A 144,179-nucleotide genomic window follows, 5' to 3' on the forward strand; every position below is an offset into this window, starting at 1 on the left:
ATTATTTAGTAACCCGTTACCCCACTGGAGGGCGGAAATATAGTGCTAAACGCTTTAAAAATTTCCATGAGGTTTCAGTTATGGTCAAGGACAACGCCTATAATTTTCGGTTATGATCAGATAAAAAATTTTGAAAGAAGTGGACCGAAAATTCAACTTTTTATGTTTTCTCGAGTCAATCTTTAGGCCACAATTGAAAGCCGAACATCACAACACAACCCACGGTGAAGGGAATCTGGACTAGTAATTAGAAGGGTTAATCGGGTAAGAGGGTGCAAATATCCGAAATATTGCGCAGGCTCGGAATAATCATCAGCAGAAAGTTACATTTCCGTGGTAGTTGTGTAGGGTATCGTATGATCGGCCCCGTCCGACTCACTGGTTTTAAATGTATTAGCCCAAATTTCCAACAAAAGTGGCTGTAATTTGGCATTCCGGAGGGTGGAAATTATCTTCGCAAAAAAATGCAATATATTTCCGCGTTATTAGTATAATTCCAAATATCTGTACCGATTTTCGATATTTTTAAGGTTTTTTTTTCAAAATAACGAGCTGTAATTTGGTAATCCCGGTTCTTGAAGTGAAGGGTAATATTTTGACATTGTCCAAATATAAAAGTCCCGCCCATTTTAGGTATTTTGGTGTCATCGCTGATCCCTGTAGAGTAAACAATTTCCTTCCATTAAAAAAAATTTGAAAAATTTTTTTGCGAGCACATTCCTGATTTTTGGTACATAGGTTAAGAAAAATATGCTGATTCGAAATATGTTCGCGTTCACAAATTCGGATGCTGCGCACAAAAGTTATAGCGGTTTTAAATCTTGTATTTCAAATATAAATTAAATGAATTCCTATTCGTTGTAATTCGCGAATTTCTTCACAAATGCTTAAACACCATTGTTATCTTTGCATACTAGTCAAATCACACTGAAATACGGTTTAATAGTCGCGAAAAACAAATAGAAACATGAAGATATCGGAAAATAAAATAAATTAATTTTTGAATTAAAACAAATGTTTTTTGGAATTTTCGATTTTTTAGTATGTTTAAGAGGACACGGTTTTGCCTTAATCTTCTAAAATATACGACGCTTTCTTTTGCAAATTCTTTTAGATGATTGTTAAATATCGGCAGATTCATCTGATAAGAGTTTCGACGTCATTAATGGCTAAATATATTGCACTTACAATACATAAAAATTATCAATATTGAAAAGCTTGCAATTCGCGAATTAGTTGAAATCAGTTGATGCGCATGCGATTTTCGTATAAACCGAATCAATGTCTTTCAATAATTATTAATTTTTCGATGTTTAATTTAGCGGTCAAAGTGTGCCACTCGATGCACTTTACTATGCAAAAACCCTAAAAATGGCTAAAAATCACGCAACGTTTTTACGCGAATTTGTCAAAATAAGTTTTTGCAGTTTTTTCCCACATTCAAGGTACCTATATCCGCCGTTTTATTGGACGGAATTCAACATGGATGGGCTCCATAAAAATACGCCACCTTAAAAAAACTAAAATCACGCGGGGTTCCACGGAATTTGAATGGACTTTCTTAATTTAAGACTCAAAAAATATGTTTTTTATAAAAATTTACGCACCAAATTTTCGTCTTTGGAACCCAATTGCAAAGAAGCTACAGTGAGCACATTCATGAGAGATACACTAAACGAAGCAGAATCACAAGTTCTACGATCCTATAATTAGTTTATTCTATTATCTGGATGCGCATCCTAATTATAAGAAAAATTCAAAAAACACCTAAAATCCGGCTTCAAAATGTCAGCATCCATTTTGGGTGGATGCAGTGATTATATCGAAAAATCATACATTAGAACCATATTGTCCATGGGGTATTCTGCAACTTAGTCACTGATCACATGTGCAGACCCACACTTCAAAGACGAACAAAATCCAACGAAGTTTTTTTTTTTTTTTGTCGAAGAAGTAATTTCTTCTGAAAACCTGACGATCTATCAACTCTTTCACTTGAGCAACGTATTAAGTAGTACACCAAAATTTGTTTTTCCAACGTCATTGGAGAAATTCGGTAAACGAACAAACAGTTCAAACCAGCGCCTCTTTGACCATCTGAAACAAGGAATTAGTGGGACATACGCCACACAGCCTTTACATGGTGCCCAATTAATTTTTTGTTTTTGCTTTTCCGCACATCTGGAAAAAATTTTGAGTCAATGATTTTCGTCGAACTTTTTATACCCATTCAATACCTGAAAATACCTAAAGAATCGGGACAATTATAAGCCATTGTATGGTAAATTTGTGCTAGAAATATTTGACACCCAATCCGAACCCAAAATATCATATTTGAGACAATTCGTATAAAAATCGTGTTTAAACCGAATAATGAAAGCTAGCCCGAGTCAATAATAAGAATTTCGGTAGTTGGATTGTATATACAATGCAAACACTAAATAAATATAGGCAATTTGGTTGAAAAACATTGCCCAGCTCCCCAAAGTACAGAAATGTGACAGGTATCGTTAGACGGGTAGACCGATATTGAAAATTTTTGGTCGCAAATTATATACCCCAAAAAACAACCCAAAATCGTAAATTATAGTCAATTTAGTTAATAAACGTGACCAAACTTGTCAAAAACCTGGGAGGAATCGATATATTCGAGCAACCATAAAATTGATATTTGCAACCCAATTAATTTGAAAATCTTCCCCAAAATACGTACACCAATACCAAACATCATATGTGGAAATTTTCAATATATAATTTTATTCGTATAAATAATATATAAACTTTATGGGGTCTTTAGTGAATATTTTGGGATTTCGTAAACGGACTGACAAATTTAATATACACTCCACCCTTACTTTTTAGGAATACTGACATAATAAATACTTATCTACGAGTATATCAAATATGAATATACATATTTTCAAAATCCCTAACAAAATCAGTTGCTTACGACAATTCTATAATTTTTTAGTTTTCCTATCTTGAGGTCTGGCAATATTCCCTACCTTCTATCTAATTGTTAAAAACTTCTTAATATTTGGATATATAACCATAAAATATATTTATTTCCACTGTACGACATGAATCAGCTGATTTATGCCTTATCATATCAACCACAACCAACTTCATGTTGTTTATTTTCAAATGTCACAAACAAATGTCAAAGCAAATGTTTATTATTGCTCACCAAAACATTCGTTGTAGCTCATTTACGGACTCAGGGATGGAAAATTCAGTACAATAGTACTTTTTTCAGTACCTTATTACACAAAAAAGTTTATTTCGGATATATATACATTTTTTGGATTAGAATTTATTATGGATTTCAAAAGTATTGCAGATAAAGATATTGATGTGATTGCAATTTTTTTCTTAAAAGATGAATGGGTCTACGACTGATAACTGTTCAGTTATGGTTAAAATTACAAACATTAAATTAATTTATCAGTTCCAATCTTTTTTAACCGGATATGTTTGTCAGATACTCAATAAGGAAGGCAAATTGATGACATTCATAGTCGTCGTGATTACTTCAATATTTTCAAGAGCACTTTGGAAGTGAAATTCATGTTAGTTTGGGGTATATTGACTTTCGAGAGAGAGGTAGTGAAATTAAAATTAGTCAATAGCATACATATGCAATCGAAAGAATCAAGAATTCTCATATTATAACCATCAGAAAGATAGACTAAGTGATGATATCTTGAAAATCGATCTTTATGAAACTCAATCATTTTTTTTATTTTCTTGGAAAAAGTACTCTTTTATTAAAAAAGTACTCTTTTGGTACCTTTTCACATTTTTCAATCCCTGTTACGGACTCTAAATCTCCCTCTTTCTCTTTCCGTTTATCGGTCGCTCTCGCAAACCTTCAATGGTGTAAACAAAAAACAAACAAATTCCACCCAACACGTGCTTCCTGTCCAATGCGCCGAATCCTTTGACAAGCAATCTCCAGCAAAAATTGTTTACACACATAAAACAAACAAAAAACAACACGGAGTACATATAATGATGAAAAGCAAACAAGTGGTCAAAACATAACCTCAGTTGTTGTATTTTCAGATAAGCAAGGAACAGATATGGGGGAGATGTATGAAAATTTAACAATGCTTCAAAAAAAATTGTTAAAACGCATGTCTCTCTTTCCATTGCAAAGTGAAGTCACGTAAAAACTTGTTGCCTTCATAACAAAGGAATTCAATTTGTTTTTGGGGTGAAACACAATCAGGTTTTTGAAGGGGGTTGAAAAGTTTTAAAGGGAGGGGATTTTTTTGATGGATTCCTTTTGAATAACAAATATTCAAATTTAAAAAGCAATTACAAAAGTTTGTAAATTTTAAATGGAATCTTTATCTCAAACTTAACCATATGCCTGAAGCTTTGTAGAGAAACTTCTAGTATTTTAAAGTATTATTATTTGGGTAATTGGTTATAATTTAATATGGATTCCCGAAATTAAATATACAAATTAAGAGAACAGAATCTGTCTTTCACGAATTTATGCTATGACTGTGTTCGGTATAACGAAATCTGTTAATGATAATGGCGCCCAATGTCTAAAATGTCAAATAGGAGTCAATGTGGTTGAAAAAAACGTGTCCTAAATTTGAGAAGCACCGTTATATGGGAATTATCCTTAAAATGGACCAATATTGAAACAGTTTGGTAGGAAAATTTGCTACCCAATGAAAATTCAAAATACTAATGAACAGCCAAATTGGTTTAAAACATGCCCAAACTCCCCTAAATATCGAAGTTTGACAACACTTAAGTGCGACCGATATATCCTATTTTCAATACGAAACATCTTAGGAGTAGTAGCAATGTATGTGTATGTTGAAAATCTGTATCTTAAATATTGCGATTACTACTGTGATTTCAACAGGCTAAATCGTGATTGAGTTTTATATTTCAAAGTGATGCAAACGGAACGAAAAATCTAATCGTGTTTATGATCTGAAAATCCGAATGAAAGATATACACAGCCAGACTCGATAATGATATATATTCATGGTAAATATTTCAGACTAATCCGACACTTCTTCATAATCTACCATTATTTCGAAATTTCTCTCTTTACATACATTAATACAAGAAAATAAGAACATAAAAAAGCGCACAAAGATGGAAGATATGTCATGCTGCACTGTGTAGCAAATAGTAATTTTATTGATAGACTCGTCGTAGTTTTCCCTTCGTGCTGACTCTGTGCGTGCAACTTGAGAAGTGGATTATAATAATAACCGTAGTCAGATCCTGAAAATGCATGAAATGATTTTTTCTATAATTACTTTTTTAATGGCACAGAGAAGTCCTCTTTTAGAAGCGCTGGAGGACTTCATTTCATCAGAATATAATTCTATGTCGAAAGAGGTCGCAGTATATAAGATAAAGACTTTGTCAAATTCATTTTCAGTATGTTCAAGGATCTAGCCCAACCTGAGTATTTGTAGTTCACTAATGCACAAAATAGTACGATAGCGGTGAAGGCCAAACACGTTTTCTGTTTATCTCTCTTTGCGTCAGTCATTTTGGTTGATGATCTCTCAGTTACGCTCTTACGCACTTACTCTTAATTTAGTTCTGTTCAACACTGTTGTAGTTTAATATTTCGTTTTCTCTTGGAAGCCCCGATCGATTTTAGGCATTTAGAATTTTCACATCATGGTGGAGAGTATACGATCCGATCCGGTATACGATTCGATCCGGTCATATTTAACGACATTTATACATGTTTATATTTAAAGAAAGAATATTCATGGTAGAATTTTTATAATATATACCCATGTTTAACATTTGTTGACTATAATAAGGTCTATCCGGGTAAATACCAAAGGGTTGGATAAATACCCATTTGCGGGTAATTATTTAGGTATTTACGTCCTACGTTCTATTTCAGAGTTTCTGATATCAAATCATTTCAAAATGGAAAATTCTATATAATACTTCAAACATGCACGATTTTTATATCAAAACTACTGGTATGGAATGGGGTCTCTGGTTCCATGTTTTGATATAGCTTCCATGTGTACAATATATCCAAATATTGGGTATAAGTTATTGAAATGTCGAATAACTTAACATGGGCTTGGTTCTAATGGTTTTTATATCAAAACAACTAATGGTATGGAATATGGGATCGCTGGGTCCATGTTTTTATATAGTCCCCATATAACCTTACCTCCCAATTTGTGGTATTTTTTATTCATTAGCCACATTTTTCAATCAAATTGTCTCTAATTTGGCACAGAGAGTTATCTATCGGTACCAAATATCCATGCAAAAATTTGTCGGCTTAGGTCCACATATTCTTGTAGCTCCCGATTTTGGGGTTGAAATTTGCGACGGCAAGTGTGCTTCTCAAATTTAAAAAGCGTTTTTCTCGAAACTATGTTTTTCGAAAAGCGGGCACAATAACTCAAAAACTAATAATCGAATCGGTTTCAAATTTTGACTCGTTTCTCTGTGAGTGTATAGCAATCGTATGAACTAGGATAAATATAATTGGTGAAGATCTTCCGTATTTTCTAACAAGATTTGCTGTCAAAAATAAGGACATTTCTCTAATCATAAAAAAACAACAACAAATTGTGGTTCCATAAATACATTCAGTCTCTCATTGGCATCAGAGTTCGACACGAAGTCTTTAATTTGATAGTTAACGCTTTGTATATAAACGAGTCAAGCCTAGATAAAGTAGGAAGATGGGACCAATTGATCCACCCCTTCTGGTAACTCCCCCACAAAATGGCTAACAATTTCAATAGTTACAAATCCAATATAAGGCGAATGGAATGCCCGATTTGAACCAAACTTTGCACAACCAAGCCTACATCAAGTCCGACGGTGGAACCCGTCCGTCTCGCCTTCTTCTTTCCCCCACATAGGGTCAATCTATACTAATAAAAGAGTAAGGTGATTGACTGACTGACTGATTTAACGATTCGTCAACGCCCAGACGAACGACTCTTGGTCCAAATGTGACAGATAAGGCTGGGTTTTTGGAAATTCGTACTAGAACGGTACGAAAAGTACTAATAAAAGAGTAAAGTAATTCAACGATTCATCAACGCACAGACGAGAATTAGGGTCGATATGAGGAGCGTTTGGAAAGCGTGTACTCATGTGTACGAAAAGTACTATATGGTACTATATTTGGTACAAATTTGATTTGGATGTACAAATCGAGCTGGAATCCTGGAATTTGAAATTAAAATTACCGTCGGGGTGTAGGATTGGCATATGAACGTAGTTTTGAAAATTTTTTACTTATGTGTACGAAAAGTTCTAAATCGTACAATAATCGGTACAGTTTGGAATTGGGTGATCCTATAGAGCGGGAACAATGAAATTTGGAGTCAGTATCACTGTAGGGTGGGGGATTGGGGTCAGAATTCAGTTTACGAAAATAATACTTATGGGTACTAAATTGTACTAAATTTGGTACAATTTGAATTTTAGGTGAACCAATAGAGCTAGAATCATGAAATTTGGAGCCAAGATCACTGCTGAGGTGTAAGATTGATATATGTAGGAAGTTTTACAAATTTTGTACTAATGTGTACTAAATTTGGTACAATTTGAATTGTGAGTGAACCGATAGAGTTGGAATCTTGAAATTTGGATTTGGGATCACTGTGGGGGTGTAGGGTTGGGGTATGTAGGAAGTTTTAGAAATGTGTACTAAGTGTACTAAATTTGGTACTATTTAAATTGTGGGTGAAGCGATAAAGTTGGAATCCTGAAACATGGATTTAGGATCACTGTGGGGGTGTATGATTGGGGTATGTAGAAGGGTTTGGAAATTTGTACTACTATGTACTAAATTTAGTACAATTTGAATTGTGGGTGAACCGATAGAGTTGGAATCCTAAAACTTGAATTTAGTATCATTGTGGGGGTGTAGGATTGGGGTATGTAGGAAGTTTTGGAAATTGGTACTACTGTGTACTAAATTTGGTACAATTTGTATTGTGGGTGAACCGATAGAGTTTGAATCCTGAAACATGGATTTAGGATCACTGTGGGGGTGTATGATTGGGGTATGTAGGAAGTTTTGGAAATGAAACTTAGATTTATGATCACTGTGCGGCAGGAATAAATTTTTTTACCGTAAATTTATGTTTGCAACAGCGAATTTTTTCATTTGGTACTACCGGGCCCCCGAAATGAAATACTGTGTATGTTGCTGCTGTGGGGTGTTGGTTGTAGTAATTTTTTGCTGTTTATGCGAGGATGAGGAAGAGCTAGAAAAAATTGAACGTATATGTACTCTGTAGACGTCCATCGCTAAGTAGCACAATATATCGACTGTTTGGTAAATAGGAAATGGATTCTCTATCATTCTTCGGATCAGATATAGATATAGCTCACATATATATTTTCGTTCGAAAATTTGCATGTCGTATGGAATTATGTCTAGAATAACGTGTGTTAAATTTTGGAGAGATCGGTTCAAATTTGGATATAGCTCCCATATATATTTTCGTCCCATTTAATGTAAATGGTGCACCATACTTCCAATACTTGTCCGATTGAAACGATATTTTGTATAGCGTAAAGAATTGAGTATAGATTAATGTGTGTTAAGTTTCACTGAAATCGGTTCAGATTTAGATAAAGCTCTCATATATATTATAGTCCGATTTTACGTAAATGACGCACCAAACTCCCAATATTTGTCCAATGGAGGCGAAATTTTGCATAGCGTATTAAATTGAGTCTAGAATTAAGCGTGTTAAGTTTAATTGGAATCATATCAGATATAGATATAGCTCCCATATATATTTTCCACCGATTTTATGTAAATGGTGCGACAAACTTCTAATATTTGTACAGCCTACTGAATATCGTACAGATTTAGACGCAATTTTTAACGAATTGGATGTAATTTGACCTTTCGGATTACTTTTTTAAATAGGTGCCATATAATGGTCCCCACCGATTTCAGAAATGTTGAATGCACACCTCATGATGGAAGCAATACAACATTCATCCCGGCTAAACTTAACTTCGTGAAGTTATTACTTGTTTCAATTGATAAATTTTTAATATTATTTCCTGGGGATTCGGCGACCCAAAATAAAGGAATTTGAAAAATATTTAAGTTTTTTTTTTTTAGAAAATAAGAAGCAACATGTTATTTAAAATGCAAATTAGTTTCAATTTTTTTCTCAACACTTGGAAAAATCCGCTCTCTTTCACACAAAAACCACACCATTCCTTTGCAATGAATTAATATTTCTCTCTCCCACGCATGCTCTCTAAAGAATAAAGGAATTTGATTGTTTCAAAAGCCATGGCAAGGGAATATTGGGGGGTAGACGATTTTAGCCACAATCCTCAACAACTCATAGGTTAACTCCTTTTGGTGTAGAGACCCAAGAATTCAGATATAAATTTACTCTCGTCGTGAACAGTCGTTTTCAAAAAAACCAACCCAGTGCTTATAACCAAAAAATTGTAAAAGCTAAAAAGCAAAAAGAAAAAAAAAGAATACAACAAAAAAATTACACATATACATATTTTAAAATAAATTTAAAACAACAAATCTGTAGTTGAATTTTCTTATAATTTGCTGCTTCTTTTTTGAAACAAGAAACTGAAGAGTTTTTTTTTTCTGTTTTATTGAAAAAAAAAGAAAATCCAGTGAAAAAAAAAATAAATATTGAAAAAGGAAACTGCGAAGAACGAAATAAAAAACTAATTTCCAAAGCATTACTTTAACGCGAACGTAGTTGAAAAAGAAAAAAGTAAAATTTATTTTCAAAAGAAAATTATTTTTTTCTAATTTTCATTCCTTTGATAGTTTTTTTACTAATTTTTTTCTTGTCACTAAAATTTTTGTCCCTTATTACTTGTTCGATTTTTGTGTGTGTGAAAAAATTTTTCTGTCTCGAAATTTTTTTATATATATGCTCTTGTCTTGCTCCAACACTACCCTCCAACAACACCACCCCCTCTCCCCCTATCTCTGTTTTTTATGTTACCTTTGTGTCTTGCTGACCCTGCTGTAAGGATATATCCCCCCTACCCCCCTTGATTTGTGTGTGTATATGCGTAAAACAAAAAAAAATGATTGTGTGTCTACTCCTCGATGAGCAACAACAACAACAAAAAAATACAAAGTTTGTGCAACAACAAAAAATCCAATAACAACAAAATTGAATGAAAACCAGCGACAGCACCCACTTTAACAAATGTCAGTGACAGAAGAATGATTTGCTCTAAGCCGATGATGATGATGCAGAAGAAGAAGAGGAATGATGTGTTGTAACCTTAACCCAAACATCGAATAGTTTGACCCAGAAACCATTACGGAAACCATTGATCACTTGTCGACGTCATATTTATGTTCTGTCTTTTTTTCTTTGTTTTCTGGTGTACTCTTCCATAACGTGTAGCTTGGTTTTTGTTTTAATTTTTCTCGGATTTTGAAAACCTATTTTAAACGATTTTTTACTGCTCTCTTCTTATTTGGCTTATTTTTAATTAATTTCGAAAATAATAATAACAACAACTCAACTGCATGTTTTATTCAAATATTTTTTTCCAACAATAAAATCTCAAACATAACTCTCTCTCCCCCCACTTTGTAAAAAATAAAAACAAATCACAAAAATTCCCACTAAAGACAATAATGAAATAATATTTGGCGCCCAAACGGATATTTCAAAAAATCCCCGTTTTTTGAAATCCGTTAAAACGCACCCAAACAAAAAATTACCAACATTTTAGCTGGTGAGTATTGTGTAAGAAGTAACAGAAAAATGCCAAAGAAAACTAAAAACCAAAAACAACAACACCAAAAAAATAATCCACAAACAAGCTTTAGGCACCTTGAAATCGTACTGAACATAAATGCTTTGAACACTGATTTCAGAAATCACGAGCAGGTAAAGTTTAGGAATGGATATGGTTGAGGCCTTGAATGTGATAAAAAAAAAATAATTGTCCAAAGATTTGAAGTGACGAAGTCGTTAGCCCGGACCGAATTTTTATATCCTCTACCATGATGCGGACATTCAAAATACATTTATCGACCGGGACTTTCATATGGAGGATATGCCATGGTAAATTATTGATAGGAAGTTTTGGCACCCAGTGAGAACCCAAAATATAAAAGTTACCGTTTTATATGAAAAAATCTCCTCAAACTCCCTAAAATACCGACATTTTAGAGTCTACCCCAAAAATGGACCAATATTTTTAAATATTTATTTTTGGGAAATTATCTACATTTATTTACAAATCTACTCAATGAGAATTCAAAATACCCAGATAGAGCCAAATCTGTTGAAAAATATACCCAAATTTCCGAATATTATATGAGGGCTACAACAAAATGTGGACCATTTGCAGTACCGAATATCCTCGTCTTCAGTTTTAAATTTCGTCTGGGATTTTCGAAATGGATAAAATGTGACGTCTATGACTTTCAAAGTACCTAAAATAGAGCGGAACCATTATATGGAGGCTATGTGAATACATGGACCAATATAAAATATTTTCTGCAAGGACATATTTGACCCTCTGGTCACCAGCAAAGCCAACAATTTTCACTTCGTTAGAAAAGCGAAGTTAGAATTGTCAAATTACTAGCACTACGGTTGGAAAATGAGCATCGATTTTCAAAAACCTGGACCTGCATTAAATTTGTTTGCAGAACTATAGTACATGGTACTATGCCTTTGTGCATATGTTTGTAACAGGCAAAAGGAATCGATATAGACCCACGGTTCCTTTTGAGAATATGTACAGAAACATTTTCTGAGACGATTTTACATAAACGTCCCTCCGTCCCTCCCACTGGTTTTAGGCACTCTATGGAATATTTCCAGGCGGCATTGTGACTAGTCTGAATATTCATTGACAATAGTATAAGAGCGTGACATCGAGGAACTTAGGATAGTTCACATTTTTTGTGTTAATCGATCTGTAAATTAACCAGAATCAATACCTGTTTCACAGTTTAGTAAGATAGGAGTTCAACAGGATTAAACATATATACGCATGACTCGTTGACATGATCCTGCTATAATAACAATGCCGTCTGAAGGACATTAAATATCTGATGGTAATTCCAGAGATATTTACCTACCCTGGGAAACTCCCTCGTTCGCTCTATTGATTTTGACTACTTATTCCGGAATTCTACGTTCAAATCTTTTTGTCAAAAATGGTATCCGACTCAAGTTGTTCTGATATTATATATGTCAATCACATGTGGCAAACACTAGTGAGATAGATCGGCAATCATTGGACAATTATTTAATTTTTTAAGGCGTAAACTTTATCCAGTATTTTTTACATATTTATTTTAATTTATTTTATATAATTATACTAAAATATTTCTTTTTTTTCCTTTAATGATATCTTTGAATTTTTATGAAAACAAATTTGAAAGAAAATCGATTAGCATGCGTAGTTATAAATTATTGTGATTGAAGAGCACTATCCCCACTCACTACACCAAAAGATTTTTTAATATAATATTTAATTATAGCATTAAGATATATGTACAGATTTTTTGTAATTATTTACCCCAAAGAATATATCTCAAAATTGGTGTAACATTCCCCCGTGTATTTATTCCCCCTTTTTAATTACCATTAAAATATGATGTCCAAAATAAATCCCTATGGTACCATATTCGTAATAAAGTAGTAAAAGTCAGTTGCCAATTAATATTTATTAAATTTTATAAAAACCTGCAGGCTATACTGTTCCCTTAAATTTTAGCACTTTTTATGAAAGTGTTGCCGTCACAACAAACCAAATCTCAACAAAGGTCATTTCTGTCAAAGGTCAAAACAACATTGGGCTTAAAGGCTGCAGCATCTAAACCCAGCCAAAGAGTAACGGTAACGGTGACATCTACAGTAACGACCATTTTCCAATCAAAGGTTGTCGTCAAACATCGTCATTGGTTGTAAATTGTAATGACCTCTCTCCAATATGACGCCATCCTGTGGCATTTGATGTTAAAACCAAATCCTTGAATTCTCCTCCAAAGTTATTTTTAGTATTGCAGGGACAATTTGATTTAGTGGGTGTTTTGAAAATTCATTAACAAGGTCAAAAGGTTTAATACATGATGGTAGACAATATTGAATGAAAAAAATTGTTTATTGAAGTAAGAATGGACAAAATTGAATTTAAAATCAAATATAGGGACTGTGATGGAAAGATGAGAAATGAGAACATGTTTTATAGAAAACCAATCATCCGAATATTTGTTATTTGGTATTTCGCAGAAAATATTTCGGAGAGAAAAGAGCCTTTAAGGCGCTTCTTTGAAAACAATGCCTTTTTGTTGTCTTCTGTGGATTGGGCAATTTGCAGAACTTTCTCCAATTTGAATTAACTTGGAGTTTCCCATACATAGAGGCTCACTTGCCGGTCTTCTGAGGTTTTATTATTGGAATTATTTTTAAGTTACAAACCAGTAACGGGATTTCCCAAAAGAAAACCACTAAGAAAAGTAGTAAAGTCGGACGGGGCCGACTATATGATACCCTTCACCACTATGGGTATATTAAACAGGACTATTAACATAAAATTGGATGAAAAAAAATGTGATATTTATCTAAATGTGAATCTACCTAGATCTATCCATAAAGTATGTCAGTCGACTTCAAACAAATATAAATAGGTCATCCGTTGGGCTATGTCTGCACTTCTAGAAAACGCAACTACGTAATTCTATGGTCAAGTTTGTAAGTTGTGCAAAATTTGATGTCGATCTGACTAACATGAGGAATTTGATGCCCAATTTACTTGAAATCGGGCAAAAAATATATATGGAAGGTCTATCCAAATATTAAGCGATTTCAAACAAACTTTTCACAGGTTAGGTTATACTAATTTCAGAACGTTTTGTTCCTTTTGGTTCCTTAGTATGTCAATTACTTAAAATCAATCTATAATAAAAGGGAGCTATATCTAAATCTGGACCGATTTTCACGAAACTTGGCAGACATCATTCTAGGCTCAATTAAGTACGTTATGCCAAATTTCGTGCAAATCGAAGGATATATAGGGACTTTGGTGCACCATTTACATGAAATCGGACGAAACTATATATGGGAGCTATATCTAAATCTTGACCGATTTTCTCCAAACTTGGCAGACATCATTCTAGACTCAATTCAGTACGTTATGCCAAAATTCGTGCAAATCGAAGGATATTTAGCGACTTTGGTGGACCATTTACATCAAATCGGACGAAACTTTATATGGGAGCTATATCTAAATCTTGACCGATTTTCTCCAAACTTGGCAGACATCACTCTAGGCTTAATTCAGTACGTTATGCCAAATTTCGTGCAAATCAAAAGATATATAGGGACTTTGGGCACCATTTACATGAAATCGGACGAAACTATATATGGGAGCTGTATCTAAATCTGGACCGATTTTCACGAAACTTGGCAGACATCACTCTAGGCTTAATTCATCACGTTATACCAAATTTCGTGCAAATCAAAAGATATATAGGGACTTTGGGGCACCATTTACATGAAATCGGACGAAACTATATATGGGAGCTATATCTAAATCTGGACCGATTTTCACGAAACTTGGCAGACGTCATTCTAGACCTAAATGATTAGACTGTACCAAATTTCGTGCAAATCGAAAGATATATAGGGACTTTGGGGCACCATTTACATGAAATCGGACGAAACTATATATGAGAGCTATATCTAAATCTGGACCGATTTTCTCCAAACTTGGCATACATCACTCTAGGCTTAATTCAGCACGTTATACCAAATTTCGTGCAAATCAAAAGATATATAGGGACTTTGAGGCACCAATTACATGAAATCGGACGTAACTATATATGGGAGCTATATCTAAATCTGGACCGATTTTCACGAAACTTGGCAGACATCATTCTAGACCTAAATGATTAGGCTGTACCAAATTTCGTGCAAATCGAAAGATATATAGGGACCGTTTACATTAAATCGGTTAAATATATATATATGGGAGCTATATCTAAATCTGAACCGATTTTTCCCAATTTCAATAGGGTTCGTCCTTGGGCCGAATAAGTGACCTATGCCAAATTTCATCCAATTCGGATCATAAATGCGACCTGTACTTTGTTTACAATTTAACATGGACAGACGGACGGACGGACGGACATGCATAAATCGACTTAGAAAGTGATTCTATGCATATTCTCAAAAGGAACCATGTGTCTATCTCGTTTCCTTTTGCCTGTTACAAACATATGCACAAAGACATAATACCCTGTACCACAGTGTGGTGAAGGGTATAAAAAACGGGTTTCTAATTGTTTATACCGGATATTCAGATTATAAAATCGATAATAGTTCGGTTCAGTGAATTCAATTCGTTTGTTTACTAGCTTTCTAATTATATACATATTAGATATTGAAACCGGTTTTATTATCTGAATATCCGGTTCAAAAATATTAGAAAACCGGATCTATTACCCTAGAAATGTATTTTTTTATTTATTTATTTTTTTTTTTTTTAACGTCTTTGGCATAGCTATATATGGTTTTAAAAAATAATATATAATATAATATAATAAAACATATAGGGTTTTAATGACAATAAACGGGGAAAAATTGGGAACAGACCATTAAAACGCTAAAATATCGATCCCGTCTTCAAGGACCCCAACTAAAATTGTATGAGCAAAATTTTTGTACAATATTGCTAGGATGAAAAATCGCATGTTGTGATAATTGGAGTCCGGTTCAATAAATTAAGGACGAAAAGGACAAACAAGGAATCGAATTAGAAGGACGAAATATTCTACAAAAAAAAAATCCTCATTCGATTTTACTGAATAAATGTAATCTCAAACCAGTGAGCGGAGCAGTATAGTCGGACGGGGCCGACCATACGATACCCTACACAACTACCACGGAACTCAAATTTTCTGCGGATGTTTATTCCGAGACTGGGCAATATTTCGTTATATTTGCACCCTCTAGCCCGATTAGAGGTAAACAGCACCTCTTCATCACACTGACATATTTTCCGAATATTACGAGTATTCAGTACAGCTATTGTCCAGATTCCCTTCACCGTGGGTTGCGTTGTGATGTTCGGCTTTCATTTGAGGTCTATAGATCGACTCGAAAATAACACAAAAAAAAATAAGTTTTCGGTCCACTTCATTCCAAAATTATTATCTGATCATCACCGAAAATATAGGCGTTGTCCTTGGCCATAACTGGAACCTCATGAAACATTTCAAAGCGATCAGCGCTATAGTTCCGCTCTCCAGAGTGATAATGGGTTACTAAATAATATACGAATACGGAGATACCTGTAAATATTTAGGTGTAACTCCCACATCCGAGCACATACAACAATATAATTGGTCTTAATTTAGAGGTCAAACACTCCTCTTGGATATAATATCAACTTCTCGGGTATATGTCCTTCAGGGGCAAATATATACGCCATAGAATACAAATTTTGTCATTTTTCACACAAAAGTCAGGGTCCATTTGACCCGCTAAATATTGACCGATCTTTCTCCAAACAGGCATGCTTATTCTTTGGCCCGATCCGCTTCCCCATGCAAAATTTCACGATGTTCGGACCATTGTTGCGGCCTCTGGAGCGACCAGAAAAACCGACAAAAATTTAGTATTTGGTCCATTTCATCCCCTAAATATTAACCGATCTTTCCCAAAAACAATAGGGGTCTTCGTTGGCCAGAACCCATCCTACATGCAAAATTTCGTGAAGATTGGTCCATAACTGTGGCCTGTATCGTGTTTACAAATTATAATGGACAGACGGACGGACGGACACACATGTCTAGATCGACTCAGCTAGTCGAGATATGACGATCGGTATACTTAAAGGTGGGTCTAGGACCAATATTTCGCGGCGTTACAAACTTTTGGGGCTGCACAAAGCTATAATACCCTGACAACATAGTTGTGTAGGGTATAAAAATACATACAATACCTACAAATGAAAATATGAAGCTATCTCTTCAAGTATAAAAGGCTCGCCAGCAAAAAAAAATAATCACGTATTTCGGAACATTGACGGAATTTTCTTTGTAGGGTTTTCATATACTCACCAAGGTCTTGCATACCCAAATTGTGAATTTCTTAAAAAAACTGCTCAAAATACCAGTGATATTATTGTGGTTTATATTTAAGGGGTTTAGGCCTTCTATTCGTAGGCTTCAAATATAGGCATTTAAGACCTCAAAATGTATTCATCTATAGAATACCTCTTGTGGGGTTTCTATTCACAGCGACCTAAATATATTTTTTTCACAGAAGCCGAAAGAAAGAAAATGCTAAATATTCTATATATAGAAAACCTCTTGAAGATATCGAAATAGTAGAAGTTTGAGACATTACACCAAAAGTGTCTCCAGGATCGCCTCTTATTGAAATAATATACTTCGATGGCATACATTCATTTTAAAGGTTATAACCGATTTTTCAACCAAATTTTGCATTTTGGGTTCTCAGTGTACAGCAGATTTCCTTGAAGAAAATATTTTAATAAAAGCCTATATTTTGAGATATAGACCCCATAGGGTCTATTTAAGGTCCTTACTTTCTTATTCTGATTTAATGTGAAATCTGCGCATCTAGGTTTGGATGGAACTCAACTACAGGGTAAACAATTAGATCACATTGATAAATTGAAAGGTTCTTGGGATAACTTACAAATACGAAGTCGAGAAATCTGCCCAATGAATTTGAAATCTTATTTATTAGGGACAAACAAAAGCTTATTAGAGGGGTAATAAATTTGTTACTGTTACAGCACGTTGATTTTGGTAAAAAATCTTGATCCACTCCACTTCCAAGTGTCCTAAAAAAGATTTTCGGATCTACACTGAAAATTCAAGCGGAATTCTCCAAAATTATTAGTGTGAAAATGGAACGAAATGGCCTACCATGGGACCAAATTAAAAATTTTATTTGTTTTTCGGCCCAAATCTGATCCGAAATTTTTGTATACTAAACTTATTTTTATCAATATAACGTGAAATAGTCAGTTTATTGATTGGTTATTTGGTATATATACAATATGTGATCTAAAGAGTGATTTGTTAAGAGCTTGATAACTTTAAAAAAAAAAAAACGCATAAAATTTGCAAAATCTCATCGGTTCTTTATTTAAAACGTTAGATTGGTCCATGACATTTACTTTTTGAAGATAATTTCATTTAAATGTTGACCGCGGCTGCGTCTTAGGTGGTCCATTCGGAAAGTCCAATTTTGGGCAACTTTTTCGAGCATTTCGGCTGGAATAGCCCGAATTTCTTCGGAAATGTTGCCTTCCAAAGCTGGAATAGTTGCTGGCTTATTTCTGTAGACTTTAGACTTGACGTAGCCCCACAAAAAATAGTCTAAAGACGTCAAATCGCATGATCTTGGTGGCCAACTTACCGGTCCATTTCTTGAGATGAATTGTTCTCCGAAGTTTTCCCTCAAAATGGCCATAGAATCGCGAGCTGTGTGGCATGAAACCACATGTCAACCAAGTTCAGTTCTTCCATTTTTGGCAACAGAAAGTTTGTTAGCATCGAACGATAGCGATCGCCATTCACCGTAACGTTGCGTCCAACAGCATCTTTGAAAAAATACGGTCCAATGATTCCACCAGCGTACAAACCACACCAAACAGTGCATTTTTCGGGATGCATGGGCAGTTCTTGAACGGCTTCTGGTTGCTCTTAACTCCAAATGCGGCAATTTTGCTTATTTACGTAGCCATTCAACCAGAAATGAGCCTCATCGCTGAACAAAATTTGTCGATAAAAAAGCGGATTTTCTGCCAACTTTTCTATGGCCCATTCACTGAAAATTCGACGTTGTGGCAGATCGTTCGGCTTCAGTTCTTGCACGAGCTGTATTTTATACGGTTTTACACCAAGATCTTTGCGTAAAATCTTCCATGTGGTCGAATAACACAAACCCAATTGCTGCGAACGGCGACGAATCGACATTTCACGGTCTTCAGCAACACTCTCAGAAACAGACGCAATATTCTCTTCTGTACGCATTCGTGTGGTTGGTTTAATTGCTTTATAATAAAGTAAACTGAGTGCGAAACTTGATCACAATCGCATTATTTGTTTGGTCACTTGGTCGATTATGTAGACCATAAATCGGACGTAAAGCGCGAAACACATTTCGAACCGAACACTGATTTTGGTAATAAAATTCAATGATTTGCAAGCGTTGCTCGTTAGTAAGTGTATTCATGATGAAATGTCAAAGCATACTGAGCATCTTTCTCTTTGACACCATGTCTGAAATCCCACGTGATCTGTCAAATACTAATGCATGAAAATCCTAACCTCAAAAAAATCACCCTTTTGAAACATCTCTATAAACATATTCGAGAATAATTGCTTTATAAGGCCAAAATGAAGGCTTTTTGATCTCCAAAAAGCCTTGATTTGCCTTTCAGAATGTGTTTTAATATTACATTGGGGAAAAAGAAATCCATTATTTTTATATGATCTATAGGACTTTATTTAACTTGCTTCGGAATGTCCGATTTGAACCGTTTTGTAGTATGATTTGTTAGAGTTATGATTCTATAATAGAAGTCCTGCTCTCTATTTGCAAAAATATCTAGTAGTCGATTTTCACAATCCTCTCTAGATACCAATTTTTTATGATTAAAGAAATTTTGCAATGCCGGAAAAATATGATAATCGCTTGGTGCCAAGTCCGGACTGTATGACGGATGCATTAAAATTTCCCAACCAAGTTTCTGGCGAGTCACTGTAGATGTGTGTGGCCTAGCGTTGTCCTGGTGGAACACGACACCTCTCCCGTTGGCCAAATCTACCAGTTGGTGGCCAATTGATATCATGAAACGGTCCAGTTTTTGACAGTTGGCCATATGTAAGCAACTCATAATAAAAAATCCCCTTCCAGTTCGACCAAATGCATAGCAGAACCTTCCTGGCCGTTAGTCCTGGTTGGCCACCATTTGAGATGCTTCACCGCTCTTAGACCATGATCGTTGTCGCACAGGGTTATCGTATGTGATCCATTTCTCATCTCCGGTCACCACCCGTTTAAGAAATGGGTCTATCTCATTCCGTTTGGCCAAGGCTTCGCAGATGGAAATTCTATCCATCCTATTTTTTTCTGTTAATTGGTGTGGCACCCAAACATCGAGCTTCTTTTTGAATCCAGTGTTGTGTAAATGGTTTAAAAGAGTTTTATGGTTGATTTTTAGCTCGTGGGCGATTTTACGACTACTTCGATGATTTCTCCGATTTTATTGACATTTTCGACGACCTGAATTCTTTTTCCTAATATATGAAATTATAGTCCGTTTTGATTCAACACATTTTAAATTTATGAAACTAGGGGAAACATGTGTGGATAACGTGTTTGGGGTTATGGGTGTGATCTGTCCACGTCTTCGGAAAAAAACGGATAAAAATCCATATCATATGTTCCACATTTGTTGCAACATCATCCTTTCCCTTAAAGTATCGAGAGTTCTTGCAGCTAATTCTAACTCGTCATAGAAAACATAATAAATACGATGTTTTGACAGGTAGCGTTTTCATTATAGGCCCTGTTTTGACATATAAAGTTCCGCACCAAATTAGATATTCTAAAGATTATAATCTCTCTCACGGCACTTCGTTGTCTTAAAACATAAAATACCTCTTGGCAGATCTTTTTCAGCATTGGTCCATATTTTAACATAGCATTCCAATTGATTTATTAAAAATTAATTCTATTTCTAAACAAAATTTGAAATTGATCTTTACAGACGTATTTTTCAAGACCTCGGGGGACATATTCTCTTTCAAATAATTTTGTAGGAGTTATAAAACGACAGAACGAAATTACTTACGTGTTGCTAATCTAAAACTGGCGATTGAGAATTATGTGAGGCATTCCCTTGTTTGTATAGATTTTAAAACAGTTTTTGTTTTTTGGCCAAAAAAATCGAACTTGGTCCCCGCTGACCTCGTACATATGTATAGTAGCTGATTATTAATTTATTTCGCAAACAGCTGTTTTTAGCAATCAGCTGATCGACGTAACAGCTGATTTCCAAGCAAACAACTGAATTGTTAATTTTAATGAAGTTTACGTATTACTAAATGATTGTTTCAATATTTTACTACTTAATAACCTCGCCGAATATTTCTTAATTGTTTCCCTTTTATTAATTTTAATAATCGGGCTTAAGTGATTTTTTCTAGAAACTTTTGGACAATGACAAATCGATTTACTAGGAACCTTATAGTCGCAAACAATTTACCTCCCAATATAAAACCTTTTTTTTTTGTATCTAAATCACAACCCCTTAATTGGTTATATTTGTAATGCCCCCACTTTTTTGTAAATAATTCGTACACATTTTTTATTAACGAAACTATTTGTTATGGAATTTTACTAACATTCACAACTTTTTTAAACTTTTTTAATACAAATTTTAATATTTTTTTTTAATAAATAGTTAATCTAAGTTCCATATTAATCGATTCTCTTCAAACAAAAAAACAGAAACCCCAATGCCTGAAGCATTAACATTGCCCGGTATGGCTGATCAAGAGCCAGATTTGTCAACATTTGAAAATAAAACTGGCCTGGCGGAGGATATGAAATTTTTAGCCTCCATGCCAGAGCTATGTGATGTAACATTTTTGGTGGGTGATACCAGGGAGCCCGTATGTGCTGTGAAGGTAAGTAGTATTCACTTTTAGAATTTTATTTAAGTTTTCTTATAAATTTTGGGTACTCCACAGGCCGTCCTGGCATCCCGCTCCAGAGTATTTGCAAAAATGCTCTACTCTGCCCCCTCACCACAACGGAAGCGAGAAACTTCCACGAAAGAAAATAAGTTGCGACTGTTTTTGAAACGTTCCTCGGAGCCGCTACTAAATCTGCAAAATGCTGCCCAGCAGGTAATTATCGAAAACTTTTTATTAAACTTTATTTTATTTATTTAAATTTTTTAAATGTTATGGAGCTTTTTTATAACATCTTTTATAAATAATTTTTTTAATATTTTTTTTGGTTCAAAATCATATTTCATAAACCAAAACAAATTTCCCCATTCATCAAAATTGGTTCTTTCATTATAATTTATACAGAGAAGTGGTTTCACCCAACAATTATCTCCAATACCTGAGGTAAAGTGAATTTTCAAGTTATTCTTTTTCTCGTTTGTTTCTCGAAATGCATAACTTGAAAATATATATTGCCTGGTTTTAGATAACAACAACAAAATAAAATGTGTCTTTCCAAATTTCTTCTCCAAAAAATATTTGCAAATACAATTTGCTTGAATTGGCTTTAAAAATATATTTTAATTAGAAAATTACTATCAAAAATAAATATACCTATTGTAGAACTCTACCTCATATCTATATAATCGGTGTCTATCATATATTCACATGGATAATAGTCTTTTAAATATGGCACAATTTCTTGTAAAGATAGTGAAAACAGCTGTTGTAACAATCAGCTGATCGATCTAACAGCTGTTACAGCAATCAGCTGATCGATCTAACAGCTGTTACATCAATCAGCTGATCGATCTTACAGATGTTTCAGCAATCAGCTGATCGAATAAACAGATCGATTTAACAACTGTGGCTGCAATCAGTTGATCGATCTAACAGCTGTTTGGATCTAACAGCTCTATGACCAATCAGTTGCTTTTATTTTGCAATTTATTTTAATACAAATGAAGACTTTTTAAGACTTCTATATTTTATAATTTAATATTACATTTAAGTATTAATAGCTCTCATCTCAACCCTGATAAAAATCAAACTATCTTTACAAATTATTGTGCCATGTCATATCTTTTCACTCAATACCTTTTACTCTATAACTTAACCTAATAATATCGAAACTGCATGATATATTTTTTCTAATATCTAGCACTGGATACACATTTCTTAAAAAACTTTGCTTTTAAAACTATTTTTCAAAGCACATTTTAAATATTTACAATTCTGACACACTTTGAAAATTCACTTCCACAAAATTTGCCGCCTAAATATATGCTTTAAACACTTATAATAAAATTTTTATAATCAAAACAGCTGTTTCCCATACACTTAAAATATTTCAATATATCTATATTCTACGCCTTCTTCTTTGATTTCATTCGATTTAATAATTCGATAATATAATTCCTTCATTCCGAAACGAACTTGTTCAAAGAAGCTATTCCACAAAAGGAACCATCGGAACTAGGTACATTTCTTTGAACCAGTTCTTTTTTTCAGCACTCGCTCCTTTTTGCTGTCTTTCATCACCCAGGGAGACAAGCTGCTTGTCAATATTGCTGTCAAAATCCATTATTGTGAATTGACTTCCATTATGAAAGCGTATAAAACGTCCACATTTTTGACATAAGACTTGAGAAAAAGCAGCTGACATTCGTTTGCTGGGTGACCTTATTAATAGATCTTAAATACATCTGAAATCTACGTCTTTTTTGGCTTGATTATAATTGATTTGTTTGGGAACGCTTTACTTCAAAATGATCATTCTGCAAAAGGAAGCATCGGTACAAGGCACGGTTCATTCGTGTATCTTATTTCTTTATATCCATTCTTCAATTTTTGCTCTATTTCATCTAGTTCATTTTGATTCAATCGTTCACCGATATCTTTCTGACATTATCGGAACTAACTGACATGTAGAAATGAACCATTGTACTGAAAGGAACTATGGAACTAAATGAATGAGGTAGTTCCTTTTACGGAGCAAACGTTATGCTACAGGAACGAGATGGCCTAACTCTGGATTTTATATCACTTTATTTTTTAATTAATTTCCGCCTTATCCTTTCAAAATTAGTTTAATAGCACCCTAAAGTATTTTTGAGAGAAACTAAGAGTTTCTCCAGTTTTAGATAGCCTTGAAAATCTATAGCGCACCTTTCAAATGGTACCTATCTTAAGATGTCCTGTATATTTGTAGTCAACAACGGCAGAAGATCCACAAGTATTAATCTATAGAAGCATTGAGGGCCATGGTCCAACTATTCACCTCATCGCAGATTGCAAGAGTTCGAACACACGAGATTTGAACATGCCATTGAATGTGACCCCAAGAACTTTGGCGTAGTTCGTAGTTGGATTTGTATGTTCCTGAACCTGCACCTTCAATATCATTTTCATCTCTGCCGTCCATGTGGTGAACAAAGTGGGCGAAAATCTCGTGGTGCGCATTTTTATTATATTTCTTGTGTGGAAGATGACTTTTAAAACGGCGAGATAGACGTCGAACCTTGCACATATATCCTCAACGCTACGACCAGACGTCATGATCGTACAATTATCTGCATACGTTAAGATCTCAATGCCGTCTCGGAGCGTGGAATACCAAAAAGGTCCGGAGATATCACCCCACCCTGGGAAATCCATGCTTCACTGTACAGGGTTTGGACTTTTTATTGCGAAACTGCACTTACATCCACACATACAATTGATTATCCAACCATTTAAACTTCACCACAATGAAGTATTCTCGATGTCCTCAAACAGTATGACATGGTAGACGGTACCAGAGGCATTTGATTGGTCAAGCCGGTTCTAGTTTAGTCCTCCACGTATATGTGTGGAGATGGCGTGCAATGCTGATGTTGCATACGGTATCCTAGCTGATGATACGCAAATAAATATCTTTACCTAATCCTGAGGAGGAATAATGCCTCAAAAAATGTCTTTGGTAATGGCGAAAAAAGTCAGATTGGTCTGTATTATTCACCTTTGTTAACATCCTAGTATGGCTGGCTGTAGTAGCGAGACCACACGGCACATTGTCCAGGCTTCGGGAACGCAGAGGGTTGCTATCGAACAATTGAGGACTTTGGTCAAATATTCAACTCCTGGCTCATCTAACTGTTTCAGCATTACCGTCGATCAGGACTCAACGTTTTAGAAAAAGGTTTGGTAAAAGTAACTTGCGCGTCACTTCGGATCAGTCGTCGTAAAAAGTGGCCAGTTTTCGAGAGCGGCCTAACCGTTGTCCCCCAGTTTACTCACACCTCTTCCAGGCTTATGCTCCGCAATCTGCTGGGTTAGGTCGACATAGCTCACCACGCTCATTTTCAAGTCCAACTGTCTTTGCTGGGTAATTAGGATTCATCTGGGGTATTCGACAAGCAGAAATAGTGGTGTTTTGCTTACGGAACCCATGCTGATGATCCCCAACCGGATAGCTTTCTCTAATGCTGACGAAGAGTAATTCATCAGTCTTCGTTATTGGTGACATCCTGGCATCCTTGCCTGTGTTCAGTAACGGGATCACCCTGCCCATTGTCCAGGTTAATATCACGTCAGGGCCCAATGCTTTGGATGTCTTAGCGCTATGGTGATTATGCATTATAATGGGTGATTATGCATTGTGGTGGTACCTCCCTGGCGAGATGAGATCTTAGAAGAGAACATGACTGAGGTCCTATCATCTTTCTTACCAGGGTTCGAGAGCGACCTAACCATTGTCCACAGTTTACTCTAATCGGTTTCAATGTTGCAACACTTCAGATGCTCTAACCATTTATTACGCTTATGCTCTGACACATCTGCTGACCCTCGGATCTGCTGGGTTAGATTCACAGAGCTCATCACCCTCATTTTCAAATCCGACTGTCTTTTCTGGGATATTAGGACTCATCTCGGGAATTTGGCAAGCAGAAATAATGCATTTATTCTTACGGAACCCATGCTGATGATCCGCAACTGGATAGATTTCCCTAATGCTGGCGAGTCCTCGCTGTTGGTGAAAAATGTCAGATTGATTTACATTTTCTGGCATCCTTCGGTCCATTGTCCATGTTTCGGGAATGATGTGAGTGTGGCTATCGACAAATTGGAAAGAAAACTATTACTTTTCATTTTACCCAGTCGCTCTCAGGATGTTCGACAAACTGTTGTTGGTTAGCCCAAAGATTTCGCGGAAAGAGATTCGGCACGCTGTGGAATAGCATTATAAACCGGCTGCCAGACCCATAGAAACGCAGAGGTTTAGGTAGTCCTCGATCCCTCACCAAGGTGGAAGTGAAGTCGTTATGGTGGATATTCAAATTGATACCGGCAGACTGGCGCTAGGGTGATCATTGAGTACTCAGGACTATTCCAATGGAGTGTTGGTCAACACACCATGGTTAAAGCCTTCAACGCCAGAATCATGTAAAATTCGACGAATTCATGCCTCTGCTGAAAAATTTCGTCTGACCTTGGGTATTCAACAAGCATCTAGTTATTGTAGCTGCAATGATGTCCCGGAATTTCCTTTCTGTAACCCATACATCAGAAGGAATGGAAGGTTAATGAACTCTCTGAAACCCTGTCAGTTGGCTTTTCTATAGTTAAGGAATATGCGGCGTTCAGTAGTGTTACAATCAGGTGGTCTGCTGATGGAGAGGTGAACACATATAGTAGTCAGTTTTGGTCCACGGAGACAAAGTCCTAAATTTGAGAGATCAGACTATCCCATTAACTACAGGATTTATCTTCCTCCAATTCCCTCGGATATCTTAGGTTTTGGTCTTTTTAACATAAAGATTGTGAGTGATAGGTTCTAAGATATAAACCTTTACTGTTTTTATGTTATGATCTGCCAAACATAAAAAAGGACCAAAATTATATCTGTAATTTAACTTGTATTTTTTCCTATTAGATAAGTGGTTCTATGCGGATTTTGAGTTCTTATGCTCTTATGTAATATGATTTTCGGCATGAGACTTTATTAGAATCTATGTCATGATCTGTTTCACTTAATTCCTTAGTCACATTCACCGTCGAACTTTATCTGTGGCCCCTCCTCAACACTTTTAAAGTATCACACCAGCAAGCGAACTTCTATTTGGTTTCTGTTAGCCCAATGCTTCTACACCTTAGCTATATACATATCTGCTTCAAAGATTTTGCCTGCTACAGAGCTATGTGTCTATTTTTAACCACAGTTTCCAATCAAACCATAATTCTCATTATATGTTATTTTTGATTCCACATTTTAGCCCGCTGGCCAGCAACATCAAACCCTGATTATTGAAGAATTTGAACCGGATGTTTTCCGTCAACTGATTGAGTACATACACACGGGGTGTGTCACGCTGCAGCCGAGGACTCTACTGGGTAAGTGTTTCAAACCCCTTAAAGGTCCGCTATAATATCTGATTGTTTTGTTTTCCCATTTTCAGGTGTGATGAATGCCGCCGATTATTATGGCCTCGAAGAGCTGCGTCGTGCCTGTGCCGGCTTCGTCCAATGCTGCATCAATGTGGACACCGTGTGTGCTCTGCTCTCCTCCGCGGAACGTTATATCCAATATAAATGTACAAAATCATTGGTGCAAAAAGTTTTGGAATTTGTCGATGAACATGGTAACGATGTGTTGAATTTGGGTAGCTTTACCCTGCTGCCGCAGCATGTGGTGCGACTGATTTTGGCCCGTGAGGAATTACGTGCCGATGAATTTACCAAATTCCAGGCCGCCCTGATGTGGAGTAAGAAATACAATGACAATAATCCTGTAAGGAATCTTTCTTTCAAGATTTTTTTGAGATTATTAATTCTATATTTCCCCCACCCTGCAGAACATTGACATGAAGGAGATTTTGGGTAACTTTTTGGAATACATCCAGTTCCACAAGATACCAGCCAATGTGTTAATGCGTGAAATCCATCCGCTGGGTCTGGTGCCCTATTCAATCATTATGAATGCTTTGGCCTATCAGGTGAGTTCGGAATTTCTTACACAACTCAGCTTGGCATCACTAAATCGATTTCTCCTGTTTTCTTGGCATCAAAATTACCATTCATTGGCTTCCTTTTTTGATTTTTCTTCCGAACAAAATTTAATTCTTGCAAACCATTTTTTCTTTCTTCATCCATCCATTCCTTTTTTCTCAAAAAAATGACTATGATTTATACCACGACACGGTTACTCGTGGTCGGAACCGCCACTCCGAAAAAATTAAATATCATCATGGTCGTTTTTTCGTGTGTCTGTTGTCGTCCCTTGTGTCCCCCCTTTATGCCTGATTCTAACACTTACAGGCAGACCCAGAAAGTATCGACCCCGGAAAGCTGTCTCCCAACTCTAGTCGAGTGAGGCGCGCTCGACAAAACCAAGGCAGATCGATGTCCGTGCAGAGTTCACTTGATCCCTATGGTTCGAATACAACTTTGAGCTCCAGCGGCAGCAGCGATCCCACCAGTGGCCCGCATAATACCAACTAACATAAGTTGAACGGCCCCTCCTCCTCCTCCCACCATCACTCATCCGGACGTCATAAGCACCAACAATCCTTGCCGAAAATTCGCAAAGCCAAGTCACAGAGTTTCCGTACCCGCCGCAGTCCCAGCGATCGTCGCAGTCCCATCAACGTACAAGGCCCGCTAACGCTGAATGCTATGTTGGCGGCCAATGATAAGGGTCTGAGTCCGCATACACCAAAAAGTCCTATTCTACCACATCCAGAATCGAAGAGCCCCGGCAGTGTTAGCCAAAAGACACCAACAACATTGTCACGGCAGGGTACCTTGCGAGCTTCTCACCGACGTAAAGGCAGCATGACGGGGTCACTATCCCTGTCACAGGGTCGCAAAAGTCCGGTGGGCTTTAATGATCGCAGTCCACAGGGTAGGCGTAGCCCTCTACTGATTTCAAATGATCGCCTCAAATCTCCAAATGAATTGCCGCTACATCCTACCTTCGGTACGGCCTCACCCACAGTGCGTTCTCCCTCTGGCGAACGTAGCCGCAGTCCCACCTTCAGTATCCACACCCAAGAGCGCCGCTCCCCTGTGGGCAGTGCTGCTCCTACAGATTTTGGCCAATATGGACGTAGCCGCAGTCCCACCTCCACCGTGCATGTGCAGGACAGCAGCAATCGTTCCACATTTGATTCGTCCACTGAACAAGAAGAACCCATGGCGGTTCGGACCCCCACTGGCTACAAAAGGCCCTCCATCAACCTCTTTACCCCCATTTACTTTAGTGGTGATAAACGCAGCCCCATTGGACCCATACCTCCCATTACAGTATCCAATCCCGCCGAAACCTATCGCATGGCCGAGAGCAACAACATGTCGACGGAAAGTCAAAAGGAGGCGGAACTTCGCCAGCAACGGGAGGAGAAGGAGAAAGCTGAGGCAAAGACCAGCAGCAGTGACAAGGATCAGCAGGGACAGGCGCAACAACCGCAGTCGTCAGAAAAGAAAAGTGTTATGCGCGAAATCCTGGCCTTCGTGCGCAAACCCTCCAAACACATTTCGACGCGCACCAATCGCTTTGCTAATGCTTTTACCAGAGCCGAGTCGGGTTCATCTAGGGGACCGCTAATACGCCAAAGCACTTTTTCAGCCAGTCCGGCAGCTTCGTCAACGGCTGCAAAGAGTGCTGTACAGAAACAAATGTCCGAAGTTGGATTCGAACCAAAGATGTCACTGAAATTCTCACACTATGCCAAAATGTCTCTGAAACTGCGTCGATCTGCCCGCGACGAGGAGAAGTCCAGCAAACATCATCAGCAGCAGCAGCGTTCTTCCAGTGATACCCAGCGAGCCAGCAATGATTCATCCGGCACCTTCGGCAGCGGCCTATTGAATGTTCAAGAAGGCAGTGCCTCGGGTCGGGCCACCCCCCTGAGTGATATACCCTTCGAGTTTGCCAATGTCCATTTCGAAAAGGTAGGTGAATCCTATATCAAGCATGAAAAGAAACACGAAGACCAACAACACAAAGGTGAAAAAGAACACGGTGAAGAAGAAGACGAACAAGAAAACCTAGAAGATGCCGCGGATCCCTCTACCGATATAATTTTAGCAAATCTGGTGGAGGAGATTAATAACTCACTGAAAATCTCCTCCCTGGGTGCTGAACAAACCACGGCCAGTGTCCACCATTTTCAGAGACGTTCTGAAAGTCGTGAACCCATTGAACCGCGTATTAGTGAAGAACGGGAATCCGATTCGAATGATTTGATAATTCCCGAAGATTTCCGTTCTGAACTAGTGGAGATTTTAAAGGGCTACAAACCGGAACCAATCTATGTTAATCTTATCGAACTCAAGCGTGAAACCGATGATGCTGAGGCGGCTGCCAAAAAAGTTCTCGAGGCAGCCACCTTGGGTTCATCCACTGACAAATCGCCGCTGCAATGTCCCACAATAGAATTTGTCCCACCCTCTAGGCGTTCCTCCTTTGATCCTCCCCGCTCTCCCTTCCTTGAAACTTTGCGCAGCCCCGGTGGTGACACCGATGCCAGCCTGCAACGTTTAGAATCGGGTGGTGATAGTTTTGAAATGGTTGAGGGCGATCGTAAATCAAGTCGAGCTGAGTCAAGTTTTGAGTGTCCCTATTCATCGCGTGAGACAAGCTTTGAAATATCCCGCTATCAGTCGACCAGCTATGAAGATCAAAGCTCCAGCTTTGAAATTGTCGATATCGATGAGAAGAGCAAGAAATCCAGCATCGATCTCAGGAAATCTTCTATAGAATTGGTTGATGCTGAAACTTTTCAAAGATCCAACTCATCACCGGGTCGGAAATCTTCCCTAGAGACCCATTTTGATTACACCCCTTCAGAGGCGAGTGGTTGTGCCGGCACATCCGGCGGTGCCAGTGGTGGTGGCATATTTGGCATCACTTCCATTCGCTCTCCCAATTTCCCCATGACCAAAAAACAAAGAACCGAAACTTTCAAATCCTTACACATCTCACCCTTTAGTGCCTTTTCACGTGCACGCAGTCCCCTTTCCAATCAAACCTCCTCCAATTACAGTTCACGTGATAGTTATGATTCTAGCTCATCGGCGGGACATCATGATTTACCGCAACGTAGTCCCTATGCTGATCCGACAAAGAAGCACTTCCCCCTCACCATTAAACAAAAAGAAGAGGAAGTGAAAACTTTCCTGTGTACCGATCAAAGGTGTGCCTCGATATTTGAACCACGGCCAAGTTCAGTGTTGACACAACAATTTTCCACAGGTTCTATGTCAACCCCATCCGGGTATGCCAATGGTACACCGAGAGCTTTAAGTGCCGTGGGAAGTAGTATTGGTGGTGGTTTCTCGAGTGGTAGTGAATTTGAGCCACCCTCGCCACGACGTGCTACCAGTGCCTCACCAAAGCATACTTTTACTTTTCGTATAGTTTTGAAGAAGGTAGATAGCTCGCCAGAGGCATTATGTCCGGAGCGACATAGAAGTCGCATTATTGATCGTTATCGTCGACGAGATAGTCGTCGTAGGCGTTTGCAAACGACAGGGAAAAGTGTTTAGATCTAAGTTTAAAATACAGTGGAAGTTGGGAACTTTTAGATGAAGCTGTAAACTAGGATAGGAAGTGTTTGCTGAAATTATAGGGAGTGAGAGAGGGATTGATCAGGTGGTAGAGGGAAATTGATACTAAGTTATTTATGAATTTGAAGGTTATGTTTGGGAGTTAAGTTTAAAATACAGTGAAAGTTGTGAACTTTTACATATTGCTCTAAATTAAAATATTTACTCAAGAGTTCGGATACATTCAGTTAGCAGAGAGAAATAAATTTTATGGTTTAGGTAGAAAGCTTCGCAAGTTTTTTTAATTCATTTCCCGATGATTCTTAAATACTTCTAATTATTTGCGGTTCCGTAATTTTTGCAGATGAAAGTGATATGTAAATATTTTGAATTGGAGGGTGACTGCGTTATTGCCATATTTTATGAGACCTCTCCTTCGAACCGACTAAGAAACTCCCTTACCTTTCTTTGCAATGGTAGAAGTTGCCATGGATTTGTCTCGAAGTTCACAATTAATCAGACATTCCTAGTATCACTTTCCAGACGTGCTGAGGCTTCCCAGAGTTTCCTCCTCCGTTGGAGGTTTAAATTTCCACGAAGAAGTCACTCACAATATCAATCAGATGGTTTCTTCAAAACTTGCAATTAAGTTTGGGGTTCTTCTTGATCTGAGGGATTTCTTTAATAATAACACTACTGTTCCGATCTATGAAACGGTGGCAGAAAAAGTACGTTGAAATTGGAAGGGGTTAGCGTCATAGTTATCTTTCTGGAAGCCTTGTTACAGGCTCTCCTTCAAACAAGTTTAGACACTGCCTTATTTTCCTTTACAATGATGTGAAGGATTTTTCATTATTCAGGGATCCCCTCGAAGTTCCTGATTGATCAGAGATTCCTAGCATCACTTTGCCAGTCGTGATTGGGCTTTCCAGAGTTTCCTTCTCCGTTGGAGGGTTAAATTTCGATCAAGAAGTCACTCGCAGTATAATTCTGGTGGTTTCTTAAAATCTTCCAAATATGTTTGACGTTCTTCTTGATCTGAAGGTATTTTTTGTATACCAGCTAAAACTGATAAGTACGTTTAACTTGAAAGAGGGTTGCTTCATATTTACCTTTGTTGAGCCATTCATACTGGCTATCCTTCAAGCCATCATATAGACTCCCTTATCATCCTTAGCAATGATGTAAATGTGGCTTTCCCAGCCGTGTTTTTGCTTCCCAAAGTTTCCTTTTCCGTTGGATGTTTAAATTTTGACAAGAAGACAATCGCAATATCATTCAGATGGTTTCTTGAAAACTTCCAAATAGGGTTGAGGTTTTTCTTGATTTGAGTTCCCTCAAATCAAGAAAAACCTTTCCTTTTCGGTAACAACACTACTGTCCCGCTCTATGAACTAGCATTTAGCAGAACTAAACCGTTCTCCGGTAGGTGAAATGGATATGCATATTTAACTGAAAGGGGATTGCGCTCGGTCACATTTTCAGACTCTCCTTCAAGACTTCAGGTTAGACACTCCCATACCTTCCTTAACAATGGAAGATGGTGCCAAAGATTTTTCATCATTCAGAGACATCGAAGGTCCTGATTGAGATCAAAGATTTCTGTCATCGTATTCCCAGTCCTGGTTGGGCTACCCAAAGGAATTTAAAACGACGGACAAAGTTAATTGGTCGCTATAATCGTCATATGTCGCTAAACAATTTCGACTGTGGTATAAATTTGAGGTTCATCTTGATCTGAAAAAAATTGCTTGTCGATAATTGTACTTCTGTCCCGCTCGATGCGCCAGTATCAGAACATAACTGCTCTCCGATTGATCGACCTTATTGTCGGAGACTTTGGATTAAGACATTTGGTTGCTGTTTTGATGGGCTTCAATGGGCTTCTTATCCTTAAGACCAGCATCCACTACAAATTCTTATGTCTTGGAAGCATTGAGATGTCACTGGCTACCGTGGAATTGGAGTTTGCATCCCATTACCTTTGATGGTTCACCTTAGACTTGCCACCGACCTCCAAAGAGTTCCGTCTATCTCTCCAGGTTCACGTTTATGGCATAGATAGTGCAGGAGGACTTGAGGTCGTGGTCTAATAGGATATGGCTATTTCATAAGGCTCCAATTTCGCTTCATCGATTTTGAGATCATAGGCTCTCGGACATTTCCACCGAGACTCTCTCCCAAATGCCGCTGACTGTCCGCGATTGCTACGAGGAAGTTTATGTCCTCGATAGTACAGGAAGATTTTAGTTCGAGGCCTAATAGGACATGGCTATTTCATAAGGTTCCAATTTCGCTTCGTCGATTTTGAGATAATAGGCTCTCGGACATTTCCTCCGAGACTCTCTCGCAAATACCGCTGACTGTCCGCGACTGCTACTCAACGAAACATAAATTGCGAAATTAGATCCCCAGCAATCTTCCTGAGCAGGCTTTACGGGATTACCGTGGTGTTCAGTTCATAATCATTTAGGGTTAGATTTTGCAGCAGTTCCCGGGGTCCTAGTCTGTTCAGCTGGTCGAAGAGTTCCCTACTCTGTTTCTCTAGACTGTTGTGTATAGAGCAAAGGGTCCCCATTTATGTCATCCCCGCGCAAAACTGAGGTTCCGTCTGTCGTAGACTGTTTTTTACTAATCCTGACTAAATCGCGTTCCATTAGAGTTGTCGGGTCGCAACCTTTTTACGGATTTAAACTAGATGCACTTGTAGCGGTACCTATAGTAACCGGATTACAATCACTTGATTTTGACGTTAAGTGGCTTGTGGTCTCAGCAACGAATGCCGCCGGAAGTGGGTTATTAACTCCATGCACCGTAACTTTATTTTTCCTATGGTGTACAGATCCAATGTCCGACTTAGTTTGTTCTAGGCGGAATCCTACCTCACCCACTTCCCGGGGTTGCGGGAAGACGCGCATACTGGGAGATTGACAATTTGAAATCTAAGTGGAATCACGTCTACCAAATTTCACTACTGAACTTTTGGCAGCTATTTTAGAGGAAAAAAATAATTCCCCTATACCACTTGAAGTTGATAGGTGAGGTGTCGAAACTGGATTAGTTGGAATTAGAAATAAATTTTAAAGAAAAAGTAAAAGTCTTATTGTGGCGTAGTGGCATAGGAAATCAATCACAAAATATCACATCCAAGTCCCATTAACAAAGTCATCAAGAAAGATCAGCATATCAGCTGTTTCTCAAGCTTGCTGTCATTCATTATTGTGAATTGGCTTTACATTATGGAAATGTAAATAACGTATTTATAGTTGTTATTAAACTAGAGAATAAACATCTGTTTTCGATTTCTGGATTACCACATTAATATGACCAAAGTCTTTTAATAAAGTCATCGTGGATGATCAGCTGTTTCTCAAGTTTGCTGTCAGCTGGTGATGAAACAGCTGTTTTCGCTTTCCAGCTGACCCTATTAATAGGACTATCAATTACTTTATTGTGAATGGATTTTTTATTATAATTTCCAGTAAACAAATCAAAATGTAAGACTTTTTGCAAATCAGTTTAATCTTTTAAAAAATCCCCCGCAAAATTTTGAAATACCTAATCCTTAAAGAAAATGTATTAACGACTTTTTTATTAACAAAACTAAAAAAACAACCCGATTCTAAACTCAAGCTCAAGGTGTAGTTAGCAAAAAAAAAACAAAACAAAAAAATATATACATCAAAATTTATTTACATACAAAATTTTTGAGAAAAAGAAAAACAAATATGTTCAATCATTAATAATAAATAAAGAAGAAATATTAAAATTAACTAAATATTTTTAAATAAAAAACAAATTTTTAAATAAATCTAGATGTCTGTTTAAATAAATACAAAAAAACTCTAAACCCCTTTGCCTAAAATAAGTTCTAAAGTTTCAAACAATAGGTTTTATGAAGATATCCTTGTGATATTGACAGTTCAAAACGCGAGTTTTAGGAGAATACTGTGTTTACATTGAAGGTATATTGAAACACTCTAGTCATTTAAATTGTCAAAAATATTGAACAAATGTCAACAACAATGTACCAATATTATTGAAATGTTCTGAAAATCTATTGCTTGGAAACTTTAGAACTTTTTTTTCAAAATTCCGCAACCCTTAACAATAATTAAAAACAAAATCAGCTGTTTTTTGGAACAACAATGACCTAAAGCGCCATCTTATGACTATAAATATCCCACAAAAACAAACAAAAACCAAAATCATTTAATAATAAAACAATACAATTTTTTGGCAATACTAATAAAAAACTTCGCAAAATAAATGTACAAATTTCACAACAAATAAAATATATGTATGTATTTAAGAAAGTTTTCATAAAAAATAAAAACATTTTCATATTTGTATATACAAATATTAAAAACAATTTTTTTTTTTTGATTCAATTTAGCACTTTAAACTACCCCCGCCCTCTGACAATCTATTTTCGGGTTTCAAACAAATAAGAACATAGTGTATACGCCAATTTGTAGCCCTTTATGAAAGCTAAAAAATCTCCAAAATCCGAACAAAAAAGCACGCCACTTACAATTTATTTATTGTATGAAATATATTTAAAACCAATATTTAATAATAAATTATTTACTTGTTAATAGAAAATATTTACATGCAACCCAAAAACACAAATAATATATAATGCAACATACCTGATTATTGTTAATACAAATACAGAATTTTAAATAATAAATGTTATAATACACGTACACACAGAAACACAAAAGACGGTTTAAATGATTAATTAAATAAATCCAATACGGCAGTGATGTGAACAAGACGTTTAAATAATTATTAAAACAAAACAACAATATTGAAAGAAAACATTAGAAAAAATTAATTGGAAAAAGGAAACAAAATCACATTAAACGTATTTGAAGAAAATATGCCATTAATGCCGGAATATATCCAAGGGATGTAATTTTAATAAGTTGCAATGAATGTAAACACCACATGATCATTTTAAATATGATATGTTCCCTTATTCGAAATTTGGTTAAACTTTTCATATTTTTAAAAGGAAAATCGAAAACAACTTCGATTAACAGATGATTATTGCTGGTTCTGGAACGGAGCAATACTTTCAAGCGCATTTGTTAAAGCCCATTTAGACGAGCCGTAATTCTAGTTTCTTAGACTAATATTAAAATTATTAAACTTGATAGTTAGCTGGTTTAAGCGTATGTTGTTTATTTGAAGCCCCTTAAATCCTGTCTGTTTAGACATGAATTAAAATTATTTAAAAAAAATTATTTCACTGGTTTCATATTTTTTTTAATTCAAATTTTTTCTTTATTTATTGTTAATATCCTGACTACCTTGCAAATTATTAATATGCATATATATAGGGTCTTTTTGTAGAATTTCGTCTTGGTTTATTTGTCACATTTTTTAATGTCTTATTTTGAGCATATTGCAATTCGCTTAATCATTTGCTATTTTTGCAGTCATAAATATCCGGTAGCTATGTTAAATGAGAGTGTATCAATGTTTGGTATATCATTAGTTTATTCTCTGTATTCAAAAGACGACTAAATTTGTGCAAAATTCCAGTTGCCGATGAAACTGTTATCATTAATTTTTCAATATGGGAATTCCATTACTGGTTGTTCTGTATAATAAAACCAAGATATGTTATTAATTTTGACTCTGTAACGCGGGCTCCATTTATGTGCACAGACATAAATTCTCCAGTTTGATGTGGATTAAATTTCACGAACTTTTTTTAACAACAATGTGCCCTGTTTGCACCCAACATATTCCAGCTACTTTACCAGAATGCTATGGTCCACAAGATAGAACGCCTTAGTGAAGTCAAAAAATACTCCAGCTACTCCTTTGCTACCAGTATCCAATCCCTTGAATATGTTCTCGATTATGTTAAAAACCGCTTCGCTTGATCCGGAGCCCTTTTTAAATCCAAACTGATTCTCAGATATAATTTTGTTCTATCCAAGGTATGACGGCATTTGCTCGTAAATAATCTTCTTGAATACTTTATCGATCACTGATAACACTACAACAGGTCTGAACTCATCAATACTCTTCGAGTTAGCTTTCTTAGGTACTGGTATCGCTATGGATCTTCAAACAATCGGTATATTTTCCTTCTTTAATCATATGAGCAACCTCAGATAATCTTATGAGCAACATTTTTGGTTTAATATCATCTGAATCACACAGCAAGCAATTTCTTCTTATAATCAATTAATGGAATCAACCACGGAGCTATGTTCTGTCGGCAGAATTGTATTGGAAAATGTTTTCGATTTATCATAGGTACATTTAATTTTGCTTGGTAAATCAATGTTAATCCAGCTTGATTTAACGGTCGAAATAATGCAGATTAGCACGATAAACGCTATAGTATAAATGCAACATTAACTTAATTAATGCCAGCTATAGTGTAAACGCAGCTTAAAATTTATGCAATAAAAAAATGATGTAAACAAGAACATCTGTTTTTTATTCGACCATCTGTTTAATTTTATATTTTATTTATCATAGTTGGCAACATTGGACGCCAAATTCAAACAAAAACATTTGTTTTTTACCCGACCATGTGAAATATTATAAGGAAAAAATTTACAGATGGTCGAGACAAAAAACAAGGTCATTGTTTTGATACATCACCTTATTATTGCATCGTGTACCCGACCATCTGTCAGATTTTTCCTAGTAACATTTCACATGGTTGGCAACATTTCACGTAGTTAATTGGGTAGTCAGCTACGCTAAATGTATCTATGTTGTAATGGTAAAGTATGGTCTTTGTTAAGTGAGGTATGACACCGAGTTTAGCTATCCACCTATAGTTTTCAGTAAAGTATCTATTACCAGACTTTTTTAAGTCGAATAATTAAGTTAGAACTCAAGAATATCAAAAGGTAACATTTCTATAATGAATAATTAAAGATTTTGGCAAGTAACAAGCGATTTTCATGTATGCAAAGTTTTAGGATATACGTAGAAACACCATTAGGTTCGGATATGTTCGATGGACGTAGTGAATTTAGACCTACAAGGACTTCTAAATGGTTCTACTTGTCCATGATGAACCAATTCTATATCTTATTAAAGTTTTAGATTTATAGGACGATTGAAAGAAATCTGCAAGCATATTCCCCGGCTCTAAGGACCATGTACAAGTTCCGATACAATCGAAAGGACTTGTAGGGATTCTAACTGACAGAGTAGATTAGAATGAATAATTATTGTTGAACGAAGACGGACTTAAACGAAATTTACATTAGACATTTTTGCCGGGTTAACCTCTTCTATGAGAATTTATTTGACATATATGTACTACTTACTTAGCTGTCTCGTATACTATACTTACTTAGCTGTCTCGAGACAGAACATTTGTTTCATAAGCCATATTTAATAATGATTTCCAGGCGCGTCCTCCACTTGATCTTTCCATCTAATTCATCGCCTTCCCATTCTTCGTGAACCATCATCAGTAGGCCCGTTTTTATATGGGGCATCATCATCCATTCGCAAAACATGGCCTAGCCACCGTTGTCTCTGCAGTTCGGGGTTCATTCGGGTTCTCAAGGCGTAGATTTTTAAAGAATATTTTTTCCAAGGACTATCAAGGCATATATTTTTAAAAAAATTATTTTCTATGGCTATCTAGACGTAGGTTTTTAAAACAAATTTTTCCAAGGGCTATCAAGCTATGGATTTTTCCAGGGCCTTACAAGTCGTAGATTTTTAAAGAATATTTTTCCAAGGTCTATCAGGGCATAGATTTTTAAAGAATTTTTTTTCAAGGTTATGGCTTATGGTTCATTCAAACACTCGGTAATATCAGCGTTCTGTAGAGTGTGAGTTTGGTCTGGCGAGAGGTGGATTTCAAAACTGACGTCATTAGTTTTATTTATGGCGGTACCAAGGTATATAAAATTTTTAACTACCTCGAAGCTGTAGTTCTCAAGTTCCACAGTTGGTCCGAGGATGTCATGAGCGTTAATACCATCAGCTTGACCTTCTCGCCGTTTACTGCCAGACTCCTTCTCAATTTGTTCAAAGGTTCCGAGATGTCTTTACCGACTTTAACTGCCGACCTTAATGTCATTGACTATTGACTTCAGTCGTTCACACAGTATGCTGGTATATGCGATGGGAAGGATACCAATTCTTCTATAGTTTGTACATATCGTCTTGCCTCCGGACGGACAACAATGTGAGATTTGCAAATACTACAACAAATATTCTGACGATACTTATGATTGTGACTTTTTGTGTGGAGATGGGATTTCATCGATTAATTATTTATCGAGGTCCATTTCGATTTCATCATCCAAAGGGTTGGGTAGATTCTATTCAAGAATTAACCGACTTTATGAGGGGTTTAAATGGAAAATACTGAATAACTCACTAAGATCACCGAATTCCTAGAAGTTTAGAGCGAGAAATCCAATCACCAAAGTCTACTGTCCGACATTTGACCACATTTTAATCCGTGTTTGAAAAAGTAGAAATATTGGAGAAATAAAAATCAATTTTTGTTATTTGAATTTTGCCTTGTAAGGGCAATGATCATTTCAAAGTAATTTTAAGTGATTATTTATACTCTTTCGAGTCGAGCTTGATGATCTAAGTTTTGCAATGAAAAGGAAAGCCAGGAGAAGAACCTACGTACCCACCATTATGCGACGCGTTTCGCCGATGGTTAAGCGGCTCATCAGGCATATGGGGCTATGTGTTGATGGCTCAGAACGTTAAGTGGTCTGGCAACATTTGTGTTGCTCCGAGGACCATCAACACACTTCCAAAACGGTTGCGCAAAAACATGTGTATACCATGGAAGCAATTGTAGGTGTGTGGATTAATTATCCATCGCTACAACAAAAATCTGCTTTGATTAGGACTGTTCCTAGAATGAAGACAAATGTCGAACTTTGACAAATTTGAATTTAATTCGCATATGCAAGTTTCGCATCAGGGCGGAATATGGTGGGTACATAGGTTCTTCTCCTGGCTTTCCTTTTCATTGCAAAACTTAGATCATCAAGCTCGACTCGAAAGAGTATAAATAATCACTTAAAAAAAGAAAAATTGGCCTCAAACCAAAAAGATAGAATCTAGAAAAGTTATTCTAACTTGAATCTATTTTTTTTAGTAATTTTATTTATTTAAATATACGTTTTATTTATACAGTACTTGTTTTAATAATTATTTAAACGTCTAGAATATCGTGCTTCGCCTTTTTTCTATTAAAAAATATTAAATACTTACAAAAACACATACCCAAACCCAACAACAAATTTTTTAATATTAAAAAAATAAATGAAAGAAAATTTATTAAAGCTGGTCATGGGGCCGTACTATTTATTATATATGTAAAATTTAAAACAAAAACAAAACTTTTTAATTCCCCATAATTATATATTAAACAACTTTACAATAACAAACCAAAAAACTGCATTTAAATATACAAATACTTTAAAATACTAAAAAAACAAACAAAGTAGTTAATTTATTAGCACAGCTTGTTTTGTTATCATATTTATTGGCTTTATTTGTGTTGTTATAAGTAATTATCAGCTTACAAAAAAAACAATAAACCACATTTAAATAAATATATATTTTATATATTGTAAACCAAAGAATGCAAGTAGAAAAAGTTATTTAAATTTTAATTTGTATTATTATTTTTTATTATATATATGCTTTATATGGCTTTTTGTTGGTAGTAGTTTAAACAATAGTTATAATACAAGCTTTATTTTAACCAAAAAACAACAACAAACAATAGCTTATATATTTAAAAAATACACTTTAAAGTGCGTTTGGCTTTTGTGTAACCGCTTTGAAAAAAAAACAAGACATGATTTTCTATAAAATTCCATTTAATTAACTTCTTTTATATAAAACTTTTTCTATTTGCAGTTTTATCTAAGGATTACTAGACAAAAACACAACAACAGCCAAATAAATATAATAGTTTATTTATATATATAATTGTTTGACAAAAAAAAATTTAAAAAAACCATAAAACTTTTTCATAACTAATTGTCAAAAAATGAAATTTGTTAACAAAATGGAAATTTGTAATTGTAAAGCTTGGATTGTTTAAGCTTAATGACATTCTGATTTATTAACAATTAAATAAAATCACTAAAATGGGAGAGGAGTTAATATTTATATAATTATTATTACTATTATTATTAAAACCAAAAGATCATATTTAAAAAAGAAAGTTATATATGTATATTTATTAAAAAAATAAGCAAAAGAAAGAAATACAAAATAATAAAAACAGAAATGTCTTATTTAATTTTAAGAATGTGACGTTTGGAATGCAACTCTGAAAAACAACGTTAAACAGGGTAGTTCACATTGAAAGGTAAGTAAATAAAAAGTGTTGCCAACACATGTTTAGGTAAAGGCATGATGCAATAATAAGGTGATGTATACCAACAAAAAACATTGTTTTTGTCTCGATTATCTGTCAAATTGTTCCATATAATATTTCAAATTGTTGGCAACACTGCACATCGAATTCAAGTAGAAATTACCCACTTTGACAGTTAATCAAGACATCAGCTGCGCTAAATGGACTACATATTCATTGTGCCATGGGTAAAGGTAAGTCAATTAGAATGATGGTAAATAAATTAAATTTAAGTCGTCATGCTTCATCCTACGTTCTATAAATGTAGATTAAAAGCATATACTGTGTATTAAGAGTCTATACAGACATCAGACAGTTCAAATCTATGTGAACGGAAAAAATTACAGATCCAGATAGATCCAAGGAAATAGGGACGCTTCGTTAACTCCGTTAATCGACTGACTAAAACATACCCAAGACCTACGATTAGCCTTCTCAATTTAACTTTTGTATATATTGAATTGTTCCCTATAAACATCCCAATCTGACTTTGTTGTGAGATTTAGCACCGATCTTCAATTTTGCACAATAGTTCCTTTGAATCAGATCGATGCAGATCAACTTAATCTTGAGTCTTATTCTATTACAGACATGGTAAGACTCTTTTACTTATCTTATCTCGAACTTCGTTAGTGACCGATTCTTTATTTCGATAATATATTCTCATAGCTCCTTGGATCAAATATAATGATTTCATCGGTTCACGTTCACGCTACCACAGTCTGTATAAATCTCGTTTACTGATCAATATATTTTCAAAGCGGAAATGATTGAGTGACACTGAACCTTGGACTGATGAGGCAAATATTAACCTGTATTAATGGGTACCTAGACTCCTACCCTGAGGGATGACTTTTTAAGGCTAGGATGTTATGCGATGTTTAATGTTTTACACTGTAATTGTTCAGGTTCAGTTATCAATTCCCTGCCATGGTAAGGAGGCTAGTGGCAAAAGAATAAGCTCACACACAACGCAAAGGAATTGAGTGGCATAAACGACCATATTACAGGGTGAGATGAAAACACTGCAACCAACTTCAGACAGCTGTCATTTCTAAGTCACTCGTCCGACCGCTGTTAAAATTATTCCAGTTTACAAGCGTACAAAAGCATTTTGGTGAGAATCTTCCAGAAAAAAAGTTATTCGTGATGGAATTCAAGCGTCATAGTATGATATCTTTATATTTGACTGGAAACCCGCAAGTGGCTATCGTTAGAGCACTCCACCATTTGAATGTGAATACATTTTTTGCGTCTCGTACCATTGCTCGTTACCTTGATACTGGTAGCGCAGCCCGACTTCAAGGAAGTGGACGGAAAAACAGCAACATCTGCAGATATGGTTCGAAAAGTAAAGAAGCGACTTGATCGAAACCCGCGTCGCAGTGGCCGAAAAATGGCTCATGAGCTGAACATATCGCAATACTCCATTCGGCAAATATTGAAAAATGAGGTCGGGGTAAAGCCATTGAAATTCCAAAAAGTGCCAGAACTTACAGGGCAACCTAAAGAAAATAGACTCAAAGGAGCCGAAAGTTGTGAACTGCCGAATTTGATTTTCTCCGATGAGAAAACATTCGTTGTCCAGCAGTTTATAAACAAACAAAATGATCGTGTTTACTTACCAAAGAGGTCAGCTGAAAATGTACACCTTCGGTTGGCCACCAGAACTCAAGCGCCGGCCATGGTGATGGTGTGGGCCACCATAACAGCCGATGGTCGCATTTGGGCAGCATGTGACGGTTTCATTGGCCGTTTGAGGGCCATATAATTCGTGCCAAAGGTGACCAATTCGAACAAATCTAAACTTATTCTAAAATTTTATGCTATTTCCGACATTTTGGCTTTCATTAAATAAAATTTACAAAAAATGCAAAAATTATGACTTTGTTGCAATTTTTTATCTCACGCTGTATACGATAGAGTAACCACTTCTCAAGCTCATTAAGAAATGCGGTATTTTCCGACTTAGCCAGGAAATCATCCCAGCTTTCTTATGAGATGATATCCCGATGACGGACGAGGAAGACAATACTATGATAATCAAAGCCTCACACACTAATCAACAGAGATCGTCAAGTATGGTACAGAACCAAGCCGTGCTTTCTAATTAGGAAACTGCTTCGGCAGTTGCCGATAAGTTGGTGCTTCTGATTAAAAATAGTCACGAAAGGCAAAGGAGCCAAGAACCCAAACTCTTAACTCTAAAGACGCACTGGACAACAATACTTATTGGATAATGCTATTGTCAGATGTATGTCAACCAAGACCCCAATCAAATCAGCGATGATGAATTTCTTCTGATTAGTAATCCTTATATTCATGAAGAAGTACGCACGTTTAAATCTTAAGTCAGCAGGTTTACCATACGACCTCTGCTGACTTAAGATTTAAACGTGCGTACTTCTTCGTGAAACTAATGAAGAAACTGTTTTACTTGGCTCGTAGAATAGAATTACAAAACCTCAACGCTGAATACGGCCCAAAAAGCAAAAAGCAAGTCCAAAGAGAAACCGAATGCAAAGAAAAACAGAAGGATGCCGATTATTTCGAAAACCCCGCACCTGAACCCGCCACCCAAAAGTTCTAAGTCTAAAGATGCACCGGATGGGAAGGCTTTTCGGAAAACAATCCGCTATTGCCAGGGATATGCGAACAAAGTCAGCGACAAGGATTTTCTTCTTATTTCGAAACACCTAATGGTCATGACGAAGTACACACGTGACAATCCTTAAAAGGTAATTTTAATCAGAAAAATTCATACATCAGTATTCTGATTACCCTGTCAAGCCCTTTACCAAGAAGGTGAATAAGATTACCCACTGTGCAGAAGTTAAAACGTCAGAGAAAACGAATCGAATGCCAGGAAAAATACTCGCAAAGTCCTTGACAATAAAGAAGATGAATTCGACAGAAAAGAGGCAACCTACTGCAAGAAGCCATCATTGCTGCAGACAGTTCAACATTTTTCCTTGTATCGGAAGCTGCTAAAAAGGATAGAGGGAAGAATACCACTGGGAAGACGAAAGTTATTGCCAGACAATGAGGTGCCTAAAGGTAACCTTTGTACAGAAGTAAAATACTCAAACAAAACGAGTCTGAAAGCAATGGGTCTGGTCCTACGGAAACCAAATCCTCCTTAAGGCCCTTAAAAATGAAAAGGGTGAGATCAATCGAGGGACATATCTGCTGCAAAGAAGTCGTCGTTTCTGCTGGCAGTTCAACCTTCTATCTCGCGTGCATCGGTAGGGGCTAAAAAGGCGAGTGGGAAGGCTATCACTGGGAGGACGAACGTCGGCAGAGAAGGATAGTGGAAAGGAGGCAAAAGGCAAGTCCGCTATTGCCAGAGATATGTCGACCAAGGCCCAAACTGCGGAATTCCTTCTGATTAGGTAATATCAAAGGCCGTGTCTATTCCCAAACCTTGGACCCCTGTCAAGGCCTCTAACAATGTGGTGACTAAGGACACCCAATATACAGAAGCAAACGAGTCAGAAGTCTCCTCCCTCCTCAAAGCCCTTGGCAATGAAGAAAACTAATTCGACAGGCGAACAGAAATCTGATACAAAGAAGCCATCGTTGCTACAGACAATTCAATTTTTTGTATCGAATGCATCGGTAACGACTAAGAAGGATAGAGGGAGGCTGGGAAGACGAATGTGAAGAGGGATCATGTGGCAACACTTTGCAGGAATCTTCGAAAACACCAAAACGTTAGTTAAACACTTTATTATAGGTCGTTTATATGTAGAAGGTCTTTTGAAAAATTCGTAGACCTTCGGTATATTTTACAAATAAAAAATCCTTTATTTTCTTTACAATTTCGAATTTTGATGTATGGCCAAAACACCATCCTCCTCATTTGCGCCAATTTTAATTTGGGCATAACCCCACAATTCAACCTCCACCGTCTTACCCGTACATTTACCATTAATTTTGGCGCCCGAAATCACATCGCAATAGGTACCCGGAGCCAAGCAGGTCATCAAACGTTCATTCAAATCATAACCATTACCATTGAAAGCCACAAAAGCGCGATCACCACGACAGAAGGCAATTTGATTATCACCATTATCCCACCAATCATTAACTCCCGCTCCACCGGCAACATTTTTAAATTCAATCATATTATAAATCTGACGCCATCTATGTTCACAAATCCAGCCATTAGTACAGGCACCCGTCACAGCATCAAATTGTGGCGAAATTAGTTTACCATCTGCAGTCTGGGGTGGTGGCTGATCACGATCGGTAAAATCGAACGAAGACATAATTCGACTAATACCATAGGGATAAGCCAGACCAAAGGCGGTAGCCATTTTATATTGTTTCGGTTGTTTATAGGTCAACACATGTCCACCATCTCGCTGATTGTCATGATTATCGACAAATACCAAAGCATGTTCACTGGGCAAGAAACCCCATTGCGGACCCCAACTCACTAACCATTTCAATTGATTGCCACCACGGAAGGCACGACCAATTTCTTCGGAAAAACTAAATTCTGTAACGGCGCCCAATTGATTGTATTCGTATTTGGTGATAGTCTGTCCACCATGATCGATAACTTCTTGGAAGATGAAGGGACGGGCACTGGCAGGGAAACCGTGGTTGGTGTTTAAGTTGCGAACACGTTCATAAATAATCTGGAAGGGGAAGAAGGAGAAAAGAAAATTGGAATTAATGGTAGAAGTGAAAATATAAAGGGTGAAAAAGAGGTAATAATAGAAAGAGAAGACCTATAGTTCCCCTATCCATATCCTGCAGGGAAACTGTCTTGTCTGTGGTTCTGAGATAAACAGCCACGGAGGTCAAAACAAGTTTCCAAAAAGTCTTCGAAAGCCCATCTCCCCACACCGGCGCCCAAAAGTGCTAAGTCCAAAAATACACGGGACAGGAAGTCATATTGACAGAGATACTCATATTATCTGATATATGTCGATCTAGACCCCAAACGAAATCAGCGACAACCCTAAGAAGATTTGCAATGGGTTGTCTATCGTAGAAGACCTCGAGAAGGTCTTCTTTTCATTAAAGACCTCCCAAGGATCGGCTATCTGTAAAAAACCTTCAATGGTTCTCCTATCTATAGAGGACCTCCCAAGGGTCTTCTATCTGTAGAAACCGTCCCAAGAGCCTTCTAAATATAGATGGCATTCACAAGGTCTCCAAGAAGACCACCTCTATCTATAGGAGCCTTCCGAGGGCCTTCTATCTTTAGAATACCTCTCAAGGCTCTTCTATCTATAGAAGTCCTTCGTATGGGTCTTCTGTCTGTAGAAGACCTCCCGAATGACTTTTACCTACAGAAAACCTTCAGAGCGTCTTATATCCGTAAGGTTATTCGATCGACCTCCGGAAGGGATATTCGGACCTCCTGAGGTCTTCTATCCTCTAGTAGACCTGTAGCAGATTCCAACTCCCTCAAAAAAATCCCCATCGTATTTCCTTACCTTCAAATCATCCGCACGCATGTGCTTAGCAGCATCCACACGGAAACCGGCCACACCCAATTCAACCAAATGATCCAAAAATTCCACCAAACGATCACGAACCCATTCCTTGCTTTGATCCAAATCCTTCAGTCCAACCAATTCACAATTTTGCACTTGATAACGATCATTCCAATCATAAATTCCGCATGTCTCATGGAAATCCATACCAGAATATGGAACAGCAGGATAAACTTTCATACCAGGTTCAGCTTGAGAACCTGCGGTTCCGACGGCCGTTTTACCTTGATCAGCAGCCATGTGATTTAGGATGACATCAACATAAATACGAATACCCACAGCATTGCAGCGGCGACACATTTCAGCAAATTCTGCCTCGGTACCGGAACGTGTTTCCAATTTATAGGACAACGGTTGATAACGTTCCCACCATGGCCTCTTTTCGACTATGACATTTTCCGTAACGGGGGAAACTTGAACACCGGCAAAACCTCGTGGAGCCAAGAACTCCTCACATTCTCGGGCAATGTCCAACCATTTCCACTCGAAGAGATGTACGATGGTGTTGCGTCCGTTCCACCAATGAGGGTTGTGTTGGCCATTGACTCTGTTGCCAGCGAAGGTCATGGCCAGGAGGGCCATCAAGGCCCACGTGGCATTCAATTTGAACATTTTTTATTACCGTGATGTTACCTCCGCTCTGCCGAACAATTGTAATACAAATAAACCATCCGATTTCCAATTCAGGGCAATTTATAGCTTTCGATCCGTTCTTTCGGCACGGTGTGCTATAAAATCGTCATGGTTCAGAATTATCTTCGTCGTGTGGGCGATAAGATGAAATGGGATTTTCTTGTCAATTTTTTTTTTTGTATTTTTGTTTTCACTGCTGCAGTGATTTGGTCTTTAACGAACGGGAGAATTCTTATCGCATAGTTGAGGTTATAAATTTTTACTTTGGTGGTCAGTTTTTTTCTGGTATTCCGACAATAATGGTTTACGATCCTCTACTGTGACGTTGAAATAATTGGAAGTTAAAAGGAATTAGATTTCGATCAAAAAATGAGGGAAAATTAGAAATAAGGTCGTTAACTTCAATCGGAACGAACTTATTATACCCTCCACCATGAGAGGCTTTGGGCATTCAAAATATTTTAAGTTGATCGGGATCGTTATATGAGGGATATGTCATTAAAATTTTTCTGTTAGACACTCAGCAAAACTAGGCTTGGTCCTTCAGCATACCGAAAATGTGTCGGAAGCTCCCAAGGATCATCTATTTATAGAATAACTCCCAAGGTTTACCTTTCTATAGAATACCTCCCAAGGGTCTCTTATCTATAGAAGAATGTCCAAGAGTATTTCATTTATAAAAACAAATTTCCGTATGGTCGAATTCCAGCAATTTGATGGCTTCTCTGGAAAGAAGACCCTCGGAACGACTTCTATAGAAAAAGACACTCGAAACATTTTTCTTGAAGTCTTCTGTACCCTCAGAAGTTCTTCTTCAAATAGAAAGAAGATATTCTACGGTAAGAAGACCCTCGAGAGGTCTTCTATTTATAAAACCCCTTCTGAAAGGTGTATCCATGTATAGAAAATTCTTTGGAGGTCTCCTGTAATTGGAAAACCCTCTACAGATGGAAGATCTGGTATTTACCTTATAACCTTGCAAGGTCTTCTATAGCCTGCATGGCTTCTATGTATAGAAGACTTGACCCCCTGTTGAGATCCTCTATATAAACTGAAGACTTCATGGAGTTCTTCTTTACATAGACAACCTTCTGGAGGACTTCCATCAGCAGAAAACCATCTGGAGGTAATCTTTGGGTGGAAGACCTTCCAAAGGTCCCTTGAGTGGTCTTCAAACAGATAGAAGGCCTTTTATAGGTAGAAACCTCTTGAGTAATCGTCAAACAAAATTAAAACCCATAAGAGCACTCTTCCAGATAGAAGGTCCTTGCGAGCTCTTCTACAAATAGAAGACCATTGGTAGGCCTTCTATAGGTAAAAATCCCATGGAAGGTCTTAAAACAGATAGAAGGCCTTTGGGAGGTCTTCTATATATAGAAGAACATTGGAAAGTCTTTCATAGACAGAAGACCATTGGAAAGTGTTCTACATACAGTAGATCCTTGGGAAGTTTTCTACAAATAGAATAAATAGAAGAACCTTGGGGATCTTCTATAGATAAAAGACCCATTGGTGATATTTTATGAAAAGAATGCCCTTTGGAGTTTTTTCTAGGATAGAAAACCCATTGAAGGATTGTGGCTGAATTTATTGGGGTCTTGATCGAAGGTCTTAAAACAGATAGAAGGTCCTTGGGAGATCTTCTACAGATAGAAGAACATTGGAAAGTCTTTCATAGACAGAAGACCATTGGAAAGTGTTCTACATACAGTAGATCCTTGGCAAGTTTTCTACAAATAGAATAAATAGAAGACCCTTGGAGATCTTCTATAGATAAAAGACCCATTGGTGATATTTTATGAAAAGAATGCCCTTTGGAGTTTTTTTCTAGGATAGAAAACCCATTGAAGATCTTCTTAGGATTGTCGCTAAATTTATTGCGGTCTTGATCGACATATCTCTGATAATAGCAGTATCTTTGTTAATATGACTTCCTGACCAGTGTCTCTTTGGAATTAACACTTTTGGGCGCCGGAGTCGGGAGATGGTTTTCCGAAGTTACATTGGAGCATCAATTATTGGCTTCGATGCCCTGCTTTTTACCTCTGAACCACAGGTAAGACAGTTTCCACCATGCTTCTGTCATACCTGGCGGCTCTTGCTGACTGAACGGTGAGATCCTTGAAAGATCTTCTATAGATGAAATCCATCTATAGTTCTTCCTACGATAATAACGCCAATGGAGATCTTCTTAGGATTTGACAATATGACTTCCTGGACTTAGTATTATGAGTGTCGGAGTCGGGAGATGGGTTTCCGAAGTCTCTTTCGGGCATCAACTTTTGGCATTTTTTGCCCTGCGTGGCTGTTTATCTCAGAACCACAGGTAAAGCAGTTTCCTTGGCATGCTGCAGTGCCACACCTTATGGCCCTTGGCGAATAGAGGGTGTGGCTTTGATGTGATTAAGATACCCAGCTGTAGTGTCAGCTGGGTCGGAGGCTATATTAATCTTCATAAGGTTGAAAGATCCTATGCGTAGAGTGTGAGCTTTTGGTAGCTAAAAGCGAAGTTCGCGTCTGAGACAGAGCTGAGCATTAGTTTCAAATAAAATACCTACTGGAGATCTTCTTAGGATAGAATATCCTCTGGGGATCTTCTTGAGATCCTATAAAGATTGTATTATCCCTGCAGGATATGGATAGGCCCCCATAGGCCTTCTCTTTCTATTAATTCCTCTTTCTTTCTCTTCATATTTATGCTTCTTTTATTCTATTCCAATTTCCTCTTCTTCTCACTCTATTCTCACTCTATCAAGATGAAGGAGCGTAAATTAATTCCTTCCCAGTTTGATACGGCAACGGAGAGTATTCCAACGGTTGGATTTGTAAACATAGTATGACGTCAGATCGATAATATGAAAGGATTAAAAATTTTTGACACGTGATGCAGGACTTAATGATTGGTGGGATAATGGTGACAATAAGATTGCCTTTTGTCGCGGTGACAGAGCTTTGTGGAAATGGTTTTTAATGGAAATGATTACTATATGGTCACGGATATGCCCATAGACATCACTTTTGTCGATAATGGCTACTCTTTGGTATTTTCTTCTGAATGCCCTTTGTCACCAGATTGATATTGGCTTCGATATGGGTAGCTGCGGTACGTGATAAAATTTTCAAATCCATATTTTTTTTAATTTTCTTTATTTTCAAAATCATACATCTTGCGAACACAGCAATTATTTAAAATGAATAAAAAAAAACAAATATTTATAAAAAATTAAAAAAAAAATAATGTCTGCCGAAACCCGGGATTGAACCGGGGACCTTTAGATCTTCAGTCTAACGCTCTCCCAACTGAGCTATTTCGGCGCATGTCTGCTCCTGTCCATATTGCCATTACAAACATATAAACACCCCAGTGTGGTATTTAAAAAATAAAAGTACCTAACGCCTGAAAGTAGGCAATGGAATATTGTTCTTACGTATAATGTAGTCATTCACAATAGTTGGTTCACTTTCACATCTCTTGCTGTGGGGGTAAAGTACATGAAAGAGCAAAATAATTGTTCTGCCGAAACCCGGGATTGAACCGGGGACCTTTAGATCTTCAGTCTAACGCTCTCCCAACTGAGCTATTTCGGCACATAGTAGTTGAATTATGGATGCAGTACTGGAAATTGGGAACCTATATAAAGATCATTACTTATTATAAAATTCAGCTAATATACAAAAATAAATTTTAAGAGGGGTAGCAGAACACACAATTCGGTCCTTCCCTCACGAATTTTAAAAGGGAAACTTCGCAAGTTCCTTGGGAAAAACAAATGTTTAAGGGTCCGTCCATCGATTTATAATTCATTATAAGTAGAGCTAGAGGCCTTGATTACAACCATATTTTTTTCTGTCAAAGATTCATGGTTCCTAATATTTTAGCTTTCAAACCAAACCTTGACATCAATGTATTTTTCTATACGTTTCATAATTACCATAATTACTAGATTTGACAATATCACAAAGGAAAAAGTATATTTACGGGAATTGTATAAAGCTGTCGTGGTCATAATTACCTACAAACAACAGCTTTCCGAGAAATGGATTGTAAAAGTTCGGTTACATTTTGTTTAAAATGATATTCTGTCGCTTATCCGTTTTTGGAATCTGTTCATAAGATAAAGTTTTAAATCCACGGCCGAAGACTATAGGAAGACTTCTAGTACTTCTAAGAACAGAAAGATATCCAGTTGATCTATAGAAAAAACCTCCAGTTCGTCTATAGGAAGATCTCCAGCTCTTCTACAGAATGACACCCAGCTCGTCTATAACAAGACATCTAGCTCGATTGGGGAAAGATCTGCAGCTACTGTATATAAGTCCTCAAGCTCTTCCATAGGTAAACCTCCATCATGTCTACAGAAAGACCTCCAGCTCGCCTACATGAAGATAACCAGCTCATCTATAGAAAGATCTGCAGATGTTCTACATAAACACCTGCAGCTCTTCTATAGAAAGACCACCAGCTTTTTACATGAAAACCTCCCTCTCGTCTATAGAAAGACCTTCTATTCATCTTACTAAAGCTTCTCACCGTAGGGCCGAAAAAGTTTAAACATGTGCTACTATCGAAGCACACAAAATGGAGTGTAAAAACTAGCCCCCGGCCACGCAGCTGCTTCTCCTCTGCTGCTATGACATTCTGGGTCCGGAAGGGTAAAAAGATTAGTAGCATTGGGTTAAATCTAGTTTAGGGCCCACTCCCGGATCGTTTTGAAATTTTTAACACATGTAGTCCTTGAGGTCTTAATTACTACGGTCTTTTTTTTTCTTGCGGAAATCGGTATTTCCCTCGTATTTTCTTACGATTTTTAAAACTTACTGAGGCAATATGGGTATCAATCATGGTACAATTATAAAAGGTAACAGCAAAACCCAGCTGATTTGATTCCAACGTAATGCCAGTGTCAATATGAATATGAGAAATTATGTTTTTCAAAATCACCCAACAGGAATATTGGTAACGGATTCTTTATTAAATGTCCTCCCGTATTCAAATTACTCAATCTGCCTGCTGGGAAAGTTTGAGAAAGCAAATCTTTCTTCATGGAATAACTCGCAGTTCCCAGCATTTTCATATGTGTTACACATATAAGTGGCAATGGCTCAATTGTAGGAAAGATGTGGAAACGATAGAAATATAAATTTGATAGATTTTCATTCATGTTTTTCAAATTTTATTTTGAGGATTCGAAAATATTACATTTTCAAAAAATATATGATATGTTCCCGTACTGCAAGAATCTACTCGATTTGACTATTTTCTTCGATATCATAATGAAAAAATTTGTTATCGTAGTAAAAAGTAGTAAATTCTCGCAGTACGGGAACAGACCACTAATATTTCACATGCATATCGAGTTCTAGTAAAAATTACGCACTTTGACAGTTAATCATGTCATCAGTTTCGCTAAATGGACTACTTATTTATTGTGCCATGGAATAAGCTATAAATAATTCATATAAACTTAACAATCTCTGTAGCGTTATTCAGACAGAAATCCTATCCAATTACGAAAGAGCCTGAAATAGACAACAGACTTACTGACGACAATGTAGTGAATTTCTATGTTGATAGTCAGGCGGCCCTTAAGTCGTGACTATCAATGCTATTGAATTGCCTGTAAAGGCGTTCTACATGATATACGACAGAACGTTAATTTTTGTTGGGTTCCAGGTCATAGTGACATAGATGGGAATGAAATAGCTGACAGTCAACCGATTGAGGGATATGTACAACGGATTAAGCCACTGAAATAGTCAATAGGACGATATATCATTGGCAAAATCAAGAAGTGCTGCTGCAAGGAAGGCGGGATTTCAAAAACTATCTGGCCTGAGTTCTCCCGCAGAACTACATCACTACTGTATAATAAAAATATAGATATAAGAACCTCTGTAGGGAGCATAACAGGTCACTGCAGGACCAGATCACTCACTTTCAAATGGGATATTAATGAAGATTATTATTGTCGTTTATGTGAGGACGAGAAAGAGCTGGAAACAATTGGACATTGACTCTGCAGATATCCATCGCTAAGTAGCAGAAGGCATCGACTGGAAAATGTGAAAGCATTCCTCTCCGAAACAGAAGCCAAACATATCCTTATCTTTGTTCAAATTTTGACATGGCTAAATTGACTAAAATTATACACTCTAACTTCTATTACACCCCCGCTCTCTTGATTTCGACCCTATGGGTATTTATATATTTTCGCGTAACGCGAGGATCTATTAATTTTCATATTTTTTCCATATCGTAAAAGAAAAATTGTTATTTTGGTATTTTTTTTAATTCTTTCAGATTCAAAAGCAAGCAAAATGTCTGTTTTATAAACCCATTGCCCGTTTTTTTGTGTACGGGAACACAAACTATATGTTATCATTTCAAAGTGAATTTCAACAATCCAACATAATGCAATGTCGTTGGCAGTAGGCTACCAACCGTTGTATTTTTTTTTAATAATTTCTTCTTTTCCAATTTATTCTTTTTCTATCCAATTCTTAAAAAATCAAATTATTTTTAAAAGTTACAATGATATTTTCTGCTTCGGGAACACACTTCATGTCATTTTCATAATCAACTATACCGATATTATCGATAACACCATACCACACAAATCGATATTATCCGGAAAAGAGGAGAAAACCTATCGACAACTTGTCACCGCTAGTCCATTCTCTGTGACAGATTGCTCTTAACAATAAACATTTATTTTATAGTAAAAATGTATAATTATTTTTAAAAACAAGAAAACAACAGCAACTGCACAGCAATTGAATGTAATTTTTACTATTTACCAAACGTGAACTATACAAACGTCGAATATTTAAGGAACGAGAGACTGCGGAACTGTTGCAATTGTTTGACTCCAAAAAATTAAATCTTTTTTTTATGGTGTGTGAAGTCTTTCTGTCTGTCGGTCTGCCTGCCTAGTGTTGTGTTGTGTGTGGATAAATACAAAGTAGAAAAGGAGTGGAAAGGGGTAGACGACGAAACGAAGTTTTGGTAGACGTCGTCAGTAACAATAAGACGAGAAGAAAAAAACAGAAAAACGTTGCTACTACTGCCGCTGCTGTGGCTAGGCTCTTCCAAAAGCGTCTCTATTGTCATCATCATCATATCTGGTATCTGCTGCCGCTGTTGTATGTTGTAAGACCCACCAACATCGACGTCAACGGCCCTGCAAACAAACCATACACCAAAAACAACAACAACAAAGAGGAGAATTCGTGTTCAAGTGTTGATTGTTCTTTGCATGCAAAGAAGAAGAAGGAGTTTTGTTGTTGCTGCTGCCTGATTGAGTGACCGGGTCCGACCACCCTCCCATTTTACTATATTGTTATTGCTGCCGCCTCTTCTTCTACTACTTTGCTGCATTGTTGTCTACAACCGACATCATCATGGTCGACCTTATATCGTCCATGATCAATCACAATGTCCTCGAAGTGATATTCTCCTATTTGGATTTAAGTGATCTAAGGAATTGTGCACTGGTCTGTCGCAGTTGGAAACATTTTCTGGACGATGAAAACAGTGATGTTTGGCGCTCGCATTGCATTCGAAAGTTACCCGAAGAAGCCTTGAAATCCGATTTAATGTCATCGGTGCCCACATATAAAATGAAATTGCGAGCCTATTATCATGCCTGGAATCCAAATGATTGTTCGCGAAATGTATATATTAAACCGAATGGTTTTACGTTACACAGGTCAGTGGGAAATTGTGTGTTTTTTAATGAAATATATAAAATTATTAATTTGTTAGTTTTATATTTTTTAGAAATGAAAGTTATCACAAGATTAGAAATTTAAGGGGCGTTAAGTATAGACGTTGAAATATATGAGCAATGAAACAGAGTTGATGTTAGTTTTTTTAGAAATTCACAACTACCACACAAATTTAGTCAATACAGTCCAGCTGAAGACGTTCCATGAATTAAATAACATTCAAGCTCTGGGTTTTCATGTCAAATTTTGAAATGAGCTTAGGCAAATACGTATTGAAAATGTAAACCCCCTTAAAGCGTATTTTTATATGGCATGTGCTCATATGTGGTTGTCATATATAATTAATCTGCCCAATAGTACTTAGCCACATATCTCATTTATTCTCAGTGTTATGTCATCATCGAAAATAGGCGGCTGGTTAATATACAATACCGCAATTTTTATTATAACCTCAGCCTTATGGCTAATGAGGGTATATACACTGTGTCTTTGAACCAAATCCGTTTCAGGTAATTTGAGGTCGATTTAAGATAGTCGATAACTCTCCAAACTTTTCACATTGTAATAATTCTTCCAAATTTAGTTCATGTACGAATATGAAGAATATCGGTCCACTCCTTCTGGTACCTCCTCCACAAAATGGTCAACATTTTGCTGAAAATTATATTATAATATCATACGAACAAATTGTAACCAAATTTTGGACAACATATTACGTTTGTCAAGCCTAGATCATGTCCGAAGATGAGACCTATTGGTCCACTCCTTCTAGTACCTCCAACACAAAGTGTTTTGAAAATTAATAAATCTCATATGGAGCGAACGAAATATTCAAATTCATCCAAACTTTGCACATCGTAATATTTTTACCTTATCTATATTGAATCCAAAGATGGGACGCATGGGTAAATTATTTGAACATTTGTTAATCCAATAACAATGGTATAAAATGTCCTATTTGATGTCAAATATGCACATTGTAATATTTCTTTCAAACATAATTCATGTTGGACGATAGAACATATCGGTCCACTTCTTCTGGTACCTCCCACACAAATTTGTAAAAAATTTTGTTGGAAATAATGCAATTTCATGTGAACGGACTATCCGATTTGAACTAAACTTTGCACAACCTAATATTATAACCATCACTGTATAATGATAAAATATGGGTCTTATCGGCCCACTTCTTCTAATAGCTCCCCCACAAAGGGTCAACATTTTACTTTACATAGATCAAGCTCAAATATGTGACCCGTTTTCAACTCCTACTGGTACCTTCACCACAAAGTGTCAAATTTGTTAATCCAATATCAAGATAACGGAATGTCTGCTTTGATCCAAACTTTGCAAATCGTAACATTTTTCAAAATCTAGATTAAATCTTGATGAGCTCTATAGGACAACCTCTTTTTGCACCTCCCCGAAGATGGCCAACTCTTATATAAAGCGAATAACAAAACCTTTATTCCATAGACGAAGGCTGGCCGAAGACCGGTTTCAAAAAGCAACCAGTGACTATAGCTAATTCTACCATAAGAGTCAACTCTGTCCATGATTGGCATTTCAAGGTATTCATCGCTCGCCTGTAACCGGTCTTTCGCATGGGTTTTTGAACCTTAGGTTTAAATTTTGCCAGAGGCCGAGTAAAACTCGGATTGTTTCGCATCGTAGACTCCTCTGTCGTGGAAACGATAACTTTCCTATATTCCGTTGTTTCTCCTTGGTTTTACGTTCAACGGTGGCCGCATACGGGGAGGTCCTTCGGAGGATTGAATGCGCTTCAGAGATTTATGCTGTCGAGCAATATTCGTAATCCAGAAGACGATGGTTTCTTAGCTAATTTGGTCATCTTCGTGTCCAGACTAGATTCCTTACCTCCATTCGCCTTACTTTTCATTTTTGGCGCATAATAGGGCAATGGCCTTTTCTAGTACTTTTTAGCTCGGGTTAGTCAAAGGCAGTGGGCTTCGCCGGCTCACCTACTTTGTTCGTTCCCGGTAATAACTTTAAAAAGCGTATGGGTAAGTCCTTTGAACGTGCACCTCCCTCTCTGAATGCATGTTCGCATCTCGCCTGCGAACAATACGTTTATAGCGCTTCGAATTCGATTTTTCTTGGGCAGGTCCAACCTTTTAAACGTTGAATATTGTCGGGATCTCGTCAGATTTCCCGTTTTTTGGATATCGATTCAGTTGCAGTCTACCTTTGAAGCTTATTGTCGGCATGTGCCAACACAGGTCCAGTCGGATTCAGACCTACCTTCGGTCGGTTGGTCATCAAGGTCCATACTGACATCGTTAGAGCCATGACAATCTTCTTGAGTAGACTTGACCAGTATCACCGTGGTGACCAGCTCATAATCAGTTAGGGTCAGATTGCGGAGCAATACCACCCGGAGTATGTCGCCAATTTACTCATCTGGGGCAAGTCTATCCAACTGGTCGTAGAGTAGCGAACACCACCACGCCTCTCTAGACTATCGTGAATAGTTCTAAGGATCTCATGCTGGTCCTTCCCATAACTTTGGTCCTGTATGCCATAGACAGGGTTTCACCAGTCCTTGGCAAATCATGTTCCATCGGAATTGCCGGGTCGCCATCGATTTTTGGGGTAAAAGTAGATTTACATGTAACGGGTACAGTAACAGGTGTCGAGGCATCTACCCACCTTAGTTTTTTTTATGGACATACCTCGATCCATTTTCGGTTCCACGACGTATGAAACCAGGTCCGGTCTTGGTTGTGCCAAAGGCTTCTTCTTGGTCATTTGATTCATTTGTTAAAACTCGCCTGCTACTTAGTTTTTTTAAAACTATTCAGAACCAGTGTTCTCTTTTTTTGGTGAAGGATTTTGTTTTCTGTTCTTCAACTCGGCGACAACAACTTCAAATTCCTATTATTCACCATTTCATGAATAATTCATATCCAGTTCGCATAGCACGCTTATTCAATTATTTGCCTAATGAGTTGAAAGATTTTAGCATTACCCCGGCTACATACTCTAAACGTCTTCTTAGACATTTCGATTAGTTTCTTTTTAGAATCATCGATAGTCCATTATATGCACTATAATTTTTGAGCGCAAAGCGGTTATTTGTTTTTTTCATATCAGTTTTAAAACATAAGATATTTGAAGTTTTTGATCTCATTTATTATTTATTTTTTTTTTTTTTTTTGTATCTTATTAAGTTACTTTAATTTTTTTTTCTAAGTTTTTTTTTTTGGACATTTCTCAATGTCCATGTTTTTAGAGTAGTGCCATATATCAACGATTTTGCATAATGTATTCATAATAATTGGCCAAATAAGGCTTTGTGTACATGTAAGAGTTTAAATAAATATATGTAGTTGTTGTTGTAGCAGCTCTATTGTTTTTACACATATATATTTGCCGAGGTGGCTGCTTCTGAGGCGCCTCAATTAGTATTCGCTTCGAAATGACAGCACGATACCAGATACATGCCCATTATGTAAACTAGGACCGTACAATGCACTGCATCTGTTCAGTTGTCTTGATAAAATGGCAAACGTGAAGCTTGAAGGCTTTCGAAGACCAATTAAAACTAATTATATTATATTTAGAATCACGTATAGAGCTGCTTGAGAAGTAATGTTGATAATCAAACGAAGCTCGAGGATTATATCGGGATATCTGGCTTCCACATAGAATTCTAATGTCACTTCTTTTTTTAACGGTTAAACAAGTTTCTAGAAAGGCGATTACCCACCAGAATCAGGGTTGTGGGAGTGAACCATATGTTGGACATTTAAAGTTACCAACTAAATTGGCGAAAGCTAAGCGTTCTGCCCCAATGGCGGTCAAATCGCAATTGGAATTCGAATCGCCTTAAACCAATGTAGATGGTTCAATTGCTGGAGATTTTGTATCGTGTTTAGATCAGTTTAAGAAGTGCTTCTGACTGTGTCAGTTATAGAATGAGAAACCAGGTATGCATAGGTCAGTATGGGGTGTATTTACACGAACAGAAATGAAGATCTATTCCAATGAATTTAGCTTCGAAATGTAGATCCAATGCCACTACATTCCAAACAGTTAGGGGGAAAAAGTTAAAAACTCCTCTATGTCGAGTAAGGCTGCCAAAATGTTCCTCTCCATATATCTGACCACCTCGTATAGAAAGATCCCAGAAATCAGCCTTTAATGTTATCGGTTTGTGATTTCCTAATTTTATTTAGATCCAAGAATTTTCTTAGCTTTTTCATATTATATTATTCCTATTCTTTATTTTTTTTTCTGTCCTCTCCTTTTTTTCCAGAAATCCCGTTGCTCAAAGTACCGATGCAGCGCGAGGTAAACAGGGTTTTCGTCAAGGACGTCACACCTGGGAAGTGATATGGGAGGGACCATTGGGTACGGTAGCTGTTGTCGGTATATCAACAAAAGAGGCGGCACTACAATGCCATGGTTATGTGGCCTTATTGGGATCGGATGATCAAAGTTGGGGTTGGAATTTAGTTGAAAATCATTTGTTACATAATGGCGATGTACAAGGCAGTTATCCATTATTAAATAATGCACCCAAATATCAGGTGAGTAATAAACGAAGAATTTTATTTTTAGGCTCTATAGAAAAAAAAACAATGAGACCTATGAACCTAGGGTCTCATTGATTTTTTTCATTTAAAAAAAGTCAATGAGACCCTATGGTCTCACGAATTTTTTCCTATAGAAAAAAATAAATGAGACCCTTGGGGAATCATGAATTTTTTTTTTTCTATCGAAAAAAATAATTAATGAGACCCTAGGGTCTTACGAATTTTTTTATAAAAAAAAATTTCTATGAAAAAGTTTTTTCTTTAGAAAAAAATTGTCTCTTTCCCTTTTTATTTTATATATATTTGCTATTATATCTTTTATTTATTTTTTTTCATTTTTTTCCAGGTGGGTGAACGAATACGTGTAATATTAGACTGCGATGAAAATACATTATCGTTTGAAAAAAATTATGAATTTTTAGGAGTTGCATTTAGAGGTGAGTTAACCTTTATTTTTTTATTTAATATAAATTATTGTTTTTTTTTCTTCTCCCAGGACTACCGGGTAAAAAATTATACCCCACGGTATCAGCGGTTTATGGCAATACGGAGGTCTCTATGGTTTACCTGGGGCCACCATTAGATGGTTAAATAATTATTGATTTTTATTTTTTTGTTTAGTTATTAAGTTTATAAAGCAATTTTTTTAAAAACAAAAAAATTAAAAAAATGAGACATTCTATCTGAAAGAGAAAAAAAAACAAAACAAAAATCCAAACACAACTATGATGAAAAAAGAAAATCCTACACAATTAAAATTTAGGCAAAACCACAAAAAGAATTTGGACAAGATCGGTTATTTTGAGAATATACAAATCGCTAAAAAATAAAAAAACTTCTACTTCAAGCCCCCTTCCCTCCACCAACACCTTCTACCAAAAAAAAATTAAAGAGTATACAGTTTGGAAAAAAAGATAAACAAAAAACAAAAATTATTTTTAAGTGTATAATGAATGAAAAGGCCTTGTACTCGATTGACACTGTTATTTTTTTACATCACTCACACACACACACACTCAACAAAATAAGACCCCACAGATACACCCCATTTTTATATGATGAACTATTGTCGTACTGATATCTTTATAAATAATAAAAAAAGGAAATTTAAAAACAAAAAAAACAAGTCGTCCTTTTTAGCAGCATTCTCAAAACAATTTAATTGCAATATTGTATTTATTTTTAAATAAGTTGTTTTTTTACTTAATCTCCTCGTGCGTACACGTTCGTTTTTTATTATTTCAAATATAGAATTAATTTGTTTATTTTTGTCGTCGTTTGTATTATGAAAACGTAAGGAAAGATGCTTTATTAAAATTATGTATGTAATTAACAACAAGTCTACTCCCCCAATACCCTCCTCCTCCCAATTAATGTAATGAATTTAAAATTATGTTATATATTAATTTGTTTTATCAAAACCGTGTCTTCATAATTATTTTCTTTTCACTATTATTATTATATTTGTAAAGGTGCTAGTCTTGCTTAAGTTGTATTTTTTTTTAAATATAAATATTATTGTAGTTTTCAGTTTTTTTTCTATAAAACGAAAATAATAATTAATTGTAAAAACAGAGAATAAAACCCAAACATAACACAAATCAAGTTAGCCTGCAAAATAATAATAATAATAACAAAAACAACAACAAACTAATGCATTCAGTGTAATATAAGCGATAAAAAAGAGAAAAAAACAAAAACAAATCACACGACAAAAAAACCCCAGAAAAAAGAAAGAAAAATAATATAAATGAAAAAATAGAAAACACCCCAATGTTGTTTTATTTTTTTACAAATAGAGTATATCTTTTATTTATTTCAAGCATTTACATCAAGACTAAACAAATCATCATCCTCATCGTCGAAAAGGTCATCAAAATCATTATAGAAATCGGCATGAACATGTTTCTCATTGCTGGCCAAATCCATGAGTATTGCAGAGGAACCACCGGACTGGAAAAAAAAGAAAATATCAATAATTTTTTTTTTTTATCGTACGTTCCCACGCCTCACTTTCCCACCCCTGCCGACCGAGGGGGCGACCTCCCCTTTCGTAGGGATCGCGTACGCATCATAATCCGCATTATGATGGAATATGAGAAGGGATAGAAAACCAGCTACAGAAATCTACTTCAACAGCCAGTTTGTTATTAAGTTGTATTATTCATTTAAAAATATGATTATATTAGATTTTATTAGGTCTATATTCATGCAAAAGTCTACGTTAGAATACACAGAATTGAAATCAATACACATTTTACTAAGTGGATCTCCCATAGAATAATTTGTGCGATGAAAATCTACGTATAATGGTTGATAATATCTACTTGATCGAAAAGGAACATTTATTCTAATGGATGAAATTAGGAAGTCTGAGGGTATATTACCGCTTAGTATTTTAATTACTATCATAGTGTTCAACATAATACGTCTACTTTTTAATGTTGGCAATCGAATTAATTTTAACCTGCTAGTGTAAGAAGGCAACACAAAGTCACTATTCCAATGTAAACCTCTCAGCGCAAAAATTAGAAATTGTTTCTGCACTGATTCAATTTTATCGGAATAAATTGTATATTGGGGATCCCATACAACAGAACCATATTCTAATATGGGTCGCACAAGAGATGTAAAAAGTTGTTTTGTAATATAGGGATCAGAGAATTCTTTAGCCCATCGTTTTATAAATCCTAAGACACCGTGGGCTTTGTTTACCATAGAAATAACATGATTATTAAAATTTAATTTTGGATCCATTAAAATACCAAGATCAACAAATGAATCAACAGTTGATAAAACAGTACCATTAATATTGTATTGCCTTGTTAAAGTAGAAGATCTGGAAAAACACATATGCTTACATTTGTTTAGGTTTAAATCCATACAGTTTAATTCGCACCATTGAAAAAGGTTATTTAAATCATTTTGAAGTAAATCAGCTTGCTTCATGGAGTTATGGGTGATAAACAACTTGACATCGTCAGCATACATTAGCAATTTGGAGTGTATTATTGCATTTGGTAAATCATTTATAAATAGAAGAAAGAGGAGTGGACCTAAATGACTTCCTTGGGGAACGCCGGAAGGAACATTAATGGATTTGGAGAGACAATCATCAAACAAAACTACCTGTGATCTATTTCTCAAATAAGATGATATCCATTTAACTAAATTTATACTGAAACCAATTTGATTTAATTTATATATTAAAAGTTCATGGTTAACCCTGTCAAAAGCTTTACTGAAGTCAGTGTAAATCGTGTCGGTTTGATTACGCTGAATAAAACCTTTTATGACGGTTGAGGAAAATTGAATAAGATTGGTAATGGTTGAGAGGCCACTACGAAAACCATGTTGATATGGGCTTAAGATTGGCTGAACTTTATGAGAAATTACATCAGTAATCAGTTTTTCGAATAATTTTGGAATTGCACTTAATTTAGCAATTCCTCTATAATTCGAGACATTAGTTAAGCTACCAGATTTGTGTAAAGGAACTATATAGGATTTCTTCCAGAAGGTCGGAAAATGACTATATTTCAGGGAATAATTAAACAATAGCGTTAAAGGGATAGCTAATGTATCTGAACAGTACTTTAGAATTATGCTAGGAATGCCATCCGGACCTGTACTTTTAATTGATCTTAAATTACGTAGATTTTTAGAAACATATTGACTTTGTAAAAAAGGCATAGATATTTGATCTATCGTCGATAATTTATAACTATATGTATCTTTATTTGGACAGGGTGAATTTGAATATGTTGTAGCGAAAAAATTTGCAAAGCACTCTGAAATTTCAGAGTTTTTCTCAAATGTCTGATTATTGAATTTCAAGATGGTGGGCTTTGACGTAGCTTTTCTTTTTATATTAACAAAGTCATAAAAAGATTTAGGATTGGATTTGAAATTAAGTTTAATCTTGTCTAAATAAAGATTGTAAAGTTTTCGGGACTCTGACGTATATTTAGACCTTGCGACAGCATATTTAGCATAATCTATAGAGGAGCCTGATTTTTTATATTTTTTAAAAAGTTTATTTTTATAATTTTTAATACTTGAAAGCCCAGATGTGACCCATGGATATCGTTCCGAGTTTCTAACTCTAACAATGGGAACACATTCTAGAATAAATTTATTTAGGATATCATAAAATTTATATACTGATAATTCTAGATCAATATGACCCTTACAAATAAATAATGTGCTCCAATTTACGTTTGAGATAAGTGCGTTTAGCTTTCGGAAGTCAGTTTTATTATAATTAGGAACAGATTTAAATGATATTAAAGAATTGTTGGTAGCTAAATTATTATGCATCATGGATATGCATAATGTAGGATGGTAGTTATCTTCGGGAGTACATACTGGAGGTATTCTAATAATTTCAAAATATTGTGTATAATTCACAAATGCTAGATCTAGAATTCGATCATAACAATTTGATACACTATTTATTTGATAAAGATTTATGTCGCTAAAACGATTTACAATTTCAAAGGTATATAAGTTTACATTTGCATCAGATGTCAAAGGTGTTAGAGCCTCAGAATCTGGCAATGAAAGCCACTTTACGGACGGCAGATTAAAATCGCCGAGAACTAATATTTTGTCAGAGTCATTCATTTGGAAATGTTTAATTAAAGATGCGAGATAAGTTAGGAATCTGTTTTTATAAAAACACTAGCATATACCCGCTACTTCGTTAGCGAATGCGGGATATATTTAAACATGTATTAACATATTATTTTATTTTTTACATTAATGTCGACCATAAGTTAAATTTGTGTACCATTTTGTACCAAATTGCATGATTCCAACTCTATCGGTTCACCCACAATTCAAATTGTACCAAATTTAGTACACAGTAGTACCAAATTCCAAAAAATCCTACATACCCCAATCCTACACCCCCACAGTGATCCTAATTCCAAGTTTCATGATTCCAACTCTATCGGTCCACCCACAATTCAAATTGTACCAAATTTAGTACATAGTAGTACCAATTTCCAAAACTTCCTACATACCCCCATCCTACACCTGCACAGTGGTCCATAATACAAGTTTTAGGATTCCAACTATATCGGTTCACTGACAATTCAAATTGTACCAAATTTAGTACACAGTAGTACGAACTTCCAAAACCTCCTACATACCCCAACAGTGATCCCAAATCCAAGATTCAGGATTCCAACTCAATTGTACCAAATTTAGTACACAGTAGTACCAATTTCCTAAACTTCCTACATACCCCAATCCTACACCCCCTCAGTGATCCTAAATCCAAATTTCAGGATTCCAACTCTATCTGTCCAGCCGCAATTCAAATTGTACCAAATTTAGTACACATTAGTAAAAATTTTTTTAAACTTCCTACATATCTCGATCTTACACCTCAACAGTGATCATGACTCCAAATAATGACTCAAAAATAAATTTGCATCAAATATAGTACCATATAGTACTTTTCGTACACATGAGCCTACGCAAAAGCAAGGTTGCACTTTCCCAACCACTTTATGTTTCTAATTATTCTGTAGATTTTACAGCAGGTTCCGTTGTTGAGAAGAAACTAAGACTCGGTGGAAAATGAGCACCCAGTAATCTGTGCCGTCTGTAAACCTAAGCTTTGCTTAGGTTCAACAGTGAGTGTGTCCATTGGGTAGACAGAGTAGGCCAAATAGATCTTAACACATTGCACCTAGGTTCGTTGTGTCAAAATTCATAGGCTCTTTCGTCGAAGAACGCCCCAAAGTCCCAATAAAGATGACATATGGGTGGTTTGATTGAGTCATCAATTGCTATATCTGTAAATTGAGATCCTCGTCTACCTAATTCGTCTGCTCTTTCATTACCCATGATGTCACGGGGTCCTGGTAACCAACACAGCCGATAGCTGTAAGTTCTTCCAAAGCTGATTTGATGTAACAGGATTTGATAGCTTTAAGAGCCGTTTGACTATCCACAAAGATAGTCACCGGTTCAACGATCGATCTCTGCATCCAGACTTTTTATCAATTCCGCTCCCTTCCAAATCGCGAAGATTTCAGCTTGGAAAACGCTACAGTTGCTATCCAGCTTCTAGATTAACTCAAGGCCTAACGTTACTCCGGTTCCAGTCGTCTCTACTAGGACAAACCAATGTCATACCTGGTTTGTTCAAGATACAAACGTGCTCAAAGGTAAAACTTCGCCAAAGATTTTGTTCATGCAGCCTCAGGGCACTACGTGCGTCCTGACTGAGGCCTTAAGTTCAGCTGATGCCTAATGCTGAGGCCTTAAGTTCAGCATTGCGTTCAGAGCTGCTTGAGACGTGCTCCTCGTGGTTCTATACTAAAAAACAAATCTTACTACTTAGCTGGCTTGTGACAGAACTTTCGTTCCATAAACCAAGCTTAGAAATAATTTCCAGGCGCGTCGGTCTTTTGCGCAGTTTTTCCAATTTGAAACACCATTTTCGGCAATGTTGTCTTCAACTTGAGCTTTCCATCGTATTCGTGGCCTTCCCTTTCTGCATCTTCATCCATTCTCACAACATGACCTAGCCCACGTAGTCGCTGCAGCTCAATACGTCTAACAATGTCGATGTCGGAGAATAGCTGGTACAACTCATGGTTCATTCGACGGCGATATTCATCGTCAACGCAGATCAGCCCATAAATCTTTCGGAGAATTTTTCTCTCAAACACTCCAAGAGCTGCCTCATCTGCTTGCGCAAGTACCCATATAACAGCTCGTGTAGTATCAGTATTCAGCACTTAGATGGCAAACAAAATGTGCATTGCAGTTCTGTCGCAAATTCATTCTTCATTCATCTTCACAGAATAGGAACAAGCGAGCAATTATCCAGAGATACAAGAAACATAGCAAACTACTCAAAATAATGCACTCCGAATTGCAACCCGGTGTGTCCAGATGACGAAAGTCGATCACTTTCATGACGAAACCAGCATTTTGACAGTCAAGTCACATAATGTTGTTTGTTGACTAGATATTTCCTACTGGCATGCTATCTACCGTGTCATCCCAAATATCACAAATTGATGGCTGATCCACCTCCGCGGCACATCCTTCAGGACTTCAGGCTCTATTGTGAAGGCATTCAAGAAGCCATTCCATCGGACAACAACAGATCATCGATCTCCGAATCCAAAAACAAAGTCCAGATGCAACTAAGTTCTACTCCAACCTCCTTCTGCAATTTCGGACAGTGAGAGGCTTCTTCCTAGGCAAATCCATTCGATTCTGGCACAATCATCTCATCTCGAATTTTTCTGTTGATTTTTTCTCGTCCCACTGATCACGAAAATATATAACTTTTACGAGGGAAGTCCATACTTCTCGAGATATGGGTATTCAAAGTTCCGAAAACAAATCGGAGATTAGCCCCTAAACAAAACTTGTGCCGAACTAAGATCCGTGTATAGCAATATTCGTATCGAAAGCGCATTGTCCCCGGAATCCTAAATAGGTGTCCTTCTTGCCAGCAAAGCCCTCATGATACACACACAATCTATCCAATTGTCCGTCCCAGCCTATAAATCTATTCCCTCTTGGACTTATCATCATCAAAGCCAAAAAAATACGGCACAATTTCTACGGCTATACGGCTATCTACAAATCCTGATTCCATTAACACGGGTTAATATATATTCCATTTTTCTATTTCTTCTACCAAAGAACTTTCGCCACCACAGTAGACGCAATTTTCAGGGCCTCCTTCCATCTGGGACCTGCTTAGTTCAGTTGGCAAATCTGGGCAAAAACTATACCGGAGCTAACTGAAAGAACCTCCTTGCGTCCCTTAGGCATAATTGTTCCCATTACTTGTTCAGTACAATTGATATTAACAAATCTATTATTATTGAAAAATATATATGTATGAATTACCTCTTCCATATCCATGTACCCGCCTTCGGGGAACATTTCATCGGCTGCCAATGTTGGTTTCATTTCTTTGGTATTCGAATCCGTTTTTGATCAATCTTTCAATATAAAAGTTCAATAAATATGAGTTTTACCGCTAAATACGATATTAAAGCTAAAAATAAACAAATATTTTACGAATTCCGTCTTTCTGGAACGAAATTGTTCAAATGCTCGATTTTGCAAATTGAACGAACGGAACTTTTTTTGCAAATAAGGGAGATACAAAAAATGACCGATAAAGAACGAACACAAGGCAAAATGACTGACACACATATGTGTTTACGAATGAGTGCAAAGCGTAGAGGCGGCATACAATGTTTTTGTTTAGAAGGAGACATAGCTAATGACAAAAAACAACTGATTCAATTAGGGACACGTAGGTCGACATCACACGAAATATATAAAGGGGCGATGGCAGTAGATAAATGAAATAATTTTAACTTTTTGTGTCCCGAATTTTTCCGAAATCATAGAACAATTTTCTGTTCACAGATTTAATGCAACTATGCTAAATTGGATATGAACAAAATTTGACATCACTGCATCCTTGTATTCGGGAGGTACAGTACATTCTTTCCGAAAAATATAAGTCTAATACGGCATTTATACGGCATTTACATTAGAACTTTTTACCGGGTTAACCTACTTTATGAGGATTTATTTGGCATATATTCAAAGGAATTGAAAATTTAAACCCACTCGGTTAACCAAATCCGGTTCAATGTAAACGACCTTTAATATCAAGAAAACGAGTTTAGGGGCTCTTCCCCGATTTTTATGAAGTTTTTAACACAGGTAGATCTCGTCTTACTGATAATTACCTTGTGTAATTATGCCATTCTTATTGAACATGTCTGTATCAAAATCTCAATTCCTAGAAAAAGTGGACTTATTGCATTTTCACGAGTCATTAGCATAATCCACAACTACGATTTAAAGTGCGTTTAGATTTACGAAATCCAATCCATCTCAAATGTCAATTCCGTAGCGTATACGTCAATAATAATCCACTGGATTTGTGAACAGGATTAACGTGACGTATACACAATGGAATTGACGTTTGAGATCGAGTGGATTTAGTAGTATAAACATAGGCTAATCTAGTCTACGTTGGCTGTCAGGTTCGAAGATGAAGTTTATTAATACCAAAACCCATATAATTATTATTCTGGTTTTCGCTCTTTTTACAATTTTCAAAGTGTGTGAAGCTTGTTATTTTGACATCAGCAGTACGTATCTAAGTCCAAATTTAAATTAGGCTAGTTTACTTGCGGCAAGTCTTTGTTTTGTACCATAAAGTACTAAAAAATGCAACTGTTATCATTAGAGTACATTTAGACTACTAAATCCATTCGATCTCAAATATCAATTCCATCTATTAAATGAGTCTATTGGTGCACATAGGTAAAAAGTGTGTCACGGTTTCTTTTCAAAATCCAGTTGGGAATATGATTTAGATATTGATTCATCCACAAATCCATGGCTTTATTATACAAGGTAGTCTCTTGCAGTCATATGTTTCCAATTTTTTCTTAAATTTGCCTTTGACAGTATTCAGCTTTCAAAATTTAAATGAAAATATCTTCCTTCGAAATGTACGCATATCATGTGTTCTAGGCACAAATTGCTAAATCATTTATATTTATATTATGAGACTATTAATATATTTATTCTCAAATGAGACTACTTTCTGTAATTATGACATACCACAAATCATACATTTCTTCCTACCAATGTTGTAAAATTCATCTTTAAACAAATGGATTTTAGAATAAATTTTTCTATATTTTTCAAAACATCACATACACAGTCACACATTTTGTATATGACTTTGGCATATCAAGCCAAATAGTTCCGTTCCAGAACCTAAAAGAATTTACAAGTTTTGTAACTTCCTACTCGAAAACCATTCCTCAACCCACAAAACTAGTAAAACTTTGAACCAAATTTAAAGGAACTCAAAACAAAATGGCGTTCCCTTTTTATAAACTTTTACTCCAGAAATTTGAACGAGTAAATATGGTATACAGGAATGCCAATTTCTGATTGGCTTTTATGTTGATTTTGAAGTATTGCCATCTAATTTTGGGATATTTACTAGATTTGCGTTCCCGAATTTTTAAAATTATTTTGTACTCTGAGAGCAATTTTGAAATGTTTCCCTCGAGGCCTATAAATAATGTCGTCCAGAAAGACCATCTGAATATCAGCTGTCTCGTAAGTTTGCTGTCAAAATCCATTATGTGAATTGATTTCCATTATAAAAACGTAAACAAACGCAAAATTTTTAACATTAGACTTGAGAAAAAGCAGCTGACTTTCGTGTTTTCATTTGTCAATTCAATTGTCAATTCCTTTGCATATATGTCAAATAAATCCTCATAAAATAGGTTAACCCGGTAGAAAGTTCTAATGTATATGCCGTTTTAGTATTAAAAAAGTACTGGAACAGACCAAATATGAAAATAATTGTAATTTATAGGTGGCTATAAGTACGTTTACATTGTATCGGATTTGGTTAACCCAGTGGGTTTAAATTGTCAATTCCTTTACATATATGCCAAATAAATCCTCACAAAGTCGGTTAACGCGGTAAAAAGTTCTAATGTAAACTGGCCTAATAATTGTACCATGGTATAATCTACTTTATGAGGATTTATTTTACATATATGACAATATAAACCCACTGGTTTAACGAAATCCAGTAGAGTGTAAACGTACTATAACACTGATTTAAAAAAATTAAACTGTGTTGTATAAAAAATGTAAACAATTCGCGAGTGTGCACATTATTTGCTGAATCTTATCTTTTTCGTATCGTGGTGAATTCAGCCTGATTAAGAAAATAAATCCTGATTCCGCCTTTAATCATGATCAAATGTTATATGTAAATCCACTTTTAAAAATATTATGATTTTGATATTATTCAAAAAATTTTGCCACTGGACACAAGATTTGCGCACATTTCGAAGGAAGATTTTCGTTTAAATTTTGAAAGCTGAATTATGAAAAAATTGGAAACATATAAATCCCATGATGTTCGCCAGCGTCTGTTTGACAAGCTGTACCCGTTCCTACAGTGTCGCACCAACAAAAAAGAATGAATCCGTAGCTCGATTTTTCAAGACAGCGTAACAGCCAGAAAGAACTATTGTCATTATCGGAAGCGTAACAGATAATTTTCGTCTGTTGAATGTGCCCAAAATGACTATTTGAATGTTTGTGGTGATATAATAACCTTCGATCATTTGATTTAGAAGTGGAAAGGTTTCGGGGCGACCAATAAAGAACCCAACTCCTGTTGTTTCATAAGTTTGGATGGATAATGGGGAAACAGAAGTAATCGTCAGTTTCGGAGCCAATATATAAGAAATTAATTTATAAGGAAAGCGAACGCATTACGGTTCCGTTAAATTGATTAGCAGTGTATATTTTGAATATATATATATATATATATATATATATCTTTAATATCTGAAATTGGTTCCTATTAATGTAATAAAAATAAATACATAATAATATTTTTTTTTTCGCTTGAAGACACATTCCAGCTATGGTTCTATATATGTATATATATATATATATATATATAGATTCATAAATGTTTGGTACATTGTGGATGAGGTACTGGAAGCGTGGACAGTTGGTTCCCTTCTTTGGACTTGATTTAGGGTTGGAAAAAATTTTACGATATTAGATGAAGCACGATTTTACCGTAGAGAGTATTAATGTTGATAATTTCACCATGGACCCCTTCCTCCCTCCTGAAGACCTTCATACCCTCTTTAAGAATGCCTTCATCCCTTCTATCAGAAGTCTCCAGCTAAAGTCTTTATTTCTTCAACTAAGTTCTGGAAATAGTTTATTAACATAGTTTATAATATTAACTTAATACAAACAAACCGACTTAACAACTTCCCAAAGGTTCAGGATGCAAGGAATAGTACACCTAAGGATCATATTCAACATTTAATTAAATTTTTAATTGAGGTGTGCCGTCGTAAAAAAAAAGGCATTAGGTTTGACCACCAGTGTATATGTCAAATAAATCCTCACAGAGGAGATAACCTAGGAACAAATTCTCATGTAAATTCCGTTTAATGATGATTTCAAATTATAGAATTAATTATACGTTGCCTCCTTATATGCTACTGTCACTAATGTAATTCGATTTTGATGTAACCGGGTTAACACATACTTTATTAGGATTTATTTGACATATATGCAATGAAATTGACAGTTTAAACCCATGGGGTTAATGAGAATACAATATAAACGTACTAAAGTTTATTTACTACTAGATTTAGTAAATCCAGTACAATGTATTTAGTAAATCGTTGTAGGCGATAAAGAGGGTAAGAGTCTATTGTACATCTCATTTTGATTTACTTTTATTAACAAAAATAGTTTACGTCTGCCCCAAATTTATTATACGTTACCGGAAAAATGTCATACGTTAATTGTACTAAATTTAAAGATACGGCGTCAACGTATGCATTTAGTTAACCCAGATATGTCTTTCGTTGTGGTGTGGCAGCATTGCTAAGCCAAATATCATCACTGAATGTGTCAAATAGTGTGGAGAAGGAAAACAAAAATAACAATGTTGAATTGTAGCGGTTTTTGTGTTGTGTCATAAATTTATTTCGGAAATTAACAAAAAATAACAATGCAATTTATGGAAAATATTTATTTAAATGTTTACTATAGAGTAATTAAACAATTTCAGAAATCGGTGAAGGTAGAAATTCCCTCAGAAATGAAAATTTGTGTGAGCGAGCGTTTTTTAAGGTTGCATTTGTCACACGTTTTATGACATTGACAACACCGACGATGCCTGTTTGGCGCGCGTAAAAACAGCTGAGACATCGGGTCATTTGCTCGCTCATCTTAGTCCAACACGACGTTTGGTAAATTCTAAGAAAATTTTGTTGGCCCTTTTCATGGTCTCAAACCTCACCGATTTTCATGAAATTTTCACCATTGGAAAATTTCAAATTTGCTCAATTTTTTGCCGTAAAAATGATAAAAATCGGTTAATGCTAAGTGCCCGAAAAGCGCCGGCCAAAAATCGTATTTTTCGGTGTGTGTGGTGTGTGAAAAGAGAAAAAAGACCCAACCGTAAACGCTGGAATTGGAAATTCCTTTTCTCGCCATTTTGACTCGTGAAATAGTGATTTTTTTTGTTGGATGGATTACTATCAAACAACTTAAAAGTAAATGCTGAAATTTGTGGATGCATTTTGTGGGAAAAATAGAATGTTCTGATTTTATGTGAATTTGGGAGGGAGCGGCGGGGAGAAGAGTGTAGAAAAAAAGAAATCTGTAAAAAGTTTAATTAAAACAGAAAAAAATAATACTACGCAAACGACACCGACGACTACGACGACGAGCCATAAAAAGAAGACATTTTTTCTGGCTTTTAGTCGGTTGGTTGGTTGTCTCGGTGTTTTTGAGAAGGCAGCAAAAATATCGAAAAAAAAGAAGTGCATAAAGAAAAAAATAATGAATGATAAGAAATGGTTGCGGTTAAAATTGAAAATAGATAAAAACGCTGGCTGGCAGGCAGGCAAGGCGGACGTGTAATTATAGTGTGTTCTTGTATTGTTTTTGGTTGAAATTCTTGACCGCCTTCCGTTGATGAGGAGCGGGCAGAACCAGAGTTTCAGCCAAAACGAAAATTCGAAACGTCAGCAACGTCGGTCAAAAATCAAACCAATTTTTTTGGTTAATACTTTAAAAAGGTTTCTTGAACGGATTTTTTGATTTCGGTTTATTATCCATTTTTTTTTTGAGAATTTGTAAAACGACAACGTCGAGTGTGCGTGTGTGTGATAAGGTGGCCTGCCTGCTTGCTACCTCTTCATCATCATCGGAATAATAATATTAATTTGTTGTTGTGTGTTTTGTAGCGAAACGAAAATAGAAATAACCCCAAACGAAAGAAAGAAGAACTATTGAACACCACAAACTTCAAGCACAGCCAGAGAGCCCAACAATCAGCCAGCCGCCACAGCTACAGAGTTACGACGAAGCTGTGTGTCTGTCTGTCTGACTGTCCCGTCATACATATTTCCATAAATTGTTTAGTAATAATTTGTATAGTAGTAGAAGGCCGCCAGCAGCAGTAAAGCGAGCAAAAATAAACAAAAACAACAACAAAACGCGCTGGGAACAATACAAAAAAGCACACCAGAAAAATGGCGCACTCATCAACAGCAGCAGCGACTTCAGGCCCTGCCGCTTCAACGACAGGTGAAATAATTAATTATTTCTTTACAGATGAAAATGGTAAGTGTGTGTTAATAATAAATTATTATCCTTTTTTAAATACCTCCTTTCAAATGTGTAGAATGTGATTTGTAAAGGGAAGAGATCTTTCTATGCAAATTAGGTCGATCTTGTTCATGATCAATCAATTGCAATATGCTCTGCTCCTCTTTATTTCTCTCTTGACCGATCACATTTTTTGTGGTTTTTTGTAGTTCTTTTTTCCTATAATGATAATAAGTTGTGAGATTTCATTTTATTTTGTTGTTATTTGCTGCTGTCCATTCGTTTTCTTCTTTAGTTCATTCCTTCCCCCATCCAAAAATTAATAAACCCTAGGTGTAATTCTTCGTGTAGAGTATTCTGTGTTTAAAGGCAAATAATAATGACTATGTTTTTAACCATGCTTTGCCATGCCTGCCTGCCTGCCAGCTTGCTATCTTTGCTTACTCTATATATGCATGCACACACATCCCCCTTTAGCTCTATTTGTTGTGTGTGAGTGTGTGTTTGAATGGATGTTTGGTTGGTTGGATGGATTTTGATTGTGTATTGTTTTGTTGTTTTTGGTTGACGTTTTTCATTCTCCTTTACTTTTTCTCTGGTTGTTTTCTTTTGAAACATCAAAGTGTGTGGTGACACTCAGTTTAGGTCTTTCTTTTCTCACTGATGACGATGACGGTGATGTTACACTTTAACCAAGACTCTCCCATACTCTCCCTCTCGTAATATTTGATTGTTCAGTGTTACTGCCACTGTTGTTTTTGTTGCCGATGCATTATTGCCTATATTTTTCTTAAAGCCACCATATTTTTACACCAACAAACACAAAATAATAACCCACAAAAATAACTATGTGTTTTCTTGTTTTCGTTTCTTTCATTGTTGATTGTAAGTCTCTTTTGGGTTTTGGAGTTAGTGAAGATCGGGATCGGTGTTGAGAGTTTCTCTCTCACTATTTTTAATTTTGGCTCTGTTCACAAAAGGCTGACATAACAACTAAGATTTTTTATTATTCGTGAATACATTTACGCTTAAATTATAACATATATTATTTATGAAAATAACTGGACAACAATGTCCATGTGTATGTCATGGGTAATCTTTTGGGTGGTTTGTATTTTTTTTTTCGTTCAGTGCGTTACATTTCTTGCCTGAACGTGTTTGAGACACTGTTTTTTTGTTTCTGTTGTTGTTATTGCGCTGTTTTGTGTTGTACTTGCATACAATTATTCTACCGTTGTTGTGTGTGGGGTATATCGACAGAGAGGACTTGCAATTTGGTTTTATTTCTATATTGCAAATAATTTAAATGAGAAATAATATATCTTTAAGTTGCTGTACATGACAGGGAGGAGGGAACATGGTGTGGAACAAGTAGCAGATTTGAAAATTTGATAATTGCAATACTACGGATCTCACAGCCAATCTTTGTCTCCATGTGAATGGCGCCTCCAAATATCCTATTCTCAGGACTATGTCACTTCTTTTCTAAGTGGTCTGGTCAGTCAGTATCCCGACTGTATTCGAACGAAGCCTTGTTGATACCTGGGCGCCTCAATAAGTTTTTCTTATTCGAGTCCTTACCATGGTTAAAGGCTATAACATGTCTGACTTCAAATCGCTTTAAAAAATCAATCTTCCTTCCTCTCCCTCTTCTTAATGTCGAAGTCTACTGTCCCTTAATCTCGAAGTCTACAAGAACGAGATCCCAGCCAACGTCCACAAACAATGACGATTAAACCACATCAATTTCGACCATGTCAATACAAGTGTAGTAAGGCATATGGACCTTCTGCTCGACCTTATTGAGGAAACTGGGAACAAGTCTAGTTTAGGGCCCCCTCCCGGATCGTTTTGAAATTTTTACCACATGCAGTCCTTGGGGCCCTGATTACAGCAGTATACTTTATTTCTTGCGGAAATCGGTATTTCCGGAGAATATGGGTTGGGACCCTTGGCAATATTGGTATCATTTAAAAGCATTTTGAAGCCCTGATTACAAAAATATAATATTCATATCAAATATGTTCATACTTCCTTAGATATAGGTCCTATGGACAGATGGCAACACCGGCTGCGCGACAGAATCCCCTTTTAATTAGAATAGTGTTTGTGGGTAGCCGGCCTTCGGCCAGGGATTTAAGATTTTTTCCTATGGACAGATGCCAACACCTAAACTAGACTTAAGCCGAAACTGGCTCCTTCCGCCGTAGTCAGACAAGTATTCCGACTCGTCTTTGAGTATTCCGAGTATTCTGAGTATTTTTGATTCGAGGATAAAAAAGTTTCGAGACTTCTAAGGCAGCAGGTCGTTGAAGATGAGGCTGGTCTTCAACGGTCAGCTGCTTTAGAAGACTCTTGGCTGATGAAACTACCAGACGCGCCAATACCAAAGAGATCTCTGACAAAAATATTTACCGGAGACCTGTTAAATTTGTGTAACCGGTTTATCGAACGGGACAAGGACTCTATTACTGCCAAAGGATCCCTTCTGATTAAGAGGAATCTCAAATTCATTTGGAAGTTCTCTCGGAACTATATGAATGGCATTGAAAGAATTCATATGTCGCAAGTGAAGTTAACCGTAGTAGCCTTCCTCCAATGGAGGAGAAAACTATGAGTACAATGGAGGAGAAAACTGAGTACACCACTAGCCCGATAATGACTGAGACTTCTGTTTACTCAGCAGCACCCTCCAAGGGATATCTGAGTGTTGAGAAATCCCTGACAACTTCCTCCACTGCGAAGTCGGCTTTTAAAAACCCACAAAGATCCCAACTCCATCCCTACGGCGTGCAGCGAAGTTTCGAGACTTCTGAGGCGGCTGGCCGTTGAAGTAAATCCTGGTGCTGATGACCTCTATATTTTGTATTCCCTCTATATTTTTGAATTGCTTACTTATTTGCATCAGCGTATGAACTACAATTCCAATCTGCATGATGATGGAAATACCCTCTTTTTCGTTTTCTGGACCTTCAAATCGAGATCTTTTCTGTGGCCTATCCATTAATTATGGACTTCTTTGAAATTATTCTTAAAAATATCCCTTTCGATCCGTTTTGAAAGCAAGAGAGTATCAAGAGATGTTTTACACTACTACCACATTCGTTGAATTTCTCTCGCCTCCCTGATAGCGGAACTAAAACGATCGACAAAAAATCGTATACTTTGATGGGGTTGGTGGGAAATGAATTGTTCAATTCTCTTTTTTCTAAAAATATTTTGACAGTCGCTTTTATTTTTTCGCTTGTTTTTTTTTTTTCTACAACTTGTGTGTGAATAGTTTTGATAGCGGTGAACATTATTTGGGTGGCAAAGAGTAGCGTGTGCGTGTACAAACCGAAAAAATACACCAAAAACAATGTCTTTTGGCCAAGGTAGAAATACAACTTTTAATTTTCGTTAAAGGTGGATTATATATTTCTGTCTTTCTTTGGGTTGATTTTCTGTTTTGTTTCGTTTTCATTCTTCTTGTCTTGTTCAATTTCGATGATTTGTGTGTGGCTGGTGTAATATAAGAGCTTGTTCTAAAAAACGTAAAGAAATTACAAAATAATATATATGAGAAAAAAGGCGCACATATAAACGAAAAAACGTGTGTTGTACTATTAGAATGATAACAGTTTTGTTTTTATTTTTCTTTCTTTTCCGACACTTGTTTTTTTTACTAACCGAAAATAATGTCTTCTTCTTTTATGGCATGGTCTCCTCAAACACACCATGCCATGCGATGTTGTTGATGCTGTTGATTTTAACGCAAACAAAAAATAAAAATTGGAAAGGTATCCAATTTGTTGTTGCAAATGATTTGTATTTGTTGCTGAATGAACCAACAGTAAGATTGATTTTATTTTATTTTTTTTGTTAATTTTTATTGCGGTTCTCGTTAAGAAGATTAAATAAATGAAATTATGGGAGACAACATTTAATAATTGCCATGTTGATTCAAGTTAAACAGGTCCATTGTGTTCGAAGTTACACCGTAAAATTTTATTACAAATGAAGGGTTGTTGTTGCTGTTTTTGATGTATTGCTAAAATTGGAATAGAAAAAAAAACACTCATTGTTTTCCTACAGATAAGAATTGAAACATATGTATGTAAGTGGAATACTACATATTTGAATTGCAGATTACACATTTTCAAGGTATTACATACATATAGAAGTTCAAGTGTTTATATATATACAAAGAACCGCCTCGATTCTAATAACAGGAGCCGCGAGGAGCACCCCGCAACAGCTTTGAACGCAATGCTGAACTTAAGCCCGCTGGGACTCAGCATTAAGTGTCAGGTCGCACGTAGTGCCCTAAGGCTGCATGAACAAAATCTTTGGCGAAGTTGTACCTTTGGGTTGTATCTTGAACAAACCAGGTATGACATTGGACGCGTAAAACTAAGCGATCAGTCCTGAGATTTGACGATGTAGATGTCGTTATTCCTAGTAGAGACGACTAGAACCGGAGTAACACTCCTCTGGACGGTCTGACTTTTTATACAGACGGATCCAAGATCGAAGAAGTTACGGGTGCAGGCGTCTACTGTGAAAGGCTAGGCCTTGAGCTTACCTACAAGCTGGATAGCAACTGTAGTGTTTTCGAAGCTGAAATCAGCGGAATTGATAAAAAGTATGGATGCACAAAGATCGCTACATCAAATCTGAGGCTGTTCTCAAGTGTAGAACAGTTTGGAAGAACTTACTTACAGCTATCGGCTGTGTTGGGTGATATCATGGGTAATGAAAGAGCAGACGAATTAGCTAGACGAGAATCTTAATCCACAGATCTAGAAATTGATGACTTAATTAAATCACCCATATGTCATCTTTATCAGAGCTTTGAGGCGTTCTTCGACGACAGAGCCTATGAACTTTGGCACAACAAACCTAGGTGCAATGGCCGACACCGTCAACTAAAAGGACACACTCACTGTTGAACCTTAGCAAAGCTTAAATAAGAGTAATGACAGGAATCATTACTGGACATTGCAATATCAGGGCCTTTACCAGTAAATGGGACCATAATGTTACTGATTACTGTAGACTCTGCGTTGACGAGGAGGAGACGGAGACAATTGAACATCTCCTGTGTCGCCGCCCAGTCCTGGCCTACGGCACAGACTAGTGGGGTTCATTTTCCACAGAGTCTTAGTTTCTTCTCAAGAACGGAAGCTGCTCTAATCTACAGCATCATTAGAAACCTAAAGTGGTTGGGAAAGTGCAACCATGGCACGTAATATATTTTCTGTCCGATCTCCCCCCATAGATCTCTTTTTCTTTTCTTTTCACAATGGACCTGACGGTTTCAAAGTAGTAGCATCTGTTGGCCAAGACTGTCCTTGTCCGAATTTCAAAACTGATGGTATTAGTATCATTTGTGGCGTCACCAAGGTATATAAAATCTTTGACTACCTCGAAGCTATGATTCTCAAGTTCCACAGTTGGTCTCCACAGTATTCTCCCTTTTGTATGGAATTTACTTCAGACCACTGTGGATATTAAAAAATAGGCTGGAGCTTTAGGGAAATATTGGCCTAGTAGCATTTTCCCTTTATATGGAATTAGGATCAGGCCTTACTTCCTTAGCTGACTTGTGACAGAACATTTGTCCCATAAGCCGAGTTTAGAAAAAATTTACAGGCGATTCGGTCTTGTGCGTGGCTCTTCTAATATGAAAGACGACGTTCGAAATGTTGTCTTCCACTTGATCTTGCCATCTAATTCGTGGTCTTCCCCTTCTGCGTGAACTATCAGCTGGTTCGCTTTTATATGCCTTTTAAGCTGGGTTATCTTCATACATTCTCACAACATGGCCTAGCCAACGTAATCGCTGCAGCTCGATACGCCTCTGACTATGTCAATGTCCGAGAATAGATGGTACAACTCATGGTTCATTCGACAGTGATATTCACCGTCAATACAGATCGGGCCATATATCTTTCGGAGAATTTTTATCTCAAACATTTCAAGAGCTACCTCATCTGCTTGCGCAAGTACCCATTCTTCAGATATATATTACAGCAAGGCGTCTTGAAGAGTGTGAGTTTAGTCTGGTGGGAGGCGGCCTTGTTCCTAAACTGCTTACTTAGGTCGTAATAGCGTCTATCTATCCTTCTCCGAATTTCAAAAACCGATGTCATTAGTTTTATTTATGGCAGTACGAAGGTATATAAAATCGTTGACTACCTCAAAGCTGTAGTTCTCAAGTTGCACAGTTGGTCCGAGTCTACTGTACGTCTTGCGCGTTGATACCATCAGCTTGGTCTTCTCGCCATTTCCTGCCAGACCCAATTTGGCAGACTCCTTCTCAATTTGTTGAAAAGTGGAATGTGTCGATGAGTTTTTCGTGGGTCTTTTCCAGAATTTGGTGTAGAGTGAAAATCTGGCCAATATCACATCTTTGATATGTCACATATGCGAAGTTTAAACAAATATTGGAATGGGTTGCGTATTAGCAATTCCCGGACATGGTGGCGTATGATCAATCAGCTTTAAATTTAATTTGGATGTTCATTATTTGAATTGTCTTGGATACATGAAAATTGGTTATTTTTATAATGACGATGTTGGTTGATCTTCCCAAAAGAGTTTTATATTCAGCCTGAACGAATTGTGAGGTGCGCATTCAGAATATCTAAAATCGGTCGGAACCCTTATATGGGGAAAATGTCAAAGCATAGACCCTGGAGGGTTTTATTCTTTAAGAAATAGAATACGAATTACGAATAGTAAAATTGCAGGTTGGAAAATTCGGTTAAGACCTTCAACTTACCTAAAGGACCGGAAACTATATATGAGGTATTTTTCAAAAACATGGTCCTTTATTAAATATATAGTCACTATTTCAAAGGCCAGTTGCATTAGAAGTATCGAAGCTTCGCTACATGCCGTTGAGATAGAGATGGGATCTTTATCCTTGCTAGCGGTTGCATCCGTTCTCATCATCATGGAAAATTATGACCACAGCCATAGCGTGACCTTAGAAGTGGAAATTTGGGGGTGCCATTTTAGCTTCGTCAGTCCTGGGATCATAGGCCCTCGCTCATTTCCTCCGAGACTCTCCAGGCCAGGACCTGCTAATTGTCCGCGATTGTTTATTTAAATTTTTCGGTTCACTTTAAGGGTTGCCCGCATATGACGATGCTCCCAATATTCGGTATTCCGAAGCTTTTGGACACGATGTAATTTGGTAGTTCACGTTCACGCTGTGTCGAAAATCTTCCTTCTAAATAGTATCAATATTGGTTCACTTTTTAGACTAGACCTCATATATCGTTACCTCCCAAATATCGGTATTTTGAGTAAATTTTACAACCAAATATGCATATTTTTGTAAAAGGCAATATAAATCGAAATAGACCCATGCATGTCCGTCTATATATTTTTGTGTCGCATTTATGATCCCATTTGAATCAAATTTGGCATAGTTAACTTATTTGACCCAAGGACGAACCCTATTGATATTGGGGAAAATCGGTTCAGATTTAGATATAGTTGCCATATATAGTTTCGTCCGATTTTATGTAAATGGTGCGACAAACTCCCAATTTTTGTCCGATTGAGACACAATTTTGCACAGAATACTGAATTAGGTCTAGATAGAATCGGTTCAGATTTAGATATAGCTCCCATATATATTTTCGTGCGATTTTATGTAAATGGTGTACCAAACTCCCAATATTTGTCCGATTGAGACACAATTTTGCACAGAGTACTGAATTAGGTCCTGATCAATGTATGCGAAGTTTTGTTGGAATCGGTTCAGATATAGATATAACTTCCATATATAGTTTCGTCAGATTTTATGTAAATGGAGCACTTAAGAGTCAAATTTAGTCCCATTGGCACAACATTTTGCACAGCGTACTGAATTAGTTCCAAATTTATGCACGCGAATTTTATATAGTTTGCTCCTTATATAGTTTCCTGTGATTTTATGTAAATGGTGCACCATACTATCAATGTTTGTCCGATTGAGACAAAATTTTGCACAGAGTACTGAATTAGGTCTAGATTGATGCATATCAAGTTTTGTATTGGATTTTGTGTCGATATAAATTTTCGATAGCGCACTGTGTTGCAGCTCAAATACGTCCATTTTTATATAGATCTTTAACATATTTTGCTCGATAATTGACATTCAATTTTTCATAAATTTCAGATTGGTATGTGTATGGGTTGTTTTAATATAGTTCAAATAGATATGTTCTTCAGGCAGTTAATTTCGTCTGATTCCATTTCAATGGTCCTCCAAAGATGTCTATGTCTATTATATCTAAAGGATAGTGTACATATGAGCATCTCTTGTATGTACCGAAAGTGGTGAAGGTTATCATATAGTCGGCCCTGTCCGACTTTTGATCTTTCATTATTGGTTTCAAACTAGCATTCTCTAAGAAACGTGAAATCTCAAAATAATCTTTGCTCAACTCTAATTGAGTGGATTGGTGTACTGCTGGGAAGCAGAAGCACCAATTCAAACGTTAAAGAGACTTCCGGAAGGAAAACAGCGGCCCTGAAGCAGTGGCACATGTCAGAGAGCAGAGAGTACTATCTCCCCTAATGTGGCTTCTGGTGATAAATAAAGCCTGAAATTTTGTCGAAATAGTACGAATTAAGTGTCCTTGTCATAAACACTAGTAAAATAGAGTCTCTACTTAAGAAAACGTTGATAGACTCCAGGACCGGTGTCTTCTATCTTGAACATTTTTGTGTATTACCTATACAGTCTTATAAGCACTAGGTCTGTTAAATGATTTGTCCATCGATTTATATTAACATCCTTTGTCATATCCTGACCGAATATCTTTTCCGCATCTCTTCAGTAGAGTAATAATGTCCTCCATTTGGCTAAAAAGGTTTGGTTTTTTTACTATTTCATTATTTGCTGATATTTCTTTCTATAATCTCCATGTGGTGGGGCTGCATAGCTAGACGATGGCAAATGAGTGAATGAGTTATACGATAGTTAATTTTCTACGTTAATTTGTTGTTATACTTCTCTATATACATATGTACAAGAACAATATTTCGTTGAGCTACGACGAACAACGGAAGTTTAAAACACTAACAAAAGCGGGAGAGACATTTGTTCATTTCTTTTTGGTTGGATTTTCAAATACATTTTGTGTGTTTTCTACATTTTCATCATCACATATTTGTACTTCATAACTTGTTGTTGTCTTCACACAGTTGTTGTCGTCGTCTTGCATGTGGGTTTCACGTCATATGATGATAGACGGGAACGACGACGGTGACGTGTGGTGGATATATAGATGGATGAAGTGAATATTGTTGTTTTTCTTTTCTTTAAAGGGGGATACATGCAAGTGTGCTTAAGAGTGGTTTGCTGTTTTTGTAATTCGATTTTAAAGTAATAACAATTTTAGACTTCAAAAAGGGAGAATAATTGACATTAACTTATTCTTCTTGTTTCTCTTATAGAGTGTCTTTCCATTTCGTCCATTATCAACATTTCTCGCGTTTGTTGTTTTGTTGTTATTTAGCCGGTTAGCAGTTTTGCCTCTTTGATGTGTGTTTGGCATGTAACTGCTTTACCAAATGACATTTTAGCCATACTCACTGTTTCACATTGTTACCGCTCTTTAACTTACACGCGCTCTCTCTCTGACACTCTGTATTTTATTGTTGATAAATTTAACGGCAGAGTTCTTTTTGTTGTTATTGTATGTGGCACGTTGTTGTGATTACATTGCCTTGTGTCAAATCAGTCAGTCAGCTGAGAGTAGAGTTGAACAAAAAAAAAGCTTGGTAAGAGTGTCGTGTGGGCATTTTTATTTCATTCATCCTTGATTAGGGGTTTCTCTCCACTTACCACTCTCTCCCCTGTCTTCTTTACACACTTTGGCAAATTGTTGTTATTGCTGTAAATAAACATTCTTGATTTGTCTTGTCCTTTAAAACACTAACAAGTATGTGAGTTAACTTTACACAGTCACACACTCTACCTACATACACATATATAAAAAAATTCCTCTTCTCTGTGAGCTTGTTGTTTTTAAACTATCTTATTTTTTTATTTGTGATTAATGTTACTTGTTAATATTTAATGGGTATCAGTATTTCCTTTTTTGTTACATTTCTTTTATTCACTTCTGTTTTTATTTTCTTTTTTCTAGGGAAAATTCACAAAGTCCTCAAACAAGTCGAAATAAAACAAGAACCTCACGAAGGCTCATCATCGGCAGCAACAGCAGCAAACACAGTATTTGCCACCAATGTTGGCGGCAACATGGGCACATTTACACAAATGGTAAGTAAAAATATTTGTGGAATTTATACAAAAATCAACAGCAACTAAAGTATGTATGCAATATTTAGGTTAGGAATAAAAATTGAGAAAGGGATAATTAATAAACTCGTTGGACTGGAAATTTTTGATGAGATCTCTAAGAATATCACATATTTTGTATATTTATAGGATCCGTTTTATATGTATGTAAGAAGTCCATGTGTCCATCTTCGATTTTTTTAAAAAATATAAATCTAAACGGAATTCAATCGACGAAAGAAATGTTATAGATTGGATTCCTATTTTCGACCACACACAGATTTAGGATATAAGGAAGATCTTGACCGAATGCATTTATCCTAGTTCATACGAGAGCTATATACGTACAGAATAACGTGTTAACATTTTGAACGGATTGAATTAATAGTTTTCGAGTTATCGTGCCTGCCTTTTGTAAAAACACTATTTTGAAAAAAAATGTGTTTAATGTTTGAGAATCACTTCTACCGTCGATTGATGCTGACATAATAAATTGTCATAAAGAGTTGTTGAGATTTTCATTTAAAATTTTAAGTGCACATTCTTAAATTTGTGTAGATTCGAATTAAATCAAAAACAAAAATTAAATTTTTTGAAAGCCACTTAAATAATTGTATATTTTTGTGGAATAACTTCTAAGCGTTCGCTATAGAAAAAATATCCTTCATTCTAGAAAGAAGGCTAATTATGGTTAAGGTGAGGTTATATTAGTCGCTCAATCAGAGACCTACAGTTTATTGGGATCATCGTAAAAAACGCTATAAACACAGAAAGGTACAAAAGAAACCAATAAGGAAAGTATTGAAGTCGGGCTGGGCCGACTATTTGATACCTTTCACCACTTTGGGTATATTTTACATATGTATCCTAACAGACGTCGCCTTTTCGAAGGAACATTGACATGAAATTGAACGAATTTAAATATGTGATCTTTATATAAGTAAACCGACTAACATCTATCCCAACACATGCCATTCTGCAACCTATTCTAAATTTTGTAAATAGATTTAAAGCAAACCTTACACACGCTAATTGGAATGCTTCACTGGTAAAAATGTGCCCAATAAACATGATTAAATAGGTCGAAATTATATGAAAGCTATCCTATATCTAAATCTGAACCGATTTCAAGGAAATTTGATTTCAAGGAAATCTACACTACATTGTAAATTTGTGTAGATTCGAATTAAATCGAAAAACAAAAATTAAATTTTTTGAAAGCCACTTACTTAAATAATTGTTTATTTTTGTGGAATAACTTCTAAGCGTTCGCTATAGAAAAAAGATCCTTCATTCTAGAAAGAAGGCTAATTATGGTTAAGGTGAGGTTATATTAGTCGCTCAATCAGAGACCTACAGTTTATTGGGATCATCGTAAAAAACGCTATAAACACAGAAAGGTACAAAAGAATCCAACAAGGAAGGTAGTGAAGTCGGGCTGGGCCGACTATTTAATACCCTTCACCACGCCTTTTCGAAGGAACATTGACATGAAATTGAACGAATTTAAATATGTGATTATTATGTAAGTAAACCAACTAACATCCATCCCAACACATGCCATTCTGCAACCTATTCTAAATTTTGTAAATATATTTAAAGCAAACCTTACACACGCTAATTGGAATGCTTCACTGGTAAACATGTAATATCAATCAGGCACCCATTGATTATTTGGTGCCCAATAAACATGATTAAATAGGTCGAAATTATATGAAAGCTATCCTATATCTAAATCTGAACCGATTTCAAGGAAATTTGCCAGAGATTAATTTATATTAATTTCAGTTCGTTGTGTTAATCGGCCTAGATATGGGTCTTTAGTGCACCGCTTACTTAAACCCCTACAATGGTAAACGCGTAAATAATTTCGGTGGCAGAAAAATTGTTAAAATTAAATTAAAAAAGAACATTTTGTAGTCATTTATACAAAATATTATTAAATAACACATTGCTGTGACCATCCTGTTGAAGTTTTTCCTATTTGGATTTATTTGACTATTTTGACCGCTGATATCTCATTGTTACGGAAGCTGCTGTTTTTAACACAATTGTTTTTGTTGGTTGCTGCTTCAGTTTTGTTTTGTTTACATTCCTGGGAATCCACAGCTTTTTCTGTTGCTGTCAGTATTTGGTATTGTAGAGCTGTTAACTTGCAATTGTTGACAATGGCACCCAAGAAGAAGGTGTATAAATGTCCTAAGTGTGCACTTACGGTAACAGGGAACAGTATTGGATGTACTTCCTGTGATGATTTTTATCACATAGCTTGTTTGAAAATCACGAAGGAGCAACATTCGTTTTTATATAAGAATAAAAATTTTTCTTACAAGTGCGCGAAATGCATTAATGCCAAAAATTTATCAACAACTTCTTTTAATGAGTCCCTCGTAGAGGAGGTAGTAGTTCCTGAAGGAGTTAAGTCGGCCGTTTTGCCTGATTTGCAATCGGAGCTAAGATTATGCTGCACGAAGTTTAATTCAACACTCGAAAAGCAGCAAGAAATGTTTAAAGTGCAAATTCAAAATCAGGTCAAGGAATTTGAGACAAAGATGTGGAAATTTATTGAAGCTTTTCGTGCTGAGTATACAGTTAAAATTGAAAAGCTTGAGGATGACCTTAGGAATTGCTATGATGTGGTTAAACATATGGATGCGAACAGAGTCAGTGAGATGCGGGAACTGCAGATTAAGTCCGATATTATGCAGAGAAGGCTTAACAGAGCTGATATTGTGATTAATGGTTTACCTAATGGATTGCGTGATTTGAGGCAACCAATTGTTAATATAGCAGCGAAATTGGGGGTTGAACTAAGTCCAGTTGACATTCAGCATTGTTGCTACTTTCTCAAAGGCAAATCTGTACTGGTGAAATTCAACTCAATATATGTGCGAGATCTAATTATGGCAAAATATCATCGATCGGATGCTTTGCGGCTTTGTGATGTTACTGCTAGTGATGTGAATAGTCGAGTTTTTCTTAATGATCACCTAAATGCTGCTTCATCAAGGCTTATCTTTATCTGCCGAAAACTGAAGAAGTGTAACAAAATTATTAGATTCAGGCTTATTAGTGCAGACCAGCCTAAAGTTGAAGTTGAATTTTCTGGGGGAGCGTCTGATCTTCTTGATATCGATCGTTGTTTGCAGCTTCTTGATGAATGTGGAGTAGTTTTATCTCCTAATAATGTTGTGGGTAGATAGTATTCAGGGTTTTATTTTAATAATTTTTCTGCTAAGATGTTATATTTATTTTCCAATGAGCAATTTGCCAACCATTGTTAATGATAACAGCTTTTTGTCTTCACAATTACGCAATTACAAGGAAAATTTAAATGTTGGGCATTTCAACTGCCAAAGTTTCTGTGTTAATCACACATCGTCAAAAATTAATGAAGTTAGAGATATTTTAGATGGAAGTTTTTTAGATGTTGTAGGGGTAAGTGAAACGTGGCTCAAACCATTTATATCGTTGAATGTGGCTGATATTCCTGGATATGTTTGCCATAGGAGTGATCGTCCCGAAGGTTGAGGTGGGGGTGTGGCAATATATTTAAGAAATGGAATTAAGCATAAAGTAGTTGAATGCAGTTGTTTGTATGGGGAAGTTGAGTATATTTTCGTTGAAATTATTACAGGTTGTTCTAAGATGTTATTAGGTGTTGTGTATTTACCCCATGGTGATTTCTTGAAGTTTGAGGAGTGTATTTCAGATTTAGTTGTTAGATATTCGACTGTGATAATAATGGGTGATTTTAACAATAATTTATTTGAATTAAGGAAATCTGTTACAGTTAGAAATAGCTGTAGTAATTTAAGTCTCTCAGTAGTCCACAATTCTTTGCCAACACATTATGATATTGCGCATGATTCGACATCGCTCATTGATTATTTTCTGTTATCGTGTCCTGATCTTGTACAGTTTTCTAGTCAATTTCAGTGTCCAGGTATTTCTCATCACTCGTTTATTTTTATGTCCCTAAGTGTCATTAATACGTTGCCGTCGCAATTTTATGAGTTCACTGATTATAGTGTCTTAGATCCAGAAACATTGCGCAACTCATTTTCGACGTTTGATTTCGCTGGTATGTATGCTTCTAATGATGTTGATTTCCAATTGTGTATTTTGTATAGCAGCTTTAATCAAGTTCTTAGTTTGTGTCCTGTGCGTAGATGTCGAAGTGTATTCCACCGTAAAGATGGCTGGTTTAATTCGCCAAATATAAAATATTGTCTATCATTGCGTGACTGTGCTTGGCGGGCCTACATAGATAATCCTTCACCTGAGAATTGGAGGACTTTCTGTAGGCATAGGAACAAAGCCAAGAAAGTCATACGTCAAGCTAAGACTGTAGCCCATAGTAATATGTTTAAAGGAAAATCTGGTAAAGATTTGTGGGCAGTATTAAATGGTTATGGTTTGGGGAAAACCAAGGAGGTTGTTGATGAAAATGTGGATGCTCTTAATAATATGTTTTCAAATGCACAAGTGTCATCCTCTGAAGGTTTTACTGGATTTTTGGACGGGAACTTTGGTTTTCGCTCAGTTTCTTATGAAGAGGTAGTTGATGCATTCTCAGGTATAAAGTCCAAGGCTGTGGGCTCAGATGGTTTTACTCTGAAATTTCTTCGTCTTGTTTTTCCGTACGTTGCTGTTCATGTCTTGCATTTAGTTAATACTATATTTGTGACATCGTCCTACCCGTCGTTGTGGAAAATTGGAAAAGTGATACCAATACGCAAAAATGGTGCGTCAGGTGGATTTATGCCTATTTCAATAATGCCTATATTATCAAAGATGCTAGAGCGCTTAATTAAGCTCCAAATAATGGAGTTGGTTTCTTCCAATAGATTGCTCCATGATTGTCAAATGGGTTTTCGTAGGAATCGTAGCACTACTTCGCTGTTGGCAGGGTTCTATTCGAACCGCAGTTAGTGATCGTGATTGTTGTGTTTTGTTGTGCCTTGATATTGAAAAAGCATTTGATCGTCTGGATCATAATTTACTTGTTAGGAAACTAAATTCTACATATGGTTTTTCGGGTAATGCTTGTAGGCTAATGTCTTCGTATTTATCTTCAAGATTTCAATATGTTTCGTCTAATGGATGTAGCTCTAGTTTATTACCAGTTTTGAGTGGTGTTCCTCAGGGGTCTGTATTAGGTCCGTTGTTGTTTATTCTATACACGAATGATCTTTTTAATATGCTTTCTTCGGCTAATTGTAAGCCTTATGTGTTTGCTGATGACATCCAAATATTGTTTAAAAGTAGTTATGAGTTTCCTGAAGTATTACAAGCAGTTATTGATCATTCGACTTCAGTATTGAATCAGTGGATGGGTATCAATAAATTATCTATTAGTTCAACTAAAACTAAAGCCATTAAATTTGGGACATGTTCAGCTATGCCTGTGTATGTTCGTATAAATAATGTTGATATTGAGTTTGTTGATCATGTTAAGTGTTTAGGTATTTGGCTTGACAAAGACCTGAATTTTGATATGCAAATTAATTCTGTCGTATCGAAAGTAAATTTTCTCTTAAGGAAGTTGTACAGCGTTGAGCTTTCTTTATCTTTGCAAATTAGGCGGCAATTGGCGCATGCATTAGTTATGCCAATTGTTTTATATTGTATTGAAGTTTACTCGGGAACATTGGTTGGGATTTTTAGGAAGGTTCATTTAGTCTTTAATCGTCTTATTCGTTTTGTTTATACACTAAAGGTTCGGGATCATGTGTCGTCATATGTTTCTGATTTTATTGGATGTTCATTTCAAGATTTCGTTGTCGGACGTTGTATTTTGCATTTTTATAAGGTAAATATATGCCGTGTTCCTATTTTCTTAATGGAACAATTTACTTTTTCAAAATCAACTAGGAACCCTCAGCTTATAGTTCCAAAACTAACATCCATTTTAGAGCGATCGTTTTATGTTCGAGTAGCTAGGAAATTTAATACGTTACCACTTCATTTAAGAAGCTTTCATCTCTCACCTAGTGCTTACCGACATAGGCTTTATGCCTTTTTACGTACTAATAATTCATGGTAAAAGTTTTTTAAAATTCCATTGTGATTGTGTAATTGTGATTCTGCCTTGTGCTTTTAATTGAGTAGACCCCATCCTATATAATTGAGTAGACCCCATCCTATATAATTACATTTTGTAAGATATCCTCTGTTTATTTATACCATAATTAATAATACTCCCTGTATCATTTATTTGAGTAGACCCAATCCTGTTTAATTATATTTATGTTTATATTTTTTCTATCTTTTAATTAATATTGTAAAATGAATTTTATTATTACAGATACTTGAGTTGATCCCATCCTTCTTGTGATAACAGTTGTATAAATTATTGTTAATTAATTTTATTGTAATGATAAGTGCCTCAATTTTTGTATTTTTTTTAATACTGTTTTAATAACCACGATAACATTATAGAGTAACTTTTTTATTATTTTTTATATATTAAGCTATTTCCGCTCGATCTTCGAGTAGAATCTTAGTTGCAGTCAAAATTTTTGTTTGGGTTTCTGTGAATAATTACTACTTTTACTAGTATTGCTTGTCAAGTTAGTGAAATGTACATGTATTATTCTTGGCCCGCAATTGTTATCGTGATTGTTAAGATTTTCTTGTTTTATTTTATAGTCGAGGATTTTCGCGTTATTGTTTATTATAAGTGTAATTATGAGATTTGTAGACTGGTAATTTCTTAAATGTGGTCTGCGGACTTTGAAATTATTGTGAATAAATAAATTAAAAATTAATTAATTAAAATCGGAGGAAAGTATATATAGGAGCTATATGTAAATGTGAACTGATTTCAAGAAAACTTGACACGAAAGGTCATAGTATCTACACTACATTGTACAAAATTGTGTGCCAGTCGGTCGAACACAGGGTCTTTAGTGCACAACTTACATTAAATCGGACGATTTACATTAAATCAAAACTTAACACACGTCATTCTAGACCTAATTTAGTACTCTATGCCAAATTTCGTGCATATCGAAGGATATATAAGGAACCATTTACATACAATCGGACGAATCTATATATGGGGGCTATATCTAAATCTGAACCGATTTTGACGAAACTTAGCACACATAATTCGGGACCTAATTCAGTACCTTATGCCAAATTTCGTGCAAATCGAATGATATATATGGACTTTGGTGCACCATTTACACAAAATCGGATGAAACTATATATGGGAGCTATATCTAAATCTGAACCGATTTTGACGAAACTTAGCACACATCTTTCGTGGAAATCGAAAGATATATAGAGACTTTGGTGCACCATTTACATAAAATCGGACGAAACTATATACGGGAGCTATATCTAAATCTCCCCGGATCCTCTTCCCTGTGTAAAAGTTCGTGGTGTTCAGATTATAATTGTTGTAGAGCGACTAGAAAAATTGACAAAGTCTTTGGTTCATTTTTATTCTACCATGTATAAAAAAAATTATAATTACAATAAATTAAATATTTTTCTTCTCCTATTTTTAGAACAACAGTCAACCTCAGTTTGTTAGAATACAAAATAGTTATAACATTCAAACGGCAGAAAGTAAGTACCGGATTCGTTCGTTGTAATCCCAAATTTTCAAATTTATGAATAATTCTTAATAACCTACGGATTGTTTTTTCATTTGTAGATACCACATACACAGTTATAACGCCACAAAGTAGTAGTGGTAGTACTCAAAATACCAGTGGAACGACGGCGGCGAATTCCAATAATATGCAAAGACAACAACAACACAATACAAATATCACAACAATAAAATATGAACCTCTGGAGGAATTTACGACGCATACGGTTAGTATTGAATGAAAAAAAAAGAAAAACTTGAAAATGCGAAAAATAATTTTATATTTTTTTTACTTCTTTATAATCTACACACACACATTTAAATATATAGACGGTGGTCAAAGAGGAGGAGCGCTACAAATATAAACCACAAATTTTAGCAAATAATGCAAAAGCAGCGGCTAATAAATCAAAAATGTAAGTTGTAACAAAATTAATTTTTCTTGGAATTTTGGATTTTGATTGTGTATTTTTTTTTTGTTGTTGTATAATTTAGGAACACAACAACAACCACCAGCCATCATCAAAATGCATCTGTAGTACAAAGAAAACGTAAGCCGGAAAAGGCCGGCAAGGGTTTGCGCCACTTCTCCCTGAAAGTCTGTGAAAAAGTCAAAGTGAAGGGCACCACCACCTACAACGAGGTAGCCGATGAACTGGTGGCCGAAGAAATTCAAAATAATTCCTTCGACAAGAACTGTGATCAAAAGAACATACGACGTCGTGTCTATGATGCTTTAAATGTGTTAATGGCACTGCAAATAATATCCAAAGATAAAAAGGAAATACGCTGGATTGGTTTGCCATCCAGTGCTGTGGAGGTAAATGACAATATCACACAAAAAGAAAGAAGTGGGCTGGAGTGATTTATAAATATATATTACTTCTTTGTCGTATTTTTTAGGAATGCTCACAATTGGAAAAAGAAAACGAGGAACGCCGCGAACGCATCAAACAAAAACATCAACAATTGCGCGAATTACTGCTGCAGCAGGTCTCGTTTAAGAGTCTCATTGAACGCAACAAAGAAGCTGAAAGACAGGGCATTATACCAACAGCAAATTCATCGATACAATTACCATTTATTATTGTAAATACGCATAAATCAACCAAAATTAATTGTAGTGTAACCAATGATAAGTAAGTTTTGATATAGATTTGATTTCTGGAGAAAGTTTTTTCATATAATTTGTTTGTGGAATTTATTTCCTAGGTCGGAGTATATATTTAAATTTGATGATAAATTTGAAATGCACGATGATGCTGAGGTTTTAAAACGCATGGGTTTACTGTTCGGTAGGTTTTTATCTTCAATTTATTATTGATTGCAAATTTACTAAAATATACCATCTTTTTATTTTAGGTTTGGATAAGGGCCACTGTTCGGATGAGGATATTGAACGAGCCAAGTCATTGGTGCCACCAAATTTCGAAAAATATATTGAAGGTATGTTTCGAGACGTTTCATTACAATATATTTTGGTATACCCTTCACCACACTGTGGTACAGGCCCAAGGACGAACCCTATCGAAATTGGTTCAGATTTAGATATAGCTCCCATATATATTTTCGTTCGATTCAATGTAAATGGTGCACCAAAGTCCCTATATATCTTTCGATTTGCACGAAATTTAGCATAGTGTACTAAATTAGGTCTAGAATGATGTGTGTTAAGTTTCGTGAAAATCGGTTCATATTTAGAAATAGCTCCCATATATATTTTGGTCCGATTTAGTGTAAATGGTGCACCAAAGTCCCTATATATCTTTCGATTTGCCCGAAATTTAGCATAGCGTACTGAATTAAGTTTAGAATGATGGGTGTTAAGTTTCCTGAAAATCGATTCAGATTTAGATATAGCATCCATATATATTTTCATCAGATTTAATGTAAACGGTGCACCAACGAACCTATATATCTTTCGTTTTGCCCGAAATTTAGCATAGCGTACTGAATTAAGTCTACAATGATGTGTGTTAAGTTTCCTGAAAATCGGTTCGGATTTAGATATAGCTCCCGTATATATTATCGTCCGATTTAATGTAAATGGTGCACCAAAGTCATGGCGCACTGAATAAGATCTAGAATGATGTGTGTCAAGTTTCCTGAAAACCGGTTCAGATTTAGATATAGCTTTCAAATATTTTTTCGTCCGATTTTATTTTAATGTTTTTCTTTTTTTAATTTAAAACAATTTATTAATTTTCCTCTCTCCCTCCCCGAATTTATTTCAGCCTACGGCAATGGTAAAGCCAATGATGATATTGCCTATGATTCGGATGAAGATATGACCAGCTATGAATATATTGACGCGACACAGGATAATTCACAGCATGGCTATACAACAACAACGGTGACAACGGTGACGGGTACACCGCAACATCATCACGGAACGATAGGAGGTAGTGGTGGCGGCGGTGGTGGCGTTGGCATCGGCGGCATTGGTGTGCTACGAACCTCAGATCTCGAAGATGATGAAGAATATGTGGAACACAGTGATATTGATTGAGGTGTACAAAGAGTTACGTTAAGTAACAACAAATCGATGATGATGAATATCATATTAAAAGAACAGCAGCAACAACAGGAAAATAAACATTTCAAAACAATACAACAGCCACAAAAACAACAACAAAACATTATGAGAACAGTTGAAAAGAAAAATCAGACTTGTTCATCAACAATAGCTAAACCTGTAACCAGCAATTCTTCATCTAGTTCCTCCATCACATCTTCCACCTCGGCAATTGAATGTTCAACCAACTCCTCCTCCTCTTCTTCGTCATTATCATCTCCCACCCAAAATAGTCGTCCTGTTAAAAATGAAATAAAATCGGAAACTAAAGATTTTAATGATAATTACAAGAAAGAGCAGCCAAAAAGTAACCAGCAATTACAAAGGCCCTCCTTCTCATCATCAGTAGCAGCAGCAACTGTGAATTATATTTCCCACCAAGAACCACAACAACAACAACAAAGAGAAGAGCAAGAACCAACAAATGTAAATTCAAATGATGCTCTATTAGGCCAGACAGCAGGAGGACAACATTATATCGCTGGTATTGCGGCTGCACCTTTGGATAATTCTGTTAGTAATTTATCAGATGATTCCTTTAGTTTCTGTTTTATTTCGGCTTTATTAGGTTTGCACTAAATCCCTATTTTTTACCAAAACAGAAAAACAACAAATAATGAAAAAGTCAGATTTTTTTTTAAAGGATGAAAGAGTTTACACATTTTGTAGGAATAGGTTAGAGGATTTGCTGCTGCCGGGTAGCAGTTTTTCCACTCGAAGACCTGTGGTCAATTGTGATCATCCTAAAAGATGTTGTAAAGAATGAAATATAGAAAAGAACAAAGGTGTATATTTCATTAATGGGGAAGGCAAGGATCGGAGAAGATGAAGCCACAAAAATCGGCAGGTAGATGAGGGAACATCTTAGCATTTCGGGTTTTTTAAAGGGTGGAAAAATAAACCACACTCATCAGAAATTTGTCAATGTAGGACCCATGTTTTGGCAGAGTTTTTCCCATATTATGATATGACATAGCCCCCATATAAAGGTCCCTCCCCCAATTTTCTGTATAAAGGTCCCACCAAATTTTCTGTCTTTAAATGATTTTTGAATATATCGCTGATCTCTAAAAAAAATTTTAAGGGTGTCAATATCATGCCTACAAAACAGTTGATTTCTTCTTATGCGAAACATGGGGCATAGATAGAGTAGATATTCGATCGTTTCCTTCCCTTCTTTTTCTTCATCTATGTGAGATCAGTATTTCACTTCCCATTTTGAAAAGGCACGCCGAGCTTATCCAGATTTCGGACCATCAGTGACCTATAGTGAAATATATCCTTCATATCTACAATCAAGACATACTGGTAAAATTGGCCTTAATTGGAAATAATACCCAAAATGACCCAAAATCACATTTCAATGCAATTTGGCATTCGGTGCGTGAGAAAGGTGAACAACATGTTTGTAGAAAATTAGCAATATAGGACTAAGTTTTGACATAGCCTCTATGTACTAGTAGTCCCACCTCATTTCACCCGAAGTGGTTTTTTCCGGTGTGGCCTTAATTTGGCATTTCAGGTGTTTAAAGGTCGAAAAACACTTTGGTAGGCATTTTTTTCGATATTGGTTTATATTTTGTCATAGCCCCCATATTAAAAAGGTCCCGTCCATTTTCGGGGTTTTAAGGTTATAGTCTTACAGAAGTGGCGGTAATTTAGCGTTCGCAGAAACTCAGCAATATTGCACCAGTATTCTGAAGGTTTTAGCACCTATTTCCTTAACGAAGTGGATTTCTTGGAGATACCATAACCCGGTATAAGGGTTCCGCTTAATTTCCTGTATTCCATAGTGCCTATATCATCAAGAATTTATAAAGACATAGTCCCCATATAAAGTTACCGATCGATTGAAGGAATTTTTAAGACATTGTACATAGGGGAGGACATAAAAAGTTCGGCGGCGATAAGCAAGATTAAAAAAAAAAGATCGAATATCTATGAAGACAAATGCCCCGTAGCAAGAGACAGCAATTGATACTCCTTAACCTTTAAAACTTTACTGGCTAAGTCCTAAGTGTCTATTGATGCTCTGTATCAAGGGACACCAATTGGTGCTCTCACTTCAATCTTTTTCTCCGAAATAGATCCAAACCAAAATACATTGCTTTGTCAAAAAAAATCTCTACTGGCTAAGTCCTTCTCTCTTTTCTATCATTTCTATTTTGAGGATGAACACAATGAACTAAAAGCCTTTGAGTGAAGAAAACCAGACCTAAAAACCTATAACCTAACCTATCATCCATCCAAAAAATATTTGCTGTCTTCAAACACAATTGCCATAATGTGGTTTTGATGGCCTTTAGAGAACTTTTATTGAAGAAATTCGGCTCTAATAGATCCCGTTCCCCACTACAGTAATTTCAAATCTGGGTCCCGATCTAAAAATCACAATTTATACCTTTCATAAAATTATAATGTGCATTTTGACCGTGTCTAAAGTTCTGAAAGTAACCAAAAATAATTTTTTCAATATTTATTTTTTTTTTAAATTCCAATACTTTCTCATATTTGTTGTTATGTTTGTATTATTATTTTTTTCAAATTTTTTAGTTTCAATTCTATTCAATATTCCAACCCCAAAATCTGTTTCTTTATTTTCCAAATATTTTTTTATTCGAATATGTCAAATTTGTTGCGCGCAAGGGGGCTTAATGGAAACAGCAACCATTTTTTTTTAATTTTAAATAATTTATATTTTTGATTTTCTCAAGAAAAACAAAACAAGACTTAAAACAAAAAGCAAAGCGAAAAAAGAAAAATAATTTTTATTTTTCTTAAGGCAATTCTTATATTTTTTTATTAATTTTAGTTTATTATTTTTTATAGGTTTTAATTTCTAATCTTTATATATATATACAATTATATATAAACATATTTAATAATATTCAGAAAAAAAACAAAAACCCATTTGAAACATATAAAATATGTTTGTATGCTAATTTTTTATTGTTCTATTTTCAATATACATATATTTTTTTTCTATTAAAAAACCTCCAGTTATATTACAAACTTGTAATTAATTATTTTTTTGTGTTTAATAATAAAATCTGTTTCTATTATAATTCTTTTTTTGTTTTGTTTTATATATAATAAAACAAATAATAATGTTGATAATAATAAAATTTATTATTAAAAAATCAACAACCAACAAAACAAAGCCTACCTTTTTGAAACAAAAAAACAACTAACACATATATATCCTTTCTCTTTTTAAAAACAAAAAACAAAATAAACATCAACTCAACAAACAAAAAATATCCATAAAAAAACATTTAAAGAATACAAAAAAATTATATATATAAAAAAAGAATGGGAAAAACAATATTTTTTAAGTCCTTAAAAAACAAATAATTATTATCATAAATGTAACTGATTGCAAATTAATTATTAATTAATTAACTTTTTTCCTAGTTGTAAGAGTCTTAATAACAACAAAGAAAAACAAATTATTAAAAATTTAGTTTAGTAAAACTCCATTACAAAACTCTGTAGCTGTAAACAAAAACACAAATAACAACAAAGAATGAATGAATAATTTTAGGTGGAAATCAAATTAATAGAAAAAAAATAATTATAAATAATAATGAAATTAAGCATACAAGGTATCGAGAAAAATGGTTAATCAATAACAAAACTTAAAAGTCGGTATATAAATACAATAAAGAAACAAATAAAATGAGAAAAAAATTAAAAGAAAATATGTTTTTAATTAAAGGAATTTTTGTATGTTGGCCGAGCCAAATCTTTAGCACCCTCCGCAAAATATCTAAAAACGAGCGGCACCCTTGATGGAACGTGGCATTGTAAATTTGTCTCTCAGGAAGTGCTATATTGAAAGCTAAAACAGCATCTCCATTCCTTGGTCATAACGATCGCAGAACGGTTGAGAATCATAAGAATGTTGTGAACGCTAGGTTGTCAAGCGATATCGTGCTCATCAGTGTTTTACGGTTTCCAGTCTACGGAGCCTTGTTGATACCTGGACGCCTCAACAAGTTTTTCAGGCTTAGTCGCCGAGTCCTTGGCATGGCATAGCCTCGTATCATGGACCTCGTATCCGACATCAAATCCTTATTCTTAGAATTTGAAATTTCCATTGAAGGTAGGCGCATCCCCACCGCCCATAATCCGAAAATCCTTAGGGTGGTCTTCGATAACCTCCTTTATTTCTCCTCACATTGTAACTACATCAACCAGAAGGTGAAAGCTAAGAATAAATAAATAAACGTTGTTAACGGCATATAAGGCCATAGGTCGTTCCATCCTTAATTATGCTGCCACAGTCTGGATTTTTTTCTTAGCGACACATAATGGAGATCTTTGCAAACAACTCAAAATAATGCATCACCAATTACACCTTAAGGTACATGTGCTAGGGTCACATTCACCAATTACCCCAAGGTTCTAGGGTCACATTCGATAGTTCATAAGTCGTCCGCACATGCCACAGCTATTTGCGATAAAATCAGGAGCAGAAACAAGGTTCTCAAGTCGCTAGCCGGCAGCTCTTGGTGATCTGACAAAGAAACCTTGTTAATGACATATACTTGCAAAAGGGCGGTTTGTGGTAAACTATACGGCGCCATTATTCCAATAGACCTCATGACTTACATGAGGAGACGAAGATCCTTCCTGTGCGTCAACACAACAAGATGTTGTCGATGCTTGGCCTGCTTGGGTGTTATAGGAGTAGCCATCCAAATCCTTAACACATGGATAGACACCCCCACCTAGGCATGTCAGGAAGGATATTCGTGATCTGGAAAGAGATGTCCAAAGGTACAAAAGGCAGCCTCTAGATCAACAGGCCTATGAAGCAGGATTGAATCGTATTCACACGTATGCAGTTGAGGAAGAAATTCGAGAATATCGTGTGAACACTATCCTCGGAGATCAGCCGCCTACGATAGCTGCAAAAGAGCAGCAGCTACCTCGACAAACCAGAGTCGTCTTGGGCACTGGGCAAGAATTGATGGAGAGGTCGATAATATCTGCCCGACATATGGTAATGGACCACATGCCACGCTACACCTATTCAACTGCCCAGCCAAACCCACTCACCTAACACCATCTTCTCTTTAGACTCAACCGATACAGGTCGCAACCTTCCTGAACTTGGAGTTAGAAGCAGCACCCGATTAAGGAGAATAAGAAGAAATACACAGCAGTACAAGCTGCTACAACAACCACCTTGAGGGGGGGCCAGGATGCTGTCAGTCATGCCACATAATATTGCTTATTGACTAGACAGTTCCTGCTGGCTTGCTCTCTGTCGTGTCATCCCAACCATAACGTAATTATGGCTGATACACCTCGCGACACATCCGTCCATAGCGGGCGCGATAAAATCCGTGCATCAACAGGTGGTCTCCGAAGCCATAAATGGCTACAGATACAACAAATTCCTACTACAATTTCGGACATTGATAAACTTCTTCCAGGGCAAACCCGTTCGATTTTGGCACAATTAAGATCCGGGTATAGCAATGTTCTCAATTCGTATCCAAAGCGCAGTGTCCATGGAATGCTAAATAGAGGTCCCGTAGATTTATTTATAATCAATGACCGAGCTGATCCCGATGGGTGCATTAATGAAGTTCATTGGTTGTCAGTCGATCGACATCTAAAGACCACTTTCCGACTGACGAAGTTGATCGTTGGAATCTATCTACGAATAGATATCTTATATTTTCCCTTTGATATGTCCTCTTCAGAAAACCGATATACCCCACATCAAAAAGGAAAATGTTCATTTATTAATATTAAGAATTATTTATTATTATTATTTTATAGATCTATGATTAAAAAAATCCTTTACACAATAACTTCACTTCACCTAGTTTCACTTAGTTTCCTTACTTACACATAAAAAAATATTAAATAGTTTCATTTAGAAAAAATAAGCTTAAACAAAGATAATACAAAACATATATAATTATTCTCAAACTATCGTGTACATTGAAAATCTCGTAAAAATTTACATCAGTACCGACATCATACATACATAATGGAAAATAAAAAAAATCAACAAATAAGAAAAAAAAAACATTTGCAAAATAGTTATAACAATAAAATTCAATGCTTAAATTATGGTATTGCTATATAATCTATTTGGGATTTTTGTAGTTTGTATTTAGAATGTAGGTGTATATATGTATATTTGCTTTGTAATTTATTTAAAACCTGAATATTGTATTTGCCCATTTACTTCGTTGAGACATTTTTTTTGGATGTAATTAAAAAGCATTTTGCAGGGCAACATCAGCTGTTTGGGGAGGTCCCACTGGCTGGGGTGCAATTTCAAAATCATAATCATCAACTAAGGCCGCTGAGTTGTTGCTGGTGGCAGGCGGTGATGGAAAGGCATTGGGTGATAGATTCATTAATTGCGGTTGTGTTGTAGCAGCTTCTAAATTGTTGTGATTTGTTGTTGGCATTTCGGGAATTTGTGGTTGTGGCATTGATGCCATCTCTTGTTGTGGGGGTTGTACATCCAGTACGGGTTTCGTTAATTGTTCCTGACGCATTTGTTGCGGTGATTTGACATAGTTAATTGGTATAATTCCCGCATTTTGTCCATCTGTTGTGGCCATGGCCCAACCGGTATTTAGCAGACCCAATGTATTTTGTATTTCTTTGGGAGCAATTCTTACACGCTGACCACTGCATATATTTAGCTCAGAAGAATTTCTAGCCAAGAAATCGTAGAGAGCTACAGATTCTATGGGTTGTATCCATTTGCTGGGATTGCGGGCTGCAAGAAAAGGAAGAAAAGAAATACATTTATTAATAATCTGTAATGGGAAGAAATATACTTGGGTTTGGGCCAGCCAAACGAAAACTTATGGGGGACCTAGGTTAAAAATTATATATTAGAAAGTAATGACCGAGTGAGTGCCTTGATCGATGTGTTTCTGGTCCCTAAACCTAGAGGACTTCATAGTACGAAATGCATACGAATGAAGACTCGTTGTTCTTGTAACATGTTGGCTGTTGGTGAAAGTTCTTTCCTGAAAATATTGATAGAAAACGGAATTCAGATTGGAAGAAGGTAGCTGGAGAAACTGTGCAACCTCTATTGGTTTTAGCCATAAGTCTATAGGCAATAGACTTGTAGGCTCGGACGAACAATTGAACAGATGGAATGTATGTTGTGAGGGCTTTGGTGGCAGCAGTTGTGCCAGATTCGAACGGCTTAGCCTAGGAAGAAGCATCTCACTCTCCTAAATAGCAGGAGGATGTTGGAGTAGGACTTTGTTGCATCTATAGCCATTTATGGCTTCGGAGACCGACAGTTGATGCACGGATTTCATCACATTCGCTGTCAACAATCTGTTAACGTCCGATGGAATGACGTCTTGGATGTCATCACGATAGCGCCTGAAGGTCTGGCGGATGTGTCGCCGTTGTGAATCTGCCATCACAGTGTGATGGTTGGGATGACTCGGCAGATAGCATGCCAGCAGGGACTGTTTAGTCAACAATACAGTATGCTGGGATGTTCTCAGTAGCCTTTCCTTTGCCTTTTGACTCGGCCTAGGCTGGTAACTGGTCGAAGATTTCCCTACTCTGCTCCTCTAAACTATCGTGGATAAGGGCCCCGTGTATGTCGTTTCCTCCCAGAACTACAGTCCTATCAGCCATAGACTGATTTGCATCAGACTTGACTTGCTCGTTTACCAATTGAATTGCCTATTCGTCAAAGTTATTCGGGTTTGAAATTGATGCGCTTGTAGCAGATATGCAGGTGCAGGTGCCAAGGCATCCACAACCCAGAGCAGCCGGATCACAATCGCTTGATCTCGACGACACGTGGCCCCGAAGATCCCCCAGGTTTCCACGAAGTGCAGAGAAAAGTTGACGTAGGTCTGTTTCACCCCATGCACCCCATGGACACCCCTTTTCCTTACGCCACTCGTGAAGACGCACCTAGTAGGAGATTGGCAACTCCCCTAGGAAGTGAAAAGTGACCCTGTAGACTTTGCAGTGGATCATTTTAGATTGCGCTCCCGGAAAAAGTTGTTGATGGTGGTTAAGTAGTAGGAAATTTTTGCACTTACGTCATCAGTGTTAACGTCGGACGAAATAATCGTACTGTTATCGGCATACGACACCACTAAAACATCTGGTGGAGTAACGGGGAGTTTCGCAAGATATATGTTGAACAAAATGGGATATAGGACACCGCGCCTTGCGGTACTTCCATTTTGATCTTGCCATATTTGCGGTAATTTCTTGCAAAGCCGTTGTTGTGCTTCATGTTTGCCTGAACCCATTTTGGTTGGTAGCAATTACGAAATGCGGTTTCAGAGACTGAAGCAATAGGGACTCTAAAACCTTGGTTACTGGTGAAAGAAGAGAAATCGGACGGTTGGAATCCCCTATTAGTTGTGGATTTATCTGGTCTTAGAATTGGAACAATCCGGGCAACTCGAGAACTTTGGTCAGTTAACCCAGCCCTATTGCACCAAGCTTCTTTAACATGAATATGCCCAATATGGACCAAAGAATGATGGACCGTATCAAACGCCTTGGCTAAGGCTGCCACAATGGTCCGTTCAGGTGGTCGTCGCTGATTGAAGCCATTCGCAATCTTGGAAGTAATTTCTTGCAAAGCCGTTGTTGTGCTATATGTTTCCCTGAAACCGTGTTGGTGGGTAGCAAGAACGAAATGTTGGTTCAGAGACATAAGTAATTGGGACTCTAAAACCTTGGCTGCTGGTGAAAGAAGAGAAATCGGGTGGTAGGATTCCCCATTAGTAGGGGATTAATTTGGTTTTAGAATTGCATTAATCCGTGCAACATTTTAAATTATCCGGAATTACCAACTGTGACATCGATAACTCGAGAACTTTGGTCAGATAACCCAGCACTAAGCTTATTTTATATGAACATGGATATGCCGTCTGGACCAAGGGCTTTGGATGGCTTAGATTTGGAGATAATTGTCTCTACCTCGCTGGATGCTTGGTCCAGTTCTGGGAAGATGCATGGTCAATGAATTGGAGGTTATTGAAGGAATTAGCAGGGAGATTTTTATTTCTTTTGGAACCAGATAGACTCTTAATTGTAGATTTTTTTTCTTGCTGAAAAACGGACGAAACTGTCCGAGGGTTAAAATGAAAATTGTTTTTTTTTTTTCTAAACTCTATGCCTTTATATGATTTTAAGTACAAAATTTTAGATTTGTATTCCGAAAAAAAAATTTTTTGACACTGACTAGAACTAGGACTAGAACATCTATTTCAGCGCTTAGCTGTGGGATTCTGTCGTCAGCGGGGCTATCGGCACGAAGTTGGTCGCGTTGCTTTTGACAATCTATATGTCTTGGATAGATATTTGTTTTTCTTGTGGAACCAGATAGACTCTAATTGTAGACCATAGCTGTTTGGAATTTATATTTCAGTGGTTAAGGTATTCTAACCATTTAGAGCGCCTATGCTCAAGGGCCAGAGCATCAATTTCAGCACTTAGCTGCGGGATTCTGTCGTTAGAGGGGCTTTCGGTACGTAGCCAGTCGCGTTGCTGTGCCAATATAGATGCCCTGGATGGATAGTTTGGTATCATTAGAGGAATTCTGCCCGCAGGAATGAAGCGTTTTGCCGCTTTGGCTTCCTATCAAGGAAGCCTTTTATACGCTTTAGTCTTTTAAGAGAACGTCATAGTACCAAATGGATACATTTTAAAAATATATTTCCCTCTACTTCGGCTCACTGTATCTATTTGATTAGCTCTCTTACAAAGTCCATAATGACTGGAATATTGTCATACAACGATATTTGTTTTTGGTAGAAACAAATTATTGAAATGTTTTGCATTATGTTTCGCACACACACGTACACCTACTGGACACTAGTGTGTATGTGTGTGCTATACCATTTCCTATCTAATCTCTTAATCTGTTTTAAATACTCGTATACAAGCATCACTGATAAGTATAAATAAAAAAAATTACTACCCCCTCTTGCATCGTGTACAGACTTACCTTCTTCTTGAGCTGTCTGCGATACTGTTCCCAACAATTTCATTATTAAATATGGCGCTGTGAAAATGAAACTCAAAAATGCCACCACTGGCCAGGGCGATTGTCCTTTACGTGGCAATTTAGGTGCACCCTGCTGGGCTGAGGTTTCATTTAGGGCTTCGGCAAAAGCTTTTTTAAACGATTCCGATGAGGGATCAATATTGGACAAACGTAGCCAATAGAGCAGCCTAAAAAAGAAAAACATTTTTTGTAAAAATTTCCCATTTTTTTCTCAAGGATACTCACTTTCTGTACAGCCATGTTATGCCACGGAACAGTGCAAATGTATGCCAAAATTGTGAGAAAACACCACGCAAACGGCCAAAATTGGCAGCCACTCCTAGTATGGCACGAAAACTGCTGGTCAGGGCAAAAAATGTTGAATCCAACATGGAAGCAATGTTGCCAATGGCCATAACCAATGATTCGATGCTTTGGAAGGCGGGGCGTGAACTGGCCTCTGCTAATTGTATGAAACGGGCCTCCGGATCCATGGGATTCATGCCACCACCATAACGATTGAAGCCTCCGTAACCACCACCAAATCCACCATAACCTCCATAGCCACTGCCATAACTACCATAACCGCCATAGCCACCCATACCACCGAAACTACTTCCAAAGCCATAACCTCCGCTGCCATATCCACCCACTCCATAACCACTTGCATATCCACCACCAGCAGCACCAAATGCCGATGGTGCTACCGGCAGTGGTGGTGGTGCCGCCGCCGCTCCCTAATGATCTGACATTACCAGCCGGGGTCCTCAATGTCAAATTGCCACCACTGTTGTTGTTGATCATACTATTGCCACCAACACCACCCAGACCCGTTGGGGGTATTAGATTCGTCTCCGATATAACGGGACTGCGAAAATTACTTGCTGTGGCAGCACTTTCACTCATAGCGGCAGGTCGTTGCTACGTTCGCTCGTTCTTGCTCGATTGACTAAAGTCACTACTGAAGTAGTAATAATGAAATAGTGTATGAACTTTGTTCTACGGACGACGTCTGAGATCAGTGTGTGTTACCAGAGGACGGGAGGGGTGTAATTATTTGTTGTTCGTATAGATTGCTGGTTATTTCCTATAGCTTTTGAGACAAAGACATTTTTATAATGAAGATTAGTAACTATTTATACAAAATTCAATGAAATATATTGAATTTAACTAAATATTTATTTCTTTATTTTATCAACTTACCACTAACTTTTTGAAAACTAAAGATTGAATTGAAAAACGTTCCAGCTGCTAACGAATGGGAGGAGAAGACAAAATGACCGATAAAGATGAACTTACAGTGGATAACCGAACATTTACGAATGAGGTGGAATGGAGACTAAAAGAGAAACTGTATTGTTTACGAATGAGGCAGTTCAAAAAGGTTGACTGTTCACCAAATGGGACTGTGTAAACATAGTAGGGACATGACAATCGATATTCAGTGTTAACATTTCTATGTGAATGCTTTATATTTCTATGGATTAAATAACGCAATGTTGGGCTTTAAAAGCTGCAATACAGTAATATACTGTCCTGATTACAATTATTTTTTCAAAATACTCTATTATGTCAAATCAAAATATATGTGTGTTTATTTACTCAATCAAATAAATGCAAATTTGATTCAGATATACCATTTAATGCAGCTTGACCATTTAATGCGGCTGGAAAAATTGTGTATTCACTACAGACGACTTAAACAAAGCTGGTCTATTCCCGTATTGCAAGAATCTACTAGTTTTTACTATTTTCTTCGATATCATACAGGAAAATTTGTTATCGGAGTAAAATGTAGTAGATTCTTGCAGTACGGGAACAGACATAGCATTTCTAACCAGATTAACACTGTGGTTATTTAGCTCCATCTTGAGAAATTAATCAATCACTTCTATAATTGTGATTCTGGCTGTCATAAACTAAGGTATACAAAATTCGGACTATGAAGCACACACGCATTACCTTGCCTTCCTTTGCAGTGGAGGATGATGTTAGGATCCTCTCAACACACCGAGATCCCTTGAAGGGAGCTAAATGATCAGAAGTCCCAGCCATCATCGCCCTGTTTGTTTTTAGGCTATTCACAGTCTTCTCATCGTCTAGAAACTTCATTACACGTCGGGGAAATGGAGATTTTGATCATCGCCAGTGATTGCATACTCTTTCATCATCGTGGAGGACTCACCTTGATTTGGACGAGTCACTAGGATAGTCAGTGGTATTCATAGCGTCTTTCTCGTCTGTCAAGCATGAATCATCCCAGAGTTGAGCCGGGATTCTCTCCTGACTAAGGCGGAAAGAGCTGGTTCCTTCTATAAGATTAAGACGTCGTCGAGAATGATTGGGGTTGAAAAAATATAGTAGTTGTCCGGTACATAAGCATTGGTCGTCATCGTTTGTGGAGGTTGATGCTTCAACCACAATATACTGATTGGCATCTGACAGAAAAAAAATAAAACAAGGATTTCTAATGATGATGATCCACACTCATTTAGTCATTTAGACACGTCCGGTAGAAGAAACTTAATCATAGTCCCCTTAAAATCTATTGAGACGTTAATTACGCCCTGGACACGTGAACTTGAGACTGGTCTAGTCAATGACCAAAGAATTCCGACAGTGCAACATCCCATAATATTGATAGTTGTATTTGATAATCTGCTTAACTTCACTAATCACGCTGCGTATATAAAAGGTCCTGAAATCTGTATCAGGTACCTAATGCGGAAAGGCTAAAGAGACTGCCGTCATGATGTACAAAGCCAACAGTCGCTCCATATTGAGCTATACTGGCCCCGTTTGGACTTCAATACTAACCGACAACCAATGGCGTAACCCTCAAATGATCCGAAACAGTGTTCTTATATATCTACCGGATGTGTCATCGAGTGTGCATCATCTTCATGAGACAAGGATGCTGTCAGTACAGCTATACAATGTTTTGCTTGCTCAGTTCTCTCTGGCATGCCATCTGCCAAGTCACCTCAACCAACGACACATCTGGAAAGACATCAGATCCAAGACGTCATACCATCCGACCACAAAAGTTTGTCAATAGCAGTACGTCTGAAACAACTGCACACTGAAGCGTCGAGCCAAGCCGACGAGGACGGATATTGCATAGAGTCCTTAATGAACATTCTCCAGCAATCAATGACTGCGAAAAACTACTTTCCAGATTCTTTATAAATTAACATTTCATACAGAGTCAACTTAACAGGACAGGCCTAAATCCTCGTATATGTTTCCCCCTTTAGGCCAATGGAAGTGACTCGATTCCTGCGGCTACCAAAATAATTACTTCCAGCACACTATATCAGCGCCCAAAGTATAACAGCACTGCTCATGACACAAATCAATTTTCTTGATCAGCTAGATCAAGATCTGTGTTAGACCAGTGGAAGCGACTCGATATAAAGAATTAAAAGTTCGGCCGGCCAAAATTAACCAAACTTTTATTGATTTTCTATTAAAATTGCTCGGAAACACAGCTTATAACTGTCTGTTCTCCAACTGCACACATTTCTAATTAGACATTCCTATTATATCCAATTGCAATTAATGGAGACATCCATTCACTTGTCACTTGCCTATATACCAAAAGAAAGAAGAAGCAGAATGATTGCACTATTGTGAATGACTACTTTTTCTTGTGTTGACAAACAAACGGAAGACAGACTTTGTGCAAATTGAGTAGCTCTTGGTGAAAAAAAACAAATCCTTCCATTTAACTCCTCCTACACACCGGATTCCTGCAAAAGGCCAATGAATTCCAAAGAACTTTACACGATACGTGAATGGGCACCCTTAACCGATGTTTTCGATCGTATACCAACACGCATCAGTCGTGGTCTATTTCCGGCTGATTTAAATATCACTTGTGTCGATGCTATTGAGGAATTTATAGCGTTGGGCAGCGATGCCGGTATTATATTTTGGTATAACCGCGATTCCGGGCAAATACAGAAACTGAAATCGGAAGTAAGTTGTGTGTGGATGTAATTTTTAAGGAGAGCCTTTCTCCTCCTTATATGACTCACAGCTGTTATGTTGTGTCTTGAGGGTGTTTTGTTGTTGTTGGTTTCCTTCTAAAAATTTTATTACCTTTTTGTAGAATACCTCACGCATAACTTGCGTAAAAATTGTCAATTCCGTGGAATATATGGTTGCGGCGGGCAATAGCACCGGCCAGGTGAGTGTGTTTCAAATACAAAAGGAATTACCGGCCGATTTGAATTTGGTGGCACCCTGTACCAAGGCAAAGCCAATTGAGCGATATACCATACGAGACTTACATCAAAGTCCCATCAGTTGTTGTGAATGGTCTAAGAATGGCATGAAATTGTACTCGGGAGATCGTAATGGTGTGGTTGTGTTGACAGAATTGGATTATCAGACGGTATGTGATGGAAATATATGGAAAAATGTCACTATTATTATTTGTTTTTTCTTTTTTATTCCAGCATATTAGTAAATCGGTGGAGATCCTCAACGAAGCCTATGAAATTGTCCAGTTAAGTGTTCATTTGGGGCACCTTTTGGTATCCACTCTATATCGTTCCATTGTGTGTTCCAAGGATGAAAGTGGCAATTGGGTGGTTAAACAAATTGGTAAAAAAGATCGCAAACAATTGGTCGATTGTGGTGGCACATTTTTCAAAAAGTCATCCGGAAGAAAACCCCGACTAATATGTGGTCGACCGAATTTACGTTTTTGGTTGGCGGACGTCGATGGAAATGTAGAAAAAACATTACTATTTCGTGAAGCGGTGGCACTGAGCCCAACCTGGGAAATACCTATATTAAATCCGAAATGTTCAATGTTGCTAAATCGGACGTTAGGAAATACGCAAACGCTGCCTGCAGATGACGCCACTGCCATTGGTGATAGTAAGAATTTTCGTAACATATATTCGTATGGTGGTCAGGATTCACTGATTGTTACCCATGATGAACGTACATTGTATATTTTAAATTTGGATCGTCTCAAAGTGGAGGCGGTGGCCAGGGGATTTCGCAAAATCATTGATTTTTGTGTCTGCAATAAGGAGATATTTGTTTTGGAAGGTGAACGGTCACTTTTGCGTTTGGCCCCAATGCCCGAGAAGCCAAATAAAATAGGTAAGGAATTTGCAACAAAATTTAAGGTTATGTTCCGGTACAGACTGATTTTCAAATTTTTATCAAATGTAGCCCTAAGGTCCCTGATAGCTTACCTTGAAGGTGTTGAAGTGCTAACAACGGCAACTGGTCCCCTTCATACCAAAAAATTCCAAAATACAAAAAAATTTGGGAAACCGTTACCCTATGGGAACCCAAAATACCAATTTAAATTTAATTCGATTGAAAAACATGCAAAAAAATCGCAAAATATCGAATATTTGGGTGTACCTTTATATGGGGGCTATCCTATAAATTGGGCCAATGTTGATGATTTTTGGTAGGAAGCTGTATTGCTCTATGTGAACCCAAAATATCAAATTACAGCTAATTCCCTAAAAAAATGTGTTCAAAATCCCAACGTGCTAAAAATCTCTAATATACCGAATATTTGGGGGCTATAAAAAAAGTGGGCCAAATTTTATAATTTTTTGTAGAAAGATGAATTACCCCATGTAAACCCAAAATACTTCCAGGTAATTTGGATGAAAACCGTCTCCAAACTAGACAAAAAATCGAAATTTTGGAGGTAGGTTTATATGGGGGCTATCCTAGAAAAGGGTTCAATCTTGATAATTTTTGGAAGGAATATGTACTACCATATGAGAACCCAAATTACCCAATTTCAGCTAATTCGGTTGAAAAACCGGCTCCAAACTTGCCAAAATATTGAAATTTAGGAGGTAGGGTTATATGAGGGCTACCCTAGAAAAGGGTTCAATCTTGATCATATCAGCTAATTCGGTTGAAAAACCGGCTCCAAACTCGCCAAAATATTGAAATTTAGGAGGTAGGGTTATATGAGGGCTACCCTAGAAAAGGGTTCAATCTTGATCATATTTGGTAGGAAGATGTATTTCCCTATGAGAATCCAAATTCCAGCTAATTCGGTTGAAAAAACTTGCTTAAAATCATCAAAATATCGAAATTTGGAAGGTGGGATAATATGGGGGCTACCCTAGAAAAGGGTTCAATCATGATCATTTTTGATAGGAAGATGTATTGCTCTATGAGAATGCAAAATACCAAATTACATTTATTTCGGATGAAAAACAAATCAAAAAGTCCCAAATTATCGAATATTTGGGTTACCGTTACAAGGAGTTTATATCAAAAAGAGGACCCATATATCCCAATACCTAACATCCTAGGATTAAAAGCACTGTATGTGCAAAATTTCAACGCTCTATCTTAAATATTGCAACCTCTATCGTGGTGTCTCCAAATAATTCTATAGTAGGCCCGATCCTCCACCGGGCCTTTAATTTGCCTTAAGCCGGAAATTTTAATATCCTTCCTAGAAATATTTTTTCTATAATTTCCATTATTTTCTTTCAGCCAAAATAATTTACAACCCCTCAATGCCACCGCCGGTTCCTGTTATGGGCTCTTCCATATGTGGTACATTTGAGGCGCCCGTCGAATATGAACCCGAAGAGCAGCCAATTTTAAATGCCGAAGAATGTTTTGAATTGCCACCAATAGAAACCTTAAATTTGAATATACCCATAGAACTGGCGGTGGAATCATCGAAGGCGGAACAAAATCGCCGCTTAGAAGTTTTTAAAGAAATTTCCGAAATGGATTTTGATGAGGCGATTCTACATCATAGTGGTATATCCCTTAAGCAGGACAGCAGTACAAACAAGAAACGACGTAAAAGTCGTGAGCGAGGAGGAGATACACAAAATGTGGCCACGGAGGGTATTGTGGAAATTGGTCACATCGTTGAGGCCGAACATCATGGTGGCAAATCAATGGAATACACAGCCGAGTCAACACAAATGGATGTGAGTTATTGTAATGATGCCAATAATGGTAATGGAGAAAGGTAATTGGCACCTAACCTAACATTTCAAAACCAAACATTTTTAACCCCCCTTTCCTCTCCCCTAATTTTCTAGCATCTCAACAATGACTTTAAATTTAAAGGAAGCATTTAATCAACATTTTCCCAACATTCTCAGCCCGACAACGCTAAAAGAAACCATTGCCGAAAAGGCAAAATCCTTGGCAGAAGAGCTAAATTTGCCGGAAGTTAAACTTGAACCCATTACCGATGAGGAGTTACGTATGTCGAAATATTTGGCCCAGCCACCGGCACCCCAACCACCTCTCGTCTCACCTTTAGAAACCATATATCCCACAGAAAGTCTATTCAAAAAAGATTCAAGTATCCAGACAACACCACATCAAAAAATCTACTATATTGAAGAGCAAACAATGGCGGGAGATTTTTCTAATGGCCAACCCATAGAAGATATTTGTCATACCTTACGAGCTACCAATTTAATTGAAAGTAATAATGATAATGGTGAAAAGGAGGAGGAGAAAGATAATAAGAAACATTTAGCTTTTGTTAATGCACAATTAAAAGAACCTGACGAGGAGGGGGAGGACGAGGGGCAGGAAGAGATTAAAAGTTTTCTATTAGATTTCAATAAGGTTAAGGATCCTTTGGCACCCTCGGCTGCTACTTGTGGCACAACTGCCGCCAGCACAAAATCTGAAAATGAATCATCAAATGGTTCCTCAAGTGAATGGGAATTTTTGGATAATTAAAAAAAAAGAACAGTGAAAGGAAATATTCCTGAAATATCTCACTAGCATATTAGGATTGGACAATTATGTTTTGAAAGTTATATTTTTTTGTTTTGTTATTTTCATACACTAAGACGCCGACGTATTTGTATACCCTTTTTTGTGAATAATGCCCAGTGAAAAAGAGATTGTGTGTGCACAAAGAAATGTGATATTGAAACCTGTTTTGAAAAAATCCTTTTACTCTACTGGAAACTGTAAGTTATTATAATTTGTAAATATTATTTATGTATTAAATTTGATGCCGTTCAAAATCCATGTCTACAAATGACGAAATAGAGAGCAATTAAAAAAGAATAGGGGAATAATGTGTTTGTAACCTTAATTGGAAATTTGAAATAGTGACCAAAGTTGTATTTAATCAGAGTTAAAAAAAATTAGATCGTTGGATAAACCAATCGGAACTATATACAAGTCATCTTCTTTTAAAGGAAGGAATGGATTTATTTTGCCACTTAACCCTACGATCCATAACCAGGTACCCGGGTACTTTTTTGACTTTAAAGTGCTGCTGTTCCTTTATTTTTGAAGACATCAACATGAAACTTCGGATCACCAGAGATTTCGACTTATTTTAACTTAGAGATTCAAATTTGGTTAAATATATTAACTAAAAATCGAGTTTTAATGACCGGATACCCGGGTACATTATCTTATAGTTAAAAAAAGAACTATTGTTTTATATTTATTTTGTTTCAAATTTGTTTATTCATATGTAAAAAATAACTGTAATTGTTCTTAGTTAAATTATTTATATTTCATTCATTGATATTAACTTATTTTTAATATTTGATGTCTTATATTGATTTACTGTTGAAACATGGAAACCATTTTGATATTATTTTGGTATATTGATCGCAAACAGGTTTCTTGCAAATATTGCAGACTTTTCTCGTATTTCTTCTCCTGTCTTCCAACAATGTTGAGTTTCAACTAAATCTCGCCAACTAAATCTCGTACTACTCTATCGCCAACGCGACCACTCTCTTATTGCCCGTGTATATTTGAAGATATGCATTTTTAGCATCGCATATCCACCATACCTTGATACCGTATTTCGCAGGCTTCAATGGGATGTACTGGGTAAATTTTGTTCTGTCGCGATACGCAAACAATTGTTCGTCGATTGTTATATTTTCTGTAGGCAAATTATAGCATTTCCTAAATATCTTGTATTGCAGCAGCTTTGTCTGCGCGCTGATTCTTGTTCTTACATCATCAAAACGTATACAACGAAATATCAGATGCGGTGTAATCCCATTGTTGTACGGAATAGAGGATGAGACAATTGCGTCCTAAAACCCCTTTTTATCTAAATAAAACTAATATTTGGAAGGCCTCTAGCTTTCTATAAAATAATCTGTAGGTTTTTTTTTTACTTTGTTCTTATCTTTTTCTATGTATTCTTATATCAATGATCTTAAAATTTGTACAAACATTTAAAACAGTGCCCTTATCTTTTGAATTTGTGTTGATATTCCTAGACTTCAATGAATTCTGGGTTACAAAATTTTCAAATTATTCCTCTGGAAAAGAGCCATCTGATGATTTTTGGTTGATTCCCTTAGATTTTCGTGTATCCCCTGCTTTGTCAGGTGATACATTTTCAGATAAAGCGCGCCTCCGCCGACATCGGATTTTCCAAATTGTTATTTATTGGCAAAATAATACGCCTGTTCGGTTTGAAAACAAAATTGAGAATCTTGACCTTTGCCAAGCATAATTAATGTACACTCTCTTGTGATAGAGTGAATGGTTGAGAACGTGACCCTGTGATCACCAGCAAGACGAATGATCCAATTTATCCCCACCATATTAGAGAGATATTAGAGTAAGAAAGGGCTTTCTTTCATATTTTTGTATGGAATCTAAAAATCACATTTTGAAAAAAATGTATCCAAATAGAACTTCTCTTTGGAAGGTCTTTAGCTTTTCTTCTCTTTCGATGGTCTCTAGCTTTCTATAAAATAGTCTGTCGATTTGTTACTTTGTTTATATATTCTTCTATGCATCCTTGTATCAATGATTCCGTGTCAAGCATAAGTGATGTACACCATCTTGGGCTACTTTGCGACCGCCAGCATGAAGAATGATCCAATTTATCGTCACCATATCAGAAACGGTAAGATAGGGCTTCCTTTCTTCTTTTTGGATAGAATCTAAAAATCCTATTTAAAAAAAAGTTTATCAATAAATAAATCTTCTCTTTGGAAGGTATCTAGCTTCTTTTCTCTTTCAAAGGTATCTAGCTTCCTATAAAATAATCTGTATATTGTTTTACTTTATATCTTCTTCTATGCATTCTAGTATCAATGATCCTAAATATTGTTTAGCCTGGCGCAATTATTTCTATAAAAGCATGACGAATGACGCCACCATATAAGATATCGTAAAAAAGGGCTTCCTTCCAAATAAAACTTCTCTTATCTTAAAATTTGTACAAATATCCAAATAAAACTTCTCTTTATAAGGTCTCTAGCTTCCTATAAAATAATTTGCAGATTGTTTTATTCTTCGTTTATATCTTCTATGCATTCTAGTATCAATGATCCTATTTTTTTTTTTTTTTTGCCTGAGTCATGTACATTTCTATAATGTAATGTACGCCATCTTGGGCTACAGTCGTATGTGACCTTGTGACACCAACAAAACAAATGATCCAATTTATAGCCACCATATCAGAAAAAATTGTGTATAGAATTAAAAATCCTCTTTATCAAAATAAAACATCATTTTGGAAGGTTTTTTATAAAATAATCTGCAGATTTTTTTATGTTTTCTATAAAAAATCTAAACTTCTATTAAAAAAGTGTATCCAAACAAAACTCCTCCTTGGAAGGCCTCTAGCTTTCTATAAAATAATGAGTTTTATTAAGTTTTTCTGACTAGAAGTTAAAATATATACAGTGGATCACTGATTAGTTTTAAGGGGTATACAAAGTACTGACCTATTCCCACATATGATATATATACACACATATTTTTATATAATTTTGTGATTTATTCTATACATTTTAAACGAACTGTGGTTTTTATTTTACAAATGCACATATATAAACTCATATACATACATATATTTACAAGAAATCGTAGGTATATATATTTTAAAACAATATTGTTTTGTAATTTAATCAAATACATGATTACTGGTACATTAAGCGTAATATGGTCCAGACTCCAGCACTTGTGAATAGCAGTTAAAAAAATATATTTCAATTTAAATTCAAATCATTTCCATGACAAAGAAAAATATTTACTTTATAATATTAAATTCTATTATTCTTACCCATAAGCTGACATTATGAATCCATAGGATTTCCAAACCCCCTGCCTCATCACGAGGAGTCGCCGTTTATTAAAAAACTCGATGTATTATAATTTCTTTAAGTATTATATATCATTCGCAAAATATATTTTAGCTATTCCATACCGATCTCCACCTACAACTACTTATTTCCATACTTATATATTGATTCATTGTTGATATTATATTTATAATTTTAATTAGCACTTAGATTCTAAGCATAAACCTACACACCTATTTTTTTGTATGTGCTTCTTTTTTTGTTTATTGTGCGGAAGAAATCCGAGACGAAGAAAAAAAAAACAGAACACCGAAAATATATACATACATAAATGTTCTATATATAAACTGATTCACATATATAATTACTGCATATCGCGCTTAACTGCTGCTTAGAATAAATAATAAAGAAAAAAATAATGAAACAAATAAATGCTTTTATTGTAAGAAAAAATATTGTTTTTCATTTTTCTGAATAAAATTTGGTTTAGAGTTAAGTGGCGTGTCACATAGAGAGCTATTAAGATGCCAAATATGAGCCGAAACTAAACCAATTGGTTATCTATAATTTCACAGAAATTCGTCGCATTGAGTCATCAATCTTACGTTAGGTTCTGATGATCCTCCCCCTTACTTCAACTTCAATTTCTTTTATATTGAGAAAGTTTGGTTTATTTCCCATATTAACGGGTATTATTAGATCGTCAGTATTTAGATTTGTGGTGTGAATTAGCACCGCTCAAAATCAGTAATTTGATGACGGTTTCTTTTGCTTTCTCACAGGTAGCTGCAGGCCAGCCTTTGATGGTGGAATCGAAAAATCTAACGAGAAATTTACAGGTAAATTTTTTCATTCCCATTTTTTAGTCCGTTTGCATTCGATGTCGACAACTGTGTGAACTCGAGCGAAAACTTCAATTTAGAGACTGGTGAGTAGAGTTATTTGGACAATCAATTACGTACAACTAGTCGTGGGATAGTAGTCCACATGCTGGACAGTTTTTAGGCATCGTGTCCTCGATTCATGCTCAATATAGATAGATACGGTTTTATCATGGCGATCATAGCTCTGCTAAGACTACTCCTTTTTAATTTTTTTCTGGCCTAATCTCTTGACGAAGGTTTCAATCTGTATGGTTGCGGCGAAAAATCGCAGTAGCCTCAGCTGGACTGTTGAATAGAAACATGTCATTTGGTTCTAGTCCACATTGTAGGCATGTGTTAGTTATCGTGCCCAATATGAATTGTGGAGGTTGGGACACTATCCTGATCTTAGTTGGAATAACATTATTCGTCTTTGTCTCAGCAGATGCTTCTCTTTTGCTCCCCGAGAATATCATTCATACAGTAGTGTTCTATGCATTTTAGACCTGCTGATAGGCCTGTTGATCTAGAGGTTCAAGCTTGTGATCATGAAGATATTTCTTATCCTTATTAATATGACCAACAGTTGTGACAGTTGTGATGTGACACCCTGCAGGGCTGGGCTGCGTTCTGGTAGTTCTAAATGTGCTTCACTTACATTCGCAAACCATACTGGCACCGCGTAACTATCTACTGACCAGTCTATTGCTCTATGGTCTGCTAAGGTTAGCGCCCTAAATGTTACCGTCCGGCGACATGAGAACCTTGTTCTTATTTCTCATTTTAACGCAATGGCACGCGCAGTCCAAGGTTCCTCGATTAGTGCGATGTGTCGAATCAAATGATATTATTAGATCAGTGGTGGGCATAACAAAATTGAGCGTAAGTGTGGGTGAGCGTAACTGAGAAATCATCATTAAAAACGACTGAAGAAAGGAGAAAAAAGAGAATGCGTGTTTAACCATCGACACTCTGTTACGAAAGCGTGTATGGCCGAGCATGTTTGTATTAGATAGTCGCCTTTGAAGTCGCGGCTTATTGACTAATGTTATCTTTCTTTTTGTTTATGTCGGCCTCTCACTTAGCTGTGACAGAAAATTTGTTCCATAAGCCGAGATTTTGTTCCATAAAAAGATTTCCAAGCGCGTCGGTCTTGTGCGCATCTCATCCAATTTGAAAGACCATTTTCCGAGATGTTGTCTTCTACTTGGCCTTTTCATCGGATTCGTGGCCTTCCACTTCTGTGTGAAGCATCATTTGGCTCGCTTTTATAGTGGGGGAATCACCATCCATTCTCACATCACGACCTAGCCAACGTAATCGATTCAGCTCGATACATCTGACAATGCCGATATCCGAGAATAGATGATACAACTCATGGTTCATTCGACAGCGATGTTCACTACTAACGCAGATCGGCCCATAGATCTTTCAGAGAATTTTTCTCTCAAACACTCCAAGAGCTGCCTCATTTGCTTGCGCAAGTACCCATGCTTCAGATCCATATAATAGCACGTGTAGTATCGACGTCTAGTTTCTAATCTGCTTACTTAGACCATAGTAGCATCTGTTGGCCAACACTATTCTTCTCAGAATTTCAAAATTGATGTCACTCGAAGCTGTAGTTCTCAAGTTCCACAGTTGGTCCGAGTGTACTGGACGTCTTGTGTGTTGATACCATCACCACTTCGACAGACTCCTTCTAAATTTGTTCAAAGGTGCCTTTTACCACTCGCAATGTTCGATCCATTACATCGATGTAATCGGCGTTGGCTAGTAACATATGCTGTTTGGTGTACAGAGTGTCATTTCTGTTCACCTTTGTCACTACAAACTGTCACCATGTCTGAATCCTCGTTCGGTACTGAAGATTTCCGAGAGGTCCTTGCCGAATTTATCTGCTGACCTTGTGCCAGTTAAAGTTATTCTACATAGTCGTATTAATTTTGCAGGAATGCCGAACTCAGACACCTCTGAACGGATAGGGCTGTCGAATGCGGCTTTATGGTCGACGAAAAGGTGGAATGTATCGATGTGTTTTTCGTGGGACTTTCCCAGCATCTGGCGCAGAGTGGAAATCTGGTCAATGGCAGATTTGCCAGGGGTGAAGTCGCATTGGTATGGTCCAATAATGCCATTGATCATTAACTTTAATCGTTCACACATCACGCTGGATACCACATTATATGCAATGTGAAGTATACTTATTTCTCTATTCATAGTTGACATTGGGCATGCATTCCTCTAGCCAAATTTTATTAATCAGCTGGTGCAATGCTTCTGACCAGCATCTGACCACCGGGCTTGAATAGTTCGGCTGGTAATCCATCAGCATCTGCTGCTTTATTGTTCTTCAGCCGATTGATAGCATTCTGACCTCACATTGGCTAGGTGGTATATAATCTATACCGTCATCTCTTATTGGTTCTGTGGTATCTTCTTCGCCGCCATTATTTGATACTAGAAGCTTTGCAAAATGCTCCTTCCAGATCCTCAACACGCTGTCAGTATCTGTCACCAGGTTTCCTTCTTCATCTCTACAGGAAAATGAAGTCCGTTGGTAAAATTTCCGGACTTCATTCTGACTCCTGTACATCTCGATTTGCTTACGCTCACTTTTTTCTTGTTCTTTCTTACTTTTTGTCTGCCTGTGTCGATCTTCGTACCGCATCGCAAGAAGTTTTTTTTTTTAATTTTGATCACTTATTTTACCTTTTTTTGTCTGTTTTCTGAATTTTCTGTTTAAAAACTAAACTAAAAATAAATGAAAATTTTTAACAGCTATTTAAAAAATATAGCTTCCGAATAAATTACAGTTTCCAGAGTATTTAAAATATTCACATGAGAATAAAATTTTCTACTATTATTAACCAACAATAAAATGTACATGACAATTTTAAAAGTTACTTAGCAAAAGTGTGCATCATTTAATATAATACACATACATTGTTTTATATATATATATGCATGTATATCCAAGCTAGGGAAAAAAAACTTTTGTGACCAGTAACTGATAAAAATTCACATGGTTTATTGATTGTTAAAACGTGCCAGTCGCATGCCGTCTATCCAATACGGATTAATGCACTGGAACTGTATTGAGTACTATACAAACACATATATGTATATATGTATTTAAATATATGTAAATTACTTATAAAGCTTCAAATGGGCTATTATATAGCAAGCGTAGGAGTAAAACTACTATTAATTCATATTATGGATTTAATTGCAAAATTACTTTCATTGATGCATCGTAGCGAAATAAAAATACACTGGTAAAAAGTTTAAGTTTAGAATGTAGAAATGTAGGTTAATTTAGCCACGTCCAGAATTGTTGGTGTCTTCCGGCGAAATTGCTAGAGTATAAATTTCATAATTGCCAAAGAAACGATGTCTTCTGCCCAAGGCTGCCCTAAGGCCTACTGTCAACCTAAACTCTCTAATACACAGTCCACTCAGCACTGTTGGGATATTTGGTGTGTTATTTATCGCTCTCTACTACTTTACCTCCAGCGGAATCGCAGCTACACAAACCCATAAAGAACTGCAATTTTTTCATGGTCCTTCAAGCCGGATATTCTAACACTAGACAATACGGGTGGTTTGCATGAACAAAATCTTTGGCGAAGATTTGACGATGTAGAAGTATACAGACGGATCCAAGATGGAAGAAGGTACAGGGGCTGGCGTCTACTGTGAAGGCTAGGCCTTGAGTTAACCTACTGGCTGGATAGCAACTGTAGTGTTTTCTAAGCAGAAGTCTTCGCGATTTGGAAGGCAACGGAATTGATAGAAAGTCTGGATGCAGAGAACCGGTAAACCGGTGACTATCTATGTGGATAGTCAATCCTGTTACATCAAATCTGAGGCCGTCGTCAAGTGTAGAACAGTTTTGGAAGAACTTACAGCAATCGGCTATATTGGGTACCAGGACACCGTGATATCATGAGCAATGAAAGAGCAGACGAATTAGCTAGACGATCTCAATCTACAGATCTAGTAACTGATGGCTCAATCAAACCACCCATATGTCATCTTTATCGGAGCTTTGAGGCGTTCTTCGACGAAAGAGTCTATGAACTTTGGCATAACGAACCTGGGTGCAATGTTTCAGGATCTATTTAGCCGACTCTGACTGTGCTCTAAAAGGACACACTCACTTTTGAATCTCAGAAAAGCTGAAATAAGAGTAATATCAGGGCCTTTACCAGTAAATCGTACCATGATCCTACTTATTACTGTAGACTCTGCGTTGACGAGGAGGAGACGGAGACAATTGATCATCTCCTGTGTCGCTGTCCAGTCCTGGCTTACAGACGGCACAGACTAGTGGCGCGTCGGTCTGGCGTGCAGGAAAGGGGTACTCCAACCGAAGATGGCAGTCGGAATTTTGCGATCCTAAGTTTCATAGTAAAGAGAACCAATTCTGTCTTCGTGGGGTTTACCCCATGGCTATTGGCCTGGGATGGGTATGTATACTTATCGTCCTGAAGTCGACATATAGAATGGGTAAATATAAAATAGTGCATGTGTTCCAGCTTCCTCTTATATCTCATAGTTTTGCGAAATACCCGCGTGTTTCTTATCCATCTACCGGTTTAGATTTTTCTAAGATTGGGTGAATGAACAGGAAATTTCATATGGAATTAGAAGAGGTTTGGGGTAAGTTTAAATAACTGCTCTCTCAACAGTAGCTGTTGATGAGAGGATTAGGAGACTGTAGGATCATCTGAACAATGATCAGGAATGATTTCTTTGAATTCCTACAAATGAAATAAGAACATTAAAATCCATGTAAAATAAATTTCTCTCAGTGTATCGTGATGACGTACAATGACCCACAACCTTGAATTTAGAAAAGTTCGATAGTCATAAATATATAGCTTTATACAGATGACTTCCATGACTACGATCATGCTACATGAATTGCAATAATTTTTGCACGATAAAATAGGCTGGAAATTGAGATTGATTTCCGTTCAAAAGGCTTATCATTAGAACGTGCAGACGCTCTTCCTGTCAGGGATTACGTAAAACTTTAGAAAGGGGGCAATCGGTTGTAAATTTAAAAAAAAATAAACTATTATTGAAAAGATAGTTTTTCAGTAGATGATAGGCCGATGATTACCAAAATTTAAATTAAGGACAGTGAATTTAAATTAAGGACCGTAGTATCTAAAAACGAAAAGAACTTTAAAACGTGCTTAGCATGCTATGGTTCGGAGGCGTCGATATATCAAATATTTTACAATACATCAATCATATTACAAAGATTGTTAATTCGGGGCACTTATAAAATTAAAATCTGATAATGTCCTCCCATACTTACTTGACTGATACTTCACTCCTAATCACAACTTCCATTGTGATTCTCAAATCATCTACAGCACACAATTTTCCATCGGGTGTGCACAAAAAAATTGCAACCTTTTGATCATGGCATCGGAATGGAAAAATCCATATCAACAAAACAACCATTTGTTGTTGTTGTTGATATTTTTTTATTCGCAAAATTTTTAAAAGTGCGTACACACGAAAAAAATGTGCGCTCTATTGCATAGTGAGGAAAAGTACTCGATGGTCTTCAATTACAATGATGCAACTCATATCATTGTTGTATATAAACGATAAACAACAACACCACAGCAACAAGAACAACATATTGGATTGCTATGGAAAGTTTTAGGCAATAATAAATTGTTCGAAAAACAACAAACAGTTAACGATATTCTAGAATTTGCAAGAAGACAGTCTTTGACTGTGGTGCTCCTTCACGGCGGTTAATTGCCATTTGACAACGAATGTCAAGCTAGCGATGTGGATGCGGGGACAGAAATGTTTGTCACGAACAAGAATTTTTGAATGAATCAACATAAAAATTAGTTTTGTAGGCTGGTAGAGATAGTTTTATGAATCATAGAATATGTTCTAGACATTTAAAAATTCGATTATTGCTTGAGAACTTTCCGGGAAACGAGACATTAATATTGCTGCGGATTTATAGTTATAGTTGGCTGGAGGAATGTATGGCCAATGATTGAAAACTTGGCATCCTGTGTCCCGTGCAAAAAAAAAAAAAACTATAGAGGAATTAGTCTCCTTCCCATCGCATGTAAAGTGCTATCCAACCTACTGTCAACCTAAACTCTCTAATACACAGTCCACTCAGCACTGTTGGGATATTTGGTGTGTTATTTATCGCTCTCTACTTATTTATCTCCAGCGGAATCGCAGCTACACAAACCCATAAAGAACTGCAATTTGTTCATGGTCCTTCAAGCCGGATATTCTAACCACTAGACAATACGGGTGGTTTGCTTTCGGCATTCTAAAACAAATTAATACGGCTATGCAGGATTACTTTAAGTGGTACAAGGTCAGCAAAATAAATCGGATATGACCTCTCGGAGCCCTTAATACTGAACGAGGATTCAGACAAGGTGACAGTTTGTCGTGTGATCTTTTTAACAAATGGCACTCTGTACAACAAAAAAGGATATGTGACTCGCCTACGCCGATGACATCGACATAATAGGTTGAACATTGCGAGCGGTAACATCCACCTTTGAACAAATTGAGAAGGAGTCTGCCAAAGTGGGCCTGACAGTAAATGGCAAGAAGACCAAGCTGATGGCATCAACGCGCAAGACGTCCACTAGACTCGGACCTACTGTGGAACTTGAGAAGATTTTATAAGCCCTGATACTGTCATTAATAAAACGAATAACATCAGCTTTGAAATCCGGATTCTACTATGGTCTAAGTAAGCAGTTTAGAAACAAGGCCACCTCCCGCCAGACCAAACTCGCACTCTACAAGACGCTGATACTACCAGTGCTGTTATATGAATCTGAAGCATGGGTACGCAAGAATATGATACAGCTCATGGAGTCTTTGAGAGAAAAATTCTCCGGAAGATCTATGGCGTCGAATAAATCGCAAGTTATACCATCTATACACGGAGATTGACATAGTCAGATGCGAATCGAGCTGCAGGGACTACGGTAGCTAGGACATGTTGTGCGAATGGATGCTCCGATTTTTTCTTCAATATAATTTTTTTAAGTTCGATAAAATTCTTTTTCGCGAAAATAATTGTTGGCGAAGCTTTAAACACTCCTCCAAAAATTTTTAGGAATTCGGAAATCTAACATTTTTCACATTTTAACAAACTTTTCTTTAAAAAAAAATCATTTTTATCTTCGAGCTCAATTGCGAGCGGTAACAGCCACCTTTGAACAAATTGAGAAGGAGTCTGCAAAAGTGGGCCTGACAGAAAATGGCAAGAAGACCAAGCTGATGGCATCAACGCGCAAGACGTCCACTAGACTCGGACCTACTGTGGAACTTGAGAAGATTTTATAAGCCCTGATACTGTCATTAATAAAACGAATAACATCAACATTGAAATCCGGATTCTACTATGGTCTAAGTAAGCAGTTTAAAAAACAAGGCCACCTCCCGCCAGACCAAACTCGCACTCTACAAGACGCTGATACTACCAGTGCTGTTATATGAATCTGAAGCATGGGTATGCAAGCAGATGATGCAGCTCATGGAGTGTTTGAGAGAAAAATTCTCCGGAAGATCTATGGCGTCGAATAAATCGCAAGTTACACGGAGATTGACATAGTCAGATGCGAATCGAGCTGCAGGGACTACGGTAGCTAGGACATGTTGTGCGAATGGATGCTCCGATTTTTTCTTCAATATAATTTTTTTTATGTTCGATAAAATACTTTTTCACGAAAATAATTGTTGGCGAAGCTTGAAACACTCCTCCAAAAATTTTTAGGAATTCAGAAGTCTAACATTTTTCACATTTTAACAAAGTTTTCTTTTAAAAAAGTCATTTTTATCTTCGAACTCAATATCTCGGTCAAACATTGAATCCACTCGCGATTTTTTCGTGCTATGATTTTTGGTGCAAATTGATTGAGACTAATTTCTGATTTATTTCTGTTGAACTTTTTGTTGTGGAATTGTTATCGGCAATATCAATTTTATGAAGGTCGTTGAGGTAGGCATGCTAATAAATCTTTTGTTGTGTATTTGATGTTAGGCCTTTGTTACTGAAGAAGCTAGGCGCTCTAGAATAAAACAGGGTAGAACTTAAATGTATTTTTTGTAAATATTTTTAACAGATGTTAGCCAAAAAATATACAGCTGCGATAAATAAAATAGCACCAACCTTAGGTGAGGTTTGGGAATGTGCAGTCACCAATGTGGCTGCAGCACTCTGAGACCGTCAGGCGCATTGTAATCATCAACAAATACAAAATAAGAGATCTAAGGGGAGAGAAGTGAAGGGGGGATAGAAAGAGATGAGACTTCGCCAAAGATTTTGTTCATGCAGCCTTAGGGCACTACACGCGGCCTAACACTTAATGCTGAGTCCCAGAGGCCTTATGTTCAGCTTTGCGTTAAGATCAGCTTGTTGTGCTCCTCGTGGCTCCTTTTTATTTATTGAACAAAACTCGTGGCACATTTTTTATTTATTAAACAAAAATAAAAAAAAAATTATTGGCCACTAAGGCTGCGCAACGCCTGGGCATCGATTTAACCAAATCTTGGCATCGCTTTAGCAGAATTTTTGTCCAGGCCTCTTTGATAATATACCAAAGCGACTCGTTGCTTGTAGGCAATTGCTACTTCCTCTTTTATGTCAATTTATGATTTATCGATTGGGTTAAGGCCTGAAGTCTGCGCTGGGCATTGCATAACGTGTACATTATTGTCCCCAAACCATTTCTTGGCCTTCTTACTTGTATATTTGGGGTCATTGTTTTGTGTGAAGACCCATGAGCCATAAGCATCTTGATCCATTATAGTTTTAATATTATGTATAGGCCCTACCCCGTAATACGAAAAGTATGCGCATATTATTACAAGTTTAATCGTTTTGATCGTATATTTTGCATTCGATGGTCGCCTGAAAATAGCCTTTCCCCATACAGCACAATTTTACTTTCATCTGTCGATAAAACGTTCCTCCGTTTGAAATATATTTTTTAAACAAAATAAATAGTTCACTTGCTGTTAGTATCCCAGTAGTTCAATAAATGGCAATTGTCTGATTATGTATAGTTATATAACTAGTTACTATGTTCTCTAGTTATTTATATCCACAAATGGAACACAAAATATACTATTGACTTCATTTGTTGGTTGAAAACGTTTTCTATTCCTGTAGTTACTGGTAATGCGAAAAGTAATGAATCGAAAAAAAACAAAACAGAAACACAATTGTCATTTTCTTCAGACTTTTTATAATTTTTTGAATTGTGAAAGCAAAAGTTTAATAAAAAGTGTGTTTTATACAAAAATATAAGCAATATATATCCACGATGTTGAAGATGAAGTGCCGTTTAAATAAAAATTCCAAAATGCATATGCTGATTCTAAGGTAAGTTCTGAGATGCTTCAATATTTCTTAGAGGGCAGATGTGAAAAACAGTCGAAAATAAAAGAAATAGCAAAATGACGATGTGAAAAATCAGATATGATTAAGCTCAATATATTGTACAACATAAATTATGAAATAAATATAAAATATGTATTCAAAATAACTTTTATATTGTCAATTTTCCAAACCGTTATAATAGCTAATTGGATGATGTGGTAACTAGTGGTAGTTACAGGTAATTAGTAAAATAACTAGTTCATAACCAGTTACTCGAACTACTGGGATTTTATTTTTCGCAACTGTCTATTTTTCCTGATGGTTTTTTGGGCTATTTGGGATCGGCGATTTCAGAATTGGTTGTATTCCAGGCATTTTATACCCCACGACCTCCGGAGCAATTAAATTACTTGTATTGAGTGTCATTAGCCTGCTATGTTTGATTTCGTTTGATAGTCCATTTATTTTTCTTCATAGCAGTATATTTGAGTTCCACTTTATTTTGAAAAATTCTCGTTTCAAATATCCGTTTTGTTCCTGATGTTTCTTTGATGGCCAGGCTCTACATTTAATGTTCCTCGAGTTTCTAGATCACTCTTCGTTAATATTTCATGTTAACGAGGGGTTGAAACATACAAGGCCATCAAAAAACAAAAAACATCACGAAAGTTCATAGATATCTAGCAGTAATAATAAAAAACACACACCACACACAAATGCTTTGCAAAACATTTCCAGAAGCTTGGTTTTTTATTCATTGATGAGGCTACACAAAAATTTTCCTCCATATACCACCAACCACCAGACACAAAATGCAACATGACGCATCACACACATTTATGTATGTACATATAACAAAATCAAATAAATAAAGTACCAGAATTTTCTTTTTGAGTGTAACCTCCCCAATTTATAAAAAAAAATAAAACCACATCACTGACTTAATAGACAATAGTTGCCTTTTAAAGTATTCCTTCGAAAAGAAACAGAATAACTGAAATTTACCGGCCGGAATGTTACATGAATGCTTTTGCATTGTGTTCGCTCTGTTAAAATGTGACATAAACAAACTCTCTGAATTTTGGGGCGGGAGAACCCACGCACACACTCATTGCTACACACAAACATACTGTATCTCTCTGTGTACACAACTCCAACAGTCGGGGGATGACACCCGCTCTCTTTCTCACGCAATTAGTTTTCTTTTGTTTTGGGGCGCCAACAAAGCAAAAACAACAACTACTACTACTGTTAGCCATGAGAGAGAAATGTTATTGCTCGGCTGTCTTTGTCTCTATTGTCACGCAATTAGTTTTCTTTTGTTTTGGGGCGCCAACAAAGCAAAAACAACAACTACTACTACTGTTAGCCATGAGAGAGAAATGTTATTGCTCGGCTGTTAATGAATTTGTCGCCTTAGTTCGTTTTGGGGGAGGAAAACAACAATAACAGCAACAACGACAAAGGGAATCATGTTAATGTGTGCGTGTGTCTGTTTTGTTGGGGACTGGTGATATTGCCTGGTGGTGGGTTTTATATTTCTCTGTTCAATATCCAACAGGCACACTCAGTTGGCCCTCGACTAAGCATAAATACTGGTGTATACTTTCCAGGCAGTCAACTAGCTGAAAAGCATTGAAACCGTGCACATCATCATCAGCTCTTTAGCCAAAGAAGAAAATAAAAAAGCGGACGAAATTTGTCTACAACAAATTAAGAATAGAAAAAAAGGAAAAATAAGCAAAACATTTGACAAGTCAATTGCAAAGTGAAACGATAAGCAATTTTTTTAAAAGAAAAGCTTTAAAAAAAGAAGTAAGAATTACCTGAACACAAAGACTGTGGTTTTAAATAGAGAACAGAATAAAAAACTTTGGTGTGATATAATAAGTGTATCTTTGCTCAATTAAAGCCAATTTTTTGACACATTTAATTAACATTTGATTAAAAAAACGAAGAAGAACCAAACAAAATGAAAGCCAACAACAACAGTGCTAATGCCACAACTTTGGAAGTTGTTTCGCCAAATGTTCAAATCACCGAAAATTACATTGAAACCGATTACACATATCAGACATCAAATGTCAAACGTTTGGCCAATGGTAAAATTCAGGTAAGTTCGAAAAAAATTCAGATACAAATAAAATTACTAATAGGAAATTAATAAAAATTTTAATAAGTGTCATATTTAGAAAAGCAAAAACAAAATTATTGTAAGGAATTTTATTGTAAAGAAGAAGTGATGCAATAGCCAAGATGTTACATTAAAGTGGGTATTTGCTTTAAATAAAAAATCTTGCACCAAATATGTGTGTATCAAAAAATCATATTGAAAAGGAACCATCTAGATTTTTAAATGTGTGAAATTTGTATTTATTTGTTTTATTAGATCGCAGACATCCAATCAATCATCGATTAAATTACTCATTGATCTAATTCACATTAAATTTTTTCAATGTTTGCCTAGACCCTAGGCATAACGCCAATCTTTATATCAAGCAGAAGGGTGTTTATGAGGCGTAAAGTCGGTCAGCTTTAATATTTATTTTTTTACGATGATATGTAGAAAAATGAAATAAATGATAATTAAGCAAGAATTTTGGAAGAAATGTGTAAAAGGGGTAAACGAAAGTTTGCACTGGACTACAAAAGTTTTAGAGATCCCACATTGATTTGAAAACCAAGCAAATTTTCTATGTCCTTCCTAATTTCATCTATTAAAATAAATGCTCCTTTTCAATACAGTAGATATTATCTACTATAATACGTAGATTTTCATCGCACAAATTTTTCTATGGGAGATCCACTTTGAAAAATGTATATTGATTTTAATTCTGTGTATTCTAATGTAGATTTTTGCATACATTAAAAAATTAATGCTAACGGACGCGTCCACAGGTTGCGGATAGTGGGAAGCCCAATACTATTCATATTCATAGGGTAGCTGTGAATAACAAATAAACAGTCGTGGAAATCAGCAGGCTCAGGGGGAGAGTTTCGGAGGAAATGACCGAGTGCTATGATCCCTGAGCTGACAATGCGAGAATGGCGCCCCTAAATAACCTTAAATGTTTGGGTCACTACCTCTCAAAGTAACCCCCTAACGCTGGGGTGTCATGCGACCTCGTGCCCATCAGCGTTCTTTTTCGGTTTGCAGTCAGGGTCCCGACAGTATTATTCAGACTTAGCTGCCAAGTTCTTGTCATGGTAAGAGGATTCAATCCCTCACAAACATCACAATCTATGGAACCGAATTTAAAAGCCTGGAGAGGCAGTCGGATCTTCTCAACTTACTAGAGGAAACCAGCTCATTCCGCCTTAGTCAGGAGAGCATCCCGAATCAGCTCTCGGATGACTCACCCTTGTCAGACGAGGAAGACATTATGGAAACTACAGTGAGGCTGGAAACGTTGGATAACAAAATTCCCCTACACAAAAAGTGGTTAAATTTTTCAAATTTACATATGAAGGGAATAATTGTAGTCTATTTCGAATAATAGAAGATTCTTGCAGGACTTAGAACATGTATTCGAACTTTAAATAACGAATAGAAGATTTATCTTTCCCGAAAAATTTTAAACCATTAAATCTCGGAATGGTCCAAAAATACTTTATCTTTCTCATAAGAATTTTTTTTTACAAATGGCGAAATTTATAATGTCTCATAAAATAATGAAATTTTTTCAAAAATTATGATTCAAACAGTGTGTCATGAATGAGTTTACACAATGAATAAATAACAACTTTTTCAATTTTATAAGTAATTTATATAAAACTAAATGTTTCTTTATTAAAGTTATTTTTTTTATAATTGTATACATATGCACAAAGATGAAATGCAAAGGAAGTAACAATTTCAGGTTTAAAACATAAAAAATATTCAATTTATATAGGGTACCAATAGTCGGCATCTGTTTTATATAACTTCAAATAACTAAAAAAATCCTATAACTAAATATGAAAAATATCTTGAATAATATTCAATAACACTGCAACCTACCTCTGTATAAAATTTAATCGAGATAAGTACATTTATTCAGTCAAAATTTGGCATTTGGTCAATGCGGTTTGTTAACACTAGAGATAATTCATGTTTCTTAAGAAGAAGTTAGTGGGCATGTCGATTTCAAAAGACTTTCAAATATATTAAAGTTATATATTTTTCACAAGGATCTTCTTCGCAATTGTAAAAAAACATAGAGGAGAATGCTTTAGAATTCAAAATCATTAAAAATATTTGTAATTATGATATTTTTATCGATGCCGCCCTTAGGAACAAACATTTTTAAAATTTTCCAATAGTCGGCATATGGGTGAATAATAAGCACCTTTTCGATCATTTTGGCTCAAAATTGGAAAAATGTTAAATAAGTGCTCTAAATAACGATTAATTTACAAAAAAATAGTTTTGTGTTGTTTTTTATAATGGTAGACATGGTTTTAAAGTTAAATTCTTTTAACATTTGAAATGCATTATTTAGCAATGCCGAGAATTGGATTAAAGGTTCCCGAAGTCGGCACCATGTTTTATAATTGTAATATGTTAATAAAAAAAATTATTTTATATATTTTTTTTAATACAACTCTGATGGAAACGTCCGATAATAATAATTTATGAATATAGCAGAAAAATTAATTAAATAAACAATTTTTGTTTAACTAAAATAGGACATGCCGACAATTGGAAAAAAAGTGCCGACTATTGACACAAAGGCACTATTTTACCTAATTATCAATTTAATCTACATTAATTCAAATTAATTAAAAAAAAAATTGCATCGGGGAGTAAAGAAAATTTGGAAATATTTGAACCTAAATACAATATAGTGAAAAAAATGCTATCGGGATGGTGAAACGTTTAAAATGCGAAAATTCTTAGTGCCGACTTACCCTATATGCCGTGCACTTACCCTATATGCCGTTTAAGACTGTAAATTTGGTATATCTTTAAAACCCCGTCCAATAAAAGCTAACAGTATTCTAAACATTAGATATGTATGCATGTAAATATCCTCATTGTTTACATTTTCAAAACATTTGATGTAGATATAAGGAAATTTCTCGAACCTGTGGATTTTTCCAATATGTCCTTTCCCATTCTAAACATTGTTAGGACATTAAATTCCAACATACATATGTATAACAGCTGATTCGAAAACTCTGGAATTTTTTTAATTTTCGGGGTTGTTTTTTGTTTTGTTTTCTGTTAAAAGATTCCATAAAACTATGTACATATGTTGCTTTTGTTGTTTTTAATCCCAAAATAATACAAATTCCATCTATTCATCATGACATGGAATGTTCTACAATATTCGAAACGTCGTCAAAAGGATTTCAGCTGAAGCATCATTTCATCCCCAAAAATTTATTATTTATTTATTTACCAAGTGAACTTGACCGCGGCTAAACAGATAATTCAATGAAAGGTGGATATATAGTTCCGCCTCTACTGTGTGTGTACATTCATATTCCATCTAGACGAATCTAGTTGATAATCAACTTGTTACAATGTTGCCCTCTTTTTGCCATTGACATAGACCTTTCTAGAGAAAAAGTACATATAATAAAAACCGGGAATACACAAGTATTCCCCACACTAAAATCGATTTCCATTGCAATCAACAACAACACAATACCTTTAACTTTTTAACACAAATCATTCCCTCCAAACATTCCCACTTACGTTTACGCTACAGTAACGGACATGCGTTGTAAAAGGTGCTTTACAGTAATTGTACTCAACGGCGGCACATATACTAATTGGAACACGCGTGAGTGTTCCTTTCTCGCTCTCTCTCTCTCTATCCCCTCGCCGTTTTACAGCAAATGTAAACAATGAGAGACTCAAATCATATGGTTCTCATCACCCACTTGCCGGCGGCCCCCCTTTTTGTTGTTGTTGTGCGTTGTGTGTATTCTCTCATTGGAATGAAATTAGACAACTCTCTATGTTGTGTTGCTTCTGCTGTTGATATTTATGTTATTTTTGTAGTTCACGTTCAAGGTTACATAATAATTCCATAAGCGGTTACTAGGTCTGGGTTGTTGACGGCTTTTTTCTGTGTTAACTGTCGGTAATGGCGTCTTGCTTATGCTATTTTTGTTTCTCCTTGTATTTGTTGTTGTTGTTTTTGTTTTGCTACAGTTGTTTTCACTTGTTGTTAGAGAGTACTTATAAGAACACAGACGTCAATGTGTAAATAGCCATTAAAATAGAAATGCTACTATTAATGCATTTCAATTTCATATTGAAAGGGGAGGAGAAATGGAAAATCGGAAGAAAAAAATATTTTAAAGCCATATAAGAAGAAGATTACGTTATTTCTGAGAATGTATGCATATCTGGGTATGCATATAAAATATGACGTGTGGTGTGATATATTGTTTACATACGGGGGACATATACAGTGTGGTACAAATGATAGGATACAATTTGCAATAGCTGAGTAGAAGGAAATAGATGGGGTAATGGTTAAAAATATGATGCTTACTTGGTGACATTACATTTGTTGAGGTAATTATACTTTTTTATTAAATGATTTATGTTTATTTAATATCACTAATTTCATTTCATGTTAAGACGGCCGATTGTACTTACAAATTACAGTACTGTTTTCAAGTACAGAATGTCAGTTCGATTAAAGACAAACGACAAGTTATAGCCACTAGAATGGGGAAATGCAGATAAAACTTTTAAAATATCGACGTTCGGGTTCAAATTACATATGGGGCTATGTGAAACCCTTGATCTTTATTGATAATTTTTTATATATGGATGTCACCATCGAAGAACCTTTTATAATAAAATAACAATCGGTACCGTTATACGGTAGCTTTGCCAAAATGTGAACATATATTAATAATTTTTGGTGGGAAGATTTAACACCCCATGAGAACCTCAAAAATCAAAACTCAGCCAATTCTGTTAAAACACATGCCCAAAATACCGAATAATGGAGGTGTCATTATAAAGGAGTTACTTGGAAACTTAGCCAATATTGATAATTTCTGGTAGGGTAACTCAAAAAACCAAATTACTATATACGAGGGCAGTTCGGAAAATTCATGGCCTAGCACAAAAAGCACGGTATAAACAGAAACAAGTTAAGTGTTTTTGAAATTTTCATCTCTGTTATGAACACATGTAAAATTGTTTTCCTTCATATAGAAACAGGTGTTCAAAAAAGACGCATCCGCAATTTTTTCACAATGGAAAAATTAGAAACAATCCAAACAATGGACTGAACCTGGAGTAAGTGCTCCAAAGAAGGTAAAAACAATTTAATTGGCAGGTAAGATTATGGCAACGGGTTTTTGGGACTTCAAAGGTATTTTATTGATTGCATATCTGCAAAAGTGTAAAACCATAAATTCCGAGTACTATTGCAACTTTTGGATCAATTAAATGTACAAATTCGAGAAAAACGTCCTGGCTTAATTTTGATAATTTTAATTTTATGAGTGTATTAATTTCCCATTCTTAAAATACGATGTACGTCTGCCATTTGCAGCCGATCACTCTGAGCCATTTGTCCATCGTTCTCATTCTGGGTACCTCAAAAGAAAGAAGTAAAGGAATGTGGAAAAAAAGGAGAGATGGAGGAAGTTTAAAGAGTGTAGAAATTTGGTTATTTTAGCCAGCTAGATTATCAATTTCATATTTGCCAAACTGTCTTTGTCTTTTGCTAATTAGCGATGGACACCTAAGTATAAGTATATCAATTTTCGACTAATCGACTTTTTGTATTGAAAAGTCTAAAAATCTAATTCGACTTTTGATCTTTGAGGAAATCGTAAAGTCGTCTTAGAAATAGCAACATTTGATTTTCTTTATAAAAACTTGGTTTATTATCACAAAGCCTGAATTGCCCACAAATTACACATTTTAGAACAATTTGACAAAATCGATAGATCGAAAAGTCGACTTTCTAGTCAAAGGCGAAAATCTAAATGTCGACTCTTGCTCTCGGTTATGTAGAACAAATATAGATCCTCAGAATTAAATTTCTGCATAATTGAAAATATTTTGTACCATACTGTACATATATTTACAACTGTTTGTGCATATAGGTATGTCTAAACAAAACAAATTCAATTCGATATTTGAATAAACAATATTGTTCTTTGTTATTATTAGATTTCATATGAAAATATTGCGAAAAGATTTCGTACAAATAGCTAAGCAAATTAGATACACATTTACGAATTTTGTTGTAATTTTTGTCAGAAAATAGAAATTTAGGGCTAAGAAACCGTTATAATAAATTGTAGAACAAATTATTGTCTTAAAAATTTGATCAAACAATAATTATTAATAGAGTAAAGATTTATCATATATTGTATTCTAATGTATTGTATTCAAACGAAACGATATTGTATTCAAACGAAAATCTTACCTAGGGTGAAAAGATCTCTAGATTAAATTCTACTCCTATAAGGTGTATTTTAAGGTTAACAAAACTGTATTCTTCACAGATAAGCCCATAAAGAGTGGCGTGTTGTCCTGACAACACCCGCGTGTCTTTTTAATTAGGTCAACAAATTTGATTGGAATACATAAATATCAAGATAATAAATTATATTTGTTGTAGTACATTGAAGACCTCAAGTGACTAAATGATTGAAGTTTTTTGGGTTCCTACTATTCACTATATATTTTTTATAATGATAACAATTTGAAGTGGTGTTAAACACCCACGTAGCATTTATTTATTATTATAAATCTGACACATTATTATAAAATAAATGTTATCTAAAAAAGGTTATTAATTGTTAACTCACCACGTCGATTATGTTAATAATAACAATAGCCTATATATTAAAAATGATAACACAATATGATTAGAATTTTTGCAATAAAAAATATACCGAACTTTCGTTATATCCAATTGTTGGAATTTTAGATTTGGAAGCAACAGATCAGTCTCAGGAATTTTTTTGTGTATCCGAGATATAAGGGCCGGTGCAACCCAAAAGTATTTGGACATTCTACTTGGGGCAAGTCTTTACTAGGCTTGTTAGGTTTTATATATTCTCACTTCGAGCAGTCTGGAGAGTGCTAAGACTTACCTTCCTAATGTGTGTGGTGATAGCGATCCCCTTTCATTCAATCGCAAGTCCACAATTTTTCTTTAATAAAAAAATCGCATTTATTCCCGTAAATTCAAAACTGTTCATATCATTTGAATGTGGCATAAATATTGTATTTTTCCAAATTTGCAAATAACAACAACACTTTCATTTCTGCTCATCTTTCAAAAAATTGGGTTAAACGAATTCCAATTAATTCTCCCTATTTATAGTTTTGTAAAAGTGCGTGCGTTTGGAATTTTTTTTCTTTTTGCTTGTCATCCATCAGCCGGTTCATTAAACTTTAATGTGTAAAGAAATTGAATATGTAATATTATTTTTCGGATTCATTGTTGTTGTTATAGTTTTTTTTGAGATATATAATAAAGACAACTAATTGATCATTTAATATGTACATAATAAATTGGCCGGCTGGTGGCAGTAGCTACCGGCAATCAAACAAAAAAAATCCATTGTCCAATCAGATTCCTACAGATCAGAAGTCAGCGTAACATGTTATAAATTTTGAATGATCATATTGGTTTCCAAGCGTTTAAAGAAAAAAACAACTACTATATTCCAAAGATCACATAGAAGAATAAAAACAAATGTTTCAAATATTCTAATGATATTTGCCGATCATAGATATAGACACACCTGTTGTGAATACCAAAACAAAATAGCAGACAATATTTGTTCCCCGGCACACGAGTAAATTTTTAAACCATTTTTTTCAGCAATTCCACCTCTCAACCGAAGAAGTGGCGGGAATACATAAATAGTGTTGATGGCAACAACAACAATAAATTAATGCCAAATTTGCAAATTTTATTTGTTAATATTTAAACAAAATTTGTAGTTTGCATTATTCATTATGGCCAGAACAATTCATATAAAAAAGAACTCAGCAAAAAAAAAGTTATTGCAATTCATGGTGGAAAAAATTTTCCCATTTTTTTTCGAATATATTTTATATCATATCAATATTAGATTTATTTTTTTTATATATTTAAGATAGAAGAAGATAAGAATTCCCATCACACCCCTCTTTAGGACACCAGTAGAATAGTAATTTAGTGGGTGATTAGATTCCCTACATAGATAACAGCTAGTTGGTATGCCATCCATTATTATTTTTTGTATGGCATGATATTTCTAAAAATATATTGAATAAATAAAAAAAAATAATTATGTATAGATAATAAATTTATTGTATACACATATTTGAAATGCTTCCTTACGGTATATACACTGTGGGCTCCATTAAGGTTAAAAAGGGGAAAAAATAGAAAAAATGATTTAAAAAATCTTCGCCTTAGGAGAGGAGGGTTAAAAAAATTATTTAAAAAATCTACGCCTCAGGAGGAAGATTAGAAAAATTATTTAAAATTTTTTCTAAATTTGTTAATAATTGTCCATGTGTATACTCCTTCTAGACACACTGTCACTATCAGAATTTAAGATAATAATAATTTTGAATTTGTTCCGTCTCTCTTCACAGGTCTTCCCTGAATCTGCTAACTTGAAAATCCGCACCGATCGTCGGGTCCCCAAATTGGGTTTGATGTTGGTCGGTTGGGGTGGCAACAATGGTTCCACCTTGACCGCTGCTCTTGAAGCTAATCGCCGCCAGTTGCAATGGCGCAAACGTACCGGCATCCAAAAGGCCAATTGGTTTGGCTCCATTACCCAGGCCTCCACCGTGCTCATTGGCTCCGACGAGGAGGGTAAAGATGTCTATGTACCCATGAAAGATTTAGTTCCTATGGTCAATCCCGACGACATCGTTGTCGATGGTTGGGATATTAGTTCCATGAATATTGGTGATGCCATGAAGAGGGCCCAAGTTTTGGATGTCCAATTGCAAGATCAATTGTATGACGACTTGAAAGCAATGAAACCCAGACCATCAATTTATGATCCTGATTTTATTGCTGCCAATCAATCGGATCGTGCTGATAATTTGATTAAGGGCACGAAATATGAACAATTTGAACAAATTCGTCGTGACATACAAGATTTTAAGGCCAGCAAGAATTTGGATTCGGTCATTGTTTTGTGGACCGCCAATACTGAACGTTTCAGTGATGTCAAGCCTGGTTTGAATATGACCATGCAGGAATTGGAAGCTTCATTGAAGGCCAACAAATCGGAAATTTCACCCTCGACCATTTTTGCCATGGCCAGTATTGCTGAGGGTTGCACCTACATTAATGGTTCGCCACAAAACACCTTTGTACCTGGTCTAATTGAATTGGCCGAACACAAGGGGTCTTCATTGCTGGTGATGATTTCAAATCGGGTCAAACTAAATTGAAATCGGTTTTGGTTGATTTTCTGGTGGGTGCTGGTATTAAGCCGGTGTCCATTGTCAGTTACAATCATTTGGGTAACAATGATGGCAAGAATTTGTCGGCTCCCCAACAATTCCGTTCCAAGGAAGTAAGTGTTTCATGTGAAGTTTTCTTTCTTATGGTATTTAATTTTGTAACTCTCTCCCTCTCCTCGAACAGATCTCCAAGAGCAATGTTGTTGATGACATGGTCGAATCGAACAGCGTCTTGTATGGACCCAAAGAACATCCCGATCATGTTGTGGTCATCAAATATGTACCCTATGTCGGCGACAGCAAACGTGCCATGGATGAATACACTTCGGAAATTATGATGGGTGGCCACAACACTTTGGTCATACACAATACCTGTGAAGATTCTTTGTTGGCTTCACCTTTGATTTTGGATTTGGTTATTTTGGGTGAATTCTGTCAACGTATAACCATTAAGGATAACAGCAATCCCGCCTCCAATTGGGTGCCATTCAAACCTGTCTTGTCGTTGTTGAGTTATTTGTGCAAGGCTCCCCTGGTGCCACGTGGTTCTCAGGTCGTGAATTCATTGTTCCGTCAACGTGCTGCCATTGAAAATATTTTGCGCGGTTGCATTGGTTTGGCACCCAACTCGCACATGACATTGGAACAGAGAGTAAGTATATTTTGTTGTTTTGAATTCCGAAAGTTTTGAAATTAAATATAAGATCTTTAATTAAGAAATTCATATTTTTAAATTTATTTTAAAAAATTGAATTATAATTTGAATTTTTGGGAATTTTAAAATAGAAATAAATCGACTAAATCTTTCGACTTTAACATTAATTTAATGTCTCCTTCTTCTCCCCTTACAGTTCGATTTCACCAGCATTACTAATGAACCACCCACCAAGAAACTAAAAACCGCTGGCTGTGCCAAAGCCATTGCCAATGGCAAAGTTGAATTGAATGGTCATACAAATGGTGTCGCCAATGGAGTCCACTAAAAGTGTGGCTGCTCTTCAAATCAACACTGACAACAATAAACCCACATTTCGCTGATCCTGTCTGTGAAGAGCAAATTTAACAATATTGTTGAACTAATTTGTTTTAGTTTACAATCTCATTGTTAATTCCCGCCCTCCTGCTCCGCTTAATAACTATTTAATTAATTAAGGATCACCCTAGTTTTTAAAAAACTTAGTATTTAGTTATACATATACATATATTACTAATCGTACTCCTACCGCCCTAACGTTGAAAACCACTACAAGTACCTAGTATTAAGTGAAGCTCTCTTTATCTTATTATTTGTGCAGACATTTGTATATTTTTGATTTTTTGAGTATTGTGAGTTTACGAAACTTTCACCTTTGAGTTTCAAATTGAAATTTATTTCTTTAAAAAATCCTTAATGGATTTCTTTTTTCTGAATTATTTCACCTTGTTTTTATTTTCTATCTCCCTCTGTGAATAACAATGGACATACATGTGTTTGTATGTTCCATTGGTTCTCCTCAACAGTACCTCACTCAAAAAAGAAAAAAACAGCAAATGTATTGTGTACAGAAAATTGTATGTATGTAATATATACTACATTCTATATGATATTTTCTTATAATTATTTTATTTTATTCCTTTTTTTTCTAAAAAAAAAAACATATCTATGAATTTTGACGAGTTTTTTATTTGACAAATAAAACGATAAAACATAGAACAAAAAACTTTGTTGCGTTTTAATCAAATATTCGAAACTAATTTTTAGGTTTTTGTAATAAATTGAACCACAAAATAAAATGTATATATGTATATTGCGATATGTTGGAATTTATTGAAAACTGTAGAAGGGAATATTAAAGTTTATTTAACAAAGACATAATTTGGATTGGATATTTGCATACATTAAAGGCAAATCGGTGGATGCAGCCTTACATGAGATGGTTGGATGCATCGAGAAGAATATGGAATCCTCTGGCTACACTTTGGAAGCATTCCTCGACATTGAGGGAGCTTTTAACAATGTGAAGCTAGAAGCCATCCATTCTGCACTCGTAAGCTCAGGTATCCCCTCACTTCTAACGGACTGGATTGATAGAATGCTGAAAAGCAGAATTATCAACTCATCCTTAGGAGAGAGTTCCGTGAGGAAATCTGTCAACAGAGGCACACCACAAGGAGAAGTATTATCTCCTATTCTATGACTTCTGGTGATAAATAAAGGTTGTAGCCTATGCCGATGATGTAGTCTTGCTGGTTGGTGGTAAATTTCTAATGACAATTTCAGATATTTTGGAGAGTGCCCTTTCAACTCTGTTTAACTGGGCATACGCCAAAGATCCTCGTGTAAGCCCCACTAAGACAGAATTGGTGCTCTTCACTAGGAAATGTAAGACTCCTAGTTTCCGCCTGCCATCACTGGGAGGAGTGACTCTAACCCTTTCTGAAGAAGCAAAATACCTTGGCACTAACCTTGACCGCAAACTAACGTGGAATAGGAATTTTGAGGCTTCAATCCTGATCACCGGAGCGCTAAGAAGTACACCACAGGCATCTTTGAATGCGATCTTGAATCTCCAACCACTGGACATTTTGATTAAATTCTAGGCGGCCATATGTGCTCTGAGGCTCCGGGAAACGGATGGCTGGAAATCGCTGAACTATGGTCACGCTAGTATCCTAAACATAACGCCTTGTTGTGACCTCTTGAGGGGGAATAGTCATATTAGTGACTATGTTCCCTCTCACAGAGACTTTAATGACATCAAAGAAGAGTTTCCTAGTAGGGAATCCTAGACTAGCGGCTCCTTACCTCTGCCAGGTCTGTCATTTTTTACAGACGGGTCAAAGATGAAGGAAGGCACTGTGCAGGCGTTTACTGTAGGGAATTAGGAACATACAACTCATATAAACTAAAAAATCTTTGTAGCGTTTTTCAAGCAGAAATCCTTGCAATCACGATAACAGCCGAGATAGTAAAATCACTTACTGCCGTGACTATATATGTCGATAGTCATGCGGCTCTTAAAGCGGTGAAGTCGCGTACTATAAACTCAAAAGCAGTTTATGATTGCAAGTCCGCTCTGAATAATATATGACAGATAGTTAGCTTATGTTGGGTTAGAGGACATAGTGACATTGAAGGTAATCGGCGACAGATGGTCGAGAGAACCTGGTTGCAGAATCTCAAAATCTATCTGGCCTGAATTCTCTCGCAAAAGAACTTCTTCGCTGCTGGCACATAGATGAGAGATAGATGAAAATCATTGTGGGGATCATAACAGGTCACTGCAAGTTGCACAAAAAGTCGCACAGAGAAGTAAAATCGCCAATAAAACTGTTCCTAGAATATGTCAGATACCCTTGGACCTTAAAAACGAAGTAGACGAATCAAAATAAGTTTGAATTTACACATAAAAAGGAAAAAAGCAGGAAAGACATCCCTAACCTAACCTAAATGGGAAGCACATACGAGGATTCTGGCCTGACCTGTTATGTTGGCTCCGCATGAAATGCCAATTTATAAAGGAATAACAGAGTCAAACTTGATTTTGGAAGCCGTTCTCCTTTATTTTTCTACGATATAAAAAGCCAAATTGGATATTCCGTTCGCTTCATAAGAGATGTACAAATATTAATAAAAACGTTGACCCTTTTTGGAGAAGATATCAGTATATAAAGAAATAAGTCCCATCTTTCAACAATATACATCCGTGGTTATAATATTAGTTTGTGAAAAGTGAAGGGTATAAACAGCATCGATAGTTGTAATATATTGCTAAAAATTTATGTATGTCGATTGGCCTATTTTCTATATATTAAAAAGAAAAATATTTTCTAAAGCTGAACATTGTTCTCAAGATTTAACCATGTGCGTTACATCTTATATTTACAAGTTTTAGAGGCAGAGAACTTCAAAATATTTATAAATATCAATTATTTAGCAATTTTTGCCACTGAACACATGATATGAGTACATTGCGAAGGAAGATCTTTTAATTTAAATTTTGAGAGCTGAATACTGTCAAAGGTAAATTTATGAAAAAATTGGAAACATATGACTGCATGAGACTATCTTGTATAAATATGCCATGATGGGATTGGAACCGTTATTACCATGCTCTTAGTTTAGGAAAAACTCTGCTGCACCGTATTACCCGCATATATCACTTTACCCGAACTTACTCTATATTAAATATTGAAACCATTTGCAGAGAAATTAAAGAATATATTTATTTTTTAATTAAAATTAATTTAATAAATTGAATTTATAATATAAATATCTTTTAACGTTCTTCAACGTCACAGTTAGACGTGTTTAGTTAATACGGGCATTGTACAAATTGAACACAGCACAAAACGCCTCATTTACTAAAAACCCCTAAAGTATGCAACACATGAATGGTAATAAGCAAGCATTAACCCACATAGGGACATGCAAAGCAATACATATGGTTTAAATTTAAATAATTACGAATATTAAAGACATTATTTTAAAATTTGTGGAATATCTACCGACGAAATAGATTCTTATTTATTGTGAATTTTCTTATTTATTGTCAATTTAACTATCCAAACCTTGCGTGCTTCTTTATATAAAAAGATTTTTGTTCAGTATTACAGAATTAGTCGATATGTTCCTAACATATATATATACCACCACATGAGATTGAAATAATAAGCCTTATCGAAGTGTTATTTTATTTGGAGGAAGTTACGTTAAGAAACAACATTGAACTTAAGATAAGAACAAAAACCCAGACGGCATATAGACGATTCTCATAAAACAATTAATACACCTCCGATATGGTTTATGATGTGGACATGCGTTACGGGTTTTGAAAAGTGTAGGTGTAGTCTATCAGGTGGTAAATAAACACGCGTGTGTTTAAAATGTATTGATAAACGATTTATGGTACATACCATGGTATAATAACTATTACAAGGTAGGGCATAGTTACCAGCTGATAAAAAAGTTGCTTCTCAAGGTGGCTTGTTTTATCAAATTAAAATACATATTTTTGGTATTGTTTTGAATAAAATGTTAAATATCTTCAAATTAAATTGAAATGTATTCAAATTTAATTGAAATAAAAATGATTTTTTACCTTAATTACGACCCATGTCGTAATTATACAAGGCAGTCTCATGAAGTCATATATTTTCAATTCCAATATATTTGGTGAAAATATCTTCCTTCGAAATGTACGCATTTCATGTGCTCAGTGGCACAAATTGCTAAGTCATACCTTCCTCTAAAACTTATAAATATAAGGTGTAACAACCATGGTTAAATTTTGAGAGTAATGTTCAGCTTTAGAAAATATATTTTGTTTAATTTATTGAAAATATGCCAATCGACATACATTAAATTTTATGGAATTCTTTTTTCATATTATTTCAAATTGATAGATGAGTTCCAAATTTAAAAGGATTGTCGTCATAAAATTCTAAAATGAGACTACCTTCAGTAATTATGCCATGTATGTTCACATTTGTCTCTCGTTTGGCCGTTTCTAGCAGGATGTTAAAAAGAATACACGACAAAGTGCCACCTTGTCTGAATCCTCGTTCGGTATTGAAAGACTCCGAGAGGTTCTTTCCGACTTTAGCTGCTGACCTTGTGCCAGTTAAAATTGTGCTGTATAGCCGTAATTATTTTGCAGGAATGCCGAACGCAGACATGGCTTTAAACACGCCTAAATGGAATGCGGTATTATAATCGACAAATAGGTGAAATGTGTCGATGTGTTTTTCCTGGGTCTTTTCCAGGATGAGGATTGAAAATCTGGCCAAGCCTGAAGCCGCATTGGTATGTTCAAATCGACGCCTCCGAACCATAGTATGCTAAGTCTGAAAAGTGAGTTTTTCAGTAGAAGCTCTCAAAGTATGGAAGTTTCATATATCTTACGGGCCATGCTAAGTACATTTTTGCTTATAACTTTGGTTTGGATTGGCCGATGATTACCAAAATTTCAGAGGATATAAATTAAGGACCGTAGTATCTAAAAACGTAAAGAACTTTAAAACATACTAAGTCGGCTTAGCATACTATGGTTCGGAGGCGTCGAAATAATGTCAGTGGCCATTGGCTTCAGTCGTTCGCACAGCACGCTGGATAGCACTTTATATGCGTCTTGTCTCCTTTTTGGACATGCATTCCTCTATAAAAACAAGTTAGTATAATTATTATACTTAAAAACAGATTCACTAGCCATTAACATTAAAGAAACAATTCATAATCTTAATAAGATCAATCCATAAGAGATTCCAATCATTGACATGCATTCCTCTAGCCAAATTGAACTAATCAGCTCGTGCATACCCCTGACCAACATCTTATCACCTCTCTTGAATAGTTCGGCTGGTAACTTCTTATTATTCTTCAGTCGATTGATTGCTGTTCTGACTTAATCTTGGCTAAGTGGTATACACTCTATACCGTCATCTCTTATTGGTTCTGGGATATCTTCTTCACCGTCATTATTTGATACCAGAAACTTTTCAAAATGCTCCTTCCAGATCTTCAGATCTGTCACCAGGTTTCCATATTCATCTCTACAGGAGGTTGTGCCTGCACCAAAGCCTTCGGTTTGATGTTTTACTCGTTGGTAAAATTTCATTCTGACTCCTGTACATCTCGATTTGCTCCCGCTAACGT

The 144,179-nt window shown here is 36.1% G+C and overlaps 7 protein-coding genes, 1 long non-coding RNA gene and 2 other non-coding genes across 10 annotated transcripts; 5 read left to right on the plus strand and 5 right to left on the minus strand.

Annotated features, from left to right (window-relative positions):
* Positions 1-21,523: 21,523 nt before the first annotated feature.
* Positions 21,524-94,719, plus strand: LOC133328229 (transcription factor Dp). The gene is made up of 13 exons (XM_061536776.1): positions 21,524-21,706; positions 21,770-21,928; positions 27,007-27,124; positions 27,190-27,372; positions 84,453-84,586; positions 92,125-92,185; positions 92,274-92,437; positions 92,541-92,626; positions 92,706-93,030; positions 93,114-93,349; positions 93,423-93,505; positions 93,573-93,656; positions 94,445-94,719. Exons 1-13 carry the CDS (start codon positions 21,536-21,538, stop codon positions 94,717-94,719), a joined length of 2,079 nt encoding a protein of 692 aa, XP_061392760.1. The 5' UTR covers positions 21,524-21,535.
* On the minus strand, positions 45,497-47,806 carry LOC133328226 (alpha-amylase-related protein-like). Its single transcript, XM_061536775.1, has 2 exons — positions 47,135-47,806; positions 45,497-46,327 (listed from the first exon to the last, which is right to left on the minus strand). The coding sequence occupies exons 1-2, from the start codon at positions 47,804-47,806 to the stop codon at positions 45,497-45,499; spliced, it is 1,503 nt and encodes a 500-aa protein (XP_061392759.1).
* On the minus strand, positions 51,070-51,142 carry Trnaf-gaa (transfer RNA phenylalanine (anticodon GAA)). The gene has a single exon. It is a non-coding gene; the product is annotated as a tRNA-Phe (tRNA).
* Trnaf-gaa (transfer RNA phenylalanine (anticodon GAA)) lies at positions 51,343-51,415 on the minus strand. Its single transcript has one exon. It is a non-coding gene; the product is annotated as a tRNA-Phe (tRNA).
* LOC133328221 (F-box/SPRY domain-containing protein 1) lies at positions 55,198-60,796 on the plus strand. Its single transcript, XM_061536770.1, has 4 exons — positions 55,198-55,536; positions 59,835-60,108; positions 60,461-60,551; positions 60,611-60,796. The coding sequence occupies exons 1-4, from the start codon at positions 55,229-55,231 to the stop codon at positions 60,703-60,705; spliced, it is 768 nt and encodes a 255-aa protein (XP_061392754.1). The 5' UTR covers positions 55,198-55,228; the 3' UTR covers positions 60,706-60,796.
* Positions 72,920-74,007, minus strand: LOC133328227 (uncharacterized). The gene is made up of 2 exons (XR_009754281.1): positions 73,962-74,007; positions 72,920-72,960 (listed from the first exon to the last, which is right to left on the minus strand). It is a non-coding gene; the product is annotated as an uncharacterized LOC133328227 (long non-coding RNA).
* Positions 94,720-94,851: 132 nt separating the features above from the next.
* On the plus strand, positions 94,852-95,364 carry LOC133328230 (uncharacterized). The gene has a single exon (XM_061536777.1). The coding sequence runs from the start codon at positions 94,852-94,854 to the stop codon at positions 95,362-95,364; it is 513 nt and encodes a 170-aa protein (XP_061392761.1).
* A 5,660-nt stretch (positions 95,365-101,024) lies between these two features.
* LOC133328231 (peroxisomal membrane protein PEX13) lies at positions 101,025-105,727 on the minus strand. The gene is given in 4 exon segments (XM_061536778.1): positions 101,025-101,542; positions 104,774-105,000; positions 105,059-105,534; positions 105,536-105,727. Coding segments are annotated over 4 exon segments (1,404 nt in total). The 5' UTR covers positions 105,719-105,727.
* A 2,850-nt stretch (positions 105,728-108,577) lies between these two features.
* LOC133328232 (WD repeat-containing protein CG11141) lies at positions 108,578-112,534 on the plus strand. The gene is made up of 5 exons (XM_061536780.1): positions 108,578-108,793; positions 108,927-109,211; positions 109,276-109,933; positions 111,311-111,803; positions 111,877-112,534. Exons 1-5 carry the CDS (start codon positions 108,578-108,580, stop codon positions 112,532-112,534), a joined length of 2,310 nt encoding a protein of 769 aa, XP_061392764.1.
* Positions 112,535-128,099: 15,565 nt separating this feature from the next.
* LOC133328236 (inositol-3-phosphate synthase) lies at positions 128,100-138,538 on the plus strand. The gene is given in 5 exon segments (XM_061536784.1): positions 128,100-128,260; positions 136,718-137,483; positions 137,486-137,658; positions 137,730-138,197; positions 138,397-138,538. Coding segments are annotated over 5 exon segments (1,680 nt in total). The 5' UTR covers positions 128,100-128,119; the 3' UTR covers positions 138,529-138,538.
* Positions 138,539-144,179: the final 5,641 nt, after the last annotated feature.

Source organism: Musca vetustissima, unplaced genomic scaffold (assembly GCF_032173495.1).
Source record: "Musca vetustissima isolate MV318-11 ecotype Yass unplaced genomic scaffold, APGP_CSIRO_Mvet_v1 utg14942, whole genome shotgun sequence".
Lineage (NCBI taxonomy): Eukaryota > Metazoa > Arthropoda > Insecta > Diptera > Muscidae > Musca > Musca vetustissima.

Coding starts and splice junctions, on each gene's coding strand:
- LOC133328232 (XM_061536780.1), top strand. CDS start 108,578: ATGAATTCCAAAGAACTTTACACGATACGTGAATGGGCACCCTTAACC. Junction 109,212..109,275: donor CAGAATTGGATTATCAGACG/GTATGTGATGGA, acceptor TTTTTATTCCAG/CATATTAGTAAATCGGTGGA. Junction 109,934..111,310: donor CGAGAAGCCAAATAAAATAG/GTAAGGAATTTG, acceptor ATTTTCTTTCAG/CCAAAATAATTTACAACCCC.
- LOC133328226 (XM_061536775.1), bottom strand. CDS start 47,806: ATGTTCAAATTGAATGCCACGTGGGCCTTGATGGCCCTCCTGGCCATG. Junction 46,328..47,134: donor TGCGTGCGGATGATTTGAAG/GTAAGGAAATAC, acceptor TTCCCCTTCCAG/ATTATTTATGAACGTGTTCG.
- LOC133328221 (XM_061536770.1), top strand. CDS start 55,229: ATGGTCGACCTTATATCGTCCATGATCAATCACAATGTCCTCGAAGTG. Junction 60,109..60,460: donor ATAATGCACCCAAATATCAG/GTGAGTAATAAA, acceptor ATTTTTTTCCAG/GTGGGTGAACGAATACGTGT. Junction 60,552..60,610: donor TTTAGGAGTTGCATTTAGAG/GTGAGTTAACCT, acceptor TTCTTCTCCCAG/GACTACCGGGTAAAAAATTA.
- LOC133328230 (XM_061536777.1), top strand. CDS start 94,852: ATGAGAACAGTTGAAAAGAAAAATCAGACTTGTTCATCAACAATAGCT.
- LOC133328229 (XM_061536776.1), top strand. CDS start 21,536: ATGCCTGAAGCATTAACATTGCCCGGTATGGCTGATCAAGAGCCAGAT. Junction 21,707..21,769: donor AGCCCGTATGTGCTGTGAAG/GTAAGTAGTATT, acceptor GGTACTCCACAG/GCCGTCCTGGCATCCCGCTC. Junction 27,125..27,189: donor GCAGCCGAGGACTCTACTGG/GTAAGTGTTTCA, acceptor TCCCATTTTCAG/GTGTGATGAATGCCGCCGAT.